Here is a 120,564-nt window from a genome sequence, read left to right as displayed (position 1 = left end):
AAAGATTTTAATAACGAATTTTATTTAACCCAGCGATCGGAAATATTAACGTTTCAACACATAACCAATATACAACATTATCAATGGGATATTTTACATTCTTTTTTCGTGCCAAGTCTTTCTGGTGTGTGTTATACACTTACAGCACATGTCGCTTTTAACTCCACGAGGGGGCTCCAGGTCAAGAGCTCAATAGACACAGGTAGCTAGCGACGGCAGTATTGGACAGGCGGGAAGTAGCAGCTCTTGGTTCAAGCCCTCTTCCCTTCTGTCTTTCGGGTTCTTCTCGCTCCTCTCTCTCAAGCTGGGCTCTTAACCTAGCCTCTGTGGACTTGATTGATCGCTAGTTATTTAATTCTCTATTGTGATTTTAAATGGAATCTCTTCCAATGAGTTTACTTCTGCAATCCAAAGGTTAGAAATTTTTCAGTTTTATTTTACTGTGGCTTAAAATAGATGATAGGTTTTTTCCTCACTTAACTTTTATTCTATCTAGAATTTGTTTTGGTGTATGCTAAGGTAATACTAATGATGACCTAAATTGACTTTTTGTAGATAACTCAAATCCCCAGTATCATCCAATCCATCTGTAGTTCATTACTTCCCCCATTATTTTATAATACTTCATTGGTACATATTTGGCTGAATAAGTTTGAGGTATTCATCAATAGTTCTCCTACGGGCTTCATCTTTCTCCAACACTCCTCATTGAATCTGTTAGCAAAGCCTGTCAGCTTCGCTTTCAAAAGAGATCCAGAATCTGATGGGTTTTCACCACTTCACTGCTGTCACTGTAGTCTATACCATCATTATGGCTCTCCTAGATTTTTCCAGTGGCCGTCTACAGTTCCCCCTGCTTCTGCTTTTTCCAATTGTAGTGTTTTCTCAACACCGCAGCTGGAAAGGGGCATTAAACTGTAAGTCAGGCCATGTTCTTCTTCTGCTCAAAGCCCTTCAATAACTTCCCATCTGCAGTGGGGTAAAGATTGGCCACCCCAAAAGATATGTCCTAACCCCTGGACCCTATGAATGTGACCTTATTTGGAAAAAGGGTCTTTGTAGATGTAATTAAGTTAAGGATCTCAAGATGAGATCATTCTGGATTACCTAGGTGGGCCCCAAATCTAATGACAAGTGTCCTTAGATGAGAAGGGCAAAGACAGACAGACAGAAGACCATGTGAAGGTGGAGGCAGACGTTAGAGGGATTTCAGATTTTCAGTCTCTAGAACTGTGAGAGAATATAATTTCTGTTGTTTAAAGCCACCCAGTTTGGGGTAATTTGTATGAGTGTAGGAAACTCATACACTATCTCAGTAAGTGTAAAAGACAAAGCACCTATGACAGCTGTCAGTGTCTGTCACCAGGTCTCTTTCTGAGACTATCTCCTTCCACTCATGCTCTTCCTCCCCCGCTCCTGCCACACTGCCCCTTGGCTGTTCAGGACCACTCTAGGCACACACCCCTCTCAGGGCTTTTGCACCTGCTCTTCCCTCTGCCTTAAATGTACCATGTTTAACATCTCCCTCTTCACTAGAATGTTAGCCTGAAGAAGCCAGGAAATTGTTGTCTGTTTTGTTCACTGCTATGTACTTGGCTCCTAGAAGATGCTGAGTAAGTATTTGTTGAATGAATCTGTTTCTTCTGAACCCGGAAACCCCATGGACCTTCCCTTACCAGCAGAAGCATCTCCTCCTCTCCTGGCTGATGAGGCTGCTCCTGCCTTTCTTGGAGATCTTGCAGTGAAATCACCTGGTCAGTTACCAAGTGAGGGGATGCCAATTCTCCTTGTGCCCTACTCCTGACATTCCTCCTCGTCTCTAATCCCAAGACGCGGGGACGTGGGAATGTGGGAATGGAATTGTCATGTGGATCCCCCTGGTTGACCCCTTAACTGCATCCCCTGAGAGGGCTCAAAGGACATTCCTTTCACCAACACATTGAGACATACTTTGTTGAAGGTTCTGGAAAACTAGTCTGGGAAAGGAGGTGAGAGGTGTTGCCATGGAAACAAGCTTGCGTTCTCAGTGGGAATGACGGGATCCTGGAGCAGCAGCTGCCAAGTGGTGGCACTAAACCTCATAGAAACAGGATGGGTATCCTGATAGGCAGCAGGACTGGCAGCTGGAATCAGATTGGTTCCTCCCCAAGGACCTCTGGTGGCGGCTAATTGATCATTGTGTTCTGTTAATAGGCCACCTGGAGTAGACCATGATCTGTATAACCCAAACAACAAAAACTCTAGGTATGGTGAATGGCAGCCCACCTTAAATCACCACAATGGAAAATTGTGCCCCCTCATCTGCTTCCAAGACCCAGTCAGTCCACAGGCTCAGACCCCTCAAGTGAAGGTTAGGCCAGGTACATGTGACACTGCAAGTGTATACTTTAAATCTTCCTCCTACTTTCCCCTGGGGATATAGAATTCCACTGTGGTCCACTGGTCAGAAATGGAAAAATTCCCACAGGGGCTTCCTGATTCAAGGACTGAGGGCAATTATGGAAAGAAAGGACAAAAAGAAGCCCTGGCACCGTCCCTTCGATTCTTTGGCATATTATTGTAATTAAGTCCCTGGGAACTGACCTCATCATCTCACTGTTCCCCAACACATGACGCTGGTCTGCTATGTTAATGACATCATACTGGCTGGGCCTGATGCATAGGGAGTAGCAAATATTTCCCCACCGGGGGAGAGATAAGCCCCATGAAAATTCAGGGGCCCAACACCTCCATGAAGTTTCTGGGCATCCAGTGAGCCAAGGCATATTGGGATGGTCCCTCCAAAGAGAAAAACAAATTGCTGTACTTTGAAACCCACTGCCTCTAAGAAAGAAGCACAATGCCTGGTAGGCCTTTTTCTGGAGGTGGCATACCCCTTTAGGATGGTACACAGAGACTTTTCCAAGCCTTGATAAGAGAATCACAGCTCAGGCATCTGGAACTTGACATAAAAATAAAGCTTAGACCTACAAACACATACACACACCCCAATTTGCTGGCAGGAAAAGCCCCTGACTTGCTTTAGTCCTTGATTGAAACTGAATGTGTTACAAATGATCTTAAGAACTGAGCTGTGCATCATGAACTGGGTATTGTTTGACCAACCAAGACATAAAGTCAGGCATGAGCAGCAGCACTCCACCATCAAGTACAATGGTACAGCTCCTGGGGAAAACAGTCTGGCAGTTCCTCAAAAGGTTAAATAGGGGGCCGGCCCCATGGCCGAGTGGTTAAGTTCGCACGCTCCGCCGCTGTGGCGGCCCAGGGTTTTGCTGGTTCGGATCCTGGGCACGGACATGGCACTGCTCATCAGGCCATGATGAGGCAGCATCCCACATGCCACAACTAGAAGGATCCACAACTAAAATATACAACTATGTACTCGGGGAATTTGGGGAGAAAAAACAGAAAAAAAAAAAAGATTAAATAGAGTTGCCATATGACTCAGCAATTCCATTCCTAGGTGTGATATACCCAAGAAAATTGAAAGTAGATCTTTAAACAGATGCTCCTACACGTATATTCATAGTATTATTCACAATAACCAAAAGGCAGAGACAACCCAAATGTCGATCTACAGATGAAGGTACAAACAAAATGTGGTCTATCCATATAATGGAATATTATTCAGTCATAAAAAGAAATGAAGTACTGATACATGCTACAGCATGGATGAATCTTGAAAACACCATGCTGAATGAAATAAACCAGACACACAGGGACAAATATTGTATGATTCCACTCATATGAATAGCCAGAATAGCCATCCTAGCACAGGCAACCAGGCATGTGAGTGAAGAAGCTTCCATAAGATTATAGCCTCCAGCCATCTGGTCACTCCTAGCCATCAAATCATCTCAGCCAAGACCCCAGACATTATGGAGCAGAGAGAAGACATTCCCGCTGTGTTCTGTCAGAATTCCTTGGCATTATCTGTCAGCTGAATAACAAACCATCCCCAAACTTGGTGTCATTAAACAACCATTTTATTATGCTGACAGATTCTGATTATGCTGAGAATTCAGCTGAAAGGCTAGGTTTCACTGGAACAGGAGCACATGCTACACAAAGCCTCTCCATGTGGCTTGGAATTCCTTTCAGCATGGCAGCCTCAAAGTAGTCAGACTCTGTACTTGGTGGCTCAAGCCTCCAAAAGCAAATGTTAGAGTGGATAAGGCATAAACCTGCATAACCTTTTGTGACTTGGCCTTAAAAGTCTCATAGCATCATTTCTGCCATATGGGGTTGAAGCAGTCACAACCTACCCAGGTTCAAGGGGAGGGGGCATCAACCCCATCAACCCCGCCTCTCAGTGAGAGGAATCTCAAAGAATTTTGGAGCCCTGGTTTAAAACTGCCATATTCACCAAGACCCAACCAACTGCTGTGCAGGCCAAACTGGTGAATTAAGTGGGAATGTGACAGAAATTTCCTTCCCTGCATTCTTCAAGTCTTTGATGATGGAACTAATTTCTGACCTTGTCCCCTAAGTGTGTGATATTTCTTTTGACTTACACTTTGCTAGGAAGGAGGAGCTCCAGGGGTTGCCACTTGGGCCTTTCTGCCACGATTGGCTCATTCCACGGGTCAGGAAATCAATATGAAGATTCCATTGATTTTGTAAATTTTAGCCATTCTGATAGATATGTAGTGGTGACTCATTATGCTTTTAATATGCATTGCCCTAATGCCTAATGATACTGAACATCTTTCCAAATGCTTATTTGCTATCTGTAAATCCTCTTCAGTGAAATGTCTCTTCCTATCTTTTATCTATTTTCTAATTGGATTATTAGTGTTTGTTTGCTTGTTTTTTGCTATTGAGTTTTGAGAGTTCTTTATATATTCTTGTTATGAGTCCTTTGGCAGGTATGTGATTTGCAAGCATTTTCTCCCAGTCTGAGGCTTGTCTTTTTTTTTTTTAATTGACCCTGAGCTAACATCTGTTGTCAATCTTCTTTTTTTGGTTTTTATTCTTCCCCCAGTACATAGTTGAATATTCTAGTTGTAGGTCCTTCTAGTTCTGTTATGTGGGATGCCACCTCAGCATGGCTTGATGAGCAGTGCTAGGTGCATGCAAACTTAACCACTCGGCCATGGGGCCAGTCCCTGTAGCTTGTCTTTTTATATTCTTAACAAGGTATTTTGTAAAGCAAAAGTTTTAACTTTGATGAAATCTGACGAGGATTATTTTAGGCTGGTTAATTTTAAAAACTGCAGATGAGAAGCAGGCTCCGAGGATTGGAATTTGCTTGCCCTTTGAGAGACATTTGCATTTGTGAAAGAAGGGAGATGACCTTGTCTCTAGAAACTCTTAATCAATGCCAAAGGCAAGAACTTAAGTTGGTTACTGTCTGGCAACGTCATGTAACTGATTTAGGGTGGTGGCTTCTGGCCTTTACTTAATCCGATTTGATTCTTACCTAAAAGTTGTGGGACCACCCAATGGCCAGACCCCACCTGCATTGATACCATTTTAACTTTTTTCATGTTCTTTCCTTTGTCTTGTAAAGAGATGGCTCTCATACCTATGCCTTAAATTTAGCCTTACTCTCCACCCACCTTTGCAGCAGAAGCAGCAGCAGCAGCTCTGACTGCCCATGGGTCCTGTCCCCATGCTATTCCACACTATTCTCTAAATAAAAGAGCACTACTGCCAGATCTTGAGAGTCCAAGAAATCTTTCTTTCGACTCCTCGGCTCACCGACCCCGCATCAAAATCCACTTTATCAACTTTTTTCTTTTATGGATTGTGCTTTTGGTGTCATGTCTAAGAACTCATCACCAGGTCCTAGGTCTCAAATATTTTCTCCTATGTTGTCTTCTAAAAGTTTTATAGTTTTACATTTTGCATAGAAATATCTGATCCATTTTGAGTTAACTTTTGTATAAGCTGTGAGGTTTTGGTTAAATTCTTTTTTTTTGGCTATGGATGTCCAATTTCTCCAGCACCACTTGGTGAAAAGACTATCATTCCTCCATTGAATTGCTTTAGTACCTTTGTCAAAAAACAACTGGGCGAATTTATGTGGGTCTATTTCTGGATTCTCCATTCCATTCCTTTTATCTATGTCTATTCCTCTAACAATGTCACACAGTCTTGATTACTGTAGCTATATAATAAGCCTTGAAATTGTGTGAAGAGATTTGTGTGGTGATCTTTTCTCCTGCAACCTTGTAAAACTCACTTATTACATGGGAGTTTTTTCTGTAGATTCCTTGGGATTTTCTATGAAGATAACTATATCATCTGCAAATTGAGACAGTTTTATTTCTTCCTTCCCAATCTGTGTGACTTTTGTTTGTTTGTTTCTTTCATTCTTTCTTTCTTTCTTTTTTGCCTTGTTGCACCGGCTAGAACTTACAATATTACATTGAATAAGAGTAGTGAGAGCAGATATCCTTGCTTTCTTCCCAATCTTAGGGGGAAAGTGTCTAGTTTTTTTACCGTTAAGTATGATGTTAGTCATACATCTTCTGTAGCTGTTCTTTAACAAGATGAGGAAGGTCCCCCCCATTCCTACTATAGAGGGAAGACTTTTCCTCTACCTAAATGTGGGTTCGTCTGGCCGGAGAACGAATTAAATTCACATGAGACAGAATAGCAAGAGAAAATTAAACAAAGCTTTATGAGGAACCATGGCCCGGGGCCTTTCTTCCCGAAGGAAGAAAGGACACCGAAGAAGTGGGGTGCACAGAGTGGTTATATACCCCCAAACAGGATATTTCACATATGATTGAAATGTCCCTCCCACAATAGTCATAAGATTGCCCTGTCGGCACAGCACTTGATGGACACAGCAGGTAGTGGTCTGCTATCTCGGAGGGCGTAGCAGGAGGCAAGTCTATTGTCTTGAGCTGGGTGGTCACAGGTGAGCGCAGCAATCAGTTCCTAGCCTAAGGATAGATGCTTAATCTTTAAAGAAATGCCAACGTTGGGAGGGGGAGGGAAGTCAGTTACAGGAGGTTACCAGACAAGCACAATAAACAAATGCAGATTTAAGTCCTTGCCTTTGGCATTGATTAAGAGTTTCTAGAGAGAAGGTCATCCCCTTTCTTCTTCCTGGTACAGAGAGGGAGGCACCTTTACAGATAGAGATTTACCTTACAAATGTAAATGTGTCCTAACAAAGGGAAGCAAGTTCCACTCCTCAGAGCCTCCTTCCCTGTCCCAGTTTATCAAAAGCAATCAGCCTCAAATAATCCTCATGCTGAAGAGACATATATTGGGGTGGCCAATGTTGAATGAGGCAAGTCTATTTCTGAGATAAACCCCACCCGGTCCAAGTAACTGACTTCCCTCCCCTTTGAACCATTACTCTGCAAACGATCGTGTGGAACAGGGAAGTCAAAGAGGAGTCAGGCTTTTCTTTCTTTCTAGCTATATACATCGCAGGTGCTGCGGGTCCGAGGTTTCGGCTCCTGTGACCCTGAGGCCCGGGGAGCAGCCCTTTTGACGTGGGCGATCAGGGATGGGGGCATGGGCAACCGGGGACAGTTCCCTACTGCGCTCCCGTTAGGTCGCAGGGCTCCTTCCTCGCGCTCTCCGGTGGCCCTGGCTACCGGCCACTCGCTCCGGCCCTGGGTTAGAGGGGCGGGACGCCCTCCCCGGGGCCTCCGGAGGCACAGCCGCTGGCAGCTCCTCTCTTGTTCGAAGGGGGTTCCCCGGGCTCCGTCGCTTGTTTCTCCTGCCATCCCAGGCCGCGGGCGGTGGCGCCTGTCCTGTCTAGGGGGGTCGCAGCGGCTGCTCGGGGCGGCGCTGGGCGGGCGGCGCTGGGCCCGCCCCGCCGGCATCCCTGGCCCGACTTCCTCCTGCCACGGGCGGCCGACCCAGCTGGAGGAAGCAGCGACGGCGGCCACGATGAGCGCGGGCGACGCCGTGTGCACGGGCTGGCTCGTCAAGTCGCCCCCCGAGAGGAAGCTGCAGCGCTACGTGAGTAGGGGCGCCGCCCGTCCGGGTCTCGCATCCTTGGGTCCCAGGCCGCCGGGAGCCCCCGGGCTCTGGGCGCCGCAGACGCCGCCGCTCCCAGCGCTCGGGGCTGCAGGCAAGGCCGATCGACGGAAAGCGAAATCGCACGTCGAGCCAGCGTCGGCCAGCTGCGGGCCTGGGGCCGCTGACCCTAGAGGAGGAAGGCGGGTTGGGGCTGAAACGCCAGGCGCCAGTCTCGGTGCAGGAGCGGCCAGGGAGACATTTCGAAAGAGTGCCCCTGTCTCTGGCGGGGAGTGGCCCTGAGTCCCATTGCCCAGCGGGGAGTACAGGGCAAGGGATAAGGGAGAGGGACAGCCGGACGGGGCTTGCCTGGGCCAGGCGGGCAGGGAGGCTCCTGCATTCCCCTTGGACCGTGAGGAGTGCTCTCTCGTGTCGCTGTCATCGGACACGCCTGTCTGGAGCCTTCCACAGACTCCACTCGTTTCCACTCGTTTCTCATGGTATCGCTTCTGAGCTTACTCTTTATGCTGACACCACGCTTTTCTAGTACCAGCAGGAACCGTGGACTTTTGCTAGTATGAAATAAGAGACACTTGAAAGTGTACATCTTCCTACAAGCACATCTTCCTACACATTCCATTACCATTTTAAATGTATTACAGACAGCTCAAACGTTCATTATCCATGTCTGCTCTGGTGTTTACCATGCTCCAAAACTGGTGTCCCCGTTTCAGCCAAATTTGACCAGAGTTTTTGTTCTCCACATTTGTGAGGCACATACAGTGTGGAAGTGGAGGATATGGGATTATAAGAAGACTTTAATCATAAATGAATACTTCCAGAATATGTGACAGGAGCATTTCCTGAACATACAGTTGCTCAGGGCACCTTTCCCCATTGACCCTGGACTAGACAGTGTCACTCTCTTTTGCTGTTTGCTCTGCGGAGCAACATTTTAGAGGCGTGTTGTTCTTCTACTTAGTATGTAGTTGTAGAGAGCTATACATACGGAGATTTTTCAGATGAACCACCAGTGTGTCCCTTCATCATTATTTTTGAGTCCCCAAGTCCATAAGCACAAAGTCCAATATTTCTCAGCCTCTGGATCACCTAGCTGCTTCCCTAACAGTGAAGCTGCTTTGAAGACTCATTGATACTCAAAGGAGGCAAGAGGAGAAAACCTGCTCCCTGTGACATGCATGGACAGGTGAGGGTTTGTCACAAAGTGGCTTTCCTTGTTGCCCTTTGGAATGTGAGACATTTTAAAGGTTCACTAGATATTTTCAGAGTGGCACTCTCTTTCCAGGAGGTGATTCAGAAAGATGGTGAACCTGTAGGGCAAAGTTTATGGAAGATTTTTTCCAGTCCTGCTTTGTATATTGTCCTGACCAGATTGGTTTAGGAAAGTTCATTAGCATTTCATCAACTTTGGGGAGGCATGCATGCGTATACCTATTATCATACAGGGTTCATTCTTTTTGGGTGGAATGGAGGTGTGGCAAGTGTGAACTTTGCACAGCTTAGAGGTGCGTGGGCATGTGATTGTGGGGTGATGATGGAAGAGACTCGAGACACAAAAGTACCTAGATGTCATCTTACCAACACTCCAAGACAAACTTTGACCTTTTAGCCTATGACTGGGAACTTTTTCTAACGAGAGTCATAGTCTTCTAGACAGTCAATGCTGTTTTGTTGAAAGATGTCCCTGGAGCACACCTCCAAAAGAAAAGTTGTTTCCTCTCATTTCTAACTTCTGCAGGAATCCCTTGTTGACACTAGATGGCAATCGTGTGTCGGTTCAACCAAGTGTGGACAGCTCGCTATTACTCACAGCCACCTTTAATTTAGATCTTGTCCTGAGTGGGTATTCCTTCCTCCCTTTAACTGAGCACCAGCTCTGAACCAGCCCCTGTGTCACAAGCTACAGAAACAGAAAAAAAGACTTGATCCCTGTCCTCAAGAAGTCTAACATTTGTGTTACAAAACAAAGCTAGTTAGTGGCACAACTAAGCCAAGAGGCAGCAGTCCTTTGGTTCTGTTAAATTACAAATGAAAGCTGAGTCTGTTTTTAGGTAAATCTTTCAGTCCAAGGTAAGCTTGTACTTCATCCTCTTGAACCCATGAGCCAAGGCAAATTTATTTTTATCACTGCTCTTTTAAAAGATAGTTGATTCTTTTCTTTTGTATTTTTTGTTTCACAAATAATATAGGAATATATTCTTGTAAAAATTCAAATGATCTAAGGATAAATATAATAATAATAATTTCCCCACATGTCCTACCCTTCTTGTGCACCTCTCCTCATTCCACTCCTCTCTCTAGGGATAACAACTGTTAGCAGTTTGGTGAGTATCATTCTAGAAAAATTTCTACAAAAGATATAATTTTCTTTTTGCACAAATGAGATCATACTATACAAATTGTCCCGCAATTTTCTTTTTTCAAAAGAATCCTGGACGTCTTTCCAGGTTAGTACATAAAGATTTACTTCATTCTTTTAAACCATTGCTTAAAATTTCTTGTAAGAGATGTAACATAATTTAACAATTTCTCTACTGATGAACATTTGTCTTGCATTTGCTTTCTCAATTTTAAAGAATGCTGTAACAACAGTGACAATACAATTATAATAATTCACATTTATTGAATGGTTGTATGTGCCAGGCCCTACAATAAGGACTTTACTCTTGTTATCTCATTTAGTCTTCAAAACAATGCTAAGAGCCAGGTACTGTTTCTATCTCTGGATACAAGTTCTTTGTTGAGTATATAATTTGCAAATATTTTCTATCAGTCTATAGTCTGGTTTTTCCTTCCCTTTACAATATATTTTGTAGAACAAAGATTTTAAAATTTTAAGTCAAATTTATCAATTTTTCTTTTATGAATCATGCTTTTAGTGTCAAATCAAAGAACTTTTAACCTAGCCCTAGATCCTGAAGACTTTCTTCTATGTTTTTTTCTAAAAGTTTTATAATTTTACATTTTATATTTAGATCAACGATCCATTTGAGTTAAATTTTGTAAAAGATGTGAGGTTTATGTTGTGGTTCATTTTCTTGCAAACCGATGCCATTTGTTCCGGTACCTTTTATTCAATAGACTGTCTTTACTCCATTGAATTACCTTTGCAATTTTGTTAAAAATCAATTGGTCATATTTATGTAGGTCTATTTCTGTGTTCTCTAATCTGTTCCATTGATCTCTTTGTTCATCTTTATGCTAATACCATGCTGTTTTGGTGACAATAGCTTTACAATAATTCTTGAAATGAGGCAGTTTTAGCCCTCCAACTTTGTTTTTCTTTTCAGAGTTGTTTTGGCGATTCTAGGTCCCTTACAGTTAGTTTGTCAATTGATTTTTGTATATCATCCTTGTATCCTGAAACTTTGCTAAACTCACTTATTAGTTCTAGTAGCCTTGTTTATAATTAGAACCTGTGGTGCTATCAATGTTGCGTAGAAATGATGAGAGCAGACATCCTTGACTTTTTCCTGATGCAAGAGGGAAAGCATTCAGTCTTTCGCCTTTTAAATACGTTAGCTGTAGACTTTTTGTAGGTGCCTTTTATCAAGCTGAGGAAGTTCCCTTATACTGCTAGTTTGCTGAGGCTTTTTATCATGAATTGAATTTTGTTAAATGTCTTTCCTGCATCAATAAAAAATAATAATATGATTTTCTTTTTTTGTCTCTTACTATGGTGAATTATTCTGATTGATTTTTCAATCTTGAGCCAGCCTTGATCTCCTAGGATAAACTCCACTTGGTTGTGATATCCTTTTCATTTATTGCTGGATTTAATTTGCTAATATTTTGCATCTTTGTTCACAAAGGATATTGTTCTGTAGTTTTTCTTTTGTGCTATCTTTGTCTGGTTTTGATATTAGCATAATGCTGGCCTCATAAAATGAATTTGGTGTTGTTTGCCCCTCTTCTATTTTCTGAAAGATGTTGTGTAGAATTGGTATTCCTTTTTCCTTAAATATTTCATAAAATTTACCATTGAAACCGTCTGGGCCTGGACTTTTCTTTGTAGGATGGTTATTAACTACAAATTCTATTTCTTTAACAGATATAGGACGATTCAGGTTATCCATATCTTCTTGAATGAGCTTTGGTAGTTTATGTTTTTCAAGGATTTTCTCTATTTCATCTAAGTTCTTGAATTTATTGGCATAAAGTTGTTCATTATATTTCCTTATTATCCTTTTAATGTCTGTAGGATCTGTAATGATGCCTCCTCTTTCATGTGTGATACTGTAGTTTATTTTTTCTCTTTTTCCTGATCAGTCTGGCTAGAATTTTATCAATTTTCCTGATATTTTCTAAGAACTAGCCTTTGATTTCATTGATCTTCTCTATTGTTTTTCTCCTTTCAATTTCACTGATTTATTCTCTTATCTTTATTATTTACTTTCTTCTGGTTGCTTTGGGTTTATCTCTTCTTTATCTAGTTTCTTAAGGTAGAAGCTTAAATTACTGATTTCAGAACATTCTTAATTTCTAATATAAGCACTTAATGCTATAAACTTCCCTCTAACAACTTCTTTAGGTGCATCCCACACAATTTGATATGTTGTGATTTCATTTTACTCATTTCAAAATATTCTTCAATATCCCCTGAGATTTCATCTTTGACCCAAGGGTTGTTTAGAAGTTTTTTGTCTACTTACCAAATATTTGGGGATTTTCTAGATATCTTTCTGTTATTAATTTTTAGTTAAATTCTGTTATTATCTAAGAACAAACTCTGAGTTTTATTCTTTAGAATTTGTTAATTTTATATTATGGCCACAATATAGTTTCATTTGGCAAATATTTCATGTGCACTTGAAAAAGAATGTGTATTCTTTTCTTGTTGGGTGGAATGTTCTATAAATGTTAATGAGGTCAGGTTGGTTGATAGAGTTGTCCAATATTTCTATACCCTGACTGTTTTTCTGCTTGCTTTAACTATCAATTACTGAGAGAGGAGTGTGTAAGTTTCCATTTGCAACTGCGGATTTGTCTGTTTCTCCTTCCAGTTCTATTTGTTTTTGCTTCATGTATTTTGATGCTCTGTTGTTAAACATATTTAGAATTATTACATTTTCTTGGAGAATGGACCCCATTTTGATTATTTAATGTTTCTCTTTATCCTTGATGCTATTTGTTGTTCTCAAGTCTACTTTTTCTTGTATAAATATAACTACCCCAGCGTTCTTTTGATATGTGCTTGCATGGTATGTCTTTTTCCATTCTTTTATGTCTAACCTATCTGTGTCTTTATATTTAACGAGAGTTTCTTATACACAGCATATAGTTGGGTCTTGCTTTTTTATGCAATCCTACCATCTTTGGTTTAATTGGTGTATTTAGTTCATTTAGATAAGGTGTGATTATGAAAATGTTTGGATTAAAATCTACCATATTGCTAGCTGTTTTCCATTTGTTCTATCTATTCTTTGTTTCTTTTGTCTTTTATTTCTGCCTTCTCTTGTGTTAGTTGAGCCTTACTTATTATTTCTATTTCCACTATTAACTTATCAATCAAAACTTTTAAATTTTTTAGTAGTCACGGTAGAGTGTGAAATATACATCTTTAATGGGAATCTTTCTTTAAATAATATTATACCATTCCATGAGTAGTGTAAGGACGTTATAACAGTATAGTCCCAATTCTGTCCTTCTATTTTTTGTGCTATTCTTATCATGTATTTTACTTTTACATATGCTATAAACACATAATACATTGCTAATAATTTTGCTTTAGAAAATCAGTTATCTTTTCAAGCAATTAAAAATAAGGAGGGGGCTGGCCCGGTGGCACAGTGGTTAAGTTCACACATTCTGCTTCTCAGCAGCCCGGGGTTCACCAGTTCGGATCCCGGGTGCGGACATGGCACCACTTGTCAAGCCATGCTGTGGTAAGCGTCCCACATAGAAAGTAGAGGAAGATGGGCATGATGTTAGCTCAGGGCCGGGCTTCCTCAGCAAAAAAGATGAGGACTGGCAGTAGTTAGCTCAGGGCTAACCTTCCTCAAAAAAAAAAAATTAAAAATAAGGAGAAAAAAATCAAATTTATTTTCCTTTATTCCATTTCTAGCACTCTCTTTCTTTCTTTCTTTCTTTCTTTTTTAAATATTGGCACCTGAGGTAACATCTGTTGCAAATCTTCCTTTTTTTCCTTCTTCTCCCCAAAGCCCCCCAGTACATGGTTGTATAGTCTGGTTGTAGGTCCTTCTGGTTGTGCTAGCACTCTTCATTTCTTTGTGTAGGTTCAAGTTTCTGTCTGGTGTCATGTTCCTTCTGCCTGAAGGAACTTCCTTTAACATACTATGTAATTTATATCTGCTGGCAATTAATTCTCTCAGTTTTGTTTGTCTGAGAATGTCTATTCTCTCTCATTTTTGAAAAGTCTTTTCACTGGACATGGAATTCTGGCTTGACAACTTTTTTTCTTTCAGCCCCTTCAAGATGTCATTCCTTTGTCTTCTGCCAATTCCTCTAGTGATGCCTTCTATTTAGGATAGGGGCTGCTTGCCAGAGCTTGTTTCTCAATGTCTGCATGACCTTCAACTTTAGGTCATCTTGTATTTTCAGTCTACCATCTTCCTAGTTGTCTCATTTATTCTTTCTTTCCTTTTCCCTCTTCTCTGCCCTGTTTTGAATTAATTAATTTTTATGATTCCATTTTATCTTCTTTGTTGGCTATACCCCTTTGTGTTTTTTACAGTGGTTGCGTTAGGGGTTTAGTGTATATCTTTAACTGATCATAGTCTACCTTAAATTAATATTATATCACTTCACATATAAGAAACTTACAAGAGTATGCTTCCATTTACCCTCTCTCAGACTTTGTGCTACTGTTGCCATACATTTTACTTCTACATGTTATAAACCCCACACTGCAGTGTTATTTTCTGCTTTAAACAATTATCTTTTAAAGAGATTTTAAACATAGGGAAAATGTGTTTTTTGTTTACCCACATGTTTACCATATCCACTGCTTTTCATTTCTTTCTGTCTATCCATACTGCCATCTGGAATCATTTTCCTTTCTGTAAGTCTGCCGGTGACGAATTGTTTCAGTTTTTTATGTCTGTATAAAAATCTTTATTTTCCTCAATTTTGGAATGGTATTTTTGCTGGGTAAAGAATTTTTGCTTGATTTTTTTCCCTTTGAGTATTTTAAAGATGTTGCTTCACTGTTTTCTCATGTGCATTGTTCCTTTGTTCCTTTACACATAATATGTCTTTTTTTTCCCTAGCTGCTGTTATTAGTAATTTGATTATGATGTGCCTTGGTGTTGTTTTTTTCATGTTTCTTGTACTTGAGGTTCATTGAGCTTCTTGGATCTGTGGGTCTATAGTTATTTCTTGGTTATAGTTATATCTTCAAATATTTTTCTCTCCGTCATCTCTTTCCTTTAATTTGGAGACTCCAATTACACCTATAATAGGCTGCTTGAAGTTGTTCCATGGCTCACTGTTGCTGTGCTCTTTTTTGTACAGTATTTTTTTTTCTCTGAGTATCGTTGTTGGTGGTCTATTGCTTGGTCTTTCAAGTCCACTGATCTTTTCTTCTGCAATGTCTAATCTGCTGTTAATTCCATTCAATGTATTTTTCATCTCAATCTTATATTTTTCTTCTCTAGAAGTTCACTTTCTGTCTTTTTAATCTTTCATATCTTTCCTTAACATGCTTGTGCTTTCCTCTACCTTCTTGAACATGTGGGGCATATTTATAATAATTATCTAAATGTCCTTGTTTGCTAATGAAAATTGCAGCAACTTCTCTTCCACATTGGAGGGGATAGCATGCTCCAAATCATTGTGCCCCTAGAAATTTCACTTAGGGGCCAGACTCCTGAAACTTGTAGAGTTAATTTCACACTTTCTGGCATGCATTGTCTTACTAAGCAAAGGCGCTCTCTACTTTGTGCTTAATAGGTCTAATCAGCATCATGTCATTAATGTAGTGGACCAATGTGATGTTCTGTGAAATGTCAAGGTGATCACTGATTCTGCAGACTAGATTATGGTAGAGAACAGCAGACTTTCATAGCCCAAAGGCAAGATCATAAAGATGTACTGTTGTTCCTGCCAGTTGAAAGTGAAGTTTCTGCTGATCCTTGCAAGTTGATGTAGAGATAAGAGCATTTGCCAGATCAATAGCTGCATACCAGATGCCAGAGCTATGTTGATTTGATTTAACGAAGAGGCTCTGTCTAGAAGAGCAGCTGCAATTAACATCAATCCTGGGTTAAATTTATGATAATATGTTTTTCAAGATCCATCCACCTTCTGCACAGACCAAACAGGCATGTCAAATGGGGATGTGATAGGAATCACCAGCCCTACATCTTTCAAGTTTTTCATGGTGGCTAATCTCTGCATTTCCCCAAACATGCAGTATTGATTTTGAATTACTATTCCAGTAGTGTGTGTGGTGAGTTCCAGTGAGTTTTGCCCTTCCTACTATCACAGCCATCACTCCACAGGCCAGAAGGCTGATGTGGGAATTTGATCAGTTGCCGGGGATGTCTGTTCCAATTATGCATTCAACAACTGGAGAAATGGCTATAGACTCGTTGGGCCCACTTGAAGATGGAATTAGGTCAAAACTTCATTTATTACCTGACCTCCCTAAAATACTCTTTCAGGAGCTATAGTGGGGATGGGTGAGTGAAGAGATCACACATGGGAAATCTACTACATCTTTCTATCTCCCTATGCCTTTGTATTTTTCCTTTTACATACTGACAAGGAAATTCTGGTATCACAACCTCATTGAATGTAGCCACCATTTAGTTCATGTTTTAGTCAGGCAAACTGTTAGAACACTTTAAGCGCTTGAGCTAACACATTAAATCTAGAGTCTTTGGTAAGCGTATCCATATCAATACATTTAGCTTGATCCAATATTATATTCCATCTTCCTTGGCCTAACGTCCTTAGAACACATTCCCACACATTACAATGGTTTTAAAAGACAGTTTTATTGAGGTATACACACACACACACACACCACATACATACATACATACATACTACAGAATTCACCCATTGTAAGTGTACAGTTAGATGATTTTTAGTAAATCTATAGCTGTTCAACCATTACTACAGTCCAGTTTTAGACCCTTTCTATTCCCTCAAAAAATTCCCTTGGCCTGTTTGCAGTCAATTCCCACTCCTATCTCCAGCCCCAGGCAACAATTGATCTGCTTTCTGTCTCTATAGATTTACCTTTTCTGGTGATTTCATATAAACGGAACAACAGAATATATGGTCTTTTGTGTCTGACTTCTTTCCCTTAGAATTGACCGCATGACAGCCAGTGCTCTTTCTGAAATTCACTTAAGGTGGAACCTGAGGCCATTGATTTGAAATCTTATTTTCTAATATAGACACTAAGGCTATGAATTTCCCCCTTGGCACTGCTTTAGTGGCATTCCACAAATTCTGGTATCTTGTGTTTTCATTTTTGTTTTCTTCAAGATATTTTCTAATTTCCCTTGTTATCTCCTCTGTGACCTATGTGTTACTTAAAAGTGTGTTAACTTCCAAATATATTTCTGTTTTTGATTTCTAATCTCATTTCATTGTAGTTAGGCAAAATACTTTGTATAACTTGAAGTCTTATAAATTTGTTGAGACTTGACCTAGCATATTGTCTATCTTGGTAAATGTTCTGTGTGCACTTTAAAAGAATGTACATTTTCTTGTTGGATGGAGTGTTCTATAAATATCAATTAGGTCAAGTTGGTTGATAGTGTTGTTTAGTTCTATATCCTTGTTGATTTTCTGTCTTCCTGTTTTACCAGTTATTGAGAGAGAGGTATTTAAATCTCAGACTATAATTGTAGATTTGCCTGTTTCTCCTTGAAGTTTTACCAGTTTTTGCCTCATATATTTTGAAGCTCTGTTATGAGTTGCATACGCATTTAGGATTGTTATTTTATCTTGATGAATTAACCCCTCTATCATTGTGAAATGACCTTATTTATTTCTGGTACTATTCTTTGCTCTGAATTTGTCTGTTGTTCAAGGTCCTTGTAAGGGTTTATTTCCTAGGACTACTTCTGGCACCAAACGCTGTATCAGTTAGGCTCCAGACAGGAAAAGAGAAGCCACATTAGGTATTCAACAGAAATGATTCAATACAGGGTATGGTTTACGCAGGTATTAGAAGGCTGAAAGAGCAAGAAGAGAGCATCCAGATATTAGTAACTACAGAAAGCAGCTACTATTGCAAAAACTCACACATAAAGGTGAAGGGTGGCGTGACCAGAACCTAGGAACTTGGAGGAGGGGTAGCTGTAGTCACGCATCTATTGCTCTGACTTTTGATGGAGAGGTTGCTATGCAGTTAGTACTGGTGCTTCAGGGGGCCCTGATGAAGCTGGCAGCTGGAGCTGGTGTTGTCTTCTGCCACTGGAGGGATGCTGATGGATCCTGAGAGTCCCTTCTCCCTTTTTCCTGCCTTACAATCTTCTACCAGTGTTTCTCATTAGCAGAACCCAACAGGAAGACAGCCAGCAAGCAAGTCTGAGAAATGAGGTTGGTAGAACCCTGGTTCTAGAATCAGAGAAGAGTGTAGAGGGGTGGTCTTGGGATTGAGAAACAGTGGATGAACAACTGGTATAATCTAGATCTACTCTCCAGATACATCCCAACCTTTCTCTCATACTTACTATCATTGTGGCCTTTTGCTCAATGTTCTGAGAGACCTTCTCAGGTCAAGCTTTTAGCTCACTGATTTACTCTTAAGTTGTAAACATTCTGCTGGTCAGCCCACTGATTGGTAGTCATGCTTTTTATTTTTAAGAACTATTTCCTTTTCACATAAGCCTGCCCCTCTTTTCTGGATATCTCACCATCTTGTGAGAGTTTTCCCTAGCATATTTATTAAATCCTGGCTTCCTCCCTTACATCCATACAGATATTTAGAGGACAGGTATCTAGAAGGAGGGAACAGAAAGTGAAAAGGCCCTGAGGCAGAAGGAATATATTTACCGTATTTGAAGAAGAGCTTTTTGATTTTGGTTTTGTATTCTTCAAATGCTTGATGATTCTTGGTTGTCTGTTCATGTTTGTGTTTGAGGGTCTAGATCAGTTCTCAGTGGGGGTGAGATTTTGCCCCCCAGGTAGGGATGCCATATTCAGCAAAAAAAAGTTAAATTTGCATTTCAGATAATAAAAACAAATAATTTTTTAATATAAGTGTGTTAACTCTGTTCCCAGGAGACATTTGGCAATGTCAGGAGACATTTTTGTTGTTACAACTGGTAGTGAGGGTTCTGCTAGAATCTAGTGAGTAGAGACCAGGGATGCTGCTAAATGTCCTACAATGCACAAGACAGCCCCCACCACAAAGAATTTGGCCCAAAAGGTCAATAGTGCCAAGAGTGAGAAATTCTGTTCTAGATTGAATAGTGAATTTCTTCAGGTAAAATGAGAATCCTGTTTACAAATATCTGTTTTAATTACAGAAGCCTATTTCTTGTTGTTATGGTGAAGAGGAAGGCCAGGGACCTGGGTTGGCTAGTTTATCTTCTGGAGTGTAGGCTCTCATAGCAACTGCAAGTCTCCATTAGAATCACCACCAAGGGAGCTTGCCACTACGAGTTCCCTCTACCCTGGTGCCTTGTGACCTCAACTTTCTGATGGGCTCAAGAAAGTGAAGATTCTATGTCTTGTCCAGCTTTTCTTGTCAGGGTGGAAGGGCTATTCTTTGCAACTTTCTATATCCTAGGCAGAAATGGAAACCACTTCTATTTCTTTTCTGAGTTTAATAAACTCTTCTTTTATTATTTTATTTCTTCTTGGTATTTATTCATTTCTGTTCTGAGCTTTTGAAATTCAGATGATCTCAGCCTCTGAGTTATGTCTGGAGGATATGTTAGAAGTTTCAGGTTTACACAGCCACCATTACCTTGGCTGGTTTCTTTTTTTTTTTTTTTTCGCTTTTATTTCTCTAGTTCCGTTGGTATTTATATTAGTGTAAGTTGAGGGTATACCTTTATTTTACAAATAGTTAAACAACTGATCCAACACCATTTGTTGAGTAGCCCTTCCTCTATACATATTTTCTTTATATGTTGCCAGAAAGAGTGTATTTTCAAGGAATATATGCACACGGTTCAAAATCGAAGAGTATTACAGTGTATACAGTGAAAAGTAAGTTTCCTTCCTTCTCCTTTATCCTAGCTACTCAGTTTCTCTCTCCAGCTGCAGTCATTGGGACTAGCTTCTTGATTTTCCTTCCAGATATATTTCATGCATATACAAGCATATTTTTTTCACAAATGATAGCATACTATTTTATAATAGTGCATACTATTTAATAACCCCCTTTCTTAACAATATATTTCAGGGATTGCTCCATATCAGCACATATAGATAATTCTCATTATTTTTAACAGCTTCATAATATTTCACTGTATGGAGATACCATGATGGGCTTTTTCCTGTTTCCCAGTCTCATGCTGCAGTGAATATCTTTATACATTGGTCTTTGTAGTCATGCTTGTAAAAAAAATTCTTAGAAGTGGAATTGCTGAGCCAAAGTGTGTGTGAAGGTAAAATGCCTATAGATATCAAATTGTCATCTTGAGCAGCTGCCAATTTTCAGTCCCAGCAACAGTGCATCAAAGTGCTTGTCCCTCTGCAACCCCTCAAATATAGGGTGTTATCAAATGTTTTGATCTTTGCAAAGTCAATAGTTGATAAATGGTGCTCTTTTTCGGTATTTTGTTTTAATTGAATTTCTTTATTGGTGAATTTGAGCATCTTTTCATATATAAAAGCCATTTGTGTTTCTGTTTCTATAATATAATTTTAAATGCAATGTAAATCTTAAATTCTTACTTGGGTCTATTTTGAGGCAGTTTTATTTGGTTGATCTTCCTGTCAATTCTTATACTTTTTGTCTGAGTTTTTAAATTGTTATGGGATAGGTAAATACATTTCCATGTTTCAAAAATAAAAATATATTTAAAATATGCGTAATTTCACCCTCACCTCTGTATTTATCCATCTCAATTGCTCTTACCCCTCAAGTAACCATTTTTATTAGTTTGTACCTTCATCCTTCCAGTATTTCTTTATCTAAATACAAGTAAATATGTATATAGCTTCTTAGTCCCCCCTTTCTTACACAAAAGTTTTCTTCCTCTATATACCATTCTGTATCTTAGTCTGTTCATATGTTCATTCACAGATGGCCAACAGGCACATGAAAAGGTGCTCAACATCACCAATCCTCAGGGAGGTGCAAATCAAAACCACAATGAGATATCACCTCATTCCAGTTAGAATGACTGTTATCAAAATGACAAGAGATGACAAGTGTTGGAGAGGATGTGGAGAAAAGGGAACCCTTGTGCACTGTTGGTGGGACTGTAAATTGATGCAGCCACCATGGAAAACAGTCTGAAGGTTCCTCAGAAAATTAAACATAGAACTACCATAAGATCAAGCAATCCCATTTCTGGGAATATATGCAAAGGAAACGAACACTAATTTGAAAAGATGTCTGCACCCCCATGTTCACTGCAGCATTACTGTCAGTAGCCAAGACATGGAAACAACATAAGTGTCCACTGATGGATGAATGGATAGAGATGATATGTATATATATATACACACGATGGAATATTATTCAGCCACAAAGAAGAAGGAAATCCTTCCATTTGCGACAACATGGGTGAACCTTGAAAGTATTATGCTAAGTGAAATAAGTCAGACAGAGAAAGACAAATACTATATGATCTCACTTATATGTGGAATCTGAAAATAAAAAACAAACTCATAGATACAGAGAACAGATTGGTTGTTGCCAGAGGTGGGGTTTGAGGGGTGGGGGAAATGAGTGAAGGGAATTGAAAGGTAAAAACTTCCAGTTATAAAATAAATAAGTCCTGGGGATATAATGTACAGCATGGTGACTACAGTTAATAAGACTGAATTGTATATTTGAAAGTTTCTAAGAGAGTAGATCTTAAAGTTCTGAAAAAAAAAAAAGAATTTATTCTAGAATTCTTTCCATGTCAGTGATCAGAGATCCTCACGGTTTTCGACTACTGTATAATACCCTGTTGTGTGGCTATACCATGTTTATTCAACTAGTTCCCCATTTTGGACGTCTGAGTTGGTTCCATTCTTATGAAATTACAATGATTGTCACAAGTAATAACACCGTATATGTAACATTTGTACTTGTGCTAGTATGTCTGTATGATTCCCAGAGCTGGGGTCGCTGGGTCTGTGAAACTACAAATTTAGTAGGTGTTACCAAATGTCCCATTTTGCATTCCTACCAAAAAATGTAAATAGTGCCTTGCCAACAGAATGTGTTGTTAAGCTTTGGGGGTTTTGCCATCAATAGATGAGAAACGGTTTTTTATTCAGGGGAGGTTGAACATTTCTGGATCTTTTTATTGCTTTTCCTGTGACCTGTGTGCTCTTCCTCCATTGTTGGTCATTTTAGTCTCGATTTCTTGGAGGTGATTTAGTCCTTTGTGAGAAGAGTTGTATATAATTTTTCCCAGTTTGTCATTTGTATTTGACTTTGCTTATGTTATTTGTGTGTGTGTGTGTGTGTGCAGAAAAAAATTGTATCTAGTAAATTGTGTCAGTATTTTCTTTTGCAGCTTCTGGATTCTCAGTCAAATTAGGAAGGCTTTTTCCACTCCCTGGGTTTAAAGGAATTCACCTGTGCTTTCTTCTAGTGCTTGTATGGTTTTATTTTTTACCTTTATCTTTGTGATCCATTTGGTGTTTATCCTGGTGCAGACGTAAAGAATGGATCTGATTTGAGAAGCTGCCCTTCCTCATCATGTGTGAAATTCCCTTATTTATTTCTGGTTCAATTTCTGGCCTTTCTGTTCTCTTCCATTTGTCTCTCTGTCTAGTCACAGGCCATGATTACACGGTTGTAGTTAGGGAGTTGACTTTAGGATTGGTATGGCTAGTCAGCCTTCATTGTTCTTCTTTTCAGAGTTTTCCTGGCTGTTTTGATTTTTATTTTCCCTCATGAACTTTAGAATCAGGTAGCTTAGTTTAAAAAGAAACCCCATTATTCTTGGGGAGGAGGTTATGTTAGATGTCTGGATTAACTTAGGGAGAATAACCATAGTTATGACATTGAGCCTTTCTATCCAAGAATATGATATGTCTTTCCAGTTGTTCAAGTCTGCTTTCACGTCTTGCAGGAGTATTTCCAGGTTTTCTTCATATTGGTCTTTACATAGTTCTTAGTAATCTCATGCTTAGCATTTTTTCCAGTTTTGTTGTTATTGTAAATGGGAGTTTCTCTCCATTATACCTAGTAACTGATTGTTGTTTGTGTTTATAAGGCTATTAACTTCTGTCTTTGCCTGAGTTTGTTAGGAAACAGAACTTGAGTTGAAGCTTATTTGCCAATGCTTTGTTGAGGTTGTAATCTCAGTGCATCAGAAGTGATGGGAAAAGGGAAAGAAGGAAAGGAAATATAAATTGGTGCATTACTCAATTGGTCACAGCTTCATGAGAAAACACAACTTGTTGTTGGGTCATTTGGATGTATTGGGACAGGCTCTGTAGAACTACTCCAGCTTGAAATGGTCTTTTGCAGCAAGGAAGGGAGATAAATTTATCTGCCAGTTCCCTTATGGCTCCTGTCTCTCATTGGCCCTCTGGACAGCCCCTGGGAAAGCCAGATCCCATATTCTGTGGCATGGTGTTTCATCTGAATCCAGAAGTGTGGGAAGGAACTAAAGCATTTGAGGGTTCATTTGGATTGGGCCTGGGCATAGGAGCTGCAGTGGCTTCTGTCATGGCAGACATAATAGAAGCTACACCAGAGCCCAGTCTTTGTCCAAGAAGGCCAAACTAGGCAAGATGGGAGGGACCCTCAGCAAAGGCCATAGCTCTTCACTGAGTGAGCAGATAAAGCCTGGAAGGCAGGTGGGGCCAAATTCATCTTGGGATGCACAAAGTTGTGTCCAATATAATTTCCACATATTAATATTCTATCCTCATACTTTTGAGTTCTCTTACTTTTTGTAGTAGTTTTTCAGTTGATTCTCTTGGGTTTCCTGAGTATATAATCATGTCATCCTAAGTAGAGTTTTACCTTTTTTTTTTCAATTCTTATGTATCTCATTTCTTTCCCTCTTGTCCAAATGTGTTTTAACACCCCAACGTGAAATGGTAGTACTGATAATAGGCAGTGTTATTTTTATCTTGACTTTTATAGGCATGCCATCAATGTTTTCCTATTAAGGAAGATATTAGAACTTTACACCAATTGAACAACATCTTCCCATTTCCTCCTCCCCTGGTTCCCTGGCAACCACCATTCTATTCTCTGCTTCTATGAATTTGACTACTCTAGGGACCTCTTATAAGTGGAATCATGCAGTATTTGTCCTTCTGTGTCTGGCTTATTTTGCTTAGCGTAATGTCCTCCAGGCTTATCTATGTTGTCACAAATGGCAGGATTTCCTTTTTTTTAAAGGCTGAGTAATATTCCATTGTATGGATATACCACATTTTCTTTATCCATTTATCCATCAGTGAACATTTAGATTGTTTCCATATCTTGCCTATTGTAAACAATGCTGCAATAAACATGGGAGTGCAAATATCTCTTTGAGATGCTGATTTCAATTCAAGTATATACCCAGAGGTGGGATTACTGGATCATATTGGTATAGTGTTTCAGTTATGCTAGATAAATTAGTTCTAGAGATCAGCTGTACAGCATAGTGCCTATAGTCAACAATACTATATTATGCACTTGAAAAGTTATCAGGAGGATAGATCTCATGTAAGCATTCTTACCACATGCACACACACACACACACACACACAAAGGGACACAAGGAAACTTTTGGAGGTGATAGATATGTCTATTACTTGGATTGTGGTAATGGTTTCCTGGGTGTTTGCATACATCTAAACTCATCAAATTGTACACGTTAATTATGTGCAGTTCTCTGTATGTCAATTGTACTTCAATAAAGCTGTTTTTTAAAAAAGAAAGAAAGATATTGGCTTTGGGGCTAGGAGGATATATTTTTTTCATGTTAGTTGAAATATTCTGTGTTACTGAGTGTTTTTTCATCAAAAATCATTGTTGAATTTTATTAAAAAGTTTTCAGAGCCAGCCCTGATGGCCTAGTGGTTAAAGTTTGGCGCACTCCACTTTGGTAGCCTGGATTTGGTTCCCAGGCATGGAACCACACTACTCATCTGTCAGTAGTCATGCTGTGGTGGTGGCTCACACAGAACTAGAAAGACCTGCATATACAATTATGTACTGGGGCTTTGGGGAGGGGGGAGAAAAAGAGAGGAAGAATGACAATAGTTGTCAGCACAGGGTGAACCTTTCCCAGCAAAAAAAAGAAAAAGTTTTCAGCATTTCTAGTGATAATCATATGACTTTTTCATTGAATCTAGCAAAGCAATGAATTCTATTAATAGATTATCTAATATTGAACCACCTTTACATTTCTGGAATAAACCCCAGTTGGACAGGGTATATTTTTTTTTATTGTTTTGGGCTTTTGCATGCTAATACTTTATATTGGATTTTTGAATTAATATTCATAAGTGAGATTGGTCTTTGGCTTTATTTATTGCTGTACAATCTTTGGCAGATTTTGGTATAAATGTTATACTTGGTTCATATAAAAATTTGGAAGTTTGCCATATTCTAGAATATTTTAAGTGGAGCTGGATTTAACAGCGCTTTAAAATTTTGGCAGAATTCTCCTCTAAACTGTATCTGGTGCTTTTTGTGTGTGTTTAGATCTTTGTCAACTTTGTCTATTTCTTTTATGGAAATTGATCTGTTTAGTCTATCTCTCCCTGAGTCAGTTTTGTAAATTATATTTTTCCTGGAAAAGTATCTGTTTCATCCTGGCCATCGAATCCATCTCCATATAATTTTACAAAATGGTTCGTATGATTCTTAAATTTATTTCCTACTCTTCTTAGAGGTATTTCTTTCTTGTCATTGTGAATTTGTGCTCTATCTCCTTTTCGCCTGTTGGTTAGGTTAGCTGGTGGTTTTTCTATTTTATTGATTTTTATTTTTGCGGTGAGCGAGCTTTTTGATTATTAATTAGTTGTACTTTTTAATTTTTCTAACTCTTTAATTTCTATTTTTCTATTTATTAATTCCTTCCTTGGACTCTGGTGTATTTTAGAGCTGGGGAAACTGAGACTGACCCAAACTCCATCTAGATGTTGTACCAGTCAGGATTTTAATTTGCAAGCAACAGAAGCTGACCATGACTGATTTAAGCAGAAAAGGAGCTTATTAAAATGACATTGGGTAGCTCACAGAAATGTTGAGAGTGTTGGAGAACTGACTTTGAGGTTAAACGGCCAGGGGAAAACGCCCCAAACCACAACTCAGAACTAGTTCTGGTGAGAAATCCGCTGCCACTACTGGCTATCTGTTCCTTCTCTCTTGTGTCAAACAGGCTGAGGGGTGCCACTTGTCATGAGCCTACCTAAGAGACTATAAGTTGTGAATTAAACTGTAAAGTTCACTACCACCAACACATCTTGGGTAAAACAGTAGGGAAAATAAAGAGGAAAGGAAAAGAAAATCAGTAAACTGTCCTAGCGAGGCAGAACATGAATGGTCACTGTGGTCCTGAATTCCTGTTCGCCTCCGGCTCAGCCAGTGCCTCAGCTGATCAAGGTTCTTTACCTGGTGAGACGACCTAAACACTCCTTTCTGAGGAGTCTGTCTCCTTGGTGGTCCTACTAGTGGGTTTTGGGGGCTGGGAGATTAGGGTATTTGGAGTCATCCAAATGCCCTCAGATGTCTCCATTGCCGTTCTCAGGATCCCAGTCGCTCTTAAGCATGCTCTTGCTCTCATCTATAAGACCTGGTAGAATAATTTGGCACCTTGCAATATTAAACTCTGGGGTTTGTTTTGGGCTGTCTCAGCCTGTAACTGTAAGATGTGAGACAGGCTTTTAGCACTGTCATAGAAAATCTACTTTTTCAACCGTGCTTTGAGCCAAGAATATAGGTCTTTGAGCTTGTCATCTTTAAGTTCTACAGCGCATTTGGAAGCAAATGCCTACCTCAGAGTCCTAGAATGCCTTATGCCCTTCATTGCTGTTCTGTGGTAGTGAACACTGAGCTCCCTCTCCCCATCCCACCCCCCAAAACCCTTATCTTCAATGGGCACATCATCCCAGGTAACTACATGATCATTTAATTAGGTCACTAAAAAACAGTTGTGGCATCTGCAGAAGCATCTTGAGGCTAAACTGTCAAGAAAGACTACAAAATCTTTATTCTAGCTGTAAGGGAGACTGGAAAAGAAAGAGCATTAATGGGAATGCAGCAGAAGGGAAAAATATGACAATGATTTTGGAGAAATAATCCATGGGACTTGTTGATTGCTTAATTAAAAGGTATGTGGGAGAGAGGGGACATTGAAAAGGGTGCCTAGCAACCCCAGCTGCAGTGCAGCACTGTAAACTTTAGTGATTTGAAGGGATGTTAAAGATAATCTAAGTAACTGCTGACCACGTTTTTGACCAGTCATTTGTTATCTGGACACTTTCAGTGACAGGAAACTGGTTACATAACATGCTTCCCAAATAATTTTGCGATAGCTCTGACCGTGAGACTCTGATCCTGGTATTACTGCTTCAAAATACACAGAACACGTCTCATTCTTTTTCACCTTGAGGACCCTGCAAATATCCAATATAAAGGTTGCTAGTTTGTTCAGCCATTCCTTTTGAGTTTCCATATCATCTTGATACACCTCCTCTGAACTGATACCAGAACTGACTAAACTCCATATTTACAGTGTCCAGGGCAGAGCAGAGCAGAACAAGATGATCACTCTTCATCTGGACGCTGTGCTTCTGAGAAGGCAGCTGGAGATTCCATTAGCTTTGTTCTGGCAGCCACACTGCACCGTTGACTCACATTGAGCTTCCTGTCAAGTGAACTTAGTTTTCCTCTGTGCTTTTGCTAAGCTATCTTTTCTCCAGTCTATTCTTGTGCTGTTGGTGTTTTGTTTTGTTTAAGCCTGGGAACTGGACCTTACATTTATTACTGTTAAATTTCTTCTTGTTTGCAATTTGTCCTTCATGCCAGTCTGTCAAGATCTTTTTGGATCCTGATTATATCATATAAGCACTGTGAGAGGGAGCATGAGAGAAATGACCTTCATCTGGGGGCAAGTCCTTGCAGCTGGCACATTCAGGTGGGGGCATACTGAGTGTAAAGTAACTGTGGGACCTGTAACAATCATTTGGGTAAATTTGTCCAGAGCTCAGGAGTGGACCTGGGCCTGAGATGGAGGTTTGGTGGTCACTAGGGTATAGGTAGTAGCTGAAATCATAGGGTGGATGAGACTATCCAAAGAGAATGTGATGAGTAAGAAGGAAAAGGACCTAGGACAGGACTTTAGGAGATTCCCACAGTTAGAGAGGAAGAGGAAAGGTGCTGTGAAGCTGAGAGAGCTAAGAGGGGAGCACAGGTAGAGTCTGTATTGGCAGGGGGAGTGCCAGTCAGCCCTCCTCTTCCCAGGGCTCTGACGGAGCACAGACAAGGAAGTGCAAAGGAGCACAAGACAAGGCAGATGGATGCGAAACAGCTGTTTTATCGCTGAAACAAGCTGAAGTAGAGAAAGCCACTTGGGCTTGAGGCCAAAGTGGGGCTTCCTACTCTTTCTGGTGAAGCTGATTCCCAATATTAGTGGTTTAGGAAGAAATGGGTAGGAGGATGGCAGAAGTGTGGCAGTGAAAGAGAAGAGAGATGGAGTTGCCATATACTGAGATTTGGAAGCCTGTGGAAGGAAGGAACTGCCCCAGGGGCTACATTATAGAAAGATGTCTTGTGAACAGCCTCTGCCCAATTTTTTTTGAAAATTTGCTTTTATTTTGGAATTATAAACTTTACTTTTCATTTCACTCAGACTTGTAAATGACATAAGAGAAATGGAGCTTAAAGAGTCACAACAAAGGGATGAGAGTGGGCTGTGGTGGAGAGGGGTATATGTGTGGTTAGTATATTCATACCATAATTTATTCAACCTTTTGGTGGATATTTAGTTTCTTTTCGATTTTTAGCCAATATAAATAATGACATCAACATCCATGAATATACATCATTGCGCACATGTTTGAAAGTTTTTTGCCCATCTGCTGGGCAAAGGTATCACAGTTTTAATTAGTAATTTCTGGATATATGACTTGGGGCCATTTGTTCTTCTTCTGTGAAATACTTATTCATATGTTTTGCCCATTTTTCCTATTAGGTCACTTATATTTACCTTAATATTTCATGGAAGCTCCTTGTGTGTCTCGTTTATTAAATTGTAGCTCCCTACGTATTAATTATCTCAACTTTGTTCAAGGGGTCTCTCACTGTGTAGATATTTTTGATTTTTTGTAAGCAAATCTGTAAATCTCTTCATTTATAATTTCTGTGGCTTGTTCAGCATCTCATAGTTATATTCATGTAATGTTAAACATAAAAGATTGAAAGAAAATGTAGAAAAATATTTTTTATAATTTTAGAATGGGGACGGCCTCCAAACTTGTGTCAAGCTGGCTGTGCCCAAAAGCCCTGTGTAACCCAGCCCTGAAGCATGCTGGGAAGCCCTGGCTGGGGTGGCTCCACATCTGCTGTCTCAGTAGCTAAGGGTGGGTGTTAGAGTGGAAACATGGATCAAAGGTGGTTCCCTTCCCTTGTTGAGCACCCCCTCGGTTACTTGTCTGCCTCCCTCCCTGCACTGTGAGCCTGTGAGCACAGGGGCTGTGGTGGACTTGCTCAGTGTCATCTCCCGAAGACCTGGAGTGAATGACATCAAAGTCGGGGTTTCTTCCCTTGTGAGTTGGTGTCCAGTGCCTGAAAATGCACTGTCTTACTGCCAAGGAGAGCTTCATATGTCCAGCTTAGTGACCTGGAAAGTGTGTGGGTGAAACCTGCCCATCCTCCCTCTCTTCACGTCTCTCATGCTGCAGTGTTTTTGTTTGTTTGACTTACTCATATCTATATCCCCAGTACTTAGCAAAGCCTTTCACTAGAGACTTTCTATTCAGGTAACTCAGCTTATTCTGCTTTCTTTACAGATAAGAATTTTGCCTTGCTTTACACTGAGATAAATGCCTTGCTATTACTTACTAAAAGTCAGCAGCAGCAACATGCCAGCTAGGTCCCCTGATGGGCTGTTTTGTGATCCCCTCCCAGGCCTCCTTTTTGGTAGTTGTTTCGGTTCATCATCACCAGTTCCTATTTCACAAGAAGCGAGTCTGTTATGTTGTGGCTTTCAGTGCTGACAAGAAATCAGTGGTTTGGGGTCTTTGGCCATGAGAACGGTGTAAGTAGAATTTAAACTGAAGTTTAAGGAGTAATTTTACTCCACCCAAATTTTCACACCAAATGAGAATCCTAACACTGCCTTGCCAAAAAGTGTACTGTTCAAAGGCTTAGCCCCTAAAATGTTATCCTGATTGATATTATAAAGCAAATATGAAAGAAATGAAATGTATTGTCAGATAATTACCTCCAAGACAGATGCTTGACTCAGAAAGTTTTTGTATTTGAGATCTTTTGAACTTTAAAAAACAGATAACGCTCATAACTGTTAACTATTTGGGCACAGCAAAAGACGCAAACTTCTTCAATAACATTGATACCAAGCTGGGTAAAGAGATTATAGTACAAAAAAGAAAACTCTAGATCAATCTTACTTAATATAGATATGAGAAACTAATTCCAGAGGTCTTGTATTTAAATGTAAGAAAATGAAATATAATTTCCAGAAGAAAATATTGTAGAATCTCAATCTGATCTTGATGTGGGGAAAACCTTCCTAAACATGGTACCAGAGGGAAAAACTATAAAGGAAAAGAGATTTTTGCTATATGAAAATAAAACTCTTTTGTTCATTCATTTATTCATTCATTCAGTCCTTCAACAAACATTTAGTGATCATCTCCTATATGCCAAGCACTATTGTAGGCCTTAGGTACTTCCAAAACAATACCCACTTACAAGGCAAATAACAAAACGTGAAAAATTTTTGCTTATGTGTCAAGCAAAGAGTTCATATCCTTCAACTCTATGAGTAATCCTTATCAATCATTAGAAAAAGATCAGCATCCCAATTGAAAAATGGGCAAAGTATATGAACAGCAGTTTACAGAAGAAGGTCTAGAAAGGCATATGAAATACAAGAAATAATATCTAACCTTTAGACCCCAGACAAATACAAATTTAAACAGCAAGGTGCTCTTTTGCTTTGGTCTATGTGACTGCTAGAGTTTTAAAAGAAGTTTCTGAGAAAGACGGCAGAAAGAAAGTAACATATTCCTGAGTACATGGTTCCATAATTCCTTTCTGTGAAACTCATGAAAAAGAATGGAAAGAATCCAAAATAGTGAAGAAAAATCCAACCAAGTCACAGAAAGACCTTAGATTAGTTATACGTCTCATCTTATCAGTTTTGACAAAGTAGAAGAAAGATTTCTGAAGGATTCCAGTGAAAAATCTTTCCCTTGAAAGGAGAGGAGTATGGCGGGGCTAAGCCTCCATTCTGGATTCTCAGAGTCATGAGCGGAGAGGAACAGGGAAGGAAGTGGATGGAGGTTTAAGGCGAGGGGAGATGCGCAGTGGTGCCTAGGAAAGGGAGCGAGTGTGCAGACTCGGAAGGCATCTTCTGATGGCCTACTTGCGCCGAGAGCCCACCTGACGTTACTGCTCACACACTGAATTCAAAGTGAGACTGCTTAGTGGTGTTGCGTCTGAGTGTGCTTGTTCTGGACCAGTGCTCATCAATTTACTCAACAAACGTTTCTGAACCCTGACTTGCACATGTGTTCCCAGGGGAAGGGAAGAGCATTTGGATCAGCAGTGAGGAGGAACTGTCAACAATAAAGGATTCTTCCTACTAGCAGATGTATGTACTTTGAGGCAAGCAATTAATGAATCCAAGTTGAAGTCGAGAACATTCTTTTCCTCTCCAGGTACCTGGGGATAAGTTGGCAGGCAGGTGCCCTCTGGGATTTTAGCTTCTCCCATACTGAGACAGGAGCTTAAATAAACACTGGTGACTTGTGGTCTCCTGGGTGGAGTAGCTTCTATTGATTCACAGTTATGTGTCGGCCAGAGGCTGGGAGGTGGTTTTGGCAACTTCCTGCAGCCAGAAGAGTATTTAGAGCTGATGAACCACCCTGTAAAAATCCCTTTGGGGCCACAGCTGACTGCTTGAAGTCCCACCCACCCTGAGGTGCTGCCACGATCTGAGATGTGATGCCTTTGAGGACAGCTCACTTTCTTTTCTTCCTCCCTGTCCCCCTACACCTCAGGCTCACATGTAACAGGTGTTTCAAGCATAGGCATCTCTACTTTTTAGGAATCATATATCGCACTGTTGTTCTCTACAGTTTCTGGTTGTAGCGTCACATTTTCAGAAACTCTCTGTGGCTGCCAGTGTTAGGTAAATGTCCACCTCTATTTTCTACTTTATTTCATTTTACTGAGGTCATAATAGTTTATAACATTGTGAAATTTCAGTTGTACATTATTGTCAGTCACCATATAAACGTGCCCCTTCACCCCTAATGCCCACTTCCCAACCCCCTTCCCCTCTGGTAACCACTTCTGTTTTTTCAGGACTATTATAATTTCCTCATTTAAATGTGAATCTTTAACCCAGGCATAATTTCTTCTGATTATATGTGGAATGAGATAGAGTTTCATTAATTCATTCAACAAGATTTACTGAGCTCTCTCTAGGCATCAGACACTGTTGGGACATTTTAGAAAGGTTTTCCTCAGTATTAAACCTCAGATATCTTATACCTAATAACACAAGAGATCAGGTTTTCCAGATGCTTTCCAAATTCATGTATTTTAGGAAAAGAACAGGAGAATCTCTTGCTAGACTGTAAGCTCATTTTTATAATATGGTGCTGTATTTTCTTCTCTCTTAGACCTTTTATCCTAGGCTTTGTAACCCAAATACACTCTCTCCCATAATCCCAGTTGATTCATCTCATTCCTTTCTTCCTGCCTCACTCTTTGGGTGTTTGAAGCTCTTTAGCCTACATTGCTATCATCAGTGGGTAGCAGCTTCTGATCTCACTACCACGTGTGGGTAAGACCCAGGCTTCTGAAGACAATGATGTGAATTTAAAGCCCACCTCTGCCTAAGATTAGCTCATGCCATCAGGCAAATCCTTTCACCTCTTTGCACCTCAGTTTCCTCGTATGTGTAGAATGGTATAAAGAGTATACCTCATAGGGTCTGTGTGCAGGCTAAATGATTTAATATAATCTATCCAAAGCAGTTGGAACAGTTCCCGACATATGTGTTAATCATTATTATCACTCTTGTCTATTTTGAGAGATCTGTGTTACTGCAGTTCTTTCTATTACTCTGATACTGATATCTTCTCATTGTTAATGGACTCCTCTGGAGACAGTCCCAGGAGACCTCACACCTGTGTACTCAGCTTGAGCAGTGGTGAATGTCCCTAGGGGACACCCATGGGTGTGATGGTAATATTTTTTCATTTTTTATTGTAGTAAAATAGACATAATATCAATTATTTTAACCATTTGTAAATGTACATTGACAGTGTTGTGTAACCGCCACCACTATCTGTACCCAACACTGTAATTTAAAAAGCTCATTCTCATGTGTCCATGCCTTTGCAAGTTGTCTGCTGAGAAGAGCCTCCCCTCAACTATTTTGTTCTGAGCTCAGCTCAGTTGTTACTTCCTCTATATTGTCCCTTCCCCCAACCTTCTTCCAGAGTTTCTTACCTCCTTTGTGTTTCCCTTCAACCTCAGACTCTTAATCTATCACAGAACTTACTAGAGTTTAAAATAACTGTTTATTCCTGAGTTGGTTTTATCCCATTGTTTCAACCTACCACTTTGCATCCTGAGCCTGGTACCTAATGTATTGGTGACACTCCCAGGTTCATAACGCCTGCAAATTTGATTAGCTTGTCTTAATGACCTCTAAGATTCTGCCACACAAGAAATAATGAAAAGGTAGCCAGGACATTCAGTGGCATTTAGGTTAACAATACATGAGGAAGGTCAAGTCCATGTCATGCAGTGTGGCACACTTATCTCTGCCGAACATTCCTTCTCAGGATTCCTCCTTCTAAGGCCCACCACATTGCAGAGATACTGGACTTTTCTGCCTCTGTTGACAAGCCATGGAAGCAGATCCTGTGGGCCAGGCCATATCCAGGACAATCACAGGAAGTTATTCCACGCCTGGGACAAGTCCCAGCTCTATCTGGCAGTGAGCAGAAGGTTACAGGCCATCAGGCTGAAGGGTCACCAGCAATCCCAGGGCTGGTGGCACTGAGCCAGGGCAGAGAGTAGTAGTGTGACCTGCTCCTGGAAATTCCCAACCCACTGCCCTTGGGTCTCATGGCTTTTGTGGTCCCCCTTGGCAAGGAAGTAGAAGGCGGAGAGCAAGGGCCCTCTTGAGTAAAGCACAGCAGAAAATAGGATATTAACCAGAATTCTGTTTCTTTGATGATGTTCACCTTTTACAACACATAAACACACACCAAACCTCCTGAGCATTTTCAAGGTGAAACCACTGGGAAGAGAATGGGAGCTCGGCTTAGAGGAGCAGGTCTTGGGAAGTTACCCAAAATCTCCAAGTCATTACCAAATGCTTTCTTTCATCTCATGTTCTGGGACCACATCCCAGATTCCTGGGGGCCTTACAAATGGCAGTCAGGGATCGAGTTGTTAGGTTTTCTAAACATTAACTGGCATTTACTAAGTATATGTCAATAGCAACACAACAACAAGAAAAACGTGGTGGGGGAAACCTGTTCATAGTCAGAGGAATAGGGATGAAGAGCGATGTAAAAGGAAAAGTCAGTAAATCAGACAAGAGGAAGCCTTATTTCTCTTTCCTTTTTTTCCTCTGTGTCTTCTGGACTCCAGCGAAGAATGTTTGTATGTGAAGGGACAGAAATATTCCGCTCTGGAACACTGAGCTAAATCAGGGAAACAGCTTTGACAGTTCCATGTGCTAGAACAGTCTTTGCTGAAAGTACTTTAACATGTGGCTTTGAGGGTAGCGTGCTCTGTTACTCTCCAAATACCTCCTGGTAAACTGCAGGAGTGGCAGGAGCAACCAGCTTGAAAACTTGCCTGGTAAAGTTTTAAGATATTGCACTGGGTCACCAACCAAGTTGAATGGGTATATAGTACCCTTTTCCTGCTGTGGCTCTGTTTCCTCTCTTCCTTAATTTCAATTAATTTTTATTCAGTTTCTTAAATTAAACAGAGTTCTCGAACACTGAAAGGGGAGCCATGAGATTTGGATCAATGAATAAGACAATTCATCTCTCTGAGGACAAGCTTCTTTTTCTGGAAAACTGGCTGCCTTGACCACTTCACAAGATTATGAATATAAGTCGATAAACTTGTAAGAGAAAGAAATGCCATCAGTGAAAGTTCATTTGCCTTTGTTCCATGCAGGGGACTGTGAGAACTGGATAACACATTACAGAAATTACAGAATAATAGTATCTGCTCAGTTGCAAACCAGAGCCTCTGATTCAGCCTGGATCCCTCCCTCTCCCTCATGGCCCACATGTAATTGGGACAATTCCTCTCCCCACCATATCTTCCACCATCTGGCTGCTGCCACCTCTCTAGCTTCGTCCTTATTTTACTGTCGCTCCAACCCTCCTGGCAGTTACAAATTCGTCCATGTGGCACATTCTGTGACAGCACTTGGCTCATGAGACCACTGTGAGCATCATAAGAGCAGGGCCTGGGTCATATTCATCTCTGTATCCCCTGCACACATCCCGTTCAATGAATGTCTTTTCACTAGAGCATTGAGTACATTTCCATTTAATGTAATTTACTGATGCATTTGGACTGAAATCAAGCATCTTATTTTGTGCTTTTTATTTGCCCCATCTCTTCTAGGTTTCCTTTTCTGTACTTTCTTGACTTCTTTTGGATTGAGTATCTTTCTGTAAACTTATTTAGAAACTTAATTAGATCCCCAGAAGGTTGTAAATAAATGTACAGGAGGCCAATGGCCTTATCCGCAGTTCCCTGAGTGTCAGTATCTCATACAACTCTAGTCCAGTCTCACAACCAGCAAATGATATTGGTGCCATCCAAGAGCTGCTGCAAGTTTCACCTATTGTATGTGCACTTGTATGTGTGTGTGTGTGTCTCAGTGAAATTTCGTCACATGTGTAGAGTCATATGACCACCACTGCAATCAATATACAGATCTGTTCTAATACAAGAATTCTTCCTGTTAACGTTTTAGAGCCACACCACTTCAGTCAGTCTTTCATTCGGTCCACAACAATGCACTGAGTATGGGTTGTACACCACAACTTTTAAAAATGCTGGAGGTACTTCAGGGACCAAAACAGGTGACATTCCTGCCATCAAAGAGCATACAGACTAGGCAGACTAAAGTCCCAGGGAGAGTAGGAGACCAGTTGATGTTCATTGGCTGTGTCTTGGTTTCTAGAGTTCCTTTATTCTGCCTGTGACTTCAGATGCTCCCCACTAGTTCCACTTCCAACTTTGTACCTCTCTTCATATGTCATAGTGAGAAAACCTCCATCGGGCCAATTCACACACAAGTTGAAAGTTTTTCACAATAGCTCCAGGCCTTGCTGTCTATATGTTCTTAGCAACATTTTTTTCTCCTTGATGTCTCTAATCTGAGGCAAATCCTGCAGCCTGACCAATCAGGCCACCAAAAAAGCAGTGCAGGAGACCAACACCTGTAAGCAATCAGAACAATCAGAATCTGAGCACCAAATGTTGGCGCTCTGGACACTCTTGGCCAGGACAGTGTGGAACACATCCATGAGTCAGGAGGGGAAGAGGCCCACACAGTTCCTTTTGGAAGGTTAAGTCGAAAACTGCCATTGCTGAAATGACAGCGATATTGAAGGTTCAAACCCTAGAGCTCCAAATGCAGCTAGATGGAGGTTTTGTCTCCTCAGCTCGAGTAGGAAAGCCTGGCTATGAAGGCAGGTTGCTGACCCCTCCTGTGCACATGCGAAGGAAATGATTTCATAGCTTTGGGATTTCACCGCTGCAGAGCAGGCAGGGGGCCAATTCTGCTGAAACAAAGGGACTGTAATCACTCTTGCCCGAAAAGCAGTTTAAATCAGAGGTGTCTCTTTACAACCTCAGAGACTTCCAGGATGTTTCTCAGTTCATTTCAGTGTCTTTTGACAATGGATGCAATCCAGATGGGCCACTTCAATTTTATTGGAGTGAATTCTGGAGCCCAAGAAGTGAAACTTGCTAAAACCTAGCCAGGTTGATTTTACTGTGCAAGTAGAATTGAGTGCAGGAATAAAGTGCTCAAACTTCCAAATTGTGCCCATGGTAACCTTCAGCCTTGATAGCCTGTCTCGTTAACTGACAAAAGCTCATCTTAGGTATGCTTAGGTTATCACTCTCACACCCCAGTTTAACCCTGAATAGCATGCTGCAACGTCAGCATATAGCCTTTGCTGTGTTTGAGTTAAAAGTCCAGCACCAAGTCTTGCCTGACTGCCTGAGGTCCAGCTAAGAGACTGTGTCTATCTAGTTCACCATCACATCCCCAGCTCCTAGCACAATAAATATGCGATGAGTAAATCCTGATGGTTAGGTTTGTTATGAACCCACAAAACTAGTCATGTTTCTCAAGAGTAGTGTTTTCAACCTAGGTCTATGACACCATGAAATCATGTTTTGGATTCATTCATTCAACAAGTATGTTGTGAACAACTCTTCTGTGCTAGGCACCACCAGGCCCAGAGAATCCAGCAGTGATCAAGACAGGCAAGGCCTCTGCTGCTACTAGTGGGGGATGGAGGGAAACAGACACTAAACTTCAAACAAACAACCAAGAAAGAAAAATATGAGGTATTGAAAGTGGTATGTAGGGAATTAAAACAGGGTGATGTGGTAGAAAATGACTGTGTGGCTGATCAGAGAAGGTCTCTCTGAGGAGGTGACAATTAAGTTGAAGTCTCAATGATAGGAAGCTGAGATCCGAATGACAGCCATACAAAGATCTGGTGAAAGAGTATACCAAGAAGAAGGAACAAGTAGGGCAAAGGCCCTAAGATGGAAATGAGACTTCACATGCTCAGGAGCTGCAAAAAAAACCTATGGGAAAGAGCAAGAGAGTGGTTGAGATGAAGTGAGAGAGACGGGCAGGGCCAGTTTATGTGGGGACTTTCTACACCAGATTGAAGAGTTTGGATTTTATTATTAAGGCACTAGGAAGCCTTTGGAAGGGGCTAATCAAGGGAGCAACAGGATCTGATTTATGTTTTTCAAAGGCATTGACTTCTTCGTTGAGAGTGAATTTATAGGGGGAGTTGAGAGTGGATGTGGGAAAACAAGAGGCTGTTTCAGTTACCTAGGTGAAAGACAAAGGTGACTGGGACTCGGGTGGTTGTAGGCAGATGTATGGAGAGAAGTGGATTGATTTGGAGTGTTTTGAAAGCAGAGTCAACAGAACTTGCTAATTGGATATGGAGAGTGGAAGCAAGCATCACTCCAAGTTTGGATTTAGAAAATGAACGGATGATGGTACCATTTACTGAGATATTGGAAGGCTGGAAGAAGAGTAGGTTTCAGGGGCATGAAATCAAGAGCCTAGTTTTGGGCATGTTAATTTTGAGAGACCTCTTAGATATTTGAGTGAAGATGTCAGACGGTTGGTTATACAGATCTGAAGTTCCTGGGAAAGACCCGGGTTGGAAACGTAATTTTGTAAATCATCATCAAATAGTTGGTAGTTAAGGGAAATGAGACTGGATGAGGCCACTAAGTGAGAATGTGTGTAGTTCAATAAGGGAAGGCAGTCCAGAACAGTGTGTGTGTGTGTGTGCGCACGTGCACACGTACACATATGCACACGTTTCTTTTTTCTGTGAGGAAGATTGGCCCTGAGCTAACATCTGTTGCCAATCTTCCTCTTTTTGCCTGTGGAAGATTATCCCTGAGGTAACATCCATGCCAGTCTTCCTCTGTTTGTATGTGGGATGCCACCACAGCATGGCTTGATGAGTGGTGTGTAGGTCTGCGCCCAGGATCCGAACCCATGGAACCTCAGGCCACTGAAGCGGAGTGCACGAAATTAACCACTACACCACTGGGCCAGCCTCTGCATGCAGGTTTCTGGTGAGAGAAGCTCCCTATATTTCACCATGTTCTCTAAGGGGCTCAAAACCCATAAAAGGTTAGGAATTCCCTGCTGAAACAGTGCACCTTGAGGTTGTGGTTCAGAGATAGATGTAGTCCACTTGTTTTGATAAGGTATATACTCTGAGGTAGGAGCAGAAGGTTTAGAGATATTTTACGAAACTGTCTTTTGATCTCTATCTACCCTGAGGCTCCAGACCAAATGGTGCCATCCAGAATGCTCTTCCTTTTCAGGTGGATTTCATGTATACTATGCTTCTTGACTTCTACCCTCTTGACATCCCTTTTCACTTTGTCCTTTCTTCTCATCCTTGGCCAGTTACCTTTGGAAAGGGGGCTGCCTTTATGCATCACAATCTGCAGAGATGCTTGTTAAAAATACGCATTCCTGGGCTCAAGACCAGGCCCAGTGAATTCAGCTCTCTGGAGGTGAGCTCCAGGAAAGTGCATTTTTAGCAGCTCTCTGGGTGATTCTCTTCATTTCTCCCACAGCTGTTTCTTTCTGTACTTCAGGTTCACTGATCATTTCTTCAGTGTCTAGTATGTTATTATGCCCATCCAGTGAATTTTGCACTTCAGATGTTATATTTTTTACCTCCACAGGTTCCGTTTTGTTCTTGTCTGTATCTTCCATTTCTCTCCTCATTATTTACATGTTTTCCTTTAAATCTGAAACATTATAATAGCTGCTTTAAAATTCTTGTCTACTTATTCCATCGTCTCTGTCACTTTTAAGTCTCTGTATACTGACTGATTTTTCTCCTGATTATGAGCCATAGTTTACTGCTTCTTTGCATTTTTCGTACTTGGATGCATTACATTGTAAATATTATATTGTTGACTGTCTGGATTTTTCTATCTTTCCTCAAAAAGTGTTAAACTTTGTTTTAGCAGGCAGTTCAGTAACTTGAAGATCAGCTTGATCATTCCAAGCCTTCTTTTTAAGCTTTCTTAGGGCAGGTCTAGAGTACCTATACTCTAGGGCTAGTTTGGCCTACTCTTAACTCTAAGGTGTGGCTTTTATAGAGTCTCTACTGAATGTTCCAGGTTTCTCCACTCTAGCTGGTCAGAACTCGGGCATCTCCCAACCATGTGTGAGCTCTGATAGCTATTTAGTTTGTGCATCTCTGGTAGTTGTTTTTGGATTCACCTCATGGGGTTTCGCCCTATGCATGAATAATAACATACATTAGTATTCAGCCAGAGCCTTATGGGGGAGTTTCTATGTCAATTTCTGGAGCTCTTCTTTACACAGCTCCCTCCTCTCTGGTACCATATATTTGGTCTTGTTTTCTAGTTGGTTTTATGGGTAGGGAGCAAGTTCAGTGCCAGGTACACCAATGTTGCCAGAAGTGGAAGTTCTCCCCAGTGACTTAGATGCACAAGAATGGTTGGGGAATGTATTATTTTGCTGGGGCTGTACCCAAGTACCACAAACTGAATGGCTTAAATAGAAATTTGTTGTCTCACAGTTCCAGAGGCTAGAGGTCTGAGATCAAGGTGTAGGCAGGGTTGGTTCCTTCTGAGGGCTATGAAGAAAGGGTGTGTTCCAGCCCTCTCTCCTTGGCTTGTTGATGGCTGTCTTCTCCATCTGTCTCTTCACAATGTCTTCCTTCTATGCAAATCTGGGTCCAAATGTTTCCTTTTTATAAGGACACCAGTCATATTGTATTAGGGCCCACTCTAATGACCTCATTTAACTTAGTAAAGACCCTGTCTCCAAATGCAATCACATTCTGAGGTCCTGGAGGGTAGGACTTCCACACTTGAATTTAGTGGGGACACAAGTCTGAATCCCTCTTCCCTAGATACTAAAGTGGTGGCAATTTTCCAAACCTGCCATTGTACAGCACCCACCTCGGCCTTGCAGGTGCTTGCCCCTTTATTTCACCTAGTGGGTCACTCTCTATCAAGAAATAAACTAGGAGGTGTTTGTAAACTGTGAAATCAGCATGTTGGTTTAAGAGAAGAGCAACACATAGCTTTTACTCTCAGAAGGATGAGATTCAATGGTTCCTCTAACAATTCCATCAAAATGAGCAGGACTGTGGTCGTTTTAGCCTCCCTCAGATTCTAGAAATGAGCACAAACACTTTTCCACAAAGTTACAGGATGTTGCAGGTTTTTGTTGTTGGAGATGACACTGGTGGGGTGGCAATGAGTCAGCTTGGTGGCTGTGGCAGGAAAGACTGATGAGAAATGGATCTTTTGATGGTCAGAGCTGGAAAAGCCCTCAGAGCCCATCAGTGTACAGTGGTGGAACATGGGCTCCAGATGGGAAAAGCATTTTCTCCAGGGAAAGTGGTGTCTTGTGCCCTGGGGGCTAATGCTCCCATTGTCATTTTATGTTAATTGCAAGTTAATAATGTTTTGCTGTCCATTTTTCATTGGTTCACTGCAATTATGCCATAAGGGAGATGGGACAAGGTTTATTATCTCTACTTACAGGTGGCAGGACTGACGTTCACAGCAGTAGAGTTAATTGCTCAGGGTCACCCAGAAAGTCAGAAGTAGAATCAGAATTCAAACACAGGTCTCCTGACTTTCAGTTCACCTGCCCCTTTTTTGCACTCTATTTCTCTGAGTCATCATTGTGGATACTTGTTGGCACAGTGATTCTGCTTTCTAGATCCTCTTGGCCCAAGACACGCTCATCTTCACAGTCTATCCTGAACTGTTGGCCTCATCCTTTTCTATCTTGGCTTCCCAAGCTGCTCATGACCTGCCCAGCAGAAGGAGGCCCAAGGGGAGAAGGTGGAGTCCAGCCCAACCATGGAAGCCAGCAATCCTGCTTTGTAAAATGTAAACATCTCCCCAATAAGAAGAGACAGAAGCTCTGTTCTGCATGCCTTTGTGAGCTTACCAATGCCCTACCAGACCAGCACCCTTCTGCCTTTCGTGCAGAGAGCCTGACACATAGTGGGTATTCAGTAACCGTTTATTGAAGGAATCCATGAAGATGTCCTGTACAGAGGAATTATTTTAAAATCCTTTTTATCCTAAAAGAAAACAAATATATCAAACCACATAAAACAATTGTATGGCCTAATGAATTATTATTAGGTAAGCCCCCTTGTAACCACCCACCAGTTGAAAAATAAAAAAATAACTTTGCCTCCATATGCCTTATCTCAATCACAATGTCCTCCTTTTCCCCATAAGTAACTACTGTCCTGACATGTATGGAAATCTTTGCGTTTTTTTATGTTCTTATCACTCAAATGAGCATCCCCTAGGCACTATAATTTAGTCTAGCACATTTAAAACATTTTTATTACCTTTTAAGTCTCATTCAATCCCTACATCCCCTCTTCTGTCCTTTCTTTTTCTCATCATTTATCTGTTGAAGCATCCGGGCCTTTGAGCTGCAGAATTTCCCACAATCTGGCTTTTGCTGATTGCACCCTCCTGCCAGCCTATCGAAGGCACAGAATGTCTGCTTGCTTCTCTTCCTGACTTAGCAACTCTTGGTGCTTAATACCTCTACAGTCCCTGCTAATTTACTGGGGACAGCGAAATGGTGAGACTCTAATTCCAACGTTTGTTTTGTCCAGAATGATGCTTGATTCTTCCCCCTTGCTTACCGGTGTGCAAGAAAATGAAGTGGTTCCTTCGTATCCTTTGAGGGTGACAAATTCTTTTTTTCTTTTTTAATATCGTGATGAACTCATGGATATAAACACATTTGATGAATCTCAAGCCACTGTAATTATTATATTTATTAAAGCTCAAATTCTTCCATCTTTGTCCAGTGGCTTTGTCCAGATTGGCTTCTGGGTCCTTTTGACATGACCCTAGTCATCTTTGATAACTTTCTTTGGCACTGTTTCACTGTAAACTTTGGTGCTGGCTGACTGCTTTCGGAGGTCTTGGTCACATATCTCCCATTTTCAGAAGCCTATAAGCCTGGTGGGACAGGACTTACATGGTCTCCTCTTCCACCTACTTAGCAAGGAACTCCAAGAATACGTCATTTCTTCTTTTGCATAATCGCCACTTTTAGGTAGGGATTTAAAACTCTAAGGGAGGGCATGCTGGTGAGTTTGCATGATTTAGCAGGAAGATTACGCTATATCCTATTCAAGTTCCTGGGTGACTATTCTTTTCTGTTTCTGCTCTCATGCCTGCCTTCCAGTTCTGCTGATCTACATGCACTTACCCAAAGCTTCGTGCCTCTTTCATCTTGATGCCTTTGCACATGCTGCTCCCTCAGCCCTTCTTCAGTCTCAGCTTAGCCATCACTTCTTCCTGGAAGCTTCCCCAGACCCACCGATCTGATAGAGATGTCTCTCTTATGTGTTCTTATAGCATTTTGGCTTTCCCTTATCATAGCACTTGTCTTGCTGACCGCAGTTGTCTGTTTATCCATCTACCCACTTTCCTGCTGCTCACGAGACTGTGAATGGCAGGACCTGCAGCTTGTTCACCTCTGTTTCCCCAGTGTCAGCATGGTGTCCAGCATATTAGTAGGCTATCAACAGATCATTGTTGAACGAATGAGTGAAACCCAGACTTGTCCACATCATTCTCTTCCTTGCACTCCTACTGCTCCCGGTTGACTCCTCTACTAGCACGCTCCTTGCCTGGGGTTGAAACCTACCTCCCTCCCCATCCCAGCTGGATAGCAATCTCTCTTAGGGACCAGCTCTAACCCCCTTCTCTATCTCTACCATCTGGCAGGATGCACGGTGACTCGGTGTTACTTCTTTCCCCAACACTGTTATTTAAGGATAAGAAATTTGTTTCCATAAAACTAATAGCAGTTAACTTGAAACTTGTTTCTGCACTCAATTTAACTTCCTCTTTTAGAATCATTTTTGGGAAGTACAACAAAGTTCCTCTTCACATTTCCCTACCAAAGTGCCTTTTGAAAGTTTGGGGTCCCCCAGGCTCCCCATGAAAGCTTTCCTAGGCAGGCCCACATGGCATTCTCTCATTCCCCCGGCCCCTGCCCTGGGTCCACTCTGGCTCAGGGAATGCTGGTACTAGGCCTTATGTTCCATTGCCTCAGGCACTTTCAGAAGCCTGAGTTTCCCACCTCCCACACCCCAAACCCCAAAGTGACACTTGAGCTCCTTCTCTCATGGTTAGTGGCTGCACCCTACTCCATACCATGTTTTTGCAACAGGAATTTATTGAATCATTAATTCTCCTCTCCCTCCTGGATCACTCTCTTGAGCACACAAACATGCTGATACTTCTCTCAGAAAAAAAAGGGCTTTTTATTCTCAGGCATAATTGTAGGTCATTTGTGACAGTTGGCCTCTCCCTCTTCAGTGCTTTATCAGATTCTCTGCTGCCTCAGATCTCATGTTCTTCGGGCAGGGAGGGAGTTGAGAATGCTCCAAACGGTGGCTTTTCCTTTTCCCCTGGCCTCTTGGTCAAAGCTGGTGGGCTTATAAATGTGTCAGGCATAAATGAAGCTAGAGATACAAAAGACTTCCTGTCCCAGTGGTCACCATGCCTCCTGGCAGAACCCCACACTTCCTGCTGTCACACATGCCACTGCATAGGAGAGCAAACCACAGAGCTATAAATCTCTCCACTTGCATTTGCCAACTGCAGCATCGAGCATCTCTGATGGAAGAAAGCCCTGCTTTCAGCCTGTGAGCCTGGTGCACGTGTCTGTTCTCTACAGCAGAAATCAAGGGTATGCTGTCCATTGGGGCTGGCCGGGTGGCATGCACTGAGCAAAGGGCACCTAAACATAAGATAGGGAACTTGAGGCAGGTCCTCACTCACTTCTGCCTGGCTCCAGGAGATGACAGGGAAGTTTACAGATACTGAGGACTCCTTCGAATGGCTGGCGGGGCTATGGTCAACTGCAAAGACCTCTTTCCCCAGGCCTCATACCCAAGGGGATAGGTCATCCCTTTATCTGTTTGGATTTACACCTCTCCTTGGTACTGTCCGCAGCAAACATTTTAGATCAAGGGTGAGTGGGGAGCCGAGAAGCTCCCCCTCGGTAGCTCCAGTGGTGTGCCAAGCAGCCTGCCATATCTTGGTTCTGGTTTCTTTGGAGCATCAGTGCCTCCTTTCTTTTCTGAGCATGGACTAAGCTTTGCCTGATCAAAGCTTAGTCTTAGTTCAAGACTTGGCTCTTTCCAAGATTCCTATTGTGCTAAGGAAAGTTCCTTTCAATTGTTATAGTGTTTCTCAACAGGGCACTGATAGCTTTAGGCCAGACAATTCCTGTACCCACCAGCCTTTATGACAAGCAAAACACACCTATTTTCAGAGTCCCCCTAGGGCATCTCAATGCCTGGTTGAGAAGCACTGTTACTTAGAGGGTGAATGCCTAAGTGTCTTCCATCTTTAAAAAAAAATCCCTTGACCCCAGAGCTCTCCCTCTTGGGGAGTTTTATAGAAAGACAGTCATATCAACTTCAGTTAATGATAATCCTCTCTCTTCTCCAATGTAGATGATTTTTCTTTTCTTCTTGAGCAGTTCTCTAGAAGTTAAACAACAGCGTTAAATGATACTGACAATGGCGGGCACTTGTGATTTGCACCTGATTTTAATGTATGATGTTGGCTTTTGGATTAAGATAGACAGTGGTAAGAAAGCTTCCTTGTTCTTCATTGCTAAGATTTTTTTTTTAAGGCCCGAGTATAAATTAATTTGTATCACATGCCTTTGCTGCATCGATTGTGATAATTGCATAATTCTGGTCCTGCGGCCTCTGGGTGTGAATCTCATTACTACACTCCTCAATAATGGCCCAGTCTTTAAATACTTGAAGATGGTGCACTAGTCCTTTAATCCAAAGCTGGAGGGACTTTGTGCTTCACTGTTAGATTGGCTGATTTACTTCTTTTCTGCTGTCCTTGTCATGAAATAGGTTCTTGGCAGAGTCTGAGAAACGAGAGCAATTGGTCCAGTAACCCCTTGTTGAATTGCCTCTCTGCAGGCCTGGCGCAAGCGCTGGTTTGTCCTGCGGCGCGGCCGCATGAGCGGCAACCCCGACGTCTTGGAGTACTACAGGAACAAGCACTCAAGCAAGCCCATCCGCGTGATAGACCTCAGCGAATGTGCAGTGTGCAAGCATGCGGGCCCTGGCTTTGTTCGCAAGGAATTTCAGAATAATTTTGTGTTCATTGTCAAGACTACTTCTCGTACATTCTATCTAGTGGCCAAGACTGAGGAGGAAATGCAGGTGTGGGTGCACAGCATCAGTCAGGTCTGCAACCTCAGCCACCTGGAGGATGGTGCAGGTGAGAACAGAGTTGGAGCTGCTGTGTGCTAAGGGGTGGCCCGGGATGCTGCATGGGAAAACTGTTCAAGGTGCCACTCCTGCCTCCCAAGGGTGTTTTGGCAGGCTAATTTACATCAGAACTGTTCCCACCAAGTCCAGTACCAGAAATTGCTCCCTTTCACCTGGTTTGAGGTTTCAGGTCCGAATGTGCCACACATGGAGATTTACAGGTGACTTCAATGGCTTCAAGGCTGTTCTGTGCCCTTGCCCTCATCAGCCACAGAGAACGCATCCTGCTGCTGATTTCCTAGAAATATTAAATATCACCGTTTTTCAAAAATTCATGGAATTTCAGCTTTTCTGTTGCCTATTGGGTTGTTCAGCACTAGATGACAGAAAGACAGAACTTGGCTACTTGTCATAGGCATGGAAGAATTCTTCATGTCTCCAATTGGCTCAAGTCTCTGCAAGGGAAATTACCCTAAGTTTGCTCTGGGCCGTTTCTGGGCAGTGGGAGCAAATGACCCATGGGGCTCTTTCTCCCTCTTCCTTTCTCTCTCACTCTCACTCTTGCTCTCTCTCTTTCATACACGTACACACACGCATGCGCGCGTGCACACACAAACACACACACACTGCCCATTTTAATATACCAGGGTTAATGCACCCAGGGTGACAATTCACTCCCCTTCACAAATTTTGTTGTTGAGACTCTAGCATCATCGCACCATGCCCTGACCTTCAAACTATGGGACTTTGAATCTGATTTCCTTTAGTAGACAAAAATCTTACCCCTAAATCCCATGGCCTACAGTTGCTTCAACATTTCCACCATTACTGCTTGTTCTCTGCCACTGAAATATCCACATTATAACGCTAGGTGGTGGTAGAGAGTCAGAGTTGCATCTCTCTCCAGGACAGGCACTTGAGAGAGCGCTTCCTAAGGACAAAGTCCTTTCCTTCTCATACACCAGGGAAGCTTATTAAGTGAAGCTACTCAGTCACATTGCTGAACTTTGAGAGCACACAAATAAAAGGAAATGAAATGGTGGGAAATTCTTTATCATTGCTACAAACTACGAAACTTGTTGCAAAGTTGCAGTGAATCTGTCCTGGCGAGAGTCCAATACTATGCAAACAAGCAGAGCCTCCCCAAGCAACTCTCCAGCCTTGCCTCTCACTCTTCACCACCTTAGTCCCTACCTTCAGCCCAAACTAGATATGTATTCCTGTGTCATGTTATGTGTGTCCTCTGTTTCTTTCCTCATCCAAGAATTATCCTAAAACATAAATACATAACATGTTTCCCAATATCTGAAAAGGAATGAGAATGAGTAAGGTACCAGGCAGAAAACAGAAAGCCCTGGGGTGAAGTTGGAGGAAGCCAGAAACCCCCCATGACCTCTTTTGTTCCCTGTAGGCCCCCTCAGTTTTTAGGAAGAGCAGAGTAAGGACAGAGTTCTCTTCATCTGAGAACCATGTCCAAAGTGCTTTCTTGTGGCTTTTCACATACAGTGTTTGGTTCTGTCTCCAGCAACCACAGATAGTCAACACATCATGCCTGAGTACTCTGACCAGGAGCTCTGTTAAATGCTTTTGCGTATTAGCTTGCCTTATCCCCAGACCGATTCTGTGGCATATGTACTGTTAGCATCTCCACTTTACAGAGAAGGAAACTTGCAGCAGGCATTTAACTTGCCCAAGGTCACAACAGCTAGATGATACAGGAATCCTGAACTCCTCCCGACTTGGTTCAAAGGAGAAATAAAACCAGGCTATTCATTGGGAGTTTCTGAATGTTGTGTTCCATGAGAAATGTGGGCTTTACCAGCCATCACAACACCCTGTTTCTTTCCTTCCTTTTCCTTATGTGTCATTAACAGTATTCTTTATCTATGTGTTACTCGTCCGTCTCCTCTGGTGGGCTGTAAACTCCAGCAAAGGCAGAATTAGAACAGTTCCAGGTACATAATAGCTACAATAGTAGGTATTCTATATAGACATAAATAGACATATGTATCTCTATATGCATACATACATATATGCATAAATGCATATGTAAGTATAGACATATATTTGTTATGCATAAATATATGTGTGTGTGTATATGTATATTTGTTGAGTGAATAAACAGTGATGCAGGGCTGTGGCTGAGGGCCATAAAGAAGCTGTGTGTAGACTTTCTAACTGCAGATATTTTGGCCAAGAATGCTTGTTTTTTTTTGTTGATTTTTTTTTACTCTTAATTGATTCAACACTTCACTCTTGGAACATTGGCCTTCTTTCCCAGACATTGTTTATAGCTTGAGGAAATTGTCTCCTCCATCAGTACAAACACCAGCTGTGATTTGCGTCTTCTATTTGGCTTCTTAGATGCTGTTTGAGAAATTGTGAGTGAGTGTTAACCTGGGAAATTATTCCTCCAGCAGATTCCATGGAGAGCCTCTCTCACCTGCCCTCCTCCCTTCACATGGCCCATGCTGTCAGCTCCTCCTTGCCAAGAGATGACCCAAGCACTAGTACCATAGCCACTGAGGAAACCAGAAGTGAGTCAGAGTTTCTCTTCCTTCCTGATTATCTGATTCTGTCCAACTGTGAGACTGGAAGACTGCACCATGCCAGGTATGCTTCTGTGCACGACTGTCTCTGAGCTGGCTCCCCTCTGTTTACAGAACCCACACTGTCTCCTCTCGCGGGGTCTGTCACTGAGATATGCTCGGTGTGCTTGACCAAATCAGTCCATTTAGCCATAGCATCTTCCAGTGGGCGTATCTGCCCTCACTTCTCTTCCGCTGCTGCCAAGGTGGGGACAGATCACTATTAACCACTGTGAAGGTTGAAGCACGCAATATACTAAACAAAATGAGTCATATATTTCAGCATTGTGGCTTTCATTTCTAACCTTGCATTTTCATATGCATCTGACTTTTATAGTATGAAAAAAGTCAACAAACTATTTTTTCCTGTCTCAAGGGGTTGGTGTAACAGAGTTGTAGAGAGAACGTGGCTATACAAGTAAAATAAAAGGTACTATTAAAGGGATGGGAGTGAGGCCAACATGGGTTTTTATGGTGGAAGGATGACTTTCTTCTTCAGACTTCTGCAAAGGGTATAGTGGTAGTGTTGCTGTGGTACCAGCTATGGCTGCCAGGGACTTGCTACATTTCAGTCAAATTTACATGCTTTTCTTCCCTCAGTCTACCCACCAGATGTGATAGCTGGTCAAACTCAGACCGCTCATTGGAACAGACTTCATTCGATGATGTTTTTGTCGACTGTCTGCAGCCGCTGCCCTCTAGTAACTTGGTCCACCCCTCACGCCATGGGAATGGATCTCAGGAGGTGCCTTCCACGAGGGCTCAGGCTGCCCTAATCTGGAGTAGAGATATTAATGGGCCATCCAGGGACCACTTTTCTTCACCATTGCTGCAAACTTCCTTAAATTCCACCATTCAGGTAGATAAAAACCAAGGTTCCTTGTCCTATGGGGTAAAAGAAGTAGACATTATGTCCAACACACCACCTCCCCGACCCCCTAAGCCAAGCCATCTCTCTGAACGGCGCCAAGAGGAGCAGCTCCTATGGAGTGGGCACAGCAACGTCAAAAAGGCAGACAGCGCTATGGTACCAAGAAGAATCTCCCTCTCTGGTTTAGATCACATGAGAACCTGGAAAGGTAAGCTTTGGATGTTAACATTCGGGTCCAGAGAGAAGCTTGGCTCCTCTCCCCTCCTTGCGTTCATGTGAGGACGTGGCTCAGTGTCCCTTGCTCAAGCTGGTTCAGTATCCCAGTGGGGCCAGGCCCTTGGTGGAAGCACATAGCCTGAATGCTAGGAACTCTCCTGCTCCCAGGGTCCACCCTCTCCTTTGAATCTGGTCACCAGGAGATACTTGGGTCCCTGTAAATGCTGAAAGAAGTCAGAGCCCTAGTCCCTCAGCCATGCCCCTGCCCATGTGGTGGGCTCCCCACCTGAGACTAAAGTCCTGGTGTTTGCTTGGAGTCAGCATCATTCATTATCCCAGCTGACATGTTCTTTCCAAATTCTAACTGTAAAGCCGTTTATTCTCATGAGGTTGCCTTGCTTTCTTTCTCTCTCTCTCTTGCTCTCTCTATCCAAGTATAATCACTCCGACACTGCTACTGATAAAGCCATGTTTTAAAGGAATAATGGAAGCTTGAGGAATGCAAACTCATTTCAATTTGTATACATCTCTCATTCTGACTGAGGAACTAAGTCACTCTGGCAAAGACCCCCCCCAATGTCCCTAGTGATGTCACCATTACATGTGTTACTTCCTTCTGACAACCTCCATGAACTGAATATATGCTGATTACACAAAGGTCTTAATGTGCTAACATGTGTGAACAGTGGACAAAAAGGGAAAACTGAGAGAGGAGGTAAGCAGATTTTGGAAAGTGAAATGAATAAAACCAGTAGAATAATAGAATATGAAAATGAATTAAAAGTCTCAAATTGAAGAACAAAAAAGTTGAAATAATTTAAAATTTCAAGACAGACATAAAACAATTAGGTTGTGTTCTTTTACACGAAGGCAAACAAAGGCTAAAACTCATTAAAATATGGGTTTTGACCATGAAACAGAGAGCCAAACAGCAGTGGTAGACAGAAGCAAAATGATCTGATAAAGCAGAGGGAACAGGTCAAATCGATTGCTCTGCCTTCCCCATTGAGGTCCACCTGGAATCAATGTTTGTGTGTGGCGGCAGAGTGGGGTCAAGGTTCATTACTGTCCATGTGGATCTCTATCCAGTGACCAGGAACCCTTGATTGGAAAGGTGTCAGGTTCCCAAGGTCCTCCAGTGCTCCCTCTGTCATAAATGAACTGTCTGTGTAGGTGGGGGTCTGCGTCTCAGCTCTGCTTTCTCTCCCGTTGGGCCCCCTGTTCCAGCCTGCACCAATGCCACACTGTTGGAATTATTGTACTTTTCTATCTTGATATCCAGTAGAGGAAGTCCTCCCACTTGTTCTTTAAGAGTGCCATGCCCATTGTAGGCCAATTTTAAAGTCAGCCGGTCAGATTCCAGACATACATATACAAAAATATTTGGAATTTGAGGAGGATTGCATTGTATCTATAGATCAATTTGTGAAGATTTGACATCCTTACAATGTTGAGTTTCCAATTCGTGAACAGAAAATATCTTTCCATTTATGTAGATCTTATTTGATTTCTGTCTATAATGTTTTATGGTTTTTAGTGAAGCCTTGTGTATCTCTTATTAATGTATTCATTATTTTTTGTGTTACTGTCAGTGGTATTTTATTTTAATAACTTTTTTGTTGTATAAAATTAAATTCATTTTCTATTTTAATTTTGTATCTAGCTTTTCTGAACTATAGATTATTTTGCATTTTCTTCCTGTACAATCATATCACATGCAAATGCTAATAATAACTTTGTTTCTTCTTTTATAACACTTATATCTTTCACTTACTTTTTCTTAGGTCACTGGTTGGGCTAGGAAGTTCAGGACATTGTTGAATAGTAGTGATAACAGGTATCCTTGTCTTATTCCTGATCTCAGATGGAAAGCTTCCAACATTTCACCATTATATTGTGGTTTGCAGTAGATTTTTGTAGATACCATTCATTAGATTGAGGGCATTTTCTGATATTCCTACTTCGCTAAGTGTTATTTTTTTAATCATGAATGGATATTGAATTTATTGAAACATTTTATGATCGTATGCTTTTTCTCCTTCATCCTGTTAATGTGAAGAAGTTCATTGATTGATTTTTGAACGCTAAACCAACCTTGCATTCCTGAAGTAAACTCAACTTCATCATGAGGGGTATCCTTTTTATAAAATATTAGATTTGTTTTGCTCATATTTTGTTTTGAATTTGTTTTTTGATCTATGTTTCTGAGAGAGATTGTCCTGTAATTTTTTCCTTTTTATTTATCTTGGGATTCACTGGGTTTCCTGAATTTGAAGACCAGTGTCTTTCAACATTTCTAGAAAAATCTAAGCTATTATGTATTCAAATGTTGCCTCTTCTCCATTGTCCCTATTTTTCCTCTGAAACCCCAATTATATGTATTTTAGACATCCTACTTTATCTTGCATGTTTCTTATATTCTCTTTTACATTTTTCATCTCATTTCCCTGAATCCCAGTAATTTCTTTCAGTTTTTGAAGTCTTTCTTCAACTCTACCTAATCTACTGTATAACTCATATTTTTTTAATACATTTCTTTTTGAGGAAGATTAGCCCTGAGCTAACATCTGCCACCAATCCTCCTCTTTTTGATGAGGAAGACTGGCCCTGAGCTAATATCTGTGCCATCTTCCTCTACTTTATATGCCTACCACAGCATGGTTGACAAGCGGTGCGTAGGTCTGCACCCAGGATCCAAACTGGCAAACCCCAGGCCTCTGAAGCATAACGTGCAAATTTAACTGCTGTGTCACTGGGCCAGCCCCATGTATAAGTCATATTTTGAATTCAAATTTCATTAATTTTATAGGAATATATATTTATATTTCAAAATCATAATTCTAAAAAGGTACACAGAGTCCACTTCAGCAGCATATGTACTAAGATTGGAAAGATAAAGAAAAGATTAGCATGTTCCCTGCAGAGGGATGACATGCAAGTTCATGAAGTGTTCCATATTTTGCTTTCCTTTTCTAATGTTCATGGGTGGGGAAACTGAGGCTCTGATAAGCACAGTGACTTATCCAATTGAGGGCCCTTCTAGCTTCAAACCCTATCCCCAATTCCTCCTCCTCCTCCTCCTCCAAAAAAGATGTACAATGAAAAATCTTTTTTGTACCTCTGTCTCCTGTTTGCTCTTTTCCAACCACCCATATCCTTCCAGAAAAATTTCTAGATATTCAAGAAAATATAGCTATATAGTCTGCATTTTAATGCAAATAGTAGCATTCTCACACTCCATTCTGTCCATTGTTTTTCATCTTAAGAATATATCTTGATGATTTTTTTTACATTGGTACAAATACTATAGCTTTTGATCCAGCAATTTCACTTCCAGGAATTTAGCCTACTGTTGCTATTAAGGGCAGTACTGGGACAGCAGCAGTGTTTGAATATGGACTGTATAGTAATTTTGATAGATGGTATAAATTGATCCAACTCCCATGAAGGGTAATCTTGGCTACAAAGTGCTTATTCATGTATAAATGATGTATGTACATGGTTCATGATTGAAAAATTATTTGTAAAAGAAAAGATTGGAATTAACCCAAATGTTCATCAATAGAGAACTGGTTAAATAAATTATTCTACATCCATTCAATGGAATGGCTCATATTTGTAAAAAAGAATCAGATGGTTCTCTATGTATATTAGATAATAGTGCTATATCAATGTCAAATTTGCTGAATTTGATTAAAGCACTGTGCTAATATAAAAGAATGTCCTTATTCCTAGGAGATAGATGCTGAAATATTTTGGAGTGAAGATTTCTGATTACTGCAACTTACTCTCAAACGCTTTTGAAAATATGTTAACATGCATATTATACACAAAGAAAAAGTTTATTTATAGAATCTTCTATATTAACTCACATGTTTGCCATTCTAATGTTCTTTATTTCTTACCATGGCTTTGAGTTACAATCTGTTGTCATTACCTTGCTCCAATATAGCTCCATTCTTTACTCCTTTGTGCTATTATAAAATATATTACATCTTTATATTTTATAGGCCAAAAAATACAGTTTTATATTTATTGTTTTATGTAGTTGTCTTTTAAATCAGTTAAGAGAAGAAAAGATAAAAATTTATTCTTCCAAAAAAAAAAATAAAAAAAAAATTATTCTTCCAGTGTCTTTTATATTTATCTATATGATTCTCTTTATTGCTGACCTTTGCTTCTTGGTGAGGATTTGCATTACCATATGACATCACTTCCTTGTAGCCTGTATGAGAGACTTCTTTTAGTATTTCTTGTAAGGAAGGTCTGCTGACAATAAATTCTCTCAATCTTTGTTTATCCAGGAATGTTTTTATTTCACATTCATTTTTGAAATACAGTTTTGCTAGATGTAGAATTCTTGTTTGACAGATTTTTTTTCTTTCAGCATTTTGAATATATAATTCCACTATCTTCTGGCCTCCCCTCATTTTTGATGAGTAGTCTGCTATTAATCTTATTGTGGTTCTCTTGTATTCAATGAATTGGTTTTCTCTTACTGCATTCAAGATTTTCTCTTTGCCTTTGATTTCAACAATTTGACTATGATGTGTCTAGGTATTGATATGTTTGTGTTTATCTTACACAAGATAAATTTTTTGAGTTTCTTGGATGTGTAGATTAATGTTTTTCATCAAGTTTGGGAAATGTTCAGTCATTATTTCTTCAGGAATTTTTTATGCCTCCTTTTCTTTCTCCTCTTCTTGTGAGACTCTAATTACATGTATGTTAGTATGCTTGATAGTGACAAGTCTTTGAAGCTTTGTTAATTTTTCTTCATTCTTTTTCTTTTTTTCAGATTGGACAATTTCTATTGATCTATTTTGAATTCATTGATTCTTCTGTTAGCTGAAATCTTCTGTTGAGACCCTTTAGTGAAGTCTTCATTTCAGTTATTGTAATTTTCAACTCCAAAATTCCATCTGCTTCTTTTTTGCAATCTCTGTCTTTTTATTGAATCATTGTTATCATACTTTCTTTGAATATGGTTCCCTTTTATTCTTTGAATATACTTATGATAGCAGTTTTGAAGTCTTTTTCTGCTAATTCCAACATCTAAAACTTTTCAGAGGCAGTTTTTATTGACTGCTTTTTTCCCTGTGTATGGATCATATTTTTCTGTTTCTTTGCATATGTTTTAATTTTTGTTGAAAACTGGATATTTTAGATAATATATTGTAGCAACTCTGAATTCTGATCCCACCTAGGATTTTTTATTCTGCTGTTTGTTTAGTGACTTGCCTAGACTGATTCTGTGAAGTCTACCTCTGCCCACAGTGTGCAGCTGCTGAAGTCTCTGCTTACTTTTTGTCTTTTGTATTCCTTTCTTTTATTTGTATGCCTGGCTTCCTAGGGGTTGCTTCTGGGCCAGCATAGTTTACTGATCAGCCAGTGGTCAGAGTATGTACTTAAGTGCTTGAGCCAGTAAGGATTCCACATTTTGCCAATGTATCTGTGTGGGCTGGGAAATGTATTTGAAGTTCAGGCGTTTAAAAGTCTGCCCCAGCTCTTACTTTCCATGTGGGTAAGGCCTCATGTTCTTCCAGGGATGAGTAGATAACTTGGGCCCTCTTTGACTTTTTCTAAGTGAGTGTAACTTGTGCATTCACACAGTCTTCTAGACCCCCGGGGTGTGTGATAGTTTATTAAGGTGCACTTTGGTTTTCTCTTTCCCTGGATCATCCTGTTATGTTTCTGTCTGATCTGCTTGTCTACTGCTTGCCATGACCAGTATTAAGACCTCAAGCTTGCTGTGATGTTGGCCCTCCCTGATTGTTTGTCACTGAGATCACTATTGCTTTTGATAAGACCTATAGGAATGGAATTTTTTGTATGTTTTGATCCAAATAAAATTAGTCCCCTTTGGCAGCAAAGCTACTGGTCTTCATGGCTTGCCCTGCCCTAACAGAACTATTTCCGATTGAGCTGGTGAGGGGAATGGGAGCACCCCAAGCTAAAATGCCACAAAATCTCACTGTTCTTACCTGATGTCCAGTAGTTTTTCTTGGATAAATGCTTCCCAATTTGTTGTATGCTTTTGGTAATTTTCTGAAGTCCTCAAATAGTTGGTTTTGTTTTTTTTTTTACAATTTCGTACAGTTTTATCATTGCTTTTTGGAGAATGGCTTTGCTGATCTTCTCACTCAGCCAGACATTCCAGGAGTCTTGCCTCTCTGTTTGCTAATATTTTATCTAAGATTTTTACATTGATAATCATAACTGATATTAGTCTTTAATGTTCTGATTTATTTTATCTTTATCAGATTTAGCTACCAAAGTTCTACTTGCTTCATAAAAAGAATTAGAAATTCTCCTTGATTTTCTATGCTCTGGAACAATTTATGTAGCAGTGGGACTGTCTGGTCTTTGAAGGTTTGGTAAAATTCTTTGTTGAAACCATCTGGTCCTGGGGCTTTTGGGAGGATGCTCCATGGTAACTTACTCTGTTTTAGTCTATGGAAATTTGTATCTGTAACATTTCCATTCCTATTTGGGTCAATTTTAACATACTGTATTTTCCTAGGAAATTATTCATTTCATCTAGATTTTAAAATTTATTTGCGTAGAGGAGTGCAGAATTGTCTCATGTTTCTTTTAATTCCCTCTATTTCAATGACAGTTTCCTTCTAGTCACTTCTTATTTTGTATATTTGTGCTCCCCCCATTTTATTGATTAGATTGGCTAGTGGGTTGCCCTTTGTTTATTTTGTTCCCCAAAAAACCAAGATTTTTAGTTTTTAAAATTAAATCTACTATTTCTCTGTACTCGATTATTTTCTACTTTTGTCTTTATTTTTGCAATTTCTTTTGGTTTTCTCGCTTGTTCTTTTTCTCACTTTGAACTGGGTATTTAGTTTGTTTATTTTCATTCTGTCATTTTTATCAATATAACTGTTTTAATAGAATTTACGATTCTGGGTGGAATTGACCATTCAGTTATTTCAGGTACTTGGTGGACCCTTTCAATATGTAGATTCAGGTGTTACTTTATTTGTGGATCTTTTCTTGGATTATAATCTTTTTTTAGAGATTGGCACCTGTGCTAACATCTGTTGCCAATCTTCTCTTTTTTTCCTCCTTCTTCTTCTCCCCAAACCTCCCAGTACATAGTTGTAGATTCTAGCTGAGAGTGCCTCTGGTGGTGCTATGTGGGACGACACCTCAGCATGGCCTGATGAATGGTGCCATGTCCGCGCCCAGGATCCAAACCAGCGAAACCCTGGGCTGCCGAAGCAGAGCACATGAACTTAGCCACTCGGCCACGGGGCTGGTCCCTGGATTGTAATTTTAATATTAGTACTGTAGTGTTGGTTTTTTTTCTTTCTTTGAGGAATCTAATAAAATGTATATTGCAACTTCTTTGCCAATCTTCTATTTCAACCACTTTTTCCATGATTCTTTTTACTTCTTCTTTTTTTATTCTCTTAGTTTTTTTCAGACCACATTTTTATTTCAATGTCACTTATTAAATTTTAACTTGAATCTCTTTTCCCCTAGGAATCTTGTAAATAAGGCTTCATTTCTGAGATGGTTTTACCTTTTGCTTCAGTTTCTTTCCTGAGTACAATCAATCAATTCTTATGTCATTTTTTCTATATTTTCATCCATTTCTGTCTTATGTTTTAAGGCAAAATGTTTGAAATAAACTTGATATCTAATATTAGAGGGACACTCAAATTATGGTACATCTGTTAAATGGAAAACAGTACCAGTGAATAAAAGAATGAAGAAATTCTTTTGTGTTTCCCTGCACTGATCTCCACGATATTAAGTGAAAAAAGCAAGTTACAGAACAGTGAGAATAATATGCTACTATTTGTTTTATATATATATATGAATATACATATATTCATAGATTAACTTTTTATTTTTTTTAAAGATTTTATTTTATCTTCCTTCTCCCCAAAGCCCCCTGGTACATAGTTGTATATTCTTAGTTGTGGGTCCTTCTAGTTGTGGCATGTGGGGCGCTGCCTCAGCGTGGTTTGATGAGCAGTGCCATGTCTGCGCCCAGGATTCGAACCAACGAAACACTGGGCCACCTGCAGCAGAGTGTGTGAACTTAACCACTCGACCACGGGGCCAGCCCCAGATTAACTTTTTAAAGTCACACAAGAAAGTAGTGATTTTTTTTGCCTCCAGAGATGAGACTGGATGGCTGTGGGAGTGAGGTGGGAAGAAGAGTTTTCACTGTAAAGCCTTTTTTTGCTTTTGAAGTTTTAAACATATGAGTGCATTAACCTATTCCAAATAAATAAAAATTGGAAAAATAATCCATTCCTTCCTAGACTTTATATTAGAATGGTGGGAACAGACAAAAAACATAATTTAAAAATAAGGGAATCCAAAACAGCCAGAAAACAATAAGATGGCATTAATAAATCCATACCTATCAATAATTACTCTAAATGTAAATGGATTGAATTCTCCAATCAAAAGGCATAGAGTTCTTGAATGGATTAAAAAACAAGATCCAACTATATGCTGCCTACGAGAGACTCACTTCAGCTTTACAGATATACATATGCTCAAATTGAAGGGATGGCAAAGGATATTCCATGTGAGTGGGAACCAAAAGAGGGCAGGGGTAGTTATGCTTATATCAGACAAAATAGTCTTTAAAACAAAAATGGTAACAAGAGACAAAAAATGTCATTATATAATGATAAAGGGGTCAATTAATCAAGAAGATATAACAATTATATATGCACCCAGCATCAGAGCACTTAAATATATTAAGCACATACTAAGAGATCTGGAGACAGAAAGAGACAATACAATAATAGGAGGGGACTTCACTACTCCACTTTCAAAAACAGAGAGATCATCCAAACAGAAAATCAACAAAGGAAATTTTGGACTTGAACCATACTTTAGACCAAGTGGATTTAACAGACATAAAACATTTCATCCAACAGCAGCAGAATGTATGTTCTTCTCAAGCATGCACAGAAGGTTCTCCAGGATAGATCATATGATAGGCCACAAAGCAAGTCTTAGAAAATTTAAGAAGATTGGAATCATACCAAATGTCTTTTCTGACCACAATGGTATGAAACAAGAAATCAATAACAGGAAGAAAATTATAAAATGCCCAAATATGTGGAAATTTAACAACACACTCTTGAACAACCAATAGGTCAAAAAAGAAATCAAAAAGGAAATAAAAAATATCTGGAAACAAGTGAAAACGGAAACATAACATACCAAAACTTATGGGATGCTGCAAAAGCAGTTCTATGAGGGAAGTTTATAGAGATAAACACCTATATTAAGAAAAAAGAAGGGCTGGCCCGGTGGCACAGCAATTAAGTTGACACATTCTGCTTCGGCGGCCTGGGATTCACCAGTTCGGATCCCAGGTGTGGACATGGCACCGCTTGGCAAGCCGTGCTGTGGGAGGCATCCCACATATAAAGTAGAGGAAGATGGGCACGGATGTTAGCTCAGGGCCAGGCTTCCTCAGCAAAAAGAGGAGGATTGGCAGTAGATGTTAGCTCAGGGCTAGTCTTCCTCAGAAAAAAAAAAGAAAAGAAAAAAGAAAGGTCTGTATTAAGAAAAAGAAAAAAAGACAACCTAACTTTAAATATCAAGAAACTAGAAAAAGAAAAACAAATTAAGCCCAAAGTTGGCAGAAGAAAGGAAATAACAGAGATCAAAACAAAAATAAATGGAAACCAGAAAAACAATAGAAAAGATCAACAAAACTAAGAGTTGGTTTTTTGAAAAGATAAACAAAATTGACAAACCTTTAGCTACACTAACTTAGAAAAAAAGAAAGAAGACTCAAATAAATAAAATCAGAACTGAAAGAGGAGACATTACAACCGATACCTCATAAATACAAAGGATCATAAGAGACTACTATGAACAATTATATGTCAACAAATTAAATAGCTGAGAAGAAATGGATAAATTCCTAGAAACATACAACCTACCAAGACTGAATCATGATGAAACAGAATATCCGAACAGACCAATGACAAGAAAGGAGTAATCAAAAATCTCCCAACAAAGAAGAGCTCAAGACCAGATGGCTTCCCAGGTGAATTCTACCAAACATTTAAAGAATTAATGCCAATCCTTCTCAAGTTCTTACAAAAATTTGAAAAGGAGAGAACACTCCCAAACTCATTTTTCAAGGCCAGCATTACCTGATAGGACAGGACAAGAAAAGAAAACTATAGACCAATGTCCCTGATGAATATAGATGAAAAAATCCTCAACAAAATATTAACACACTGAATTCAACAGCACATTAAAAGGATCATACATCATGATCAAGTGGGATTTATCCTGCAAGGATGGTTCAACATACACAAATCAATAAATGTGATACACTACAATAATAGAATGAAAGACAAAAGTCATATGATCATGTCAATAGATGCAGAAAAAGCATTTGACAATATACAATATCCTTTCATGATAAAAACTCTCAACAAATTGAATGTAGAAGGAGCAGACCTCTCAACATAATGAAGGATATGTATGACAGACTGACAGCTAACATACTCATGGTGAAAGGTTGAAAGCTTTTCCTCTAAGATACGGAACAAGATGAGGGTGCCCACTCTCACCATTCTTAGTTAACATAGTACTAGAAGTCTTAGCCAGAGCAATAAGGCAAGACAAAGAAATAAAAGGCATCCAAATTGGAAAGGATGAAGTAAAATTATTCTTATTTGTAGATTATATGATCACATACATAGAAAATACTAAAGACGCTACCAAAAAACTGTTAGAACTAATCAATGAATTCAGTGAAGTTGAAAGATACAAAATCAACATACAGAAATCAGTTGCATTTCTATACACTAACAACTAAATATCTGAAAAAAGTAATCCCATTCACAATAGCATCAAAAACAATAAAACAATTTGGAATAAATTTAACCAAGGAGGTAAAAGTTATGTACATGAACACCACAAGACTTTCATGAAAGAAATTGAAGAGGACACAAACAAATGGAAAGATATCCTGTGTTCATGGATCAGAATAATTAATATTGTTAAAATGTCCATACTACTGCAAACCATCTACAGATTCAATGCAATCCCTATCAAGATTGCAATGCCAGGGGCTGGCCCCGTGGCCGAGTGGTTAAGTTCACGCGCTCCGCTGCAGGCGGCCCAGTATTTCGTTGGTTCGAATCCTGGGCGCGGACATGGCACTGCTCATCAAACCACGCTGAGGCAGCGTCCCACATGCCACAACTAGAAGGACCCACAATGAAGAGGATACAACTATGTACCGGGGGGCTTTGGGGAGAAAAAGGAAAAAATAAAATCTTTAAAAATAAAAAAAAAGATTGCAATGCCATTTTTCACAGAAATAGAAAAAAAAAATCCTAAAATTTGTATGGAACCACAAAAGACCCTGAATAGCCAAATCAATCCTGAGAAAAAAGAACAAAGGCAGAGGCATCACACTTCCTGATTTCAAACTATGCTACAAAGCTGTAGTAATAAAAATATTATGGTACTGGCATAAAAATAGACACACAGACCAGTGGAACAAAATAGAGAGCCTATAAATAACCCCTCTCCATATAGTCAACTAATATTTGACAAGGGAACCAAGAATACTCAATAGGGAAAAGATAGTCTCCTTAATAAATAGCTTTGAGGAAACTAGATAAACACATGCAGAAAAATGAAACTGGACCCCTATCTTACACCATAATAAAAATTAGCTTGAAATGTATTAAAGACTTAAACATAAGACCTGAACTCATAAAACTCCTAGAAGAAAACATAGGGAAAAAGCTCCTTGACATTGATCTTGGTAATGACTTTTTGGACGTGACACCAAAAGCACAAGCAGCAAAAGCAAAAAATCAATGGGTGGGACTACATAAAACTAAAAAGCTTCTGCAGAGCAAACGAAACAATCAACAAAATGAAAAGGCCATCAGTGGAGTGGGAGAAAATATTTGCAAACCATATATCTGATGAGGGATTAAAATCCAAAATCTTTAAAGAATTTATACAATTCAATAACAAACAAACAAACTGATTTAAAAAAATGGGCGGAGGAACTGAATAGACATTTTTCCAAAGAAGATATACAAATGACCAACAGGTACATGAAAAGATGTTCAACATTGCTAATCATCAGGGAAATGCAAATCAAAACCACAATGAGATATCACCTCACACCTGTTAGAATGGCTATCATCAGGAATAAGAGATAACAAGTGTGGGCAAAGATATGGAGAAAAGGGAACCCTTGTGCACTCTCAGGAATGTAAATTGGTGCAGCCACTATGGAAAACAGTATGACGATTCCTCAAAAAATTAAAAATAAAACTACCATATGATCCAGCTATTCCACTTTTGGGTGTATGCCCAAAGGAAATGAAAACAAGATCTTGAAGAGGTATGTGCACTCCCATGTTTATTTCAGCATTATTCACAACATCCCAAATATGGAAACAACCTAAATGTCTGTCGATGGTTGAATGGATAAAGGAGATGTGGTATGTACATACAATGGAATATTACTGAGCCATGAGAAAGAAGGAAATCCTGCCATTTGTGACACCACAGATGGACCTTGAAGGCAATATGCTAAGTGAAATAAGTCAGAGAAAGATACAGTGTGATATCACTTATATGTGGAATCTATAAAAAGCCAAATTCAGAAACAGAGTAGAATGGTGGTTGTCAGGAGCTGTGAGGTGGAGGAAACAGGAGATGTTGATCAAAGAGTCCAAACTTCCAGCTAGAAGATGAATAAGTTCTGGAGGTCTAATGCACAACATTCAGATTATATCCTTGAAAGTTTTTAAGTAGTTCTTAAATATTCTCACCACAAAACAGAAATGATAATTATGTGATGTGATGGAGGTGTTAGCTAATGCTACAGTGGTAATCATTTTGTAATATACAAGTGCACCAAATCAATACGTTGTACACCTTTAATTTACACAATGTTATATGTCAGTTATATCTCAATAAAGCTGGAAAAACATAGTAACTATGTGGTATGTGAGAAGGTGACAGTACTTTGGAAAAAGAAAAGGTAGAGCAGGGTAAAGGAGACCAGTAGAGCAGGCAGGGGGGAAGGTTGTAATATTAAAATGGGTGATTAGGGTAGTTTTAATTGAGAGGGAAGATTTGAAAAAACACTTGAAGGATCTGAGGGAGCAAGCCATGCTGATATATGGGTTAGGAGTGTTATAGGCAAAGGATAAGACCAGGGCAAAGGCCCTTAAGTGGGAAGAGTTTGGTGTCTTCAAACAACAGCAAAGTGAGGCCAATATGATTGGAGTGCAGAGAGTAAGAAGAGTTGTAGGAGATGAAGACAGAGAGGTAAGGCAGGGTAAGATCATATTTGTCCTGATAGACCACTCTGAAGAATTGGGCTCTGACTCTGAGTGAGATGGGGCCATTGCAGGATACTGAGTAAGGAGAGGCATCACTCTGGCTCCTGGGTGGAGAATAGATTGGGAGTGTCAGATCACGTGAGTCCTTGTAGATCATTCTAAGGACTTGGGCTCTGATTATGAGTGAGACGGTGCCATTTCAGCACATTGAGCAGGAGAGAGACATGATATGACTTACATTTTAACAGGATCACTGCTGTGTTGAGAATAGACTGAAAGGAAGCAAGTGTAGAAGCAGGAAAACCAGTTAGAAGACTAGTATAGTAATCCAGGCAAGCTATAATGGTAACTGAGATGAGGGTAGCAGTTTTTGAATTTGTTAAAGGTGGTTGGATGCTTGATATATCTTGAAGATACAACCTCACTCATTGGATGTGTGGTAGAGAAAGAATGGAGTCAATGTTGATTTCATGGTTATTTGGCCTGAGAAACTGAGATGCGGAACAAGGAACAAGTGGAGCAAGTTGGAAGATAGAGAGGAGATCAGGAAGTTGTTTTTGGATATGTTGAGTTTGAGATGCCTGCCATATATCCTAGTGGAAATGTCAAGTAAGTTGTTAGAAATAGGAGTCTGAAGGTCAGTGAGAGGCCTGGGCTGGAGCTATGAATCTGGGAGTTGTCAACATATAGATGGTAAATCCAAGGGACTAGATGAGATCACCAAGAGAGTGGATATAGAGAAGAGAAAATGACCAAGAACTGAGCTTGGAACCCTACAACGTTTAGAGATTGTGGTCAAGAGGAGGAACCAGCAAAAGAAACCTCTAAACAAGCAACCAGTGAGATAGGAAGAAGTCCAGCAGAGTGAGATTTGGGCAGTGACTCTCATTTTCCAGATGTCGCTTTTATAGGAGTGTGGATGTGAATCCATTCTTGGTGCTTTCCTGTAGTCTGATACCATCTTCACAATATCATAAACTCCTTAAACTATCTGATGTTGATGCAGGTTTTTCTCTATATTTGTGTTATTTGGTTATTTCAGTAGGGATCTGTTAATGGAGAGGGAGTTAGGGGCTTGTGTTCACATAAGCAAGTCCCACATTTTTTGTTAACCACACCCGTAATAATTTCTAGGTTTTATTAAGTACTTCCTGTGTTCCAGGCACTGTTCTAAGTCCTTTATATGCGCTAGTGCATCTAACCTTTCCAGCAGTGCTCTGAAGTAGATTCTATTATTGGTCTCATTTTCCAGGTTGGGAAACTGAGACACGGAGAGGGTAAGTAACTTGTGCAGTGTCACACAGCTAATAGCTGGTGGAGAAACAATTTAAAACTAGACTGTATGACTCCAGAGCAGCTTTTAACCAGTACTTCTGCAGCCTTCAAGACATATAAGCACAGATATATACATGCATACATACATGTATGTGCATCTATAGTACATATTTCTTAATTCTATAAATCTCTATCACATCTTTCTGAGCCGAGTTATTCTCTCACTTTAAGGTGATATTGACTCTTCAGTTTACTTCTCAGAGGCAACCTGACTTTTAACATGTCCAAGTTCTTGGGGGACACATTGCCATGGACTTCTCAGCAGCACTCACCATCGCTGGCCATGCTCTCCTTCCTTAGGCTTTCAGGGCCTGGTGCCCCCAGACTTTCCTCATTTCTCTATGGCTGCTCTTTCTCAGGGTGAGCCAGGGTTCATCTTCCTGCTCTTCAAATATTGGGATTCTCTAGGGTTTTATGGTTCAGCTTCTCTCAAAACTTGCAACCTAGACAATCTCATCTACTCTTATGGTTTTGACTGCCATCTCGAAGCTGCTAATTCCTAAAAATCATCTCTCATGTGAGTCTAGGCCCATTTATCTTGCTGCCTTCTGGACATCTCTTTCAACTCAACTGTTGTTCTAAATTTTTATGTTACACTGTTTGTCACATCTGTCTGACAAGTTTCTAATCTTGGATTAATCCAACTTTTCTCTCTCTCCACGGATGTACCTGCTGCAGAGAATCATGGTCACAAATTCATGGTCACCAATCTCAAACAAGCCATCTCTAAGCTCAGAAAATTCATGTAATAAATGCGACCAGCATTTGTTAGTTACTTGCTATATATCCTCCTAATTCACAGAGAGAACTGAAGCCATGATACAGAAACTTCAAAATCTGGTCTGATTTCCATCTGTTGGGGAATGTGTTCTTATTGCCCAACTAGACTTAACAGTAAGCCTTGCGTATAGAAGCTGTGTTATGCTTCTCTGCCTCTCCAGAGCTGAGCACAGGGCCCTGAGGTGCATAGGGACTTGGACCCTAGTTTCAAGTGATAATGTCCTGCATTTCTTACCGCCCTGGCTTATTTCTTGCAGCTGATGTAGAAGGCCAATCTTTAAGACACCGAGACAAACGGCTTAGTTTAAATTTGGTAAGTTTGGCACTTGAGTTCCCTTAAGCCTCAATTTTACCCCAAATTTCCTGACCTATATATGTTCCCTTGAAGTCTTTTGAGACTCAGCACTCTGAATCTCTGAGGACCCTTCCAGTTTTCCCTTAAGACTTGAACTTGTCTGGGAACTACTAGACTTAGTATTCTACAAGGACCCTGTCAGTTCTCATGGTCCAGACACTCGCCCAACTTGAGGTAGCTACTTAAGACATCACATTATACTTAAAGCATTTGCATAAATTCATAACTCTCTGTCTTCCAGCATCAGATCCAGGAGAGTCATCACCTACCTCACACAATAAGTCCAGAGACACAGCTTGAGTTAGAGGCTTGTCTGACTTTCCTGAGGAAGTTCAGAGTTATTTTCGGATAATTTGTAACTGAAACCCTATGTGCAGTTGCGGCCACCATTGTGGCAGTTTCCATGCCTGTTCTGTGGTTCCCAACCTGTACCTATTCTCTTGCAGCCATGCAGGTTCTCCCCAATGTACCCCACAGCTTCAGCCAGTGCCGAAGACAGCTATGTGCCCATGGGCCCCCAGGCCATTGCCTCTGGTCTTGGAACCCACTGCAGCCCTGATGAGTACATCGCAATGAGCTCAGGAAGCATCTCAAGCCCACTGCCTGAGCTACCTGCAAACCTGGAGCCTCCTCCAGTCAATAGAGATCTCAAGCCTCAGAGGAAACGTAAGCCACCTGACCAGGCCTCTGGTGCAGAAGAGGGGAGCAAGGTCCTGGAAGCATGTGGAAAAGTTTCCTTCCTGACCCTCTCTGGGAAGGAACCATCCCAGAGAGCTGGGAAGTACAAGGGCAAGGAGAAATGGCTGGTATTGAATGGGAAAGGTCAAGGAACCTTGCTGCCCCAGCTTGTCATGATAAAAGGAGTCAGGGGACTTACAGGGACTGTGGCCCTGTAAATACAGCCTATAAAGCCAGGTTCATTCAAGAGGAGTCATCTTTGATTGCTTCCCTAACAAAGGGAAGTGATGATGGATGGGAATGGAACCCACCTAGCATCTCTTTGTTGAATGTAATTACAGTGCTTCCCTTCTGTAAGGCAGCCAAGAATGACCTTTGACACTAATTCCTGAATGTCAGACCTAGTCATATGCAACTTATCACTCACTGCCCTATGCATGCTCATCAGCAGAGGTGTTTGAGGGTGGGAGAGGACTTTGGCAGTGAGCAGTGTGCCTCCTATGTGCTCAGAGCTCCGTGTAACTTCTGCATCACTCTAAGGCAGCTGCTCTGGTCTGCTAAGCAGCATAAATAGGCAGGGAGAAAGGAGAAGAGGGAAAGAAGAAAATCAGGTCAAAGTAACTTGTTAACTTCATCCTTTCCCACTGTTACCTGCCCAATAGGGCTATGTGATCCCAAGGAAATCTTTGGTACAAGGACTGTGATCTCTGACACTCCATCTGGTTCATTTCCACCTCTCTTTGCTCTTTGGAAAAACTACAGTTTCAGGTGGTCATGCCCCAAGCTGGCAACTATGTCCCCTAGTCATGCTGATATGGAACCTGAAGTGAGTTCACTCACCCGTTGCACAGCAAGCCAAACTCTGACACTGGGTGTAGTGGAAGAAAGTTGGAATTTTATTATTGCACAGCGCTGAGCAAGGAGAGAGGGCAGCTAACGCTGAAATTCCAAATGCCCTGAAAAGCTAAAAGGAAGGGTTTTTATTGGGGGTTTTAGAAAGGGGAGGGGGAGCATATGGCCTTGGTGGTTGGAGCTTTCCCACCAGCCTATCTTTGGCCTTGAGACTACTTGCAGAGAGGAGGGAGACCATGACCTTGCTGGTCAGCAGCTTTCTCACCAGCCTGTATCTCTTTGAGGGAGGAGATAGTCCAGGTGCTTGTCCTTGACGGTGTCTGTCTCCATGGAGGATGGTGGATTCTGGAGCCAGGAAGCCAGGGAGTAAGCAGAGAATGAGTGTTTTGGTTTTAACCCCATATATGCTGGGTTTGATGTAGGGAAACTGATATCAGGGTTGGTATCAATTCCCCCCTATTTTTATGTTCATTCCTCAATCTTGAGGGATTTGGGGCAGTGACCAATCTAGCTACTTCCTGCTGAAATGGGGCATAGGTTGTTTCATCTCATTGAACCAGTCTTTTAATAAGGTGGTGATGCTGGTGAGCCCCCAAGGTTAGGCCTGTATCATGTAGGTAAGTAACCAGGTATTTAAGAAGAAGTTTTTCTAGAGAAACAAAAAGAGAAAAACAAGGTTAATGGTTGGAGCAAATTATAAACCAGTTTTTGAGCCCAGGGGGCAGTCAATCAAGATTCCTAGAAGTCAGGGTTGAAGCATCTTTTGCAGTTTGAAATATCTCTCATGGTGTCATCGGGCATTCAGGTAGCTTTTTGAGTGGCTTACACAGCAGTAGACATGAATCTCTCTTAAGTTTATATTAGGTTCTCCAGCTTCAGTTTGCAAGGCTTTAGGAAAAGGGCAGATTTAGTTTTCAATGACTCCAAATGAAAATGATGGTAAAAAAACCCTGAAAATGTTAATTTGGAGGTTTGTAGCCAGATATTTCAGGAGACTGGAAGAATTCAAGATCCAGTCCAGTTAACAGATGTAACAAAAATCTTAAAGACGATTGGCAAAACCAAAATCCAATATTCACAAATGTGTATTATAGTTTCTATTGAAACATAATCTTTCTCTCTAAAATCACCCTCAATTTCACTAGACATAGCCAAATTAAGACTAACTGGTTTGCAAAATAAGTCTAGTTCTAATAAATTTGGCATAATTATTTACATAAGTACAGCAAGAGTAGTAATTGATCATATAGGCTCTTTTAAATCTGCTTTGCTGGAACCTTATAAGGAATCTCAGGTTGAACTTTAAGGCCCTCTCAAGACTAGGAAGGCCAGACCAAGAACTTGTCATCAGATTCTGCCTGCAGTACCTACAGATTTGGGTGAATTCCTCTCTTCATGAGGTCCCCAAAATATTAAGGTTCCTTGTACCTGCCAGAGGGAGCGACATCCTTTGCTCAACCTTACCAGGTCACTGGAAATCCACAAGCAAGGTACCAGGCCAATATTTCCAAGTGGTTTTATTCCAGAATGTCAACCTTCATTCCTCAAAAGCTGTCTTGTCATATCCAAGTCTGTACTTTTTTCTCAAATATGACGTTCCAGTCAAAGCCTTGGTAATATAACCAGTGTTTCCAATTGTGTCCTGTCATAAGAAGAACAGATTCTTATTGGACTTATGCAAACAACCATATTTCCATGAGTATAAGAACACTTACTCATCAGGAGTTTTTACATTTTGGAGGGCTCAGAGAGGGAGAAAAAGATAAATGTTTCAATTTTGTTTACAAATTGCTATAAGTCATAGTTCCTTAAGAGAATAGAGAAAAAGCTTTTCTTAAATCTGAAAAAAACCAAAACATCAAAAATCAGCAATATCTCAATCAAAAAGTCATAAAAATTATAATCATCCCTATCAGTTTATTCTGTCCTGTGTAATTGGTTCTTGATCTTAAACTTCTGTCAGCGGTTTGTGAGGCCATCAGTTTCTCTGTTAGACTTCTGTAATTTCTACCGAGTTCAGTTTCACAATCTTAACGTTTATCAGAACCTGTACTCTAGAGTAAGCACCAGAGTCCTCTCCATGAATTTCTCCGAAGATGAAACATATTTGCAAAAACATCAAAGTAAAACAGCAACTGTCTGTAAATAACAAAACATTCAAAAATGGTAACTGACAAAGACACTTGACCATTCTTGTGACATATAATACTTTGAGATAATAACCAGAATCATGGCTGACAATCAGAACAGATCAGAATTGTAGATAATTTTTGAAATATTTATATCAATAACACTCATTTATGTAATACCATTTAAGCAAGTTTATCATTGCTTATTTGACAACGCTTCCCATGTAATTTAACATACTGAACAAGCCTAATTAGCTTAGCATTTTTTCTTATAGAAAGAGAGTAAATTTCTCTGAGAAGTCTCAGGGGTCCTCCGAAAATCCCCAGATAAACTTTCCCTCCTCTTCCAGGTCAAAAGAAAGCTTTTATTCAGGACTTGAACATTTTTGTGTGTTGTGGGGGAGCTTGTCAAAAATATTAAAAGCTTTAAAACATTTGTTCAGATAGGAAACAAAGCTCACTGTGAAACTATGTTGAGGTATCCATTCAAAGTGACAACAGAAACAGTCAAGGGGAAACAGAGTTAAAATAGTAAAAAAAAAACCTTTTTATAATCTTTTTATCAAGAGCAGATTAAAAGTCTAGAAAAGTTATCCTTTTAAGGAAGAGGAGACCAAATTTTAATTTGTACCAGTTTACTTTTGACATATAAATTCATTTACTTAATTAGATTTACTTTAATCTTAGCCAACTTGACTATGCACAAAATTTTACAGTTTCACTTTCACAAACCTTTGGTTACTTTTTTTACATTCAGAATTTGTCCCAGTACTTTAGGACAAATTTATCTTTCTTAACTCAAGAAACAAAAATAGTTCTATTCTTTATGCCATTTTACTGAAAACATACATTTTACTTTCCTTTTATTCAGACCTTTTAGAAATATATGTCTTCTTATAGAAAATTCCTCAGCATACATAAAACGTGTTTATCAATAAGCCTAAGCACCTTTCAGTTTCTTTGATATAAGAAACCAAAGGCAGACAAATATATGCTTAGTAGTTAACCTTTAATATTTTATCTTATGTGGAAATGACCTAGATACCCACTAAACTGTTATTATTGAACTTACCTTAATAAAGCTATAAAGTTTGTTTCCAAAAAGATTTTGGAAGCTGTTTTTTTAAGTATGCAGACTATAAAACATAATTATTGTACTTAAAACTCTTACCCAGTTTTAACAATTACTCTTAAAAACTTCATGTGACATTACAGCAATTAACTATCATCTTCAGTTGTTTTAAGTACATACATCATAATACATATAATTGTTAAAGATTTTTTCCAAAAGCTTTTATCTTTTTACATTTATTTAGTTTACCTGTTCTTAACAGTTATATTTAGATCGTCTACAAAAACCCCATGAGATATTAAACAAAAGTATCTATTATACTGAGTTTTTAGTTTTGCTGATAAATTTTGTAGCAGAGATGACATGAGCTCATTTGAGCAGTAAACCCAGGCTGTATGTCTGCATCATAGCCAATGCTGATAACTTTGAGGACATGTCTATTGTAAATCAAACCAGCAAACTTAAACAGGCTTTCATTCATCAAAGATCATTTTATAACATGTTAAATAACTGTCTTTTAGAAGTTTGTGCATATTAATTAAAGACTGCATTCCATTATGAGGTATTTTGAATCCTCTTCTGAAACAGGTTTCCAGAATGGCCATTACAGTTCCAAATTATCTCAAAAGTTTACTTATTTTTACTTGTTCAATTTTAGATCAGGAATTTCAGGGGAGTTGAAGCGAAGCTCAGCTTGCTGGGAAGCTCAGCAAGAGAGTAGAGAAAAGCAGCAGATTTGGGTTTGGCTGCTGGCATGTTTAATTATTTAATTATTTTTTCTTAAAGAGGCAGTAAAGTATTTCTGATTTTATTTAGAAGCCTCAAAAGATGAAAATAGGCTTTCCGTTGTTGTAGCTGGCTTTTCCAATTGCATATGTAAATACACCAATTTGGGTGAACTGAAATTGGCCCCTTTAATTACATCAATTTTACAAAACTTTATCTTAGTTTTACTAACTCATACTTTTAATTAGAACTTGCATTAGAATTCCACTAACAAGTTTTGGTATTACAATATTGTGTAGGGAAAGCCTTCCCAGTTAGACATAACGTTTATTCTCAAAGCAAATATCCAGGCAAAGTTGACATACCTCTTCATATAATATTAGCTTAAACACTTTAATTTTTATAGTCTTATTAACCTTAGTAGCCTAACTGTTGCCCCAAATAATTGCTCGTCAGGTCATGCTGATTTCTGCCTCCTGACCTTTTAAATTTTTTCAAACTGGGGTGAATAGAACAGGTTTGTCTGATGTCCTTCAATGTTGGGGAGTGAATAGCGGGGTCCCTTTAGCCCATCCAACCTTAGGCAGTGTTTTATTAAAACTTTTGTTTTAACTTTATTTATATCTGTTCCATTTATTCCATTTTTCTTTTAATAACTAGCTAAAGATTTTTATCCTATTGGAATAAGTCCTGTGACTCTTCCCTTTCTGATTTCTCTTTGTTAACTTAATGTTTTTATTAGCATCCATAAGACCAAGAGAAGAAGCTGGGACCCCAAGTTTGATTAAGTTCTTAAGACCAGCCATTGTATTTTCCTTTTAATTTGGTCTTTTCAAGTTACCAGTAAAACAGATGTTTATGATGAGAGCTCTCTGGAAAGTTTCCCAACTTAAGGATCCATTGTTTGGCCTGTTTTTTTTTTCTCCAGAGTCTAAAGAATATTGTGGCCACGTGGTGTTACAAAAGAAAATCATCCCTATTTAGACATTGGCTTATGGCTATAGGTCGACCATCAGCCAAAGTTTTTCCCAAGGGGCTCTTAGGTGGAATAGATGCAGCACCTCCCATGTTAACACTTTTAAAAGGACAGACAAACAGACAAACAACAACAAATATCAAACAAGTGTTCTTTCCCGAAAACCCTCGGCCACAAATGGAAGCCAAAAACCAAAACCAAAAACTGAAGTGCTTCCAGTCCCAGCTCAGTCCGTGTCCTACACTCGGGGGCTCCCAACAAATGGAGATCCGCCATGCAGATCTTCCCAAATGAGCAAGGACAAGGGACCTTGGTTGTGCACACCTGGGGGACTTAGCAAAATTTGGCCGGGGCATCACGGTGACTTCAAATCAAACGGAGCCCAGAGGGCTGCCAGTACCCATTATTTTTGGCTGGTCCTGTTGGAAAAGGTTAACACAAAGACAAAAACAAAAACTACCAGCTACTTACAAGAGACGTCTTCCTAAGTCCTGAACCTAGTTTCTTCCACCACCAAAGCAAAAGCACCGTGGGCTGATGACGTCTGGCTAGCAGCCAGTCACCTGGGGCTGTCCCTGAGAGAAGGGGCTCAAGCAGCTGCAGGACAGCTTCCAAGAGAGGCCTTTAGCCAGAGGCTGGTGTGCCACAGGCGAGACGTCCACCTGGGACATTGTCCCATCTGGGTCGCCAAATTGTTACCGAACCTGAAGTGAGTTCGCTCACTCGTTACTCAGCAAGCCAAGCTCTGACACCGGGGGTAGTGGAAGAAATTAGGAATTTTATTATTGCACAGCGCTGAGCAAGGAGAGAGGGCAGCTAACGCTGAAATCCCAAATGCCCCGAAAAGCTAAAAGGAAGGGTTTTTATTGGGGGTTTTAGGTAGGGGAGGGGGAGCTTATGGCCTTGCTGGTTGGAGCTTTCCCACCAGCCTGTGTTTGGCCTTGAGACTACTTGCAGAGAGGAGGGAGCCCGTGACCTTGCTGGTCAGCAGCTTTCCCACCGGCCTGGATCTCTTTGTGGGGAGGAGATAATGAATCCAGGTGCTTGTCCTTGGCGGTGTCTGTCTCCATGGAGGATAGTGGATTCTGGAACCAGGAAGCCAGGGAGTAAGCAGGGAATGAGTGTTTTGGTTTTAACCCCATATATGCTGGGTTTGATGTAGAGAAACTGATAGCAGGGTCATGAATCAATGCCAGTCCATTCTGGTCTCACTTCCTTCAGTTTGAGTCAAATCGCATTTACAGTGTGCTTGCTGTGTCTGTAATACTGTGCTAGGCACAGGGTGGGATGCAAAGGTGAAGAAGCAAGGAGGATTCTTCAGTCTCGGGGGTGAGAGATATGTAAAATCCACATGGAAGAAGAAGAAAAATTAAGAAGTCAGTAATAAATAGAACATACCCTTCTTAGGAGAGTGAGAGGAAATAACCGTTCATTCCGGGCAGAAACAATTTCACAGGGATTGTAACTTTGAGGTAGATATTGTTTTGCTCAATTAATTTCCTATAGCAATGCTGTCCAACAGAACTTTCTGTGATGATGGGAATGTGGCTATTGAACACTTGAAATGTGGCTAGTGCAACTGAGGAACTGAATTTTAAATTTAATTTAATTTTAATAAACAAAATTAAGTAGCCACATGTGGCTAGTGGCTACCATATTGGACAGTGCAGCTCTATAGGACCTGGTGATTGGACGCACAAAGATATTGGATGGACTTGGGTTTAGGGATTCATTGGGTGGGTGTGAAGGTGGATACCTGGGCCAGGAGGGGCTGGTTCTGACAGGTGTGGCTGCTTGGATGGAGCCTGGGGCTCAACCAGGAGAGGGCAGGTGGTGAAGCCGGGAGGTGGCTGGTTGGTGAATCTGACGCCAAGGTGTCGTGCTGCCAGGAGAGATCTCCCCAGGGACTATATGACTCACACGTCCTTTACAGCTCAGCACCTTGCTTGGGTCTGAGGCTCCTGGGAAACTGATTGAGCAGCAGGAAAGTCACTGTCATAGGCACTGGTAATATGAAGGGAGTTAGTCTCTACCCATGTAGTCTAGTGCAGGCAAGAGATACAAAAGCCAACTAGTCGAGGCAGTGATAGAGAAATACATGCATGGCCAACTAGGCTACTGCAGTGAGTAAGCCAGAAAAACTCCTATCCTCCCCAAGCACAGTCAGTCTAGACCTGAATCAGATAATCACAGATGAATGTATCATCATAAGCTGATGTGGGGCCTGATCTTGTCTGAAGGTCAAAGAAGGCCTTGCTAAGCAGAGGACATTGAACTGAGATCCAAAGATGACTAACCAGGCAGAGAGATGGGGAAGAACATTCTAAGCAGAAGGATCATCAGGTAGACAATGGACTGGAGGTGGGGAAGACTAGAACCTGGGTGACATCTCTGCCTGTGATAAGAAAGGTAAAATTTCAATTTTGGACATATCGAGTGTGAGGTTGGTGTTGGCATTCCACAAGGTCAGAGAATTTCATCTGTTTTGTTCATACTGTGTTTCCATCACCTAGAACCATACCTGACACATAGTGAGTTCTCAAGAAATGTGTGTTGACTAAATGTATCACCTCATTGTTACCTCAAGCTGGTAATGGGACCATTTGCTCAGTAGTTGTCCTCTCCATTCCCAATAAGGCAGGAAAGAGTAAGACGGTGAAATTTACACTCATCATCAGTGCTGCTTGTTAGTAAACTTGGATCTGATGTGCTAGGTAAGGGGAATGTCATAGTTTCACAGTCTTTAGATTCTGACCTTGAACTCCTAACAACTTACCATACTGGATATTGTGTGTTATCTTGTAGCACAGCCACCTCCCCTGGACCTGAGAAACCTCTCCACTATCCGGGAACACGCGTCTCTAACCAGGACTCGCACAGTGCCGTGGTACGTCTTTGATTGCTCAAAGGGCCCTCCTCCAGCACAGACACTCTTGGTCATAGTTAGCCCTCTTTGATTAAATGTAGTTGAAAACCACTTGATCTAGCTTAAGCCAAAGGAGGGATGAGATTTATTATCATGAGCTAGAAGTGTTTTGTAGATTACAGAGGGAGGAATATAACTGAATCTCCCAGGATACTGGAATTGGGAACTAGAGCGCTGCTGGGAACCCGAGGAATCTTCTCTCTCCATCTCTCACATCTGCTTCTCTCTTTACATTTGCTCATTCCTCTTTCTTTGGAGAACTCTTTTCTCTGTTGCATAGTCCTTATGGCCAAAGATAGCTGTACCATAGGTCTCGAGCTTATTTACCTGATACAATTCCAGTACCAACAGAGATAGGCTCTTTTTCAATCTCAATTCACATTTCTTGGGAGAGGGAATTTGTATTGCCCCAGCCTGAGTAGAATCAGCTATGACCCAGGGGGAAGGGCCAGTAGTACTGATGGTTCAAGGGCTTGGTAGACAAACTCCGAAATGGATCTGCACTCTCTCATCTTACCTTTTAGAAGTTGCATTTTCAGAGTCCTGAGCCTGGCCCAGGAGTTTCTTGGTTCACTCTAAATGCCACAGGACACAATCACTATGTAAAATAAAATTCTGCGATGAGCTATATTTCCAGCCAAGACTGCAAAGAGACTCAACCTGCGCTTCTGACTCAGGAGTAGGACGAAAGTTGACTTACAGTCTTGTTCTCATCCTGACAGAGAAATGGCCACACGTTCTTACTTTTCCTGGTTATTTTAAATGGACACAAGAAAGCCTCAAAGGAGAGTTTTGGGGTTTTTTTTCTAAATGATACAATGCCTTGGTTTGTTTTTAGAAAGCTCATGAGCTGTGTCACAGGAGGGCCTGGAAAAAAGTAGCCTTTGAGAATGGGAGCCATTTGCTCCAAAGTGGAACAGAAGCCGCTGGGCAGTCTCTACTGCTTCAGGAATTGCTTTGGCCGGAAGGAAATTGTATCTGGAAGGGGAGGGCTGAAATCCCATGGGGGTCATGTCAGTTCCTGGCTGGCTTTCAGAACAGCTGTAAGACATTGCTTTGACCTCATTCATATTTTTGTTCTTAGCAATCGAACCAGCTTTCTCTCTCCAGAAAGAAATGGTATTAATTCTGCAAGATTTTTTGCCAATTCTATTTCCAGAGAAGAGGAAGAAAGCTACATCCAAATGGTAATCCTATATTTTACACACTCTTCTTTTCTTCACCCCAATCTATATTCTTATAAATTGATTTATAAAGGAAACGTATCCTTCAGAAAACCCTGTGCAATCTTAAAACAAGCACTTGATTGTTATACCAGGTTACAATGTTTTCTAGACTGGAAACAAATTGATTTGAAGCTGGTTTTCTTTCTTGCAGTATTCAGCTTCTTGTACCACTTTGAGGCCACAGTATTTCAAGTGCCCCCAGGGCTGAGGTGTATGTAATACCACAGTTCTTTTCACCAGGGCTCTGATATCCTGCTTGACCCCAATAGGTCTATAGTTCCCTGGATGTCTGGAGTCTCAGGTGTAAAAACTCACGTTGGGTGTTCCCTTCCACCAGACCACCTGGTGGCCCTGCCCCGACTGCCTCTGAGCCTTTCTGAAGGATGAATCACTTAGAGTCCCACTGGGAGGGAGCTACAGTGTCCTGGGCTGTGGATATGTCTTAGTCTCTGGTGACTCCTGTTATAGGGTCTTTCTGTACCTGAGTGGATGGAGACCCAACATCTCCATCCTTTGATCAACCATTTACAGTTCCTGCCCTCCGTTGTCCCTTCTGTTTCCTTTACCTTGGATTCTGAAGAAAGAGAGGGGCTTTTAGCACCTCTGGAAATTATCAGGCACTTTAGCCAGAACTGTGCCCACTCTGAAATTTAAAAATGTAGGGAACACTAGAGAAAATTCTCTGGAAAGAATCTCTGAACTTTGAAATTTTGAAAAGAGATTTTAGAAGGACAATGTTCAAGGCACTGTGACTATATATACTTTTGAGAAGACAATTCTGCCCTCCTATACATAAGGATAATAGACAATTAAAGATCTAAAAACAATAATCTCCAGTGAAGTGGTAATTAAATGTTTCATTTTGCCTTTCTATTTGATAAAATTTGGGCTGTAACTGCACTTAACTATATGCAGATGGAAAGTGACTCATATACAAATCTTCTGTGGTCTTCCCAATGTTTTTCACACTTAGTAATAGCCCTTGGGAAACTTCTAGAAGAAAACACTTTTATAAAGGCTGCTGGCCAGTTGTACTATGTCTCCAGAGAACAGAAAAAGGAAGTGAATCTATAATCTAATACAAGCAAGTGCAGAGTCATTCCAGACACTAGCGGTGCATTTCTAATCTTTGAGATTGTGAGACAGACCAGTGTTTTATTAACAATACAGTTAAGGATTGATTTCTTGCCTAAGTTTATAATAGTTGATTAATGACTGTCTCTGTGCATTACTAGGCAATACGACCAAGTAGATTAACAGCCCTGAATACTGGCCAAAGGAAGGTAGCTGTGAGGGATCCACCATATAAGTGTGTTTAAAGGCTATCCCATCTCATTCACTTGTGTGTTTTTTTAACTTCAGTAATACGATATTTTCAAATGACGTTGATTTACATTCTTTCACTAGTTCCACATAACAACCCTATATGGTAGACAGAACTAATGTGCTGTGATTTTGATTTTGCACATAATTACACACGTTAGTTTTTTTTCTCTTTGAGGATAAGTTCTGATCTGAATGAAAAAATTTAGACCAGGGGATGAAATACAAGTTTTATTTTATTAAAATTATGTAACCTTATTTAGTTACTTTAAATGTTTGTGAAATTATAGAAAATTTAGAGAATGAGCATAATTTTAATTTATATGATCTCTTTTCTATGGGTTTTTCAAACTCATCATTAATTTCAATGGTTTTATAAGGTTTTATAGTAGAATTCTAGACTTCTAAATCTCACATTAAATTTTTTATTATGGTATTATAATACTTTTAGTTTTTAGATTATCTTACTGTGAAATTGACTTTCTCTTGGTGTGCAGTCCTATATCTCAATTCGTGTAACCACCATCACCATCAGGATATAGAGCAGCTCCACTACTCCAAGATATTCCATTGTACCACCTGTGTGTAGTCATATCCTCCCCACAGCCCTAACCCCTGGCAACCACTGATGTATTCTTCATCACTATAGTTTTGTCTTTTCAAGAATGCTGTGTAAATGGAATCACACAGCATGCCATATTTTGAGACTAGCTTCTTTCACTCAGCATAATATCTTTGGGATTCATCCAAATTGTTACACGTGTCGACAGTTCTTTCTGTTTTTTGCTGAGTAGTATTCAAGTATACGGATGTGCCACAGTTTGTTTATCCACTCAGCCACTGAAGGACATTTGTATTGCTTCAAGTTTTTTGGCAAGTATGAATAGAATTGTTATAAACACTCTTTTGCAGATTTTTTTTTGTTTTTTGGGGGTTTTTTTTACTGTAGTAAAATATACATAACAAAATTTACCATTTTAACCATTTTTAGATGTACAATTCAGTGGCATTAAGTACATTCACAATGTTGTGCAACCATCACCACTATGTATTTCATTTCCAGAACTTTTTCATCATTCCAGACAGAAAACCATTAAACAATAACTCCTTAGTCCCTCTCCCCCAAACCCCTGGTAACCTCTATTCTACTTTCTGTCTTTGTGAATTTGCCTATTCTAGGTACCTCATATAAGTAGAATCATACAATATTTGTTCTTTTGTGTCTGCCTTCTTTCATTTAGCATAGTGTTTTCAAGATTCATCTGTATTGTAGCATGTATCAGAATTTCATTCCTTTTTAAGGCTGATTAATACTCGATTGTATGGATACACCACATTTTGTTTATCCATTCATCTGTTGATGGACATTTGGGTTGTTTCTACCTTTTGGCTGTTATAAATAATGCTGATACAAACATTGGTGTACAGGTGTGTTTGAGTCTTTGCATTCACTTCTTTTGGGTATATACTTAGAGGTGGAATTGCTGGATCATATGGTAATTTATGTTTAACTTTTTGAGGAACCACCAAGCTGTTTTCCACAGCAGCCAAAACATTCCCACCAGTAATGCAAAATGTTTCCAGTTTCTCTACATCCTCACCAAAACTTGTTATTTTCCTCTTTTTGGTTTATTTGTGGTTTTTTTTGTAATAGCCACCCTAACGGGTGTGAAGTGATATCTCATTGTGGTTTTCGTTTACATTTCCCTGATGATTAGTGATGTTAAGCATCTTTTCATATGCTTATTGGCCATTTATATATCTTCTTTGGAGAAATGTCTAATCAAGTTCTTTACCCGTTTTTGAATTGGGTTGTTTGCTTTTTTTTATTAGGGTTGTAGAAGTTTTTTAAAAAATATACTATGGATATTAACCCCTTATCAGATAATGATTTGCAGATATTTCCTCCTATTCTGTAGGCTGTCTTTTCACTCTCTTGACAGTGTCCTTTGAGGCACAAAAGTTTTTAAGTTTGATGGAGTCAAATTTATCTTCTTTTTTCTTTTATAGCCTGTGCTTTTGATATCATATCCAATAAATTATTGCCAAATCCAACGTCATGAAGTTTTCCCTTATATTTTCTTCTAAGAGTTTTATAGTTTTAGCTCTTATGTTGAGATCTTTGATCCTTTTTGAGTTAATTTTTGTATATGGTCTAAGGTTAGGGTCCAACTTTATGCTTTTGCATGTAGATATCCAGTTTTCCAGGCTTTATTTGTTGAAAAGACTGCTCTTTCCCCATTGAATGGTCTTGGCACCTTTGTTGAAAATCAGTTGACCGTATATGTGAAGGTTATTTCTGGCTCTTTATTCTATTACATTGGTCCGTATGTCTGTCCTCATTCCAGTATCACACTGTTTTGATTACTGTAGCTTTATAGTGAGTTTAGAAACCAGAAAGTGTGAGTCCCCCAACTTTGTTCTTCTTTTTCCAGATTGATTTGGCTATTCAGAGTTCCTTGAGATTCCATGTGAATTTTAGGATGGATCTTTCTACTTCTGCCAAAAAATGCCATTGGCATTTTAAGAGAGAATGCTTTGAATCTGCATATTGCTTTGGATAATGTTGTATTCTTAACAGTATTCAATCTTCCAATCCATGTACACAGGATGTCTTTCCATTTATTTATGTCTGCTTTACTTTCTTTCAGCAATGTTTTGTAGTTTTCAGTGTACAAGTCTTGTCTCCTTGGTTAAATTTATTCCTAAATATTTTATTTTTTGATGCTATTGTAATATGAAATTGTTTTTTTAATTTCCTTTTCAGATTTTTCATTGTTAGTGTGTAGAAATGCAACTGAATTTTGGGTGTTGCTTTTGTATCCTGCAACCTTGCTGAATTTATTTTTTGTTTATTATTTTTTTCGTGGAATCTTAAGTTTTCTACATATAAGACCATGTTATCAGTAAACAGATTATTTTCCTTCTTCTTTTCCAATTTGGATGCCTTTTATTTCTTTTTCTTGCCTAATTGCTTCGGCTAGAACTTCCAATACTTTGTTGAATAGAAATAGCAAAAGTGAGCATCTTTGTCTTGTTCTTGATCTTGAGGGTCTTTTATAGATTTTTTGTGGATATATGTTTTCATTTCTCTGGGGCAGTGGTTCTCAACCAGGAGTGATTTAGCCCTCCAAGGGACATTTGGAAATGTCTACAGATATTTTTGGCTGCCACAACCTGGGGTGGAGGATGTGGTGTTACTGGCATTTAGTAGGAAGAGTTCCAGGAAGCTGCTACACATCCTACAATGCATAGGACAACACCTCACAACAAAGGATTATCTGGCCCCAAAATTTAAGAGTTCCACTGTTGAAAAACCCTGCTCTAGGGTAAATACCCAGGAGTGAGATCGCTGGGTCATGAACTATGTTTAACTGGGTCATCAGTTGTATGTTTAACTTTACAAGATACTACCAAAACCTTTTCCATAGTGGCTGTACCATTTTGCACTCCCACTGACAATTCATGAGAGTTCTAGTTGCTCTACTGGAGCATACTTGGTATTACAGTTTTGTTGTTTTTAACAGACATTCTATTAGGCATGTAGTGGTATCTCATTGTGGTTTTAACATATATTTCCCTAATGGAAAATGATGTTCAACATATTTTTGTGTGCTTACTTGGTATCCATATATCCTCGTTGGTGGAGTATCCATTAAAGTCTTTTGCCCAAGTTTTAATTGGGTTGTTTATTTTCTTATTTTGAGTTTAGAGAGCTCTTTATATTATCTGCATACAAGTCATCCAGTAGATATGTGACTTGCCAATATTTTCTCTGAGTCTGGAGCTTGTCTTTTCATGGTCTTCTGTCTTTTGCAGTGCAGAGATTGTAAATTTGATTAAGCCTAATTTATTGGCTTTCTTCATTCATGGACTGTTATCATGTCTAAAAAGTCTTTGCCTAATCCTAAGTCATTATGATTTTTTTCCTGTTTTTTCTCTAAAAGTATTACAGTTTTAGGCTTTACATTAAGGTCTGTGATCCATTTTGAGCTAATTTTTGTATAAGACGTGAGATGATGTTGAGGATGATTTTTGCTTATGGATTTCCAAATATTCCAATACCATTTGTTGAAAAGACAATCTTTTGTTCATTGAATTGCTTTTACACTTTTGTAAAAAATCACTTGGGCATGTTTTTGTACTCTTTCTATTCTGTTCCACTGATCTATATGTCTATCATTTTGTCTATATGACAGTCTTGATTACTGAAGCTTTACAGTAAATCTTAAAATAGGAAGTATATTTTTTCCAACTTCAATCTTATTTTTTTTAATTTGTTATTCTATTTCCTTTACCTTTCCATAGAAATTTTGAAATAAGCTTTTGTCTACAAAAATATCCTGATTAGATTTTTATTGGAATTGTATTAAATCTATGAATAAATTTCAGGAGAATCAACATCTGTACTATACTGAATCTTCCAATTCGTGAATATGGTACATTATTCCGTTTATTAAGATTTTCTTTATTTCTTTCCTTAGAATTTTGTAACTTGAACATATAGATCTTATGCATGTTTTATTAGATTTCTATCTAAGTGTTTCATTTTTTGGAGCTATAGTAAATGACATTTTTGTAATTTCAGCTTCCAATTGTCCATTGGTAGTATATAGAAATATGATTGATTTTTGTGTGTTAGCCTTGTATCCTGAAACCTTGCGAAATTCACTTATTAATCATCAGAGGTTTTTATTTTCTTTAGATCCTTGGGGTTTTCTGCTTATATGATCATCTTAGCTGTGAATATAGTGCTTTAGTTCTTCCTTTTCAATCTGTGTGCTCTCATTCTTTTGCTTGCCTTACCACCAGGCGAATACTTCCAGTACAATGGTCACTAGATGTGGAGAGATAAATCTCTTTGTCTCCATCTTAGCGGGAAAGCATTCAGTCTTTCACTATTAAGTATGATGTTAGCTGTAGGAATTTTATAGACGCTCTTTATCAGCTTAAGGAGACTCTTTTCTGTTCCTAGTTTGCTGAGAGATTTTTTTTTTTTATCATGAATGGATGTTAAATTTTATCAAATGCTTTTCTGCATTCATTGATATGATCATTTAGTTTTCTTCTTTAGACTGTTAATATTGTGGACTACACTGATTTATTTTTGAATGTTGAACTACTCTTGTATTCACTGAATGAATCCAATTTTGTCATGGTGTTTTATTCTTTTTATGTCTTGCTGGATTTGATTTGCTAACATTTTGTTGAGAATTTTGTGTCTATATTCATGATGGAAGTTGATCTATAGGTTCTTCGTAGTATCTTTGTCTGGTTTTGTTATCAAGGTAATACTGGGCTCCTCAGGAAGTGTTACCTCTTCTTCTATTTTCTGGAACAGATTATGTAGAATTAGTGTTATTCGTTCTTTAATTTTTTTTGTATAATTCACCAGTGAAACTGTTTGGGTGAATTCAATTTCTTTAGTAGCTATGTAACACGATCTGTGTAATCTTGGGTGAATTTTGGTTATTTCCCAGAAGGCTTATACTTTTACCTTTCACATTTTGGCCTACTATGCACCTGGAATTAATTTTTCTGTATTATTTGAGGTGAGAGTCAAGTTTCATTTGCTCCCCCATGCTTCTCTAATCAATCTGGCCCCTTTTATTTAAAATTACTATCATTTGCCATTATTTTGCAATGCCAAATTTGCCATAAATCAAGTATCCATATGTGATGGGTCTTTTTATGAACTCTCAATTCTGTTCCATTTGTCTACATGTCTACCTTTGGACAATACCACACTACACAAGTTACTATAGTTTGATAAGTCTTGATATCTAGGAAAGTGAGTCATCCTGCTTTATTTCTCTTACTGAAAGTTTCTTTGGCTATTTTTGGTCCTTTCTAGTCTCATATAAATTTTGGAAACAATTCATCAAATTCTACCATAAAAATAAAAAAATAAATATTATTCTCTGTGGGAAAGTGGTCAAAATTACTTAATCCAACCCTACTAGAAGTGGAGCTACATTTGTTCTATTTTTTAAAATTTTGATGGGACACTTCTGTAGGCAAGGTACTGTGAAAACCACACACTCCCATATAAAATATCTTAAAATGGTAAAGAATATATTTTTAAAATACAAAACTCAACCGACAAGAAAGGAAGGAGAATCCCTGGGGCCAAAAATGTTGAGAAATTACAAAACCTGAGAATCAATAGGAATTACAAGCAAGAATCCAATATAGAAATAAGCCATTCTTGGAAAGATTGGATTTTGAATGTAAAATAATTATGTTTGATATATTTAAAGAAATAAGATGATGAGTTGAAAGTTGGACTGAGTAACAAGATACTATTAAAAGATGACCAGGTGCATTAGAAAAGACCATTTAGAACTTCTAGACATAAAAATAAGGATGAAATTAGAAACTCAATGGATGAGTTAAACAGACTAAACTCAGAGAGTCATTTAGTAAAACGGAAGATAGTTGTGAAGAAGTTACTAATGGGGGCTGGCCCCGTGGCCAAGTGGTTAAGTTCGTGCACTCCGCTGCAGGCGGCCCAGTGTTTCGTTGGTTTGAATCCTGGGCGCGGACATGGCACTGCTCATCAAACCACACTGAGGCAGCATCCCACATGCCACAACTAGAAGGACCCACAACGAAGAATATGCAACTATGTACTGGGGGGCTTTGGGGAGAAAACGGAAAAAAATAAAAAAATCTTTAAAAAGAAAAAGAAGTTACTAATAAATCAGGACAAGGAGATAAAAACATAGAGAAAGAAAGTTGAGACATGGAAGATAGTATGTGAAGGCCAAACATTTGTCTAGTCAGAGTTGCAGAAGAAGATAATAGAAAAAAAAAGGAGTGAAGCAATATGTAAAGAGATAATGGCAAAGTTTCTCACAATTCATGAAAGATACCAATCCTCAGACAGTCCAAAAACTCACAGGCAGTTTAGTGTAGTCAAATGTTAGTGGTAGAATGTAGATGGTGGGTATTTGGGTGTTCACAGTATATTTTCTTCAGTTTGGCCGATTGTTAGAAGATTTTCATAATAATAAGTTGAAAAACCCCATGAAGGAAAAATGAATAAAGGCGAGAACAGAAATGAACAAAATAGACAACAAAATTCATTTTTTTAAAAGATGTGCTTTTTTTCTCCCCAAAACCCCAGTACATAGTTGTAAGTCCTTCCAGTTCTTCTATGTGGAATGCCGCCACAGCATGACTTGATGAGCAGTGAGGTCCATGCCTATGATCCTAACGGGCGAAACCCGGCTGCCAAAACAGAGCACACAAACTTAACCACTACACCACCAGGCCAGTCCCAACAAAATTCTTAGAGAGGCTCAACACCAACCTAATTGACTCTTTTAATAGACTAAAATTGAGCATAACCAATCAAATTGCAAATACATCAGAGATTAATGATATAAGCGATTATTATGAACAACTTCATACCAGTGAATTTGAAAACTTTGGTGAAAATAGGTAAATTCTCAGAAAAACAATATAAAAAACTGACTCAAGTAGAAATAGAAAACCTGAATGGTTATGTAACCATTAGAGAAACTGAATCAGTAAGGAAATTTTTATTACAAAGGATCATGAAGCACAAACAACTTTACAGGTACTTTCTACTAAAAGGAAGAGATCATTGCAATCTTATAAAAACACACCCAGGGAATGGAAAAAGAGGAAATATTACCCAGCTTATTTTATAAGGCTAAAATAGCTTGATACCAAAATAAATAACGATAACACAAGTGGAAATTATAGACCAATCTCACTCATTCATGCAGGTCAAAAAATCCTAAAGAAGAATACATCCAACCAAATCTCGTATGAGAATATTCACAGTAGCATTTTTCATAATAGCCCATAAGTGAGACCAACCAAAATGTTCAGCAACTGATGAATGGATAAATAAAATGTGGTACAGCCACACAGTGAAGTCAAGTACTGATACATGAAACATCATGGATGAACCTTGAAAAGAATATGCTGAGTAAAAGAAATCAGTCACAAAAGACCACCCTTTTGGGTTCCTGTATCAAATTCCATTGTGTGGGGGGGATGGGGGCTTCCCACACAACACCAAGCAATTCTCAGAAACCAGCAAGGGTGTTCCAGAATTCGACTTAATCCAACTCAATTCTGACACTATCTACATGGAAATAGCATCAGATCCCACAGGTTAAGGGTTCAGTCCTACAAGACTGCCTCCTCACCACTTCAGATGCCAATCGCAAGCCCAGGCTGTTACCTGTGCTTCTGACCTCCTCAGATTTGATTAATTTGCTAGAGTGGCTCACAGGACTCAGAGAAACATTACTTACTCAATCACAAGTTTATTATAAGAGGATATAACTCAGGAACAGCCAGGTGGGAGAGATGCATAGGACAAAGTATGGGGAAAGGGCATGGAGCTTCCATGCCCTCTCTGGATGTGCCACTCTCTCAGCACCTCCATGTGTTCACCAATCTGGAAGCTCTCTGAGCCTTGTCCTCTTGGGTTTTTTTGGAGGCTTCATTATATAGTCATTGATTAAATCATTGGCCATTGGTGATTGATTCGAACTCCAGGCCCTCTCCCCTCACAGAGGTCAGGGGGTGGAACTGAGGGTTCCAACCTTCTAATCACATGTTGGTTCTTCTGACAACCAGCCCCCATCCTTGGGTGGGGTCCAAAAGTCACCTTATTAATATAACCAGAGACACCTTTGTCACTCTCAACACTTAGGAAATTCCAAGGGATTCGGGAGCTGTGAGCCAGGAACTGTGGATGAAGATCAAACGTATATGAGGAATATATTTTGGTCATCTGAATGACCAAATATATATTTCTTATAAATCACAATATGGCAACCACATATTGAATGATTCCATTTGTATGAAGTGTCCAAAATGGCAAATCTATATATACAGATATTAGATTGGTGGTGGTTGCCTACAGCTTGGGGAGATGGTGGGTCTGGGGAATAATGGCTAAGGGGTGCAGGATTTCTTTTTAGGGTGATGAAAATGTTCTAAATTGATTGAGGCGATGCTTATACAAATATGTGAATATACAAAGCACCACTGAATTGTGCACTTCAAATGGAGAATTGTATGGTATGGAATTATATCTCAATAAAGCTGTTACAAAAGAAATCCTAAAGAAGATTTTAGAAAAATAAATCCAGCACTCTATAAAGCTGAGAATATACATGAACAAGTTGTATTTATCCCAGTTGTGCAAAGTGGGTTTAACATTTGAGAGTCCGTTCATGGACTTCTCACTAAAGATGGCAGATTGGCCACAGTCTTCCATTTTCCCTCTATCTGAAAAAATCCTCTAAAATCACAGTAAAGGGATTTGTTAAAAGCATAAACCCACAAGGGCGTGAAGAATTGAAGAAGATGATAACAGTAACATTGGAAACCGGAAAGCAGGTAGATGTATAGTAAATGACTTATCAGACCCAAAAAAGTGAAATCCTAAATACATTGGGGAGAAGGCAAAAAGCAACTTGAGTTATACTGCAGAATACCCAGAGGGTTCAGGAATTGCCCATGGCATGTAATTCTGAAAATAGGGCTGAAGGGAAAGAAGAAAGGGTAGTGGTCAGAAGTCTGTGTAAGCAGTAGAGAAATCCCAAGATCCCTTCCCCCACTCCAAGGAAGTGGACCACTATGACTTCTCATCTCCTACTCCACAGAAAAATTGAAATGTAGTCTCTGGAGAGAGTAAAACAAGGGGTCTCTGCACTGGGAGGACACTAGACATATTTGACCAGAATACTATACTAAAAACAAGGTGATTAAGTAAATATGCTTACCAGATATGAGAACCATTCCCAAACCATTTCCCCAGCCCTTCTTTTCCAGAATGTTGACAACCAGGCCTTTACAATTGAGTTGGGCGACTGGAAGATAGTTTTCTGAGCCATTTGAGCAGCCCAAGAGGCAAGACCTAGGTCCCAACTTTGGGGGCTCCCCAAGAAGACCATCCAGCAGGATCACCTTGCAGTGAACCCCACAGTTAACAAGTGCCACCCATGTCCTCAAAGCTTTGGATCATCTTTTTGGTCTTTCACTCTTAAATATGAGCAGACAGCCAATGATTTCATCAGACATTTCAGGAAAGCTCTGGTATGAAGGATAGAGACCAAAACAAACAAATTGGAAGAAACAAAAACTATACCAGAAGGAGAAACGTTTTTTAAAAAATCTATTATTACCAATAGTCTCTGAGAGATAAGCTATTATAACCATAAATTAAAAGAATCTATTAAGTCAATCAAGCACATTAATATAGTAATGGAAGAAATGATGTGATTATCTCATTAGATGCAGAAAAAGTATTAGATAGAACTCAACATCTATTCACATATGGAAACTTGCTGTATGAATAGAGGATGCATTACTGGGGAAAGGATGGTTGTCCATGTGGGGTAAAAACAAAGAAAGAAATGAATTGTCTTCCTATTTCACCACCATATGTTAAAATCAGTTCACGCTAGATTATTACTTAAGTGTGAAGGGCAAAAACTTTATAATTTTAGGAGAAAATATGAGGAGACAAATTATGACTGTGATGGGCTATTTGCAATGCACATAACCAACAAATTATTACTCTCCATGAAGTATGAGGAAGTACTGAGAAAAATCAGAAAAATACAAGTACTTCAATATAACAGTTAGCAAAATAAAACCAAATCTAAACAGACGATTCACAGAAGGCAAAAAAAAAAAAAAAATGACTCAAACATATGAAAGGTGGCAAATTAAGTAATAATCAAGGGCATGGGAAATCAAACCACACTAAAATACCATTTTCCCCATATAAGGTCGGAAAAACATTAAAAAGTCTGACAATACCAAGTATTGGCCAGGAGAAGGAGCACTAAGAGTTCGTGTACACTGCTGGTACCCATGTAGGTTGGTTCAACCACAGCCTCTTTAGAAAATAGTTTGGTGATAGTAAAGCAGAAGGTGCACACATCCTATAACCCAGGAATTCTATTCCCAGGTGCACACCCTAGAAATTCTCCTACAGGTGCACAAATGCTCATGGCAGAACTGCTTATAAGAGCCTCCAAACTGGAAGCAACTCAAATGTCCATTGGTGATGGAACAGTTAAATGCATCATGCAATAGAATAATGTATTCCAGTGAAAATTAATGAAATAGGGCTAGTGCATCAACATGGGTGAATGCGAAGTACGTAATATGGAGCAAAAACTGAAGTCACAAAAAGTACATACAATATGGTTCTATTGGTAAAAGTTCAAAACAGGCAAAACTAAACAATATGTGATTTAAGGATACTTACACACTCATAAAACCATATTTAAAAAGAAAAGGAGTGGTAAACACAAAGTTGATCTTCTCAGGATTTAATCTCTAAGGTATCACAGGCCTGTCAAATCCATAAAACGAATTCTTGGGGGAGATTTTGGCCAACTGTTTCCATGGTGAAGAAAGGTATAGCTTCATGTGAAGTCCGGATTGGCTCTATTGTATTTCAGATGACAGCTCTCACTAAGACTTGTAGGCTGATCTGCACAGGTCTCTTCAGGTCACTTTGTTAGGATCTGACACCAGCTGCTCAAGTGGAGACACGACTCTCCCCTCTTCCCTTGGGCAGCCCGGCCAGACATTGTGAACCTGAGTCCTGTGATGTTGGTTTCTAGCAGGAGCACAGAACAGCCAACTCCCTGAGCAGTGGTGCTCTGACGTGCACGAAGAAATTCAGCCTGGATTATTTAGCCCTGGACTTCAATTCAGCATCACCAGCCCCTGTACAACAGGTAGGAAGGACTTTGTGTCTGAGAATTCCAATGATATTGTATTTCTGTTTAGATTTTTCTGATGATTCAACCATGCGTGTTCTCGTTGGAAAGTCTTAAACATACAGACATGTACACTGAAGAATATTAAAATAAGCCCTAATTCTGCCTCCCAGAAATCTTGGCATATTTCCTCTGGGGTATGTTCTTTGGGTGTATATGTAAGAATGTATGTAGTGTTCATGCTCTTCAAAACTTGGACCATAAAGTTTATAGACAAATTTCTCCGGCAGAGATGCGGGTGGGTTAAAGGGCACTCTAGTTAGAGGAAGGGCCTGCTTAGGGAAGAGGCAACAGCCTAGTTTGGCTAGACTCTGGGAAGTGGTGACAGGAGCCCTCAGTAAAGGGCCTCAGTTGCCAGTATGGGCAGTTTTGACTCCTTTGGGTAGTAGTCTGATCTGTAAAGTGGGGATCAGAATTAATAACAGCTACAATGAGACCTGTTGTGAGGATTAAACGATTAATACATGTAAGCGGACCTAGCCATTAACTAGTGTCACTCACTGCAGAGTGTAAGCCGTGGAATAAGTGAATAGTAAGTAGTGGACAACAGCTAAATATTTTTGAATAAGGGATGGTAATAATCTAAACTGTGCCTAACAATGTAGTGTTTGATGAGAAAAGCTGCTTGCCAAACAGGAGATATAGTATGATTCCATTGTTTGTATGCAGAAAAAAAGCCTGGAAGTCTTCCTTTCCTTTTTGCTGAATGAACTCCCATTTCTCCTTTACCTTTAATTTCATTCCAAAAACCTGAACTGATACACCAGAAAAGCTGGTCAGGTGAAACTGACAAGTACAAAAGGTGCATTAATCAATTTTGGTAGACTATGCAGCCAAGACAAACAACCCCCAAGTCTCAGTGGTTTGCAATGGCAAAGCGTTTTTCAGTTGTTGCTCATGGGACAGTCCATGGCAGGCTAGGGCCTTGGCATTCCAAGTCATCTTTAATCCAGGGCCCAGGTGGGAGGAGCATGCTGGTCTCCTGGCAGAGGAAAAGGAGAGATTGCAGAATCACAGGATGCCTTTTTTCTCTTTCAGATTGGCACATGTCACTTAGCCACTCACATTATATCAGTCGAAGCAAGTCAAATGGTTAGAGCAAAGCTGAAGGAAGCAGAGACAAAGAGATATTTATACACATACATAAAAAGTATAATAACGCTTCTGCAGGGAATGACCCGGGAGGAAGGGGCAGCAAATCTTTAACAACGCTGTAATCTACCACAGAAGGGCTGACATTTTTCTGAATTTTTTAATTCAGTGTAATGAAATCCTTTTTGTTCTCTCCCTTCAGAAACTTCTCCTTTCAGAAGAACAAAGAGTAGACTATGTCCAAGTGGATGAGCAGAAGACACAAGCTCTCCAGAGCACAAAGCAGGAGTGGACGGATGAGAGACAATCTAAAGCGTGAGACATGTGAGCTTGGGCTGTGTGTGAGACAGGGAAGCATGGGGCTCGCTTTCAGGTTTTTTTGCTAGAATTGCACCGGTGGTCAATGCCAGTCAAGATGCAGAGAGAATGTGTAATTTCCATGGGCTTAGCAAGAATCTTTGGGACAGAGGATCTATTTGTACACATTGAACAGAGAGAAGAAGGAAGCAATCTCCTCCCAGAGGAGGCTCTGAGGAAGTCCAGCCCCTGCTGCTGCCCCTGCCTGTCACAACAGTTTCCTTCTCTGTCCACACTTGTTCATGCCCAGAGCCTCATGGATGCTTGGAGTTGGCTCCACAGTCACAAGAGGCAGACATGGAGGATTCCACAGCTGCAGACTGAGATGTAGAAAACCCCATTCATTCAGGCAGAGTTGGAACAACAAAAACAACACTTGGGCGAATATTTTTCCCAGAGCTTGGTTAAAAATCTCTCCAGTGAAGTGTTTGGAGTGTAGATTGGAGTCAGTATTGCTACTGACAGGATAGGATCATTTGACTCCAATACCTGAAATTCTGACTTCTCTCCTGTGTTTCCTTTGGAATCATAAATTATCCCAGGAGAGAGGCACCTGGAGACCATCTTGTCCTAAAAACATGGCTGAGGAAATCAAGCCCAGCAACAGTGGCAGAATCTATGCTTCTTACTCCAAAAACTCCAGCAGACAAATCATTTCTATCCCCAAAGAAAGATAATTCAAGTGAAAAGAGCACTGAATCCTGGGCTCCAGGATGAGCTTATCAGATGATACTGGTGGCTTTAAGGATGTCCTGGTTAAGCTGCTACCTGTGGCTAAGTGTTCCGTTGCTGTTGGCCTTTTCCCAGAATGCTTTCACATGCATCTTCTCATCTCTTTCCCTAAAAGACTTCGGAAGCTAGGCTTGGCAAAGATTGTTGTTCCCACTTTGAAAAAAAGAAAATTGAGAAGCAGAGGAGGGAACACTTTGCCCAAGATCACTCATAGAGCTGAGACACAGAGTCAGGCTTAGAATAGAGTTGGCCAGGCTGCCTATTGAAGGCTCATTGCACTGTCTCACACTGCGTCTGAGGATTGTGATGAAATCCATAAGTGTGGTCAACCTTGAAGACACGTGGGAAACATGTGCAGATGCAAGATGAGCCATCATCTCCTCTCCATTTCATAGGATTTTGAGCAGGTGTTTTTATACTTGAAAGGTATATGTGTCAAGCCAGGGTTCCTTTGTATGGTGTCCAAACAGGGAACTCTAACATAATCAGTAGTTACCATTAGAAATACTTCCTGACGATCAGTGTAAAATCCATTCTTGGAGCATGTGGTCCCTTTGCAATGTGTTTCCTGCCAGCTAGCTACTGTTTGCAGAAGAATTTTTGCCACCTTGGGGAAGGCACAAATCTTCCCTGAATATCCTATGCTGGACCCAAGCTTTTGACTGATAAAGAATTACGACCAGAAAAACAAACAGAAAAACAATGAGTTCTGGTCTCAGGTTTCCTCGCTAATTTTTCTCTTCTGCTTTAGTGATGACTAGGTCCTTTATCGGGCACTGGGGAAGAATAAAGACTCAGTTGGGCATGTGATTTTACTTAATGCCCCTTCCTTATCCTTCTGAGCACCTGCAGCAGGAAGATAGATCTGAACAACTAAGAATTAAGCAGATACTGGTCTACCATTCTGACTGGCACTGTGTCTTATATATAAGGAAGAATCAAATAGGCAGGCAGGTCTATGACAGTCAGGGTTAGTCAAAGCAGTTTTAGGCTTTGCTGCAGGGTTTCAGGGTTTCAGACTGCCCCAAAGGTAAGTAAATGCCAAAGTCTTAGTTTTTCATACCATGAGAGGAGTAATTTTGATGTTCAAAGAAGCAGGATCTGGAGACATCATTTTTTTCCTGGAGCAAGGTGAGGAAAAACTGCCAAGTGCTTTAACTGAGTGAAGAGTCCTTACTGAGCCTGGACGGAACAAGGAAAAGGCTCCCCACAGCCGCGGCTGGCCCCATATCACTGCACCCCAGCTAGAGCCTGTAAAGAGCTGCCTTCTTCCCTATGGGACTTGTGAAGAGCCACAGAGCTTCAGGCAAGAATCCAGGGCTGCAGACTGCCAGTTCCTATAGACGGTAGCTTCCTTATGTGTAGAGCACCTGTGTTTAGATCATTGATTACTGCCAAAGGTCAGTGCAGAAAAATTGTTTGTCCAAATGTCAAGAACCATACCAGATTGAAGATAGATCGGAAAAGTAAATACAGCTGAAAATATGTCACTAGTGAAGAGTCATCCAACTGACCAAAAGGAAAAAATCTGTTTCTACAAAACATTTCCAGGGACCTATTTACTGCATGAAGCAATACACATTTGAGTGGTGTTACTTGTTTGGAAGTGATTAATTAGGGGTTTTAAAAAAAGATGACTTCACTCTCAATTCCAGGGTGTATGCGATTATGTCCTGCTTTGATAAAACTGCTAATGGATACACAAAAGCGTAATAAGTCAGTGATACAAAGTACAGGCAGTTTTTGAGCTGACAGCAGCATATCCTCCTGAGAAAGTCACCATTAAGTCAAAACAATGCTGGCCAAATCTTGTTTTCTGGTGGAGATAATCCGTGTGTGACAGAGGGCTATGATTCTGACCAGGGTCTGAGGGTTTTGTTTTTTTTAACAGAAATGATCCCAGATATTCCAAATCAAGTGCATATGGCATGTCTTTACACTGTGCAGGGTGCATCTTCTAGAGGATTGGGGAATCAACCTAACAGGACAATGCAGCAGTTACTCCCACATTGTTTTTTCTAGTTCCTCTCTGCTTTGCTTCCATCTTTTTTCGTTAGGAAATTCTTCTAGATCAGGTGTTGTGTAGTGCAGAAGAGGGGATGGAAGGGTCTCAAGCCTGCAAGCCCATAAGGCCACAATCCCAGGAATGTTGGGAGTTAAGCTTTCCTTGGGGAGGGAGGAGCCCTAAGGCCTAGCAAACAGCCTGGCTATCACGGAGTGATCCTGTGGAGGTCAGTGTCCAGGCCATTTCACTGTGGAAAAAAGATCAGCTGAATCATGGCCTTTAGGTCCCAATCAAGACTAAAGGCTCCCTTCAGGCCTGGCTTTCTCCCCTCAGGCTCCCTCAGTCCCCTTCCATACCATCTTTGTACCCACAATCATGCTGGTTTTTAAAAATTCATTGTGTTTTTACTATTTCACTTCTGGCATTAATAAAAGTCTTATAAGGAGGAGTCATGACTTAAGTTCTCTCTTATTTGTTTTAAGTGATGACATCCAATATAAATATAGAATACATTTTGAAAGCTGAATATGTGAAAATGGACTTCATTGCCATTTTCAAGTACAACAAACTTAACGTTACTTACATGGGATGACCTACACACGTGTTATTTCACTGCAAACAGTTGAGCTGGTGGCTGTAATGAGTGCAGCTTCTTCTCAGCAAAACCACATCTTGACATCTTTTTTCTTGGTCAAAACCTAGCTTCAGTAATTGACAGTGGTATCAACGGCCCTCCCTGATACCATGTATACATGACCTTTGTCATTACTGACATTAGAAAGCAACAGACCCCAGCCTGCCTCTCCCAGTCCAGACTAAGCCCCTGACCCAAAGATGAGCAGGTTGGCCCAAGGACTGACCTGAGAAGCTAACCTACAGAGACCTTGAACCCCAGGCCTCTTATACTCCTGCCCCTTCACCAGACACCTCCCTAAGTTTCCAGCTTCCTACTTCTCCTTTATTTCCCTTGATCTTAAATTGCATTTATTGTTATCACTTCCTTACTTTAATTGTGCCATTTGTTTTATAAATTTAGTTTTTATTTTTTGCAACTAAGACAGTGTGGCATTGGTGCAGGCTGGAACAGGGGGCCCAAAGGGAGAAAAAGCAGAGCTGAGACGCAGACCCCCACCTACACAGGCAGTTCATTTATGACAGAGGGAGCACTGGAGGACCTTGGGAACCTGACAACCTTTCCAGTCAAGGGTGCCCGGTCACTGGATAGAGATCCACATGGACAGTAATGAACCTTGACCCCACTCTGCCGCCACACACAAACATTGATTCCAGGTGGGCCTCAATGGGGAAGGCAGAGCAATCGATTTGACCTGTTCCCTCTGCTTTATCAGGTCATTTTGCTTCTGTCTACCACTGCTGTTTGGCTCTCTGTTTCATGGTCAAAACCCATATTTTAATGAGTTTTAGCCTTTGTTTGCCTTCGTGTAAAAGAACACAACCTAATTGTTTTATGTCTGTCTTGAAATTTTAAATTATTTCAACTTTTTTGTTCTTCAATTTGAGACTTTTAATTCATTTTCATACTCTATGGTGATAGAAGACAGAATAGTGGTTACCTCTATTGGGGAGATTATTATTGATTGGAAAGGGCACAACAGCTTTCTAGACTGTTGGGAATGTTCTGTATCTTAATCTGGCTGGTGGTTATATGAGTGTATACATATGTAAAAATTTATCGATGCATAAATTTAGTGTTTGTAAACTTTGCTGAATATAAATTATACCTCAACAAACCAGTTAGCATGAAGAAAAATAAATGACTCCAGGGGAGTTAAAAAGTTAATGTAAGAAACACAACCATAAAACATATTAAAGGAAACTACAGGAAAACTTTTTATTATCTTGAGTGTGGAAGACCTTCAGCAGCAAGGCACAAAAGACAGAAGCAATAAAGGAAATATTTATTTCTTTTGATAATTCCATTTAATTCAACACATGTTTAGTGATCACCTGCTATGTAACATGTACTCATGTAGGAGCTTTGGATACACGAGTGAGTGAAACACAGACCCCTTTCTGAAGAGCTCGTGTTCTGGCAGAATGTAGTGGGCACTGTTGGTGCTCTGCCCAAATCCTCTAGGACCCATTTCACTTTTTGTTGTGCCTCTTTCTGGCTTTAATGTGCTTTGTGCCCACACCTTGGACTCTCCCTCAGAGGCGAGCCCCTCAGACAGTTACTAGAGCTGTTTTACCTGCAACAACAGAGAGTTGGAAGGGTCTCAGAATGGACTCTCCCTGCCCTCCCCTCTGAGGGGGACAGCATTCTGAAATCCCAGCTCCTTTACCTCAGGTTGGTACAAAGTCTAAGTAGAAATTACACTCCAGAGTTACCCTGTGGTTTCTGGCCGAATCTTTCTTTGCTCTGAGATTGCCCCCTTGCTTGGATTCTTCCCCTTCCCTGTCCTGCCTTCCCCACTATCCTGGTCTCAGCCTGTGGCAAACCCAATTGTAGTACGTTGCATTCTCGAAAAATCCTCACAAGGATATCTCCTGTCCCACTTGCTCTTCCAGAATCTAGCCACTCTCTATTAAGAGGTGCAGTCTACCTCTCCTTCTCTAGAACCTGGGTAGGACTTGGCAGTGACTGCCTTGACCAGTAGAGCACAGCAGAGGGGACATTGTGACATCTGGGGCTGGGTGATACAACTTCTGCTTGGCTCTCTCTCAGGATACACACCCTTGGAACCCAGCCATCATGCTGTGAGGAAGCATAGGCCACGTGGAAAAGAACCAAGGCCCTTAGACCTAGATTCTGCTGAGTTCCCAGCTGGCAGCTGGCACAAAATTGTCAGCTGTGTGAGTAAGACCTCTTGGAAGCGGATTCTTCCAGCACTCAGTTTAGCCACCCCAGACACTGTCCCATGTAGCAGGCACGAGCCTTTCCCCCAGTGACTGCCCATGAGCTATATTTGAGAGCATTCAAGGCAGGGAGAACAGACTGCAAAAGCCCTAATTCAGCAGGAAACCTGGAATGTTGAGGGTGCAGCCAAGAGGCCAGTGTGGTTGGCATGGAATAAGCAAGAGAGAGCAGAGCAGAGGAGGTAGAGAGGTAATGGGTGATTCACAGATTATAGCGTGGGATCTTGTAGGCCAATGTACAGACCTTTGGCTTATGTTGTGAGTGAAAATGGAGCCAGTGAAAGAAATTGAGCAGGAGAGACAGGTGATCTGACTTACATTTTGAAAGGAAGGATCATCATAGCTTCTATGTTGACAATAGACTATAAAAGGATTAAGATTAGAATCAGGGAGACCAGGTAGTAGATTATGGCACACAGACAGGCAGGAGAGAAGAGTAGCTCAGACCAAGGTGGCAGCAGTAGAAGTGGCGGGATGTAGTCAGATTCTGGCTAGTTTAGACAGAATGACAGAATCTGCTGGGGGATTGGATATGTTCCAGGAGAGGAAAAGAGCAGTTAAGGATAACTCCAGGGTTTTTCACTAAGCAACTGAGAGGATGGAGTCAATCACCACAAATGTAGTTTGGAAAAACTGTGGGTGGAAAAGTGTTATGGGGGTCGGGGGTCAGAGACCAAGAGTTTTTTAGAACTATCTCAGGCCTCCCTTGGAAAGTGAGAAAGCCTTTGAAGAAGCTCAGAGCCCCCCTAGGATGAGTAGGAGGGATGGTGCCACGGTAGATTGGATTGGACTTGGGAAGGTTGTACCCAAGGATCATTCTAGAGCTAAGTAGAAATTACAAGTAGGCAACTGGATATGAGAGTGTGGAGTGTGTGAATGGGATGGAGATAAGAACTTGTGAGCCAAGACATGGCTTCGAGCCCCAAGTCTTGGTGAGGTCACCAAGGGTGGCTGAGAGTGGGCATAGAGGGAGAAGCGACCCCAGCACTGTGCCCCCCAAATTTTATTACCTCTGTCCTCAGCTTGTGGGGGAGGTTCTGGGCCGCAGATTGTCAGGTAGTACAAGGCAATTGAAGACAATTTAGGAGATGGGAGAAAGTGGAAATTACTTGGGTCCTGTCATTCAGCATTAACTGTCGTCAGCATTTCGGAATACTTTTGTAGTTTTTGAGTTGTAGGTATACATTCAATGTATAGCAGTCATAAAAACGAGGAAGGTTTTTCAAGTTTAGCATTAAGTTTTCTCCTGAAAGTTTTTCATCTAACATCTGGGCTTTACCTCTGTCTAAAAATTCTTCAAAAACATCTTATTGAACGGATGCATGAAAGATGCATCATAATGTAATTGTTCAGCACTTAAATGGTTGGCAGTTTTTTCCCTATGATACAAGCTGTTTCAGTGGGATTCTTGTGTATAAGTCTCTGCATGAATGGTTGTTTTCTTAAGATAGATTCCAAGAGGTAGATCTACAATACAAACTTGCTCTCCAGAAAACATGCACACCCCCACCAGCATGCTGTTTTCCCCACATCCCTGTCACTGCTGGATCTGTTTTCCTGCCACATTAGAAAGAGAAACCTCAGTTTGCATGAGCAGAGCAGAATCCAGAAACACTAGAATAAAAATTTTGTGCTTTACTGACCATATTTCAGATCAGGGAAGAAAAGTGCTGGGACAGTTGGTGAAGTGTCTGCGGATGGGGGGAGGAGGCAGTGTTGTGTAATGTTGGGAAAAGGTAATTGAAATCTGTGTGCAGGCATTATGCTATGCACTTTTACATTCTTGTATATAATTCTCACAACAACCCAGCAAGCTAGGTGCTATTATTACACCTTTTGTAGGTGAGGAATTGAGGCTCAGAGAGGCTAAGTAACTTTCTCAAGGCCACTCAGCCAGGAAGTGGCAGAGGCTGGATTTCAATCTAGGTCGAGCTCTCTCTCTTGCTCTCCCCGTATGTGCACTGAGGAAAGGCCACATGAGGACATAGGAGAAGGCAGCTGTCTATTAAGCCAGGAAGAGAGTCCTCACCAGAAGCCAAATTTGCTGGCACCTTGACTGTGGACTTCTAGTTTCCAGAATTGTGAGAAAATAAATTTATGTTGTCTAAGCCGCCCAGTGTGCAGTATTTTGTTGTGGCAGTTTGAGCAGACTAATACACTTGGCTTTATCCGAGGGAAAAATGAACTCATATTCTTACAACAGGAGCTGGTTTTGCAACTTGGAGCCAGGTGCCCACTGAAGTTAGGCTTCTACTTCCCATGGAAACCAGGAGATAGGGGCTCCAACTTGCTCGATGTTTATGTTCCAAAGAGATGTTTCTTACATCCTTGAAAAAGACATTCCTGGGTCATAAAGCTGGCAAGAGGCATCTTTTTAGCCCTTAAAAATACTTACATACTTTCAAAGAGACAGAGAATGAAATTACAAATTTTCTAAAGTAAATGCTTTAAGAAAAGGGAGGAGGGGGGCCTCTCCCCTTATTTACCACAGGGAGAATTAAGCCTCTTATGTTTAATTTGCATGTGCTCTTGCAGCAGCTCCCTCTGAAACATGTCGTAGCCTACAGCCTTGCTAAATTCACTTATTCTGGTAGCTCCTTTGTAGAATCCATCAGATTTTCTACATAGGTGATCATGTCCACAAATAAAGGCAGTTTTTCTTCTTTCCAATCTGGATGCCTCGTATTGCTTGATTTCTCTCCTCATTATGAGTTGGATTTTCCCACTGCTCTGCATGCCTGGTAATTTTCGATTGGATGCCAGGCATTATGATTTTCCCTTGTGTGCTGGCTACCTTTATATTCCTCAACATCTTCCCGAGCTTTGCTCTGGGGTGTGTTAAGTGACTCGGAAACAGTCGGATCCTTTTGAGTCTTGCTTTGAAGATTTGCTGCGTGACACCAGAGCAGCTTTCAGTGTCAGAGTCATTCTTTTCCATGACCCTGAGGCGAGACCCTTCTGAGCACCCTGCCCGAGGCCGCCTGAATTATGAGGTTTGCCATTTTGGCCAGTGGGGGTGGGCAGCCACTAGTCCCTGTCCTGCTGTAGGGCTGGGCATAGTTAACCTTTCTTCCTTTGGGGGAAGGGAGGGGTCCTTTCATGGCCTCCCTCCAGTAGTTTCCTCACACACTTGTGCTGATCGGTGGTCTGCAGATTGCTTCAGCAGGACCCCCTGTGGATATGAAGGTTCTCTCCCTCTGCAGCTCTCTTCTCTCTGGTACCCTGTCCCTGCCAGCTCTAGGTGCTCAGAGTTTCAGTTCCATCTCCTAAACTCAGGGTGTCCGTTGGGCCCCATCAGGAAACGCCCTCTCCAGTCAGTCAGCTGGGGCAACTGCAGGGCTTACCCATTTGTCCCCAGCTCCAAGAGACCACTGTCCTTCCCTGCCTGATAGCCAGTGTCTCCAAACCTGTAGTTCAGATCTGTTGTCTGTCTTTTGGGGTGTTTCAAGTGGGATGGTAGGTCCAGTCCCTGTCACTCAGTGTGCCTGGACATAGTCCACCACTGCAGAACTTGGACAGCTCTGATGTTGTGGGTTGGAGGGAGAGAGATGCTGTTGACGGGGCTGTGGCAGTGGTCCTGATGATGATGAAGAATCTCACCTGACAGCATGCAGCAGCTCTAGTGGCTACAGTGAGGGTCTCTTTCTCTCTCTCTCTTCCGTCCTTCCTTTCTCTCTCTCTCTCTCTCATTCTTTCTTCCTTTCCTTCCTCCCTTGCTTCCTCTCTTCCTTCTTTCTTTCCTTCCTTCCTTACTTTTTTCTTTCTTTCTTTCGTCCTTTCTCCTTTCTTTCTTTCCTCCCTCCCTCCGTTACTAAACACAAACACAGGTTTCTTTAACCACCACACAGGAGGGCCAAAACCTGGAAATGCCAGGCTTGTGGTAAAGAAAGAGGTTTATTATCAAAAGGCTGCCAGACAAGAAGATGGGAATTAAAACACAGATCCACCTCCTTGAAGGGAAAAAGGTAGCGGTTTCTATCTGGGGTTTTAGATAGGGGAGGGACAGCACGTGGCCATGATGGGTGGCGTCTTCCCACCAGCCTGCGTTTGGCCTTGAAGACTGAAATTCTTTTTCCTTGACCTTCTGGACTTTTCTGGTTAGTTTTCATCTTCAGCCTGCGCTTGGCCTTGTGAGGCTGACTCTTGATGTCTGGACCTTGACTTCCTGGGAAACACAGCTCAGTCACATACTAAAGAGTGACAGAAAGACCTGGTTAGTTTTGAACAACAGTTGATTATGCTGAATATGCACAGCTGCAGTTAGCAAAGCTTATCTCAGAGTTTTTTGCTCTGGGGAAGAGTTTTTTAACTTCTTCATTCTCAGTTTCACCTTCTCCCCTCCCTCCCTCCCTTCCTGCCTCCTTCCCCTCCTCCCTCCCCTCCTTCCTTCTTTCCTCCCTTTCTTCCTTCCTTTTCTTTCTTTTTTTCTTCTGCCTTTTTTCTTTCTTTCTGTTTCTCTTCCTTCCCTTCTTCCTTCCTTCCTGCCTTTCTTCCTCCTTCTCCCCGTCCCTCACTCTCTCTCTTTTTCGGTGCTTTCTCCTTTTTCCTTCCTTTCTTGACTCTTCTTTTTTAGAGATTAATTATTGATGAACAGAAGAGGATTCAGCTCTTTTACAACACCATCCAATCAGCTTCTCCTCCTCGTTCTTCCATTGTGGTTCTTTTAGGTTCTGTTCATTTCTGAGGGCTTGGATATTTACAGTTAAAATATAATGCACGGATGTTCTGGGTGACATCAACAAAGGGCAAATGAGGATCTCCAGGGCTCCATTCTTCCACAAAAGCAGCTAATGAGCTGGCCAAAACTGTCAGAACCGACGTTTACAGAACTCTGGAATCTAGTCGAAAACATACCTTTAGGGAAAAGCTTGGCAAAGAAAGAAGGGGCTGATTTGTGGTAGGAGAGCACTGTGGCATTTTAAATTGCCCACCTAACATCTCTCAACACTCAAATCAGTGGGGCTGGAGAGGGCATCCAGCACACCTGACGCAGGTTGCTAGTGCCATCATGTTCACAGCTCCCTTCTGCCCTCGAGGGGAGGAGATTATATAGGGCAGACACAACAGGGATGGGAATCTGTGCGGACATCTTCAAATTCTGCCCACCACAGGAAAAGACTGGGGAAAGGGGATGTCTGTGAATTACAATTTCCACCTTTTATGCTTTTGTATCACGGAATATTTTTATGGCGAGGACTTGTCAGTTTTAAAATGAAAAAACCAACGAAAGTAAGCATGTATATGTACATACATGCACATGTGAGGAATCTTGGGCGGTAAGGAGCTGTTGAACAGTGTTAGGCAGGTTCCAAGTGGCCTGTACCCTGTACCAGTGTTCCCTGCTCCTCCTGGCTCGCCCTCTCCTGTCCTGAACGAATTCTGTCCTTCTCCTGGGCACTGTAGATCTGGACTGCTCTCCATTTCTCTTTCTGCCCTGTTCCTGTGGTTTCAGGCATGTAGGGCAGCAAGAGGTGACCGTTGGGAGCACTCAATGTGATAGCTCATCACCTGCTCAAAGTAAAAGCTTGAACTTCGTGGAGACCGTTCGAACTAAGAACTGTTGTTTTCCTCTAGATCGCTTCTAATCTTTTTGTTAATCTGTTCCGTTGCCGTCTCGAGACACATTGCCACTTGCTCAGAATCTCGAGTCTGGCTAGTTGTGCTGGAATGTCTGAAAGGTGCCCCAGACTCTAAGAAAATAAGATTGTGTCAATCCCAGCCTTCTCCTGGCATCAGCAAGGTGACACTCATCCTTCCAGTTTTGGAGGTGGAGCTTTATGCTTGTCTCACTAAGGTCCCTCAGCACATTTCCTAAATAAAAACTGAAATAGGATAAGAGCATCCTCTGCCATTTCCCTCTGGCCCCATGACCTCACTGTCCACCCAGAGCAAGTTAGGGTGCTGGAAGAAGAATCGGGGGTGGCCCACCACGCAGCAGAGTGGCTAAGAGCGTGGGCTGTGGAGCCAGACTGTGGGGATTCAGTCGTAGCCCCTCCGCTCGATAGCTATGTGACCTTTGGCCAATAATGTGCCAGCTCGGGACCTAGGCTTCATGGTCTGGGGACTGGAGATGGTAAGAGTACCTACCTGGCAGGATTGTCATGAGAAGTAATTGGAGTGAATGTAAGTAAAGTGCTTGGAATAAGGACCTGTGCAAAGCCAGTGTTGCGTAAAGGTTAGCAACCATCATTTTGTTGTTTTCTTGCTGTAGCCATCACTATTTGTTCTAGTTACTGCAGCTGCATAAGAAATTACCCCACGAGGTAGGTGGCTTAAAACAGCCACAGGTTGTGCACACAGATTCTGTGGGTCAGGAATTAGGACAGGGCACAGTGGAGACATGTTGTCCCTGCTCTGTGATGTCTGGGACCTCGGCTGGGAGGACTCAAGCAGGTGTGCGCTGGAATCCTCCGAGGGCGGGGCCAGCCCCGTGTAGGGCCTGTGGCGTTTGCAACCCAACTGGAGACCCCAATAGGCAGGAGACACAGAGGTGTGGACTTAAGGATGCATCCTTGCCTGGAGACAAGAACTTGTGAGCCAGGACATGGCCCCGAAAGCCCCGAGCCTGGCTGAGCTCACCAAGGGCGGCCGAGTGGGTGTAGAGGGAGAAGCGGCCCCAGCACTGGGCCCTGGGACACCCACAGGTGGCCGAGAAGACAGGGAGCTAGCAGCAGAGACTGAGGAGGGGCGGCCAGAGGCGTGGAAGGGACCCCAAGAGTGCCAGGCGGGTCCTGGAACATGAGTGAGGCTCCCCGGGGCGGGGGGCGCTCAGGGAGGAGGGAGTGATCGGCTCTGTGGGGTGCTGCCGACGGTCGAGGGAGATGAGGCCCCAAACGCTCACCGGGACTTGGCATCAGGATCATGGAGACCTGGACAAGAGAGGTTTGGGGGGGGGCCGATAGGAGCGGATGGGAAAGGGGAAATCGGGGACAGCGAGTGCAGACCACTCTTGGGAGGGGCCGCGCTCTGGCTGTGGAGAGGACGACAGAGAGTTCTGCAGTTGGAGGAGGATTTGGGGTCGAGGAGAAGCCGGAGGGTGTGTTCAGAGGTGAGAGATTGCAGCCCTTCCCACGCGCCTGCCCAGGGCCCCCTGGGAGGAGGGATGTGCTGAGGCGTGAGGCAAGGAAGAGCTCAAGCTGCTCAAGCTGGGGAGGGGGGCTTTGCCCCGGAGGAGCCGGCCCCTCCTCGAGAGCCCAGCTCCGGGGGGCCGTCCTGCCCCAGGTTCTCACCGCTCTGGACCGAGATGCGTCTTGTCGGAAGCATAAGTTGCGCCAGAAGCTGGAACACATCATCACCCTCCTGTCCAGCAACAGTTAAGGGTGGCGGAACCGGTGAGGAGGGGCCTTTTCGGTCCTGAGCTGTCCTCCCGTTGAGGGGGCGGCTCACGCCTGGGTCTGGGGGCTGAGCCCTGGATCGGGTGGCACGGGGGAGGTCACTGGGCCAGTGTGCCCCTGGCACACCTGGGCCCCCTTCATTAGTGCCTTGCTTTGGGCCCCACCGGGGTGGGGGCTGGGGGCGGAGGGGGAGAGGATGACAGGACCAAGCCCCGCACCCCAGCAGCAGCAATACCCTTAGCCTCCTGCCCTTGTGCCCAGGTGTTGCCACGGCCCCTGCCTTCCTTGCTATGTATACCCTCAACCATGTATTTACTTAATTTACCGCCACCTCACCATCTCCATCTGTAAATGCGTGTCCCCCCCACCCCAGCCCCCGCTCCCCGGCATGTTGCCAGCCTCACTCACTGGCACTCTGCCCTGGCCTCCCTCAGCCTGTCCTCAATGTGGGAGGTGGAGAGAACCTGCTAGGATGTAATGCAGATCATGTTGTCGCTGTGTTCAAATCCACCCCCCCCCCGCCTCCGCCAGTTGCTCCAGTGCACCCAAACTCCCTAAAATCTGGCAACTCCTTCCTGTTCCGGCTGTATCTCCATCATGGTGAAGCTAGCGACCTCTTCTTCCCTCCCCCGCCCATTAATGCTGGGTGAAGGAGGAGAGCTCGGCCAGGCCCCAGGAGTGTTCTGGGCCAGGAGAATGGCCTTTGACGAGATCCGGCTGACAGAGACCATGGTCTGACAAAGGAGCACACGTATCTGGGGCTGCTCTGTGCCAGGCAGGCAGCGTTCTCGGAGCTGGGGATACTGCAGGGGTAATAAGTAACGCAAGGGGTGAGAGAAGCGGGACGCAGGCCAGGAAAGCCTCTCTGAGGGGGTGACATCTGAGAAGGACCTGAAGGAGGTCAGGGAGTGAGCCAGGTGGAACCCCGGGGGAAGAGAGTTCCAGACAGGAAAGAGGCCAGTGCAAAGGCCCTGAGGTAGGTGTGGGCCTGGGGTGTTTCAGAAAGGGGAGGAGGCCAATGTGGCTGGATCAGAGTGAGCCAGGTAGAGAGGGGAGGAGAGGAGGCCAGAGAGGAAGCGGGCCGATTCACATCGGACTCCGTAGGCCACCATAAGGACCTTGGCTTTGTCTCTGAGTGAGAGGGGAGCCCAGGGAGGGCTGGGAACAGGGGAGTTTCGTGACCTGACTTAGGTGTGAAAGCTGCCTGCAGCTTCAGCAGTCCATCCGTGGGGCCAAGGTGGCAGACTGATTCTGGGCTTTGCTGCGTGATGGAGGGAGAAGCAGATTGAAGTGGGGGCCCTAAGGCCCAGCGTACTGTAGATTGAGCTGCAGGCAGAGAGGATCCTGGACATCTGCAGAGGGTCCCTCTTGAGTATTGAGGAGAATGCCGATCAGCACAGGCATGGGAGGAGACTACCCTCATCCTGGGAAAGGATCACCAGAAAGGATTAAAGGTTAAACAGGACCTAGGTGAGCACCTGTGCCCACCGGCCTTCACGGAAAACCTCCTAATTCGAGTGACATGGGATACAGTACTCAGAGGGATCTTGGATCGATAGTCTGGAAAATAATTCATTCTACAGTAAAAGCTGCTCTGCTCCTACATAGCAAACCCTCAAAGTGAGACTCAAAAGGATCAAACTGTTTCTAAGGAAGTTGACAACATTCGATAAGGAAGAAAAAAAAAAAGCCCAGGAATATATTTAGGAACACAAACATACCCAGCACCCAAGGAAAAATACACACAGTCCGCACTGAAAAAATAACCAGATATGCCAAGAGTCAAGAAAACACAACCCATTACGAGGAGATAAGTTAATCAGTGAAAGGCATCCCAATCGGAAAGGAAGAAGTAACACTTTATCTGCAGACATGATCGTCTGTGTAGAAAATCCAGTGGAGTCTACAAAAGAGTGACTGGACCTCCATCCGTGGTTTGGCAACATTGCAGGAGACAAGACGTGTTAGAGGGAGCTAACCTTCCCCCACCGAGACACTTTGCCAGTTGTCCCCCCACTTTTCTTCACTGACCTGGAACAAGGCCAGCCAGCCACAAAATTCCTATTTACGTGCTCCTGGGTCTTTTCTCTTTTCATGCAAACTAAGTTTTTATTTTAGTAGAGAACCAACTCAGTGGTGACAAGAACACTGGAAAACCAGAAATCTGGTAGGAGGCAGATTTTCTGAAGAGCAGTTGTGATCAAGAGTCTTAAAAAAGAGGGGCTGGCCCGGGGGCCGAGCGGTGGGTACGTTCGCGCGCTCCGCTTCAGCGGCCCCGGGTTTCGCCGGTTCGGATCCTGGGCGCCGACATGGCACCGCTCCTCAGACCACGCTGAGGCGGCGTCCCGCGTAGCACACCCAGAGGCACTCACAACTAGAATATACAACTATGTACCGGGGGGCCTTGGGGAGGAGGAGGAGGAGGAGGAGGAGGAGGAGGAGGAGGAGGAGGAGAGGAAGAAGAAGAAGAGGAGGAGGATGAAGAACAAGAACAAGAAGAAAAGAAGACTGGCAACAGATGTTAGCTCAGGTGCCAATCTTAAAAAGGAAAACAAAAGAAACAGAGTCTCCAAAAAGAAAAAGAAAAGGAAAGGTTTAGGTCAATACTTCTACCTTTGGGAATCTATCTTAAGGAAATAACCATTCACGGAAAGACTTACAAGAATTCCATTGACTCCTCAACCACGATAATGAAAAAACTGGAAACAATGTAAATGTTCAATATTACATTATAATGCATCGTTTACGCATCCATTCACTAACATATTTTTGAAGCACACTTAGAAAGAGGTAATGCTCAGATGTTAGATGAAAGAATGTCAGGAAAACTTGGTGCTAAACTTGCAAAAACATACTTATAACTAATAACCTCATATGTTTATATTATCATTACACATTTAATGTACAAATACAAGTATAAACCTACAAAAATATTCCAAAATGTTGACAGGACTTAATGCTGAATATCAGGACACAACTGACGTTCATTTTCTTCCATCTCCTAGTTGTCAGTTACCTGGTACTACTGGACTATCGGAATCCCAGAACCTCCCCTCCCACACGAGGACAGAGGCAAGAAAACCTGGAGGTGCAGTAGCTGAAAAGAAACTCAGACGCAGACTACTAGCTCAATTCCGTTTTCTGCAGTAACCAGCATTTAATCATCCCCTCCTCCAGCAACGGGGAAACAACACAAGTGGGCCTAGAGAGTCAAACGCCAATAAGGGCAAACAATGAGGCCCCAGTAAGATAGTGGCCGCCACTCCAGGAATCAACGCCCTGTGCGTTGCCCGGTCGGGGTCCCAGGGTTAGGGCTCAGCCTCCTTTACCCCGGCCAAGACTTAGGGGAACGGTGGGTCCCATGCGCCGAATGTTCCGCACCACCCGGACAAGCAGGTCCAGGAAGGAGTTGATGGAAATCTGGAGGAGGCCAGGGTCTTCAGCAGTCCATCTGCTAAAAGCGAGGGGTAAAGATCAAGTTCAAGGTGATGACTCTCTCTTACACCCAGCACACCACACCCGCCCCGGAGACCTGACACTTGAGAGTCTCCCTGTGTCCATCACCGAGCCCCTCCGGCTGAGATTGGCTCTCAGGCCCTGAGCCCTTGCCGCCACCCCCATCTCAGCTCCGTGTAGAACTGACACAGCCAGGACGCTGCCGTTCACGGCGCACTCCTTCTGAACCGCCTGCTGGTGGCGTTGGGTTTCTGGGGCCATGGCCCTGCGGGCCATCTCTGCCTCCAGGGGGGACCGGAAAGGCACGGTGAGTGTGCTGGGGGAGGCATGGTTAAGGCACCATCTGCTACTGAATTTGCTGGTGCCCCAGGCTTCGCACGTCTCAGAGGCTGGCCTTCACCCCAGCTTCCCCTCAGGCCGTCCACCCCCACCCTCACCCTCGAACACACAAACCCAGTCCTGCCAGCTCAGGCCACCCTGGGCTGCCCGCCTCCCTCCTCACTCAGTTCACCCTGTCCCACCTCCCCCGCTCCTTCCGGCCTGTGTCCCCACCCTCCAGCCTCCTCAGGCGTCAATTCCCCGCCCCCCGCCCCCCACCGCGCACCCTCCCCCACCCCGCGTCAGGCTACCCCAGCTTCCCCTCACTGCTCCCCTTTGTGTGTCCCAGCCCCCGGCCCCCCGGCTGCCCTGTGCCCTGTGCCGGGCCTTTTGACACGTCCCTGGCCCATCCTGTGGCCACCAGGCCGCAGGGGCTCAATGGAAAGGATACAAGACCATCTGTCGGTTTTCTGGTCCTACATCCACTGGTGCTGCATCTCCACCTAGCCCTGACTCAAGTGCTGCCCGTGCGACATCGGGAGCACCTACGGCTGCTGGCCCCACCGCCCCCTCGTCTCCAGGGCTGCCCGGGCCACCAGGGCCACCCTGGCCATCAGGGATGCCAGAGCCACCCTGGGCCCTGGGGCCGCCAGGGCCGCCCTGGCTGTCGGGGCCGCCAGGGCTAACTTGGTCGCTGGGGCCGCCAGGGCTGACAGGAGCACCCCGGCCTTCCAGAACGCTGGGGGGACTATGGCTGTTAGGGCCTCCAGGGCCGCTGGGGCCACCCCTCGCACCGGCCGCACCACCGCCACCTTCGTCTGCGGCCTGCATAGCTGCTGCCACTCCGTCGTTCCCCTCAGAGTCCAAGCCGAATCCGCCGGCCCTCTCAGCCCGCCGCTCAGGGACTGAAGCCCTCTCACCGAGTTCCCCCCTTTCGCGCGCAATGCAACTCGGGATGTCCAGTGCGCCTGCGCAAACAGACCCGCTTTGAGTCCCTCGGAGTGTGACAGGCTCCCGCCAAGCCGGCCCAGAGACCCTGTAGCCGGCCGAGCCAATGGGGACTCCCTCGTGAAGCCCCGCCCAATAGAGCACGACGTAACCTCAGTGCGCCTGCGCGAACCGACCCTTCCCTGGGGCTTTCCCGGGAGGAGAGCGGTGCGCTGGGCCTCTGTGCTCAGGCCTCTGGGCAGGTGACGGTTGCCCGCCAAGGCTGCCGCGCCCCAGGCGTGCGTCCTGCGCCTGGGAGCCCGGGCTGCTGCCCGCCGGGCCGACCTCGCCTGTGACCAGCCTGCCGACCGCCAGTGTCCTGTCATCGAGTTCCGGGAGGGAGTCGGGCTCCTCTGGGCCGGGCGGCCTGTCCCCCTCTCTGGGCTCCACACGTGGCCCGAGTCTGCGAGTAGCAGGGCCCAGGAGGGACCAGCTGGCCTCCAGGGCTGCACGAGGGGGAGCACCACCCCTGGGACAGCTCCCCGTCGCTTTGCCCTCTGCTGGCACAGCCCTCATGGGCTCTCCCTCCCCCGGGAGCAAAGTCTTGCAGCCCTCTGGGGGGCTGGAGGTGCCAGGGGTCCTCAACTGGGAGGTGACCCTGTGTCTGCTGGCCTGCTGGGTGCTGGTGTCCTTCTGTGTCTGGAAGGGGGTCAAGTCAACAGGAAAGGCGGGGCTGGAGGCGGGCGGGGCTGGGGATGACGGCAGGGCTGGGGGGCGGCATTGCCTGGGGGAGGGGAGTCTCTGCCAGGGACCCCTGTTGCAATGGGAGGTGACTGGGCCAGGGCCGGGGCCTGGGCCTGAGGTCGCATGGCGGGGGGGGGCGGGGGGAGGTGGCCAGGTGCTTCAACCCAGGCCAGTTGATCCCCGCCCCACCCTCCAAATGCAGCCCCAGCAGTCTTCCCTCCTGAGCGGGAGAGGCCACCCCTTGCCTGTGTCGGCCTTCCCCCTCCCGGCCCCCTTCCCGGTTTCTCTCTATTCCTCACTCACGATCTGAGTGTGTTTTGATGGTCTGGGTGGGCCTGGCCTATGGCTGTCTCTCTCGCCTGCCTCTCTGGCCCCGGGGACCCAGGGGGAGTCCAGACACATGCCCTCCCTCGGGGGCTCTCTGTCAGGTTGGGGAGACAAATGTGTGAACAGACGCATAATAAGACAGTGTGCCGAGGACTGTGGGACATGGCCAGGTCCCTGGAGGGCTGGCTCATTCCCTGCGGGGTCCACAGAGCAGCCGCTTGCTGGGCTGGTAGGCCCGCTTAAACGGGAGGCAGAGGCCTCCATCGGCCGCCTTGCTCTTGCCTCTGTCTCTGGCTGGGCCGCTTCTAATCCCAGCTACCTAGGACCCCACCTCTCTGCAGAGGATGACCTGGAGTCGCTGGCACAGGAGGCATGGGAACTGCCCCCATGCTGATGTCCCACTCTGCCTGGGGAGGGCCCTGCCTCTCCCCTCCCTCCGCGGCTGACCTGTGATCGCCATGGGGCTGCTGGTGCTCCAGCTGAGCACCCAGCTTCCTTTGGGAGGAGCCATGGCTCCGAGGAGTAGAAGTGGGGGGCGCTGCTGACTGGCCTCCCTCCTTACCTCTGAACACACTGTCCAGTAGCCCGGGACCGTGGCCTGCCCGGCCGTCCTGCTCAGGCTGGGGGCCTCCAAGGGGGAGGTGGGTGCTGCAGGCCCCTCTGAGCAGCCTGGCCCCTCAGATCGTGTACTTCACCGCTACATTCCCCTACGTGGTCCCTCGTTGTGCTGCTGGTGCGTGGAGTGCTGCTGCCTGGCGCCTTGGACGGCATCATCTACTACCTCAAGCCTGACTGGTCGGAGCTGGGGTCTCCTCAGGTGAGGTGGAGGCAGGGCCGGGTGGGGGGGGGAGGGAAACAGGGGGCAGGCCGGCCCAGCAGGGCCCCCCATACCCACTCTTCCCTGCCCGTCTCCAAGTATGGATAGGTGCCAGGACCCAGATTTTCTTTGTAAAACAATTGCAAGATGTTGCAAATACAGGGTGATATTTAGTTAACAGAACAGTAGCTACTTCGTTGAGGCTGCATCAAATGCATGTGAACCAGAAGAACCCGCCATCCTCAGAAACCAACAAGAAACTCCTATACGTGTCAAGGCCAGGTTCAGTCACCCGGTGGACAAAGTTGGTGGCTACTGAAAACTACGAGGAAGGACAAGGCTGTCTAAAGACACATACAGTACGGCATTGAGTACCCAAGAAAAGTCTAAAGAAATCTAGAGTACTTCTAGAGTACTGAATTTGCTTTTCCAAAAGAAATTTAGAAGTAGTGTGATTTGTAATGGGATTTAAATGCTTTATAGACACGAGAAATCTTGGTTAAAACCAGTTTTTTTCAGCGGAATTATAATTGTTGTCATCCTTGTCTTCAGCCTCCTCTTTATTTCCATTATCATCTTTGTCTTCTCTTTCTTCGTTTTCTTGCCGTTTCAGCCTTTCCAGCTCAATTTCTTAAAAAGAGACCTCTTTTTTCAGTACCCGAAGACAAATTACCATCCCTCACTGTACACATGTGCCCTATTACCCCTTTCGCCCTCCTCCATCCCCGCCTACCCTCTGGTGACCACCAGTCTAGGCTCTGTATCTATATGTTTGTCGGTTGCTGTTATTGTTTTTTTATCCCCCACCGATGAGTGAGATCTTATGGTGTTTGACTTTCCCCATCTGGCTTATTTTGTTTAGCGTTAGACCCACAAAGTCCATCCAGGTTGTCACGAATGGCAAGGCTTCATCTTTTTTATGGCTGAGTAGTATTCCGTTGTGTATGCATACCACGTCTTCTTTATGCATTCATCCATTGATGGTCACTTACATTGTTGCCAAGTCTTGGCTATTGTGAATAATGCTGCAATGAACATAGGGGTGCATATATCTTTTCGACTTAGTGTTTTCTCGTTCTTTAGATAAATACCCGGCAGTGGAATAGCTGTATCATATGGTAGTTCCATTCTTAAGTCTTTGAGGAATCTCCATACTGTTTTCCATAGTGGCTGCACCAGTTTATACTCCCATCAGCAGGGTCTGAGGTTCCCTTTTCTCCACATCCTCTCCAACATTTCCTATTTCTTGTCTTGTTAATTATAGCCATTCCGGTGGGCGCGAGGTGATATCTCATTGTAATTTTGATTTGCATTTCCCTAACAATTAGTGATGTTGAACAGCTTTTCACGTGCTTTTTGGGAAAAATGTCTCTTCAGCTCCTTTGCCCATTTTTTAACTGGGTTGTTTGTGGGGGTTTTTTTTGTTTTTTTTTTGGGGGGGGGGTTGAGTTGTATGAGTTCTTTATATACTTTGGATATTAACCCCTTATCAGATATTTGACTTGAAAATCTCTTCTCCCAGTCGTTAGTTTTTCTTTTTGTTTTGTTGATGGTTTCCTTTGCTGTGCTCCGGGCTCGCTATTCTGTTCCACTGATCTATTTGTCAGTTCTTTCACCCATACCATACTGTCTTGATTACTTTAGTTTTATGGTAATCTTGAAGTTGGGCAGTGTCAGTCCTCCAACTTTCTTCCTTCCCTTCAATGTTATGCTGGCTGTTCTGGGTCTTTTGTGTCTCCATATAAACTTTAGAATCAGTTTGCCCACATTCACACAATAACTTGCTGGGAGTTTGATTGGGATGGCCTTGAATCTATAGATTAACTTGGGAAGAACTGACATCTTGTCAATATCGAGTCTTCTTGTCCATGAACACAGAATCTCTCTCCATTTATTTACTGCTTCTGTGACTTTTTAAATCAGAGTTTTCTAGTTTTCTTCATATAGATGTTGTATATGTTGTGTTAAATTTATGCCTAAGGGTTTCATTCTTTGGGTGCTAATGTAAATGGCTTTTAGTTTAATGTAGCTTAACGTAAATGGTTTTAGATGTGTTTTTAATTTCAACTTCCATTTGTTAATTGCTGGTGTATAGGAAAGAAATTGGTTTTTATATACTAACCTTGTATCCTGCAACCTTGCTATAATCACTTGTTAGTTTCAAGAGGTTTTTTGGATTTTCTACATCGACAATCACGTCATCTGCTAAGACGGTTTTATTCCTTCTTTTTCAATCTGTATGCCTTTTATTTCCTTTTCTTGTCTTATTGCGCTAGCTGGGACTTCCACTACAATGTTGAAAAGGCATGGTGAGAGGGAAGATCCTTGCAAGTTCTTGATCTTAGCAGGAAAGCTTCTAGTTCCCCTCCATTAAGTATGATGTTAGCTGTAGGTTTTTTATAGATGCTCTTTGCCGAGTTTAGGAAGTTACCTTCAAGTCCTGGTTTGCCGAGAGTTTTTATCATGAATGTTGCATTTTGTCCAATGCTTTTTCCACATCTTGATGTGGTCATATGATTTTTCTTCTTTAGCCTGTTGATGTGATGGATTACATTACTGGTTTTCGGATGGTGAGCCATCCTTGCATGCCTGGGATAAATCTCACTTTGTAGTGGTGTATCGTTCTTTTTCTTCATTGTTGGATTTGATTTTATAATATTTTGTTGAGGATTTTTGCACCTGTGTTCATGAGAGATATAGGTCTATAGTTTTCTCTTTTTATTCTGTATTTGTCTGGCTTTGGTATTAGGGTAAGGCTGGCCTTATAGAATGAGTTAGGAAGTATTCTCTGTGCTTCTGTCTTCTGGAAGAGATTACAGAGAATTGGTATAATTTCTTCCTTAAATGTTTGGTGTAATTTACCAGTGAACCCATTTTGGCCTGCTGTTTTCTGTTTTGGAAGGTTTTGAACTATTGATTCAATTCCTTTCATAGATACAGGCCTGTGCAGATTGTCTGTGTCCTCTTGTGTGAGTTTTGGCAGATAGTGTCTTTCAAGAAGACATTTCATCTAGGTTATCAAATTTGTGGATATAGAATTGCTCATAGTATTTCATTATTATCCTTTTTTTTTTTTTTTGAGGAAGATTAGCCCTGAGCTTACATCTGCTGCCAATCCTCCTCTTTTTGCTGAGGAAGACTGGCCCTGAGCTAACATCCGTGCCCATCTTCCTCTACTTTATATGTGGGATGACTACCATGGCATGGCGTGCCAAGCTGTGCCATGTCCGCACCCAGGATCTGAACTGGCAAACCCCGGGCCACTGAAGCGGGACGTACGCACTTAACTGCTGTGCCACCGGGCCGGCCCATTCATTACTATCCTTTTAATGTCCCTGGGATCTGTAGTGATAGCCTGTCTTTCATTTCTGATATTAGTAACTTGTATCTTCTTTCTTTTTCTTTCTTAGTTGGCCTGGCTAGAGGCTTAGAGATTTTATTGATTTTTCTTTTCAAAGAGCCAGCTTTTGGTTTTGTTGATGTTCTCTATTGGGTTCCTGTTTTCAATTTCATTGATTTCTGCTCTAATTCTTATAATTGTTTCTGTGGCTTACTTTGCATTTATAATTTGCTCTTCTTTTTCTAGTTTCCTCAGGAGGAAACTCAGATTATTGGTTCTAAATCTCTCTTCTTTTCTAATGGATGCATTTAATGCTATAAATTTCCCTCTAAGCACTGCTTTTGCTTCATCCCCAAATGTTGATGAGTCGTATTTTCATTTTCATTTAGTTGAAAATATTTTTAAATTTCTCTTGGAATTTCTTCCTTGACCCATGTGTTATCTATATGTGAGTTCTTTAATCTCCAAGTGTCATGGTATTTTTAGAGTTATCCTTCTGTTATTGATTTCTAGTTTAATTCTCTTGTGATCTGAGAACAGATATTGTATGAGTTCTGTTCTTTTAAATTTGTTAAGTTGTGTTTTATAGCGCAGAATGTGGTTAATCGTGATGTATCTTCCATGTGAGCTTGAGAAGAATATGTATTTCTGCTGTTGTATATGATAGTCTATACATGTCAAGTATAGTTGATTGATGTTGCTGTTGAGTTTAACAATACCCTTACTGATTTTCTGCCTCCTGTGTCTGTCCATTTCTGACAGATGGGTGTTGAGGTCTCCAACTATCTTAGTCCATTTGGTCTGCTATAACAAAATACCACAGACCGGGTGGCTTACAAACAACAGATGCTTAGGTCTCACAGTTCTGGAGGCTGGGGAGTCCAAGATCAAGGTGCTGTCAGATTTGGTCTCTGGTGAGCACCTGCTTCCTGGTTCATAGACGGCTGTCTTTTTGCTATGTCTTCACGTGATGAAAGGGGGCAAGAAAGCTCCCTGGGGCCTCTTTTATAAGGGCACTAATGCTATTCACGAGGGCTCTGCCCTCATGACTTGATCACCTCCCAAAGGTCACACCTCCAAATGCTATCACACTGGGGATTAGGTTTCAACATATGAGTTTTAGAGGGACACAAACATTCAGTCTATAGGACCAATTATAACAGTGCAGTCATCTATTTCTCCTTGCAGTTCTATCAGTTTTTGCCTCACGTATTTTGGTGTTGTGTGGTTACGTACATACACGGTAAGGACTGTTATGTCTTTTTGGGTAATCGTCCCCTTTATCATTATGTGATGCCTCTCTTTATCCCTTATACTGTTCCCGGCTCTGAAGTCTGCTCTATCTGAAATTAATATAGCTACTCCAGCTATCTTTTGATTGGTGATACCATGGTATAACTTTCTCCATCCTGTTACTTTTAATCTAAAAGCGTCTTTATATTTAAAATGAGTTTCTTGTAGACAACATATAGTTGGGTCTTGTATTTCGATCCACTCTGATAATCTCTGTCTTTTTGTTGGTGTAGTTACACTATTGACCTGTAGAGTGATTACTGAGGAAGTTGGAATAACATTTACCGTGTTTGTTACTGTTTTCTATGCATTGCCCTTGTCCTTTGTTCTTCCACTCCTCTTGTCTTCCTCTCTTTTTCTGTCTTTTCTGGTTTTAATTGAGCTCTTTATGTGATTCTACTTTCCTTTCTTAGCGTATCAATAATACTCCTTTTTTTAACCCTTTATTTTTAATGGGTGCCCTGAAGATTGCAATATACATTTACGACCAATCCAAGCCCACTTTCAGATGACCCAGTACTGCTTCACAGGCCGTGCAAGGACCTTATAACAAAGTGTTTCTAATTCCTGCCTCCCACCCCTTGTATCATTGTTGTCATTCATTTCACTTAGATATAAACCATAGTCATCGAATGTACCGTTGCTGTTACTATTTTGAACAAACTGTTATCTGTTAGATCAATTAAGAATAAGAAAAACAGTTTTTATTTTACTTTCACCTATCCTTTTGTAATGCTCTTCCTTTCTTTATGTAGATCTGAGTTTCTGGCCATTTTTTTTTTCTCTCTGAAGAATTTCCTTTAATGTTTCTTGCAGGGCAGGTCCAGTGGTTCACTCAATTTTTGTTCCTCTGAGAAAGTGTATTTCTCCTTCACTTTGGAAGGATAATTTCATAGGGTATACAATTCTAGGTTGGTGGGGTTTTTTTTCTCTCAACACTTTAAATATTTCACTCAACTCTCTTCTCTTCTTGCTTGCATGGTTCTGGAGAGAAGTTGGATGTAATTCTTATCTTTGCTCCTCTCTGGGTAAGATGCGTTTTCCCTCTGGCTTCTTTCAAGATGTTTTCTTTATCTTTTATCTTTTTCTGAAGTTCAAATATGTTATGCCTACCTGTAGTTTTCTTCGGGGGGGGGGAGGGGCGTTTGTCCTGGTTGATGTTCTCTGAGCTTCCTGGAAATGGAGTTTGGTGTCTGACATTAATTTGGGAAAATTCTCAGTCGTTATTGTGTCAAATATTTCTTCTGTTCCTTCTCTCTTTCGTCTCCTTCCAGTATTCCCATTACAAATACGCTACACCCTTTATAGTTGTCCCTCAGTCCGTGGATATTGCATTCTGGGTCTTTTTTTTTTTTTCATCTTTTTTTCTCTTTGCTTTTCAGTTTTGAAAGTTTTTATTGACATATCCTCAAGCTCAGAGACTCTTTCCTCAGTCGTGTCCAGTCTACTAATGAGCCCATCAAAGGCATTCTTCATTTCTGTTACAGTAGTTTCGATCGCTGTCATTTCTCTTTGATTCTTTATTTGATTTTCCATATCTTTGCTTACATTACCCACTTGTTCTTGCATGTTTTCTACTTTTTCCACTAGAGCCCTTAGCACGTAAATCATAGTTATTTCAGTTTGTTGGCCTGGTGATCTGGGTACTAACTACTGCTATGTGCTCAACTTCCTAACAGCAACCTCAAAGAGGTTATCAGTTTGATTATATTGGGCACCTTCCCTCAAGCAAGGGGCAGCATGATTTTCCTTCTGGAATAGAGAATTTTTCTATATATACCTGCCCTCCCCTTGCCACAGTCTTGCCAGTGAAACCACCTTCAGAAATGAAGTCAACTCTACCAGAATCGTAACTGCTGAAGGGATGCAAAATAGGGGTTTTCTAGGGGGAAATAAGGATACGGTACCAGGCGAAGGAGATGCTGGGCAACAGAACCCACAGAGGTCCTCTACAGTGGCACAGACATTGCATCAAATGCAAAATCCATATCTAATGTTTTAAAAACACAAGACCAAGAGAGATTATTCCTTAAGTTAATAGAGCACACTATTATTTTGCGAAATAGAAATGCTTATTTCTGATGCAAGACATACTTGAGGAATATATTTAAATAACATGTAAGTCTGAAATTTGAAAGGTGAAAGTTTCCTTCCCTAATGCTGTTATTAGCACTGAGCATTCTTGTAGTGGAGGTGGCTCATTCCAGGGAGTTCCCTTGCATTTCCCCCCATGCTCACATGGTGGGAGTGTACTGCAAAACAGAGTTTCTTGACTTGTTTTAGTCTCTTTCTGTATTAGTACTCGGGTATCTCCTTTGCTCTTTCTTTAACTGCTGCAGAATGTTCCACTGGGACGGTTGTACCGTGACTTTAGTGAACCTTTCCCAGTTGATGTATATTTACCTTCTTTCCAGTTTTCACTATGACAAATGATGCCGGGATTAATATCATGCTCCATATTGCCTTGTCATATGTACAAGAGCTTCTCTATGAGAGATTCCCAAAGGTGGGTCAAAGTGTATGCAGATCTTTAATTTTAACAAATAATGCTAAGTCAGTGTCCAAATAGATTCTACAAACACTCCAATAGATAGCATATAAGAGGCTTTGTTTCCAACTAGGCCTTCCCAAACATCAGAGACTGTCAATTTGTAAAACTTCAAGCATATAGTAAAAAGAATAATTGTATTTTAAATTGATCTTGCTATTAGTAATGTCAGCCATTGGTATTTTCTCATTGTCATTTAGATTACATATTTCTGTGTCCTCAGGACTGAATTCTGGGTACTTGTCATTTTCTCTCTGGTATGGAGATTTGATATAGTGTCTGATATTGCTAGAGCCGGTGGGTCGGGTCTTATGCATTCTGATATTATTTGGTTGCAGTTACCGCTTATCGCCACTGGGTGGGGGTCGAGAGCTGTGTATTCTGAGCCCTCTGCCTTCAGCCGAGATCCCAGGCAGCAGAGCAGGCACGGGGCAGGTGAGGGGAGGGGTGCTTTCTCCTGCCTGCTCTCCAGGCTTTCTCGCTCTGCTCTCACTCTCTGGTCTCCAGGGGTGTTGGTTTGATGAGGTCACCCCCCCCCCCGCCCCTGCGAAAGCTCTCCCCCAGGTAGAGGTCTTCCCTCTAGGCTACAAAAGCCCTAGGGAGTCCTTGATGTTCCCACAAACGAGTGTCCCCTCTCCTGTTCCTTCCTGCCCAGAGCCTCCCGTGATTGCAGATCACAGTCTTTAGGGGAGGGAACGACGTCCTCTCTTACCCCATTCCAGCTCCTCCCAGGGGTGCGCCAGCCTCTCCGCCCTCTGTCACATGGCTGCGTGTCCCTCTGACGTTTATTTGTTGTATTAGGATGTCCTGTGTTGGAGTATGGATGCCCCTTTTCATTGTATGTTGGAGGGGAGAGAGTCCCAGGCAAGTTCACTCTGCCATGATGCTGACGTTACTCCGGGCATCGGTATTTTCTCTATCAATGAGTTGCTAATGTCATTTGCCACTTTTTTCTTTTTCTTTTTTTACGTTATTCATATTGACTAAAACCTGAAAACAATCAAAATGTCCAGCAACAGATGCATGCTAGTCGGCAACAAAAACGGACCACTACTGATACATGCAAATTCTTGGGTGAAAAACACTCAGACCCAAAGGCTGCATTCTGTAGGAGTTCATTTATCTGACATTCTGGAGAAGGTAAAACTATAGGTAGAGAAATCAGATCAGTGGCTGCCAGGGCCTGGGGGAGAGTTTTACTACAAAGGGGAATGAAGGGACTTTTGGGATAGTGTAAGTATATCTCAATTGTGGTGGTCGTTACGTGGCTCTATGATTTTGCCAAAATGCATAGAAATGTGCACCTAAAAAGGGTGAATATTGTAGTTTGTAAATTATACCTCAGCACAATCTGACTTTAAAAAATAAGCATGTAAACAAAAAGGGGTAAAACAGTAAAAAGAAAGACGTGTTCCAGGATAGTAATTGCATCCCAGGGTAGGGCAAGGGGAAGTCCGGAATGACAGCTGTGCAGTCGGTCTGCCTAGAGAGAACTGGTCCTGACAGAAAGGGGAGAGAAAATGCTCAGGGAAATGGTTTTTAATTTTACCATGGTTAGCAAGGCGACTTTTAACCTCAGGGGGAAAAATACCTAAAATAAATAGAATGCAATAGAACCATCTTGAGAGGGTGAGGAAGTATAGTGGATAGTGGTGTAAAACAGCTAAATTCTCATCTATCCATCAATAATCAATGTCTAAAAATGATGAATTAAAGAAAGAAAGAAGAGAGGGAGAGAATGAGAGAGAGAGAGAGACAAACAGATGCAGCTATTACGGCTGCTGCATCTAGTCAGGTGAGATTCTTTATCATCATTTTCGTTATCTTCATTGTCTTCATAATCATGACCACCAGCAATAGCATCATGAATGACATTTCTCTCCTTTCAGCCCACAATGTCAGAACTCTCCAAGTTCTGCAAGGGCAGACTCTGTTCAGGCATATGGAATAACAGGGACTGAATTTATCCTCACACTTGGTACACCACCCAAAAACACAAACAAAATATATGAAACAAAAGTTTTCAAGACACTGGCTGTCAGGTAATCAATGACAATGATCTGGGAGAAGGGAAAGAAATGAGATGAACCCTGAAGTTGCCCCAGCTTACTGTCTGGTGAGAGAGTTTCCAGGAGGAGCCCAGCACAGTCCCTGACTTGAAGAGACAGAACTGAATATCCCAGAGACTGAGTTTGCAGGGCAAAGGACCAGAGAGACGAGAACGGCAGAGGGAGAAAACACCGCATATCCGCAGAGGGTCCCGCTGGAGCATTCCACAGACCACTAATCAGCACAAGAGTAGGAGGACACTACTCAAGGGAAACCAGGGAAAGGATCCCCCCCCCCACCCTGGAAAGGATCACAGGTAACTATGCCCAGCACTCAAGCAGGACAGGGACTAGTGGCTGTCCCCCCCCCCCCCCGCCACCCTGCCGGAGTGGCGGCAATTCTCACAATTCAGGAGGCATTGGGAAGGGTGCTCAGAAGGGTCTTGCCTCAGGAACGTGGAAAAATTAATTCTACACTGAAAGCTGCTCTGCTCTCACGGAATGATTCTTAAAAGCAAGACTCAAAAGAATCAAACTATTTCCAAATAATTTAACAGCATCCCAGAACAAAGCTTAAGAGTATGTTTAGGAATACAAAAATACACAGCACGAAAGGCAAAATACAGAATGCCTGGCATCCAATCGAAAATTACCAGGCATGCAGAGCAGCGGGAAAATCCAACTCATAATGAGGAGAGAGATTAACCAATAAAAGGCATCCAAATTACAAAGGAAGAAATAAAACTGCTTTACTTACAGATATGATTGTCTATGTGGACAATCTGATGGCATCTACAAGTTACTAGCCATTAGTCGTAAGTTTAGCAAGGTTCCAAGACAC

At 41.8% G+C, this 120,564-nt stretch overlaps 2 protein-coding genes and 1 non-coding gene across 9 annotated transcripts; 2 read left to right on the top strand and 1 right to left on the bottom strand.

Moving 5' to 3' along the window:
* Positions 1 to 7,647: 7,647 nt before the first annotated feature.
* Positions 7,648 to 107,045, top strand: GAB3 (GRB2 associated binding protein 3). 7 transcript variants are annotated; one of them, XM_070604640.1, is made up of 11 exons: positions 7,649 to 7,932; positions 46,039 to 46,342; positions 48,750 to 48,945; positions 49,521 to 49,999; positions 65,711 to 65,766; positions 66,255 to 66,474; positions 75,047 to 75,128; positions 76,252 to 76,354; positions 89,350 to 89,466; positions 90,803 to 90,924; positions 106,911 to 107,045. In XM_070604640.1, exons 1-10 carry the CDS (start codon positions 7,861 to 7,863, stop codon positions 90,917 to 90,919), a joined length of 1,746 nt encoding a protein of 581 aa, XP_070460741.1. In that variant the 5' UTR covers positions 7,649 to 7,860; the 3' UTR covers positions 90,920 to 90,924; positions 106,911 to 107,045. The 7 variants fall into 7 exon arrangements, with proteins under 7 accessions (XP_070460748.1, XP_070460741.1, XP_070460744.1 ...); XM_070604646.1 differs by lacking the exons at positions 7,649 to 7,932; positions 106,911 to 107,045 and adding exons at positions 44,693 to 44,777; positions 45,576 to 45,685 and having other exon boundaries at positions 90,803 to 94,142; XM_070604647.1 differs by lacking the exon at positions 106,911 to 107,045 and having other exon boundaries at positions 7,648 to 7,932; positions 90,803 to 94,142.
* On the top strand, positions 52,865 to 52,969 carry LOC139081229 (U6 spliceosomal RNA). The gene has a single exon (XR_011536352.1). It is a non-coding gene; the product is annotated as a U6 spliceosomal RNA (small nuclear RNA).
* LOC139080888 (collagen alpha-1(I) chain-like) lies at positions 106,617 to 110,448 on the bottom strand. The gene is made up of 6 exons (XM_070603381.1): positions 110,389 to 110,448; positions 110,125 to 110,297; positions 108,804 to 109,390; positions 108,131 to 108,647; positions 107,549 to 107,677; positions 106,617 to 107,359 (listed from the first exon to the last, which is right to left on the bottom strand). The coding sequence occupies exons 1-6, from the start codon at positions 110,446 to 110,448 to the stop codon at positions 107,221 to 107,223; spliced, it is 1,605 nt and encodes a 534-aa protein (XP_070459482.1). The 3' UTR covers positions 106,617 to 107,220.
* Positions 110,449 to 120,564: the final 10,116 nt, after the last annotated feature.

This window comes from Equus przewalskii, chromosome X (assembly GCF_037783145.1).
Source record: "Equus przewalskii isolate Varuska chromosome X, EquPr2, whole genome shotgun sequence".
Lineage (NCBI taxonomy): Eukaryota > Metazoa > Chordata > Mammalia > Perissodactyla > Equidae > Equus > Equus przewalskii.
Note: the sequence above shows the minus strand (reverse complement) of the source record. Positions and strands in the feature narration are given on the sequence as shown.

Coding starts and splice junctions, on each gene's coding strand:
- GAB3 (XM_070604640.1), top strand. CDS start 7,861: ATGAGCGCGGGCGACGCCGTGTGCACGGGCTGGCTCGTCAAGTCGCCC. Junction 65,767..66,254: donor AACGGCTTAGTTTAAATTTG/GTAAGTTTGGCA, acceptor ATTCTCTTGCAG/CCATGCAGGTTCTCCCCAAT. Junction 66,475..75,046: donor TCTCAAGCCTCAGAGGAAAC/GTAAGCCACCTG, acceptor GTTATCTTGTAG/CACAGCCACCTCCCCTGGAC.
- LOC139080888 (XM_070603381.1), bottom strand. CDS start 110,448: ATGCCGTCCAAGGCGCCAGGCAGCAGCACTCCACGCACCAGCAGCACA. Junction 110,298..110,388: donor GCAGCACAACGAGGGACCAC/GTAGGGGAATGT, acceptor GGAGGCCCCCAG/CCTGAGCAGGACGGCCGGGC. Junction 107,678..108,130: donor GAAAACCGACAGATGGTCTT/GTATCCTTTCCA, acceptor TGCCTCCCCCAG/CACACTCACCGTGCCTTTCC.